The following is a 144,179-nucleotide window of genomic DNA, read 5'->3' on the forward strand; positions in this document are numbered from 1 at the left end:
CAACACTGATAGTAAAATTAACTGTACGTGTTTGTCTGTGAGACAGGAAAAGACTAATGTGAAACCCCAGTACTGGCTGCATTATTTGATCAAAAAGACTTCCCCTTGTGTTGCCATGCTTGATGTTTGCAGCGTTTGGTGGTCTTTTCTTCTTTTCATTCATTCAATCATTTATTGACACTTACAGAGAACAGTACTAAGCATTTGAGAGAGTACAATATAACAGTAAACACATTCCCTGCCACAGTGATCTTACACTCTAGAGGGACATAGATAAATGTTAATATAAATAAATTATATTGCTTTCTTATGTTACATACAGATAATTGTACCAAGGACCTGGGAGAGTACAATACAATAAAAGTAGACATATTTCCTGACCACAGTGAGCTTAGAGTCTAGAGGAAGGGTGATAAATGTCAATATAAATAAATTATATTGCTTTTTTATGTTACATTCCTTATGAAGCTTTTGTAATAATTGTAGCATTTATTAAGCACTAGTTAGTATGTGCTAAGCCCAAGAGAATATTAAAGGTGATGAGCTTGGACACAGTCTCTTTACTACATGGGGCTAAATCTCACCTGTCCCCATATTACAGATGAGGAAACTGAGGCCCAGAGAGGTGAAGTGACTTGTCAAAGATCACAGGGTGGGCAGAGCTGGGACGCAAACACAAGTATCTTGACTCCAAGTCTCACATAATTTCCACTATCAATGAACTCATCAATGTCAATTATTGAGTGCCACCTGTATGCAAAGCACTGAACTAAATGCTTGGGAGAATACAGTCCAGGAGAGTTGGTAGGCATGTTTCCTGCCTACAAGGAACTTACAGTCTAGAGGGTGAGACACTTGAGTTTTTGTTTAAGGAGTGCTGCTCCTTTCTTGATGGGAGTGAGCCATGTTGGACTATTCTTTATCAATAAATCATCAATCAATCAATTGTACTTATTGAATGCTTACTCTATGGAGACCACTTTACTAAGTCCTTGGGAGAGTACAATACAACAATATAACAGACATATTTCCAGCCTTAAAATTAGCTACAGCCTTTGTAATTGACTCCAAGTTTTCAGCTGAAATGGTGCAGTGTCTGAGACTTTGTTTTACATTTCTACTGACGTGCTTCCTTTGTCTTCCTTGCATTTGGTAAAACAGCCTAGAAAAAACACATAAGAACATTTTAGTAACAAAGAAGTATTAGTATTTACAATATAAATAGTATTTATTTTGTGTCCACTGGCTCCTATGCACTGTGCATTTGGGAAAATACAGCACAAAGCTGTAGCACATTCCTTGCCCACAAGATGCTTAGAAAGAGGATGAATATTTTTAACGTTACTGCCAATCCTCATAAATTTATCTCAGGGCTGACTCTCAAGTGCTGGAGCCCAAGATAATTCTAATAGAGGAGTTATCACTTCTAGGCTTCGTCTGGGGAAGAGTTAGGTGTCAGAATCATTCACTCATTCATTCATTATCATATTTATTGAGCACTTACTGTGTGCAAATCACTGTATTAAGTGCTTGGGAGAGTACTATATAACAGTAAACAGATACATTCCCTGCCCACAATGAGCTTACAGTCAGTCTCCTTAAGGACATAGCTATTTCACTCCAAAATAAATTTCTGTCACACCTTTGTATTCTCTTCTAGCGCTTAGTATAGTGTTCTGCACACAGTAAATTAATGAAAGTGCTTCATAGATATCATTGCTATTACTCTCTCCCAGACGATGACCTTAGCCATTGGCTCCAGGTTTTCAGTTTGGTCTTGCTCTATCCTTATGCTGACTGAGTCTCCAGCCAAGGGACAGTCATGGCTTATTCAGGGGCTGATTCTCCAGGTTTGAGATTCTTCTTCCTTTCTTTGCTCCTTCTGTTCTTCCTCTATTCACCAGTTTCTGTAATCTATGGTGGCAGAGGAAAAAAAAGAATGGGCAAAAGAGAAAGTGAAACTGTGTTTCAGCAGGTGAAGGTGAGGAACGAAGGCCAAAGAGAATGAGTAGAGGCAAGAGGAATGCTTTTGGAAGAAAGTCTAGAAAAACATGTGAGGAGGCATAGTCATAATACAGGGGACATGCATGTCATGCAGTATTAAGAAGGAGCTAGGGAACAGCTGTCAGAAACATACGCAGAAGTATAGAGGAATTCTGCTGGATTCAGAGCTCATTTAGCAGTGGGAAAAGGAGAAGATTGACATTTAAAATTTCCCAGAGGCTTTGGGTCCTATTTCCACCCTTGGATGACTCCAGAGTTACTGTGGAGCAAAAAAATGCCCTAAGGTTGGATTTAAGACTCAAGACCCTTTGGAAGAGTTTGCCTACTCATTGCATCATCTCTACTCCAAAAGACACTACTGTGGGGTATGTTGGTCATAATTTAAATAATTCTATCATTTTTTTGACTTCCTGAGAGTAAATGACCTTTGTTTTAGGCCTTCAACTATTAAAATCTGATTCTTTCTTACCAATGTAAGTGGGTATATTGTTCCATAGTTGGGGCCTTCAATGTTACAAGTGATTGAAAGAATTGGCAGCTAAATAATTTGGTTAGGTGTGAAAAACTAGATTCCCTATCCAGAAGTAACTGTCTTTGCCTCCATTTTCAAACAAATTGGATGAAATTTCTCTCTTCTGCAGGTACTGAACCTGTTGGCCTACTCCCTTGCCTTCCTCACCCTGGTAAAATCAAATTAATTTACTGGAGACATCTCTCATCCTACTAGTTTCCCCATCACTGTAGACAACACCACCATCATAATTGTATCACAAGATCATAACCTTGGCATTATACTTTGATCATCTCTCCTATTCAACTCACATAGTCCGACACCAAATTCTCTCCTTTCCTCTCCATCCAAATTGCTACCGTACAGGTCCAAGAAGTTATTATACCCTGTCTTGACTACAGCATCAACCTCCTCTCTGACTTCCTTGCCTCCAGTCTCTTCCCTCTGCAGTCCATACGTCACTCTGCTATGAGGATTTTTCATTCTGCACACATCTCCCCACTACTCAAGAACCTTAAATGGTTGCTACTGCTCCCCCTTTTCCTCTGCTCCTCCTCTCCTCCCCATTGCCCCAACTCCCTCTCTTTGCTCTAGCCCCCTCCCTGCCCCGTAGCACTTGTGTATGTATATATATTTATTATTCTATCTATTTTATTAATGATGTGTATATATCTATAATTATATTTATTTTTATTGATGCTATTGATGTCTGTCTCCTTCTTCTGTTTTGTTCTCTGTCTCTTCCCTTCTAGACTGTGAGCCCGTTGTTGGGTAGGGATTTTCTCTATTTTTTGACGAATTGTACTTTCTAAGCACTTAGTACAGTGCTCTATAAACAGTAAGCACTCAATAAATACGACTGAATGAATGAATGAATGCCAATCCACCTTTGCATCAAATAGAAACTGTACCATTAGCTCTAAGACAGTCAGTTCTCTCCCTATCTTACCTCACTATTTTCCCACTTCAACCCAGCCTTCACATTTAGCTTCTCTAACAGCAACTTATTTTACTTCAATCTCATCTCTCTCACTGTTGATCCCTTGCTCATGTTTTCTCTCCTTTCTGGAACTCCCATCCCTTTTTGTCTGCCATATCACTACTCTCTCCATCTTCAGAGACCTGCTAAAACCATGTCTCCAACAAGAAGTCTTTTTCCTGACTAACCTCTCATTTCCCTACCCTTTTTTCTCTTTCTTCTGCCACTGCCTATGGAGTCTGTACTCCAGAAGCACTTCAATAGAAGCAGTGTGGCTTCCTGGATAGAACACTGTCCTGGGAATCAGAAGGACCTGACTTCTATTCCTGGCTCCACCATGTATCTGATGTGCGACCTTGGACAAGTCACTTAACTTCTCTGGGCCTCAGTTACCTCATCTGTAATATGGGGATTAAGGGTGTGAGCCCCATGGAGGTCAGGGATTGGTTCTAACCTGATTAATTTGTGTCTACCTTAGTGGTTAGAACAGTGCTCGGCACATAGTAAACATTTAACAAGTACCAAGTACCCTATACTCAACTCCACGGCACTTTTACATGTCCTTACATTCTGTCATTGCCGTTCTCTGTAATGGAGTCTCCTAAGCACTTAGAAGAGTGCTCTGTACATAATCATAACTCATCAACAATGATTTATTGCCTGCTTTATTATCATCCACAAGGATTTCCCTATTCTCAGTAGAGTAAAGCTTTCTACCCTTTTAATCTATCTAAGCCCTCATTTCCCCATCTCGGTTTCCCTTCTGCAACACCTGTGAATTTGGAGCTGTACCCTTTAAACACTTCATATATACCCTACCCTCAGCCCCTCAGCACTTATATATGTAGCCATGATTTATTTAATGTCTGCTTTCTCCTCTAGCTTCTGGTAGGCAGGGAATGTGTATACCAACTCCTGCTATGTTGTACTCTTCCAAGTGCGTAGTATAGTGCTCTGAACAGAGTAAGCTTTCAATAAATACAGTTGAATGAAAGTGCTCAATAGGTGCCACTGATTGACTGAACCTTTCATTTCATCAAGATTGTATGCTCTAAGGTCCCAAATGACCACCAGATAGCTAGAACCAAAGGCTATACTCTGTCTTAATCTTTTCTGACCTCTCAGTTTACTTATCAACACTGTGGTCCATTCCCTCTTTTGTATATCTCTAACAGACCTTGATTTTGCTGGCAAGGCACTAACCTCTTTTTTTTGTGTGTGTTTTGGGGTTTTTGGGGGGCGATACTCGTTCAGCACCTATATGTTAGCACTATACTAAGCACTGGGGTAGATAAAGGATAATCAAATCGGACCCAATCCCTGACCTATATGAGCTCACAGTGAAAGGTTCTCCTCTTACTTCTCTGGCTGCTCCTTCTCAGTTTTTCTCACTGGTTTCTCTTCTGCTGTCCTGGGTCTTACTTTATACTTATTCCTTCAGGGAGCCCAACTTCTACGGGAAGCGCTGTGGCCTAGTGGTAAGAGCATGCGCCTGAGAGTCAAAGGACCTGGGTTCTAATCTTAGCTTGCCACTAGTCTGTTAAGAGACCTCAGGCAAGTCACTTAAATTCTCTGTACTTCAGTTTTCCTCATTTGTAGAATGGGGATTCAATACCTGCTCCTCCTCCTACTAAGACTGTGAGTATCATGGGCGAGATAGGAATTATGTTCCACCTGATTATTTTATGCTTAGTATATTGTGTGGCACATAGTATATGCCTGACAAATACCACCATTATTATGATTCCAGTTACCAATTCTGTGTAGACAACTTATAAAGTTACCTCTTTAGCTCTGACCTCTCTTTTACCCTGTAATCTGCATCTCTTCTTGCTTAAGGACATCCCCACCTAGATGTCTTGCCATGGCTTAGTGGATAGAGCACAGGCCTGGAAGTCAGAAGGACCCAGGTTCTAATTCCTCCTCCACCACCTGTCTGTTGTGTGATCTTGGGCAAGTTACTTAGCTTCTCTGTGTCTCAGTTACCTCATTTATAAAATAGGAATTAAGAGTGTGAGCCCATGTGGGACAGAGACTGTGTCCAATCTGATTAGCATATATCTACCCCAGAACTTAAAACAGCGCTTGAAACATAGCAAGCACTTAATAAGTACCATTATTATTATTGTCATTATTATTACTTGCCAAGTACTCCCTCCTCTACAAACTACTTGTGTGAGTTGTTTACACCTGCTGTCTCCACTTCCCCTCCTCCATTTCTCTCCTTGACCCCCTCCAATCAAGTTTTCACCCCCTTCATTCAACAGAAACTGCCTATTCAAAGGTCACCACTGATCAAGAGATTTCTTGCCAAATCCAAGCCCTCTACTCCATCCTAATCCTCCTGAACTTCTCAGCTCTTTGCTACAATGTCAACCATCTTCTCCTGGAAACATTATACAACCTTGGCTTTACTGAAAATGTCCTCCCCTAGTTGTCCTCCTATCTCTCTAGTGCTCAGTGTCAGTCTCTTTCACAGTTCCTCTTCTACTGTTCACTCTCTAAATGTGGGAGTCCATCAACACTTAGTACTGGGTTACCTTCTTTTGGCCATCTACACTCACTCCCTTGGACAACTCATTAGGTTCCATAACTTCAACTTCCATTTCTATGCAGATGATTCCCAAATCTACCTCTCTAGCCCTGATCTCTCTCCTCTGCAGTCTTGTATTTCCTTCTGCTGTCAGTACATCTCTATTTGGATGTCCTGGGGATACTGCAAACATAACAATCCAAAACAGAGCTCCTTATCTTCCCACACAAACCCTGTCCTTGTTCTGACTTTCCCATCACTGTGGACAGCACCACGACCTTCCCTCTATGAAAGGAGCTATGAAAGAGAAGAGTGCCTAGAGCACTGAAAAACAGGATATAGTGGGTATGGAAACTACAAGGAAAGAGATGAGCCTAGAACATTCTCTGGAGATGCTGCTAGGTAGAGGAGAAGACCATTCATAATGACTCAGTACCCAGAAAAATGTTCAGATTGTTCATTGTAGTGAGACCATTTACTGAGTGCACACTTAGCCAAATGCACTACTCTACGTACTTGGGAAGTAAAAAGACAGAGAAATGGCAAGTGCCCTGACAACAGGGAGTTCACACTCTAGTGTGGGACACAAGCATGAACCTATTCCTAAATATAATAATCAAAGTAATTTTATGTACAATTGAATAACATATATGCAAAAGTGATGAGGATGAATAATAAGAAAGTGCATGAATGCTTGAATTGACTGAGGTGTATACAGTATGGGGTGCTGGGAACTAATTTTGGAAGGCTTGGTGGAGGGGGTGAGATTTTAAGAGGGCATTGAACATATAGGAATGTTGTGATCTGTTAGATTTAGTGAGGAAGCAAGTTCTAGGCTACAGAAACAGAGGGGGTAAATGGACTATAGAAGGAAAATGATGTTCAGTCAGAAGGCTAGCTTGAGAGTAGGAAAAAGAATGGGCTGGGAAATAGAGGGTGAAAAAAGCAGATAAGTAAGATGGGGCAAGTTGATTGAGAACCTGGAAAGTTAGTGTGAGGATTTTTTACTAAATGCAGAAGGATAGATGTTTCTGCCATGCTGTTTCTCTAAGCATCTGTATTTTTACTATTAGAACGTCATCAGATCATAGAGACCCTTATGTATGGTACGAGGGGCCCACTGGAAAGAAGGGTCTTGGTAATCAAGAGAGAATGAAGAAATATTGGTGTGCTGGACTCTCCAGAAAGGTTAAAATGTATAGGGCTGTACCCTATAAATCAGTTCCTGTTGAAGGAATTTGCAGTCAGGCTTTGGCTTTTGGTGATTCACTAGGTAATAATCCTACCTGCCATCTTCTTTAGTCCACCTATCCAATTCCTGTCATGGAGACTTTCTCTCTCCGTGCACTTGAAATGTTCTCTGCCCCCTCATCTCTCCGGCCCCTTTATTCTCTTTGCCACTGCTTCCTCTTTTCCTCTTTCTATCCCTTCTCCACCATTAACTTCTTCCCCATATTTTCCTATCACCCCCTCATCCCCATAGAGAAAGGTTCACGAGAAAGGAGGTCTCTGTGAACAGTTCCATCTGCAGCCTCTCCTCCCATTACTTCCCCCGCCCTTCTTTGTTCATACCCAAGAGGGTCTATCCCCTATATTTAGCTTTTCAGTCCCAGATGGTGGGGATACAAGCCACAAACCACAGGTTGGGGATGGAGCCCGTGGTACTGAAGACAACAGTCGTCATTGTGGGTAATAATAATAATAATAGTGTTTATTAAGTACTTACTATGTTCCAGGTATACCCCATTGGATACTGGGGTGTATACAAATTAGTTTGGATCCGGTCCCTGTCCCAGGTGGGGCTGCCTGTCTTAATCCTTATTTTACAGATGAGATAACTGAGGTACAGACAAGGGAAGTGACTTGCCCAAGGTCATAGAACAAACGGCAGAGCTGGGATTAGAACCCATGACCTCTGACGTCCAGACTCAGGTTCTATTACAAATCCATGCTATTTCTCATAATTAGGATAGGGAATATATCTACCAAGTCTGTTACACAGTACTTTCCAAGTAGCTTAGTACAGTGCTCTAAACACAGTAAGCACTCAATAAATGCCATTGATTGATTAATCTATTAGTGGCAGCAGAGGCAAAAATAGAAAAAGTTTAGAGAGAGAAAATTCTTGGGGAGAGGTAGAGAAGGGATAAGAAATATGGGGAGGAAGGTGATAATTTGGCAGAGTAGGGCAGAAAGACGAGCAAGCTGTTGGAAAAGAATAAAGGAAGATGAGGAGAGAACGGATGGGCTGGACTCACCGTGACATTTCCATGCTTTGACAGCAAATAGGTAGTATGCTACGTGCTTCTCCTGACATCCTAACTGTTAGAAGTTTAATTCATGTGAAGTTATCTTTCATTAGAGCTAGCAGACCTTGCCTACGTCGTTCAATCAATACACTGCTCAAAGCACTGTACTTAAGCACTTGAACTATTTTGAAAATTTTCAGGTGCCATAATAATCCTTTTGAGAAAAACTTTAGCCATTTAAAATACTCCATATAGTGTTTATGTATCCTAAGGAATGTACGGTACAATCATGAAAGGATCGTGAATTACCAACACCTGATAACTCCCTCAAAATAAAATATCCTTTTATCATTATCGAGGAAAAATACCCTGATTCCCAGGGCACAGTCTCATAGAAACCATTTTGTACGTATGGTCTCCTAAAATAGTTTTTAATTGGAAAGATAGTTTGCAAATTTATAATCTTCACATCTCAGTTTCATAATTAACTTGAAAATGGGAGTCCATATGGCAGATGAGCTACATTTAATAAAAATAGCTGACTAGCTTGCCAGGAACTGTGATGCTGTAGTGGAAAGATTTGCACATTACATAATTCATGATTTTATGGGAGACATAGGGTTAGTCCTAGAAACTGTTTTGACTATGGATTCTGTTCCAACCAAGATATACCATGGTTTCAGTAATGAATAATGCAGATAACATGTACCCTTCCTGAACTACAGAGCAGGGAAAGCCGCTGACTACCTGAAATAGCTCATTAGAAAAAAAATGATAAATGTGATCAACATTCAACACCTTGATGGAGAAACAGAAAAGACAGATTGTACAATCGCAACTAATTTGTAAAAACAAGCTTGCACATTTTCTAGCTCCTAAAGCCTTTGGCAAACTGAAAGCTAATTAAACAAAACGATCTTTTTTTTTTTTCCTTCTTCAGATGAACTGGTAAAATATTTCATCATGAAGTTTTATGTAGTGCAAATGATGTAGGCCATCAGCACAATGGTACTTTTAAAAATGAAACTCTGCCTAGGAAAGCCAAAATGAGCTCAACTCATTATAGCATTGTTGTTTCCAACTCTAGGTTCTAGTTAGTGGTGATGTCAGCACTTCCACAGTCCCCAAGTTCGGGTGTTCATAATAACTGAATTATTAAGATTCACTTCAGTTTCCAACTTAGATCATGAAACAAGGTCTCAGCGAAGGGCACATTTGGCCCAAGTTAAAATGAATGGAAATTGTGATGTATTGTTTTCCCAACCCAATTTGAATACTTTGTGCTGACTTCCCAGCCCTTAAGATCAAAGTTGTCTTCCCAAGGTCTCCAGACAATAGGTTATTATTGTTGCTCTTTTTTTTTCATTTATTGATCATCCTGACTGAGACAAGAAACCTAGAAAATTGATTTTATTCCTGTAATTGCATAAGTGCAATTTCACCTAGATGATGAATAAAGGAAGCATGGTATTCAAATACCAAGTAAGCATGTGCACAATTCTCAAAGGAACATCTGGATTATGACAAAGTAATTTTTCCCAGTTTGCTCCTCCAGGACTTCCATGTCTCCTCCGGGATGTTCCTGGAGGGCCTCCCATTACAATATCTGAAAAATTAGGTGAAAAAATAGAGTGGATATAATATTCAGATTTCTTACCTTCCAAGAGGCCTTCCCAGATTAAGCCCCACTTTCCCTCATCTCCCACTCCCTTCTGTGTTCCCTTGACTTGCTCCCTTTGTTCTTCCCCCCTCCTAGCCGCAAAGCACTTATGTACATATCTGTCATTTTATTTACTTGTATTGATGCCTGTCTCCACCATTCTAGACTGTGAGCTCATTGTGGGCAGTGAATGTTACTGTTTATTGTTGTATTCTACTTTCCCAAGCACTTAGTACAGTGCTCTGCACGCAGTAAATGCTCAATGAATATGACTAAATAAATGAATGAAACCTAATACTCAGCATTTAGCACAACATAAAAGCTGTCCCATAGAACTTGTGGGCAGGGAATGTATCTACCAACTCTGTTATATTGTACTTTCCCTAAGCACTTGGTAAGTGATCTGGACAAAGTAATTTATTCAGCAAATACCATTGATTAAAATGATGATGTTGAAGACGATAACGTTAAACTCAGTTGTTTCCCCTACCTGTAAATTATTTACACGTCTGTCTCCCCTGCTATATTGCAGCTCCTTGAAGCCAGGAATCATGTCAACCAACTATACGCTACTCCTCAAAAGACTGAGTACAGTGCTCTGCACAGAGCTAGCACCCAATAAATGCCATTGATTGATTGATTGATTGATATAATTGGGCCTGAAGTGTCATTTTCCTCAATTATCTGGATAATTTATATGGGTAATCTCAGCCTGTAACGAAAAAATATGTTAGTACTTCAGTGGGGTGATCTTTTTAAATAATGCTGTCTGAAAAGAAGAGCAGCAAGCACCTCTTGGAAGCTTTAGTGAAGCCACTAACCAACCTTTATACACTGAGATGCGAAAAGTTATGGGAATGTTGAACCAAAACCAGTGAATAGCTCCATAAATTGGAAACTCCACCATAAAGGCTGTGTGGTCTAGTGGAAAGAGCACAGACCTGGAATCTGAAGACTTGGGTTCTAACCCTCATCTGCCACTTGCCTACTGTGTGATCTTGGACAAGTCATTTATCGTATCAGGGCCTCAGTTTGCTAATCTGTAAAATGGGGATTCAATATCTGTTGTCCCACCTATTTAGACCATGAGTCTGTGGAATGGAAACTGAAACTAACCCGATTGTCTTGTATCTTCCCTAGTGCTTAGAACAGTGCTTGGCATGTAGTAAGTGCTTAATAAATAACCTCTTGGTCCAGTTTTCTGAAAGCAGAGCTGTTGTTGAAAAGACCTTGAGATTGGGAGTCAGGAAATGGAATTCCAGTTCTGTCATTGATTTGTAGTGAGGTTTCTATGAGTCTCAGTTTCCTTATCTGCTAAATAGGTAGTATAATACTTACTTTACCTGCTTTTTTAGACTGTGAAGTCCCTGTGGTACAGAATCTCTAGCTGATCTGATTAAGTTGTATTTCATAGTACATCATAACTGGAATTCAATTTTGTAAGTACCTGAGCAGTTGTAAGAAATGATACGTTACTTCAGATGCCAACCTCCAGAGTTTTGCATAGTCCTGGTCTGCTCTTGAATCCATCATCCTTTTCCTGGCTGACCAAGCACTGTTCTGAAATCCTAAAATGAGTGTAGTGGTGTAAGCCAGGTATTTTCACTTCACTAAATTTGGCCTAAGAAGTATTCCCACTGTTTCAGCAAGGATATGCAGGGACTGTGTCTACCAACTTTGTTACCAACTCTGTTACATTGTACTCAGTACAATTTTTTGCACCCAGAAAGTGTTCAGTAAACACAATTGATTGGTTGACTGATTGCTTGCTTGACACATAGTGTTTGGCTAATAAATACAATATTTATTATTAATCTTTTTTTTTCTTAGTTGGGGCAATCAACTGTGAATAGAATAAAATTGTTTATGATGCTCAGTGCAAACAAAAATAACTCAAGGAGTGACTGACTGGATAAAAAACTGGTCAAGACTTCTTGATTATTTAGAGTTCAGAACAGTCTTAGTAAACATGTGTATATATATCTATATCTCCCTCTATATTATATGTATCTACAGATGTGTATATGCATCCAATCCAATGTGTATATGCAATGTGTATATGCATCCAATCCAATGTGTATATGCATCCAATCTGGTTTCCGTCCCCTCCACTCTACTGAGACTGCTCTCTTTAAGGTCACCCATGACCTCCTTCTTGCCAAATCCAATGGCTCCTACTCCATTCTAATCCTCCTTGACCTCTCTGCTGCCTTTGACACTGTCAACCATCCCCTTCTCCTCCACACCTTATCTCACCTTGGCTTCACGGACTCCGTCCTCTCCTGGTTCTCCTCTCATCTCTCTGGTCAGTCATTCTCGGTCTCCTTCGCAGGCGCCTCCTCCCCCTCCCATCCTTTAACTGTTGGAGTTCCTCAAGGGTCAGTTCTTGGCCCATTTCTGTTCTCCATTTACACTCACTCCCTTGGTGAACTCATTCGCTCTCATGGCTTTGACTACCATCTCTACGCAGATGACACGCAGATCTACATCTCCGCCCCATCCTCTCCCCCTCCCTTCAGGCTCGCATCTCCTCCTGCCTCCGGGATGTCTCCACCTGGATGTCGGCCTGCCACCTAAAACTCAATATGAGCAAGACTGAGCTCCTCATCTTCCCTCCCAAACTCAGTCCTCTCCCAGACTTCCCTATCACTGTGGATGGCACGGCCATCCTTCCCGTCTCTCAGACCCGCAATCTCGGTGTCATCCTTGACTCGTCTTTCTCATTCACTCCACACATCCTATCCGTTACCAAGACCTGCCAGTTTCACCTTTACAATATCGCTAAGATCCGCCCTTTCCTCTCCATCCAAACGGCTACCTTACTGCTACAGGCTCTTGTTATATCCCGGCTAGACTACTGTGTCAGCCTTCTCTCTGATCTCCCTTCTTCCTCTCTCGCCCCGCTCCAGTCTATTCTTCACTCCGCTGCCGGGCTCATCTTCCTGCAGAAACGATCTGGGCATGTCACTCCCCTTCTTAAACACCTCCAGTGGTTGTCTATCAGCCTCCGCTCCAAACAAAAACTCCTCACTCTAGGCTTCAAGTCTCTCCATCACCTTGCCCCTTCCTACCTCTCCTCCCTTCTCTCTTTCTATTGCCCGCCCCGCACGCTCCGCTCCTCTGCCGCCCACCTCCTCACCGTCCCCCCTTCTCGCCTATCTCAGCGTCAACCACTGGGCCACGTCCTCCCGTGGTCCTGGAACGCCCTCCCTCCTCACCTCCGCCAAACTGATACTCTTCCCCTCTTCAAAACCCTACTTAAAACTCACCTCCTCCAAGAGGCCTTCCCAGACTGAGCTCCTCTTCTCCCTCTACTCCCTCTACCGCCCCCCCTTCACCTCTCCGCAGCTTAGCCCTCTTTTCCCCCCATTTCCCTCTGCTCCTCCCCCTCTCCCTTCCCATCCCCTCAGCACTGTACTAGTCTGCTCAACTGTATATATTTTAAATAACCCTATTTATTTTGTTAATGAATTGTACATCGCCTCGATTCTATTTAGTTGCCATTGTTTTTATGAGATGTTCTTCCCCTTGACTCTATTTATTGCCATTGTTCTTGTCTGTCCGTCTCCGCCGATTAGACTGTAAGCCCGTCAAACGGCAGGGACTGTCTCTATCTGTTGCCGACTTGTTCATTCCAACGCTTAGTACAGTGCTCTGCACATAGTAAGCGCTCAATAAATACTATTGAATGAATGAATGAATATACATATATAAAGTAATGGTACTCATTGAGTACCTTCTGTACTGACAATATATGCTAACTATATGTGTTATATAATATACATTATATGCATAGTCTGATATCTACTATAGAAGCAGCATGGCTCAATGGAGAGAGCACGGGCTTGGGAGTCAGAGGTCATGGGTTCGAATCCCAGCTCTGCCACTTGTGAGCTGTGTGACTGTGGGCAAATCACTTCACTTCTCTGGGCCTCAGTTACCTCATCTGTAAAATAGGGATTAAGACTGTGAGCCCCAAGTGGGACAACCCCCTGTACCTACCCCAGCATTTAGAACAGTTCTCTGCACATAGTAAGTGTTTAACGAATATCAACATTATTTACTACTATTATTATTATTATTATAGCAACTACGTATAGTTGTCCTTCATATTAGAAGACAGCACTGATGGTTCATTTCTCCTATTAGTGTTCACCACTGACTAAAAAGGCCAGTGCAGGACCAACAGTAAATAAAAATATTCCCTTGTTATTGTATCTTTTGTGCTTGGCTTTGCTTTCTGTTTGCCTCATCTTTCATTGTGAAGCATTTGCTCAAAGAAGGCCACTCCCTTGTTAGTGGCAGTGGGCCATGTAGGTATGTCTGTTATCATCCAGTAACTCTCAACTTTCATCTTAGATACAGCAATGCCCAAGCTTTTGTTTCATGGGGTTCTTAAAACCCTTCCTCTGACCTCCTTACTTTTAGTTTCCCAATATCAGTTCTCTATACAGCAACTACTTGGGTATCGTGCTGTCACTCATTCTCCATCAACATGGTGTAGTGGATAGAGCAGGGGCCTGGGAGTCAGAAGGTTATGGGTTCTAATCCAATCTCTGCCCCTTGTCTGCTGTATGACCTTGGGCAAATCACTTTACTTCTCTGTGCCTCAGTTACCACCTCTGTAAAATAGGGTTCAGACTGTGAGCCCCACATGGGAAAGGGACTGTGTCCACCCCAGTTTGCTTGTATCCACCCGAGAGCTAAGTATATAGTAAGTGTTTAATGAGTACCACAATTATTATTACTATTTTTACATACCATTTAGCATAGTAATATTAAGGCGAACGTAACTTTGATAAGAGGAGACTAACTATATCTCAGAACTTCATTGTGCAGCATGGCTTAGTGGAAAAAGCACTGGCTTTGGAGTTAGAGGTCATGGGTTCTAATCCCGGCTCTGCCACTTATCAACTGTGTGACTTTGGGCAAGTCACTTCACTTCTCTAGGACTCAGTTACCTCATCTGGAAAATGGGGATTAAGACTGTGAGCTCCACGTGGGACAACCTGATTACCTTGTATCTACCCAGCACTTAGAACAGTGGTTGGCACATAGTAAATGCAAAATTATTATTAATATTATTATATTATGTCTTGCCATCTGATAATGAGTTTGACCCATAAGTGACACTGGTAGAAGTTTTTGAGGGGCAAGCGAGGCGGCTATCAGTGGTCCAGTTCTCACAGTTTTAGGAAAGTTTGGACAATGGAGAAGGAGTGTGGCTTCAGTGGAAAGAGCCCGGGCTTTGGAGTCAGAAGTCATGAGTTCAAATCCCAGCTCTGCCACTTGTCAGCTGTGTGACTGTGGGCAAGTCACTTCACTTGGCAAGTCACTTCACTTCTCTGGGCCTCAGTTCCCTCATCTGTAAAATGGGGATTAAGACTGTGAGCCCCACGTGGGACAACCTGATGACTCTGTGTCTACCCCAGCGCTTAGAACAGTGCTCTGCACATAGTAAGTGCTTAACAAATACCAACATCATCATCATCAACTCTGTCGATCTTTAATTTGCCCTTGGGCCTGATAATGACGTGGCCACCATGCTCTGTCTGACAGTCTCCCAAATGATGCCTTGGTCTTCGGCATTCTGTTTTCCATTCCCTTATCTAGCACTACTTTGCTGGTCATTGTGCTATCAAGGGGACAGAATTCCATCACAGTTTTTAGATCTGTATTGTCAATATGGTTTTTTGGTTGTGTGAATGGCTTCCCTGGTGCAGGTTGATGCATCACCTTAGTTTTCAAGTGTTTAGTACAGTTCTCTACACACAAGCCCTCAAACCCTCAATCAATATGACTGAATGATTTTCTTGAGATTTATTGTTAGCTTGTAGCTCCTGGCTGATTTGATGAAGCACTTTACAATCTTCCTAGATGTGGGTTTCTAGGACTCAGTAATCTGTGTACCATAATTGTTGAAAGATGAGATATTATGAATGAGTTTAAGATGTAATACTATAAAGCAGTTCAAATCACTAAAAATTATGTTAGAAGACACTTTGTTAAATGTGTATCGTGACACTACTATTTTTTCACATTATTTCAGGAAGAATCATGAAATCCTTGCCAGCTACCCAGAAAATTATGGTGAAAAAATAGAAATTTACTGCTATATTTTAAGGGCTAGACCCACATTTCTGATATTTTAGAACTTCCGTAATGCTTTAAGACATTGTCTATCAGGGAAATGAGCCTTAACTGTGTGTGAAATCAGAACCAACAACATGAGGCTCAGAAGCAAGCCTGCTACCTGTTAGCTAGCAGCGGGACATAAATTACTTTTGTTTCCACCTGATATTTTAAAGAAATAATAATGACTACTTTTGTTTCTTATTTATTTTTAGGGGGAAAAATTATTTAAAAGGTTAAAAGGGTTAGGTTCTTTACTGAGCTGTAGTAAATGAGCAAGTAATGTGTCTTATTACCATGTCCAGATGTTCATGATTGATTGAAGAGCTGTAATTTGGAGGTCAAAGAGCTCCTTATGAACACACTTAGGAATGCACAGACAGTCAGTCAATTTGGGATTTACCAATAAGCTAAAAGAACCCCCAAATTAGAGGTAGTCCGGGATTTCAAATTCAAGAGGCTGCTTACTTCTCCACTATAGGTTAGTATTGCAACAGTTAACCCGAGAGATGTTTCACCAGCTGAGGAATACCCCCATCCTATACTGGCCTCCGTGCTGAAGCTGAATGGTGGGGAGATAGGTAAAGTGTTCTGCTGGGCCTGGGTCAGCCAAGCAACCCTGTAGCCATGTCAACGGGGCCAATCTAGGCCAGGCTAGTCCCAAGAAAGATGCCTCCTTATCTAACCCATAACAACTGGACTGTGCAAGACTCACATGGACATTTTTACCTGTAACGTCTAGATAATCGACAATAAAAATTGTGCAGTACTCAGTTCATTTGTGCATGTAAGGGATAGTACATGAAATCAATCAATACATCAGAGGTATTTATTGAGTGGTTACTGGATGCAGAACACTGTACTAAGTGGTTGGGAAAGTACAATACAATAGAAAATGTAGACATGATCTAGTCCTAAAGGCCATTACCATCTAGTAGGGGAGGCAAGCATTAAAAGAAATTACAGCTAGGGGTATGAGACAGCATAAGTCTAATGCATGTAAGTGCTGGGGATGGGGTGAATATCAGAGTGCTCCTGGAGCACACCCCTCTGCACACAGTAAGCGCTCAATAAATACAATTGAATGAATGAATGAACCAAATGCATAGACAATGCAAAAGGGATGACAAATAGGAGGAAGTGGAAATAGAAGGAAGTGAGAAGCAGTGTGGTCTAGTGGAAAGAGCATGGGCCTGGGTGTCAGAGGACCTGGATCCTAATCCCGGCTCTGCCATGTGTCTGCTGTGTGGCCTTGGGCAAGTCACTTAACTTCTCTGTGCTTCAGTTACCCCACCTGTGACATGTGGATTAAAGCTGTGAGCCCCATATGGGACATGGGCTGTGTCCAACCTGATTATCAAGCATCTACCCCAGTGCTTAATACGGTGCTTGGCACTAAATAAGTCCTTAACAAACATCACTAAAAAGTAGCTGTAATGAGGTTATAGTCAGGAAGGAGATCTTGGGAGAGATGTGATTTTAGTAGGACTTAGAAGTTAGGGAGAGTGGTGCTTTGTCAGATATGAAAGGGAAAGAAGCTCCAGGCCATAGGGAGGATGGAGGAGCAGCAAGGCATAGTAGCTAGAGCACGGGGCTGCCAGTCAGAAGGTTCTAATCCCGGCTCTGCCTCATGTCTGTTGTGTGACTGTGGACAAGTCACTTCACTTCTCTATGTCTCAGTTAACTCATCTGTAAACTGGGAATTAAGAATATGAGCTCTTTGTGGGGCAGGGACTGTGCCCAACCAGATTAATTTGTATCTACCTCAGAGTTTAGAACAGTGTTTGGCACATAATGAGTTTAACAAGAACCATACTAATAACGTGTGCAAGGGGTTGGTGGTGCAACAGATGAGATCGATGTGGGTTAGTAGTTTGACATTAGAGGAGCAAATTGCCTGCTTGTGCTGTAATAGTAAATCAGTGAGGTGAGGTAGGTGAGGTAGGTGAGGAAAAGAGCTTACTGAGTACCTTAAAATAGGTGGTAGGTAATTTCTGCTTAGTACAGAGATGGATAGGCAACCATGAAGGCCTTTGAGGAGTGGGAGATATGGACTGAGTGCTTTTCCAGAAAAATGATCCAGATAGCAGAGTGAAGTATGGACTGGAGAGCGGAAGTGACAGGAGGCAGGGAAGATAGCAAGGAGGCAGATGAGTCAAGGAGTCAAGGCAGAAAATGATGAGAGGTTGGATCAGCTTGGTAGCAGTTTTAGTAGAAAGGAAAGGGCAGAATCTAGAGATGGTGTAAAGGTAAAACAGACATGATCAGGTGAAAAACAGACTAAGCAGATTGAATGAAGAGATGAGTCAAGAATAGCACCAAGGCTATGAGCCTGTGAAATGGAAAGGATGGTGGTATTATCTATAGTAATGGGAAAATCTGGGGAAAGACATGGCTTGTGTGGGAAGATGAGGAGTTCTGTTTGGGACATGTTAAATTTAAGGCATCAGTGGGACATCCAACATGAGATGTTTCAAAGGCAGAAGGAAATGCAGAGGAGAGATATCAGGGCAGGAGAGTTAAATTTGGTAAATGGTAATAACAATAATAATGTAGGTATTTTGTTAAGCGCTTACTATGTGCCAAGCACTGTTCTAAGCACTGAGGTGGATACAGGGTAATCAGGTTGTCCCACGTGGGGCCCACAGTCTGAATCCCCATTTTACAGATGAGGGAACTGAGGCACAGAGAAGTTAAGTGACTTACCCAAAGTCACACAGCTGACAAGCAGTCGAGCTGGGATTAAAACCCATGACCTCTGACTCCCAAGCCTGGGCTCTTTCCATTGAGCCACTGGTACTTTAAGTGGGTGGAGAGAATGAGTCCTCTGGTGGAGTGGGTATAGATGGGGAAGACGATAGAAGGGGAACCAGAACTGAACCATAAGAGACACCCATATTTAGTGGTTGGAAGTAGAGAAGGAACCTAAAAAGATACTGAGAAGGAGAGATAAGAAAGGAAACAAAAGAACAGTTTCAGTGAAGCCAGGATTAAAATAGTGTTTACAGAAGGTGAGAGTAGTTCACAGTGTTGAAGGCAGCTGAGTGGTGGAGGATTATGATGAAAAGTAGAGGCCATTATGTTTGCTAAGAAGGAAGTTATTGGTGAGTTCACATTTTCTGCTTTGTTACACAACCAGGCAAAATCTTTCAAGAAAATCCCATATAACAGCGATTTATAGTCCTTCCTTTTTTGATGTCTTGCACACTTTAAATTTCCAATTCACAGATTTTCCAAAGAGGGGACAAAATTGGGGCGAAAGGCAGACTTTGCTCAAGAGCTGAGCCCCACAACAAAGGTAGGGGGGTGGAGGCTATGTGGGCATGTGTGTCGATTGCAGGCTGGGTGGGGTGGTCAGGGCTGGTTCTCCTCAGGAGAAGCGGCATGGCTTAGAGGGAAGAGCGGGGTCTTAGGAGTCAGAGGTCATGAGTTCTAATCCTGACTCTGCCACTTATCAGCTGTGTGACTTTGGGCAACTTATCTAACATCTCTGTGCCTCAGTTACCTCATCTCTAAAATGGAGATTCAGACTGTGAGCCCCATGTGGGATCACCTTGTATTTACCCCAGTGATTAGAATAGTGCTTGGCACATAGTAAGTGTTTAGCAAATACCATCATCATTATTATTATGTGCCCTACTGACAATTCCCATGTTTGGGCTTCTGCAGTCATCTCAGGAGGAGGTGGAAAATAAAAACAAAAAAACCCAAAACAAAGCAGCTCTTTATCAGCTTTCAAGTGCATAGAACTGCCAATGTGGTGGCGTTGCTTCCAGTGACAGATATCCCAGGTGGGAGAATTAAGACAGAGCTGCTTCATTTTTCTCCTCCACAGTCTCAGGTACTATTAGTAGGGTGCTCTATATTTTTGTCCCAGGGTAAAGTCCTGACTTGACTCCCCCTTCCCCACCAAATATAATAATGTTGGTATTTGTTAAGCACTTAATATGTGCAAAGCACTGTTCTAAGCATTAGGGGGATACAAGGTGATCAGGTTGTCCCTCATGGGCTCACAGTCTTCATCCCCATTTTACAGATGAGGTAACTGAGGCCCAGAGAAGTTAAGTGACTTGTCCAAAGTCACCCAGGGAGAGTGAGTTGAGTTCTACCCATTCCTCACTCCCTCTAGCACATCATACTGCATTACTCACAATATGGCCAAGTCCCGTGTCAGACAGGGTTGTCCCTTGTCACTGCCAGAAAGTGGCCAAACCAAAAGGATACCCCACAGCAACAGAATGAGAGGTAGGGTCTCGTTATATCCCGGCTAGACTACTGTGTCAGCCTTCTCTCTGACCTCCCTTCCTCCTCTCTCGCCCCGCTCCGGTCTATTCTTCACTCCGCTGCCCGGCTCATCTTCCTGCAGAAACGATCTGGGCATGTCACTCCCCTTCTTAAACAACTCCAGTGGTTGCCTATCGACCTCCGCTCCAAACAAAAACTCCTCACTCTAGGCTTCAAGGCTCTCCATCACCTTGCCCCTTCCTACCTCTCCTCCCTTCTCTCTTTCTACTGCCCACCCCGCACGCTCCGCTCCTCTGCCGCCCACCTCCTCGCCGTCCCTCGGTCTCGCCTATCCCGCCGTCGACCCCTGGGTCACGTCCTCCCGCGGTCCTGGAACGCCCTCCCTCCTCACCTCCGCCAAACTGATTCTCTTTCCCTCTTCAAAACCTTACTTAAAAATCACCTCCTCCAAGAGGCCTTCCCAGACTGAGCTCCTCTTCCCCCTCTACTCCCTCTGCCATCCCCCCTTTACCTCTCCGCAGCTAAAGCCTCATTTTCCCCTTTTCCCTCTGCTCCTCCACCTCTCCCTTCCCATCCCCACAGCACTGTACCCGTCCGCTCAACTGTATATATTTTCGTTACCCTATTTATTTTGTTAATGAATTGTACATCGCCTTGATTCTATTTAGTTGCCATTGTTTTTACGAGATGTTCTTCCCCTTGACGCTGTTTAGTGCCATTGTTCTTGTCTGTCCGTCTCCCCCGATTAGACTGTAAGCCCGTCAAACGGCAGGGACTGTCTCTATCTGTTGCCGACTTGTTCATCCCAAGCGCTTAGTACAGTGCTCTGCACATAGTAAGCGCTCAATAAATACTATTGAATGAATGAATGAAAAATGAAATACTCTTCCTGATCTACCGCCCATTGGAAAAAAGTCTTTATTTCAGAGGTACTGAAGATTTTAGTGGATCATGTTCCGTGTTTCTTTCATAGCAACAAAAGAATAAACTCCCCTTAGTAGTCATTGTAAAGAGGTTTATTTTTCAAGAGTGCATTCAGTTTTGTACCAACAGTGTTATTGTTTAATTATGGATTTCTCAAAAGATTTTTTTTTTCTCCTTCCGTATCTTACTGTCAGAGATAAATTCTTAGCAGAGTTTGGAATGTAATGTTGGCTTCCCAAGCAGAAAGCTAGTTACATGAAGTGCTGAAATTTCACCACCATCTTTTTCACCGAAACTATAAATAACAGTTATATTGTGCCTTGGGAAAACAAGCTCGGATTCAAAACTTTATTAAAAAGTTATTTTTTTTCCTTGAACTCTTGTGTAAGTCAACTATAGGCTAAACCTCATAACTTTTGTTTTATCCTGAGCAGACAAGGAATAAGATAATTGGTTTGTCTGACTAGGTATCCGTTCCAAAAATATCAAAACAAAATATGTATTAGAGATAGGGAGGAAAGTCCTGAACAATGATAGATGATAATATACTTCCCAGATTAATTTTTAGTGCTTGGTTAAAGGTTAAGGTCATTGAAAATATTCCACCAATCTATTATTCTTCTGAATATTTTCTGATTATTTCTTGGTGGGGTTTTTTTGGTTTTTTTTAAAGAGCATTATGATTTACTGTAATTCAACCTGTGCTATGGCATATATTAACAGAAAAATGCCCTTTCGTAGAAGTAATCTCTCCCACATGGGGAGAATATATTGTTCAAAATAAGAAGAAGTATTTCATTTTATAATTGGTCAAAAACTCTTGAGAAATAGCTTTTTCAAAAGGTACTTGGGGGAAATAATTGTTTCTTTTACTTAAAAAAAGAAACCTAGTTATCACTTGATTGGCTTTTTCTTTGGTTCAAAATTTTTTTGTTGTTGTTCTTGTTGTTGTTTTTAAATAAGTGAACTGAAGAACAATATGCATTTAAAGGGCAATGGGAGAAACAGAAGAACATGTCAAAATATAAAATGATGTATTAATAAAACTCACACTGCATTGTTTTTTTCTTTGCCTGCTTTCATAATTTATCTCTTGAGAACAGTTCCCTCAGAACTCTTAGTAGATTTTTAAGAATTAACCTATTGATAACAGTTCTTCAGATCCCCTTAGTAGATTTTTTCTATTGAGCTGAATGAAATTAAATTCTCTCTCTCCACACTCCTGCCTTGAATCCTAGCAAATCTAATCAAAACTAGTTTCAATTCTAAAGGGAAGGGAATGAAGAGTAAATTCTAGCTTTCTAAGGGATTATAGAAAAAGATGTAGTCAGCGCAATACATCATATGGCCACCCAGGTCTTATTTTTACTGTTTGAGGAACTGATTAGCCAAAGAGGTGACTCTTGGCAGAAAGGACTGCATCTCTTGTCTTTGAAAGAACAGAAAGTCAGGAAGGAGGCAATTAGTATGAACATTTCACTGATGAAATTTTAGTGGGAAAGATTTTTGACTGAAGAATCACCTCAGGCATCTCATTTGGTGGCTAGGCTCATCATAAATCAATCAATCAATGAATAAATCTTCAAATCCCTAGCTAATAAGGGTCGTGAAGATCACAATTTTTGCTAGGACAACCACTCTGTTATGACCCAGCCTCGGCACATTGTTCCGGTCCCTTGGCCTAGACACTGTTTTGTATAAAAACTTGTGAGCAGGTGCTTTACCCCCATTTTACAGGTCAGAAGAAGAGGGCCTCCAATATTAAGTACAATTCGCAAGGTGTCACAGCAGGTCAGAAGCAGAACTGGGATGAGAATCCTAGTGTTCTGATTCCATGGACTAAGCTCATTCTACTAGTTCAGTCACGCCTCCTATTACACACAAACAAATGCCTTTAGTGTGTGGTTTCATTACTCAGTTTTGCTAGATGCTGTCAAAATGTTGGCCCAATAACATACACTGCCAAGACAGAACACACACAATGTCATGAGAAACAGTTAAGTGCATATGTAGGATCAGACTCAGTGAGTATTATAATGTAAGTTCTCCTTAATGCAGAGTTTTGAAAGAATGCAATCCCAGTGTTATAGGAAAACTGGATGTATATCGTGGTTTAAAGTACCAATTCATTTGCCTTTTCCTTTCCTGTTTTCTTGTATTTCACTGCTGTGGTTATGTCACTCTATTTCGTTTTCTTACCTTATCAGTCTATTCTCATTCTAACACACTCTTACCTTTCCCTAAGTGCAATTTTGTTCTTGGTTCAGACAATGAATCAATCACTTGGTAGTACTTATTCAGTACTTACTGTGTGTTGAAGAGTAAAACAAAGTTGGTGGGTTCCCTGTCCACAAGGAGCTTACAGACTAGACAGGGAGACAGATAATAAATGATAATAATGATGATGATGGCATTTGTTAAGTACTTACTATGTTCCAAGTACTGTTCTAAGCACTGAGATAAATACAAAGTAATCAGGTTGGCCCATGTGGGGCTCACAGTCTCAATCCCCATTTTACAGATGGTGCAACTGAGATACAGAGAAGTCAAGTGACTTGCCCAAGGACACAACAGACAAGAGACGGAGGTGGGATTGGAACCCATGACCTCTGACTCCCAAGTCCGTGCTCTTGCCACTAGGCCATGCTGCTTCTCCATAAATTTCACATTTATTTACATGTATATAAGCTGGAGAAGGGGTGACCATCATAGTGCTTGAGTGGAATAGATCCAGGTGCACAGAATAATAATAATAATGATAATAGTACTAATGATGGTATTTGTTAAGTGCTTACTATGTGCCGAGCACTGTTCTAAGCATAAGGTAATCAGGTTGTTCCACTTAAGGCTCACAGTCTTAATCCTCATTTTTACAGATGAGGTAATTGAGGCACCGAGAAGTTAAGAGGCTTGCCCATGATCACACAGCACACAAGTGGTGGAGCCAGAATTAGAACCCATATCCGCTAACTCCCGAGCCTGTGCTCTTTCCATTAAGCCACACTGCTTCTCTGTCCAATGGAGGGCTTATGCAGGGAGGAGAGGATTTGTCTCTTTGAGGAGATGTGAGTTAGTTTGGAAAGGTGCAATAGAGTTGGTACCAATTATGTTATAATGTCCTGTTCCAAGTGCATAGAACAGTGAATGGTGTTCACACAGTAATCTCTCAATAAATATCATTGATTGGTTGATAGACATAATCTTTATCAAAGCACTTATCAGAGAACCTTATCAAAGTGCTTGTTCCCTCCCTGACCACCATCTTCAACTGCTCCTCCCGCATTGCTTTCAAACATGCTCATGTCTCTTCTATCCTAAAAAAAACCCATGACCTCATGACTCCATCCAGTTGTCGCTCCATCTCCCTCCTACTATTCATCTCCAAAATCCTTGAGTAATTTTTTTACAGCCACTATATCCATTTTCTATCCTCCAATTATCTCCTTGATCTCCTCCAATCTGGCTACCACCTGCTTCACTCCACAGAAACTGACCCCTCCAAGATCACCAATAATCTCCGTCTTGCTAAATCCAACAGTCTCTACTTCATATTAATATCCTCCTCGACCTCTCAGCTGCCTTCAATACTATCGACCACCCTCTCCTGGAAACATTATCCAACCTTGGCTTCACTGACATGGTCTTTTCCTGGTTCATTCATTCAGTTGTATTTAGTGAGTACTTACTGTGTGCAAAGCACTGTACTAAGTGCTTGGGTGAGTTCAATAAAACAACAGACACATTCCTGTCCAGTTCCCTGTTTATTCTCTATCTCTGCCCATTCCCTAGAAGGAGTCATTCATTCCCATGGCTTCAACTACCATTTCTGAATGAATGATTCCCAAATCTACATCACCAGACCTGATCTCTGTTCTTCTCATATTTCCTCCTGCCTTTAGGACATTTCTACTTGTATGTCCTCCAATATCTCAAGCCTAACATGTCTAAAACAGAACTCTTCATCTTCCCACCCCAGCATCATTCTCCCTATGACTTTCCTGTCACTGTATACAGCACTACATCCTACCTGCCCCAAACCCATAACCTTGGTGTTTTCTTTGAGTTATCTCTCTCATTCAACCTTTATATTCAATGTCACCTAATCATTTTGGTTCAACCTTCGAAATATCACAAAAATCAATCCTTTCCTATCAATCCAAACTGATTCTACATTAATCCAATCACTTATCCTCTCCCCCTTGATTACTTCATGGCACTATTTGCTGACCTCCCTGTCTGCTGTATCTCTCTGCTCCCGTCCCTACTTCACTCTGATAATCAGATCATTTTTTTCTACAAAACTATTCAGTCTATGTTTCCCCCCTTCTCAAGAATCTCCAGGGGTTACCCAACCACTTCTGCATCAGAAACAAACTCTATCATTGGCTTTAAAACATTCAATCACCTTGTCCTCTAATCCCGACTCTGCCATGTCTGCTGTGTGACTTGGGCAAGTCACTTAACTTCTCTGTGCCTCAGTTCCCTCATCTGTAAAAATGGAGATTAAAAACTGTGAGCCCCACGTGGGACAATATGATTACTCTGTGTCTACCCTAGCGCTTAGGACAGTGTTGTGCACATAATAAGCGCTTAACAAATACCATAATTATTATGATTATTATTACTACAACCTAGCCCACACATTTTGCTCTGCTAATGCCAACCTACTCACTGTTCCTCAGTCTGCCAATTTCTAGCCCATATCCTGCCTCTGACCTGGAACTTCTTTCTCTTTCATATCCGAAGGACTATCACTCTCCCCATCTTCAAAGCCTTATTGAAGGCACATCTTTTCCAAGAGAATTTCCACAAACTATCACTCATATTTTCTTTTCCCATTTCTGTTTCACCATTGCACTTGGATTTGCACACTTTATTCACCCCTCCCTCAACTCCACAGCACTTATATACATACCATAATATATTTATTTATATAATGTCTGTCTTCCTCTCCAGAATGTAAGCTTGCTATGGGCAGGGAACATGTCCACCAACTCTGTTGCAAGTGATAGCTGGTTGCTTCTCACTGAAATGAGATATCACTGTGCTCTTCACTTTTGTCTTTCTGAAGTTATGCTTCTTAACCCAGGGGACAATTAAGAATGAAATATTGAACATTCTGCTTAGTGACTCACTCCTTTGGAATCCATAGTTGCTACTAAATCTATCATTGTTCTGACATTCATTTCTTTGTGGATGCTTTATAATGATGAGAAGATGATGGTACTAGCTGATAGCTGAGCATTTTTCCTGGATTTCTGGAAGGTTTTCTTTTGTTCCTGCCTCCTTCCCAATTCTTCCTTCATATAACTACCTCTTTCTGTCCCTTTTTCTCATCCCCCTCTCTTACCAATGAAATTACTTATTTTCTCTTTCCTGTTTACCTCCCTTTTTTCTTATTCTAGACAAAAAGCTCATCCCTCCCCCTTATCCTTTCACCTTCCCCAAAGTCTCCTTATTCCAAAGGTTTCCAGGATGCATTTTGGCACATTTTCCTCTATGAAATGTTATTCAGGCAAAATCCTTTGGAAGATATGACAAATGCATGCTTTTTAGTGGCTAACGATTGATCTTTTCATAGTTAAATTGCGAGGCCCATCATCCGAGAAGAGGGGAAGGAGAAGGTGGGACTTTCCATAAGGCTCAGAAAAAAAGAACCCAGCCTGACTCCAGGTGTGCTTGGTTTCCTCTGAAACCGAAGCCTTGTGGGTGAACCTGATGCTGATCCTGTGGTCGAGGGTCACCCCAGTCTATGCTGACATAGCTTGAGCTCTTTCAGATCCTCAGAAGAATCCTGTTGCCCAAGTGGTTGTGGGTGAACCTGAAACCGACCCACACAGCAAGGATGACCTCAGTCTGGGCTGCCACAACCGGGACTTTCCCAGCCAGTTGCAGAGAATTTCCACTTTTACTGCCATTACCACCATTTCTACATGGGACTGTGGAGACAGGGAGGAAGATAGAGCTCTCCTGGACCGTCATAGAGAGACGCTAATGCTATTATCAGTGTTTCCTTACTGTGTGCATGAAAAGAGATGTATACGCACATGGTTTCCACTACTGGACCAGGGAACAGAGAGGCCGCTCCAACAAGGTCTGAAGGGTGGTCTCTTTCCCACACTGCCATGCAGGAAAATGGTGCAAACCAAAGAGAGACTGTACTAATTCTTCTAGAAGGTCCATCAGCCGGGACTGGGGAAAGGATGAAAGAACCTGCAAGAAACCTCGAGTTTGTTTTATTTGCATTTCCAAACCACTGACATCGGTTTGAGGCAAGCGCGGCCCCCAAAACAAAGGAGCAGCGGTCACTGCTCCGGGGAGGCAGGCACCAGAGAGGGGTCAGATTGCGTCATGTGACATTGGGGGGAGGTGGCATCATGTTGGGTCATAGTTCAACCCCTTCACCTTGGGTTCGGTGGAATTTTTAGGAGGCCCAAACAACTTTTTAAGCTAATAAAATACCTCTTATATAAATCCCGTGTCCATCACTGACCCCTCCAAATCCCCTGTGTTTGCAATCTCTTTGCTTCCAACTTCTTTCCTCCAACCTCCCTTTCCTTAAAACAGTCCAAGTTGGGCTAACCCAACACACAGGAAGGAGAGTAAGATCCAGAAATTTCTAAAACTGGGAGTTTTACTCACTACTCTGAAACCCTTTCATAAGGAAAGTTGTTTTGCTTTGGTAATCAGTCACCAAATTGGCATATTGGCTGGAGCAGAGCCAATTACAGGGAAGGATTTAGACAGGGACATTCTGACCTTTCTGACTGGTGGGTGACCCTGGCCCTGACCCTGTTAGAGTCGATCCTCTTTGACTTCTCTTCTTGGTCTCTGGGTCACTATTACCCAATTGAATGTCATCTGCTGACTTGACAAACACTGGCTCCTTAATGAAGATCTGAATATTCTTGACCCAGGCCCCTGGTCCCCTTCTTTCAGGGTCACATCTCCCCAGGAAGTCCTCTAGCCTGACACTGAGCTCCTGTTAACTGACCTTCAGGGTCTGCTCCAGCTAACAGGAATACTGTCTGGCTCCTGTATGTCAACATCTTTTCCCAGTTTATCAGATGATAGATTTTGCTGCTCCTGTCCAGGCCCACACAGCCCTCAGGAATGTCATTTGACTTCACAACACAGAGGTCTGAGATGTCACCAAACCTGGAAGCTGTAGGTGGGGGCAGGGAGGAAGGGGGAATTAAATATGGCTGCATGACATGTTCATTCATTCATTCAATAGTATTTATTGAGCACTTACTATGTGCAGAGCACTGTACTAAGCGCTTGGAATGAACACGTCGGCAACAGATAGAGACAGTCCCTGCCGTTTGACGGGCTTACAGTCTAATCGGGGGAGACAGACAGACAAGAACAATGGCAATAAATAGAGTCAAGGGGAAGAACATCTCGTAAAAACAATGACAACTAAATAGAATCAAGGCGATGTACATTTCATTAACAAAATAAATAGGGTAATGAAAATATATACAGTTGAGCAGACAAGTACAGTGCTGAGGGGATGGGAAGGGAGAGGGGGAGGAGCAGAGGGAAATGGGGGGAAAAGAGGGTTAAGCTGCGGAGAGGTGAAGGGGGGGTGGTAGAGGGAGTAGAGGGAGAAGGGGAGGTCAGTCTGGGAAGGCCTCTTGGAAGAGGTGAGTTTTAAGTAGGGTTTTGAAGAGGGGAAGAGAATCAGTTTGGCGGGGGTGAGGAGGGAGGGCGTTACAGGACCGCGGGAGGACGTGGCCCAGGGGTCGACGGCGGGATAGGCGAGACCGAGGGACAGTGAGGAGGTGGGCGGCAGAGGAGCGGAGCGTGAGGGGTGGGCGGTAGAAAGAGAGAAGGGAGGAGAGGTAGGTAGGGGCAAGGTGATGGAGAGCCTTGAAGCCTAGAGTGAGGAGTTTTTGTTTGGAGCAGAGGTTGATAGGCAACCACTGGAGTTGTTTAAGAAGGGGAGTGACATGCCCAGATCGTTTCTGCAGGAAGATGAGCCGGGCAGCGGAGGGAAGAATAGACATGTGTACCCATTAAGCACTTGATCTGTACTCTTCAAGCACTTGATATTCATCTCACCCTCAGGCTCACAGTATGATGGAAATCTCCATAATTTGTTTTAGTGATTGTCTCCTCTGTTCAATGGTAAACTCCTTGCAGGCAGGGAAGTTGCCTACCAACTCTGTTATATTGTACTCTCCCAAGTGCTTAGTACAGTGCTCTGCACCAGTAAGCAGAATAAAGCAGTGTGGCCAAGTATAAAGAACATGGGCCTGGAAGTTAAATGACCTTCTAATCTCGGCTCCGCCACTTATCTGCTATATGACCTTGGGCAAGACATTTAACTTCTCTGTTCCTCAGTTATATCATCTGTAAAATGGGGATTAAAACTGTGAGTCCCACATGGACTGTGTCCAGCCTAGTACCTACCCCTGTGCTTAGTTCAGTGCCTGGTACCTAGTAGTTGCTTAATACCATTAAAAAGTGCTTAATATAGAACACTGATTGACTGATGGATATAAGGTGCTTTTCTGTACTCACCACTGCAGCCTAGTGAGGATTGGTTGATAAAAGGTCCTGTTCTCTACACACCACTGCAATCCAGTGAGGATAAAATGGCAGCATGAGTCCTTCCAAATCACTGAATGTTGAAGTTGGAGTGGCTGTGCCTCTGTCTTTTGTTATCTTGGACTCTGAACCTACTTGGTCAGTGAGGAGCAGAACGGTGTCCTCTTAGCCTTAATGTTCAATAGCTGCTATGGTATTTTTACTATTACTTGTCTGTTTTGTTGTTTCACCTGTGCTGCTAAGTGTCCTTCACCAATTCTCCCTTCTTTTTCTTAGATGGTGAACATCTGGTGGGCAAGTGACAATATCTAATTCTCATTTTAGAACCTTTTTCTCCACACTCAAACACTTTCCACATAGCAGTTGCTTAATAAACACCATTATTAGGGGGCTCAGAGAGCCAGAGGAGAGAGTTCTCAACTTTAGACATTGTGGGGAGTGATTGTGAAGGTGGTATTTTCCAGGAAGTCTGTGGTCAGCAGAGTGAATGACCAGGGGATATCTTCTGGAGATTGTGTCGAGGGAAGATCTACTAACGGAGTATAACAAAAAATTTTAATGAAGGGCAGTAGTCCTTTGATTTGTAAGAATAAATGTAAGATTAAGGATTGGAAGCACTTCTGCATTTGTATTAACTGTGGTACAAATGTTGTTCAGGATCAGAGGTGTTTGTGGAATCTCTGTATGGAAACTCTGATCTCGGAAAGATTGCTCTCAAGGGAGGAGTGGTCATCTTGAACGCTGCAGACTTCAGGAAATATATTTAGATTCATGTGTGGGGCTGTGAGGAAAGAATCCAAACCCAAACCAAACTAAATGCCATTTTATACATTCATATTCATACATATTGAGACTCAACGTAGCCTAATGGACCAACCATAGGATTGGGAGCCAGGGGACCTTGGTTCTATTCATGGCTCCACTACTTACCTGTTGTGACCTTGGGCAAGTCACTTAATTTCTATGCCGGAATTTCCTCATCTGTGAAATGGAGATTGAATTCTGTTCTCCCTACCGCTTAGATAACGAGTCCCATATAGGATAGGAAATGCGTTATGATATGATTCTCCACAATTCATCCTAATGTTTAGCAGAGTGCTTGGCACAGAGGAAAAGCTTCATAAATATAATTATTATTATTCAAATTATTGTATAAGTGCATAGAACAGTTCCCTGCATTCAATAGCTGCTTTATAAATACCTTCAATTGATTGACAACTACACAGATTTTCGATGTTATCCCCAATACCACCTTCACTGAAAAAAAGAGATGGTTATATAACAATTAGTATGGGTGATATTTTATGTAAATTCATTTAGAGAGAATTTCATTTAAAATAATACATATGTATATGAACATTACCTGGTAGTGGTTAAAATGAAATTTGGATGTGTCTTTTAGGATGTAGCTATATTGTATAAGGATTTAGAAGGAAAATGGTATGTGTGTGTGTGTATCTGTGTGTGTGTGTTTGAACACCTGCCTGAACATGTGAAGGTAAAGGATATTTATGGCCTTTGAAGAGTAAATGATGTTTGCATACACAAGTGGTATACTTTTGACCTAGGTTATTGATTAAGGGGAAAATCAAGAAATGACAGTAATCTCTTAGTCCACTTCCCAGAACAAGGAATAGGATGAGCAAATTACCTTTTAAAAAGCCCAGGAAAATCTGAGCAAGATTGATTTTTACCTTTAAACCTTTAAAGGGACTATTTTTTTTTCCTTCACAAAAGTTCAAGTGTATTGTATTGTCATTTTCCTATATAGCATATCTTATTGTCTAAATGAATATTATGAATATTTCAAATAAAACATAAGTAATTTAATTTATATACGACATTCTATTCTACTTTCAAAACTTAGATTTTCTGAAGGATTTTGAAATATGGAGAGTTTGAAATTTAAAATTTAAAATCCCTGATCATTTTTGTTTCAGTGAATGGAATGAATTAGTATTTATGCATGTCCCTGGAGATAAGTTCTTTGGTCTAATTTAGAATTACCATTTGTATTTTATAACTAAACTTGAAATTTTTGAGTCTTTTTAGGATCAAACATGAGCTTTGAAATACGTCAGTTGATTCTATTCATTTATTTCCCCACTCTATTACTCCTAAAAGCAATTTCAAAGAATAATTTTTATTGTATGTACAGCCCAGACTGACACACAATTTTCTTAATTTTCATTTGAAAAATAGTGACTTAATTGTGTATACAGTCCTGTGGAGTGAGGTTTGGAGATAAGTGGAGAAATTTTTACTAGACTGGAAAAGTCAGTGAACTTGAGAACTTCTAAGACAAGATCTCTCAAATATTTGCAACACTCTGTTGAATGGAAATGATGGAAATGATCATTCTGAATTGAAATATTCTGTACCTTATATCAGATAATATATGTCTTATAATAATAATAATAATAGTGGTATTTGTTAAGTGCTTACTATGTGCCAAGCACTGTACTAAGTACTGGGTGGATACAAGCAAATTGAGTTGTTCAAAGTCCCTGTCCCTTGTGGGGCTCACAGTCTTAAGCTCCATTTTACAGATGAGGTAATTGAGGCACAGAGAGGTGAAGTGACTTCCCCAAGGAAACACAGCAGACCAGAGGCGGAGGCAGGATTAGAACCATGACCTCATTGACTCCCTGCCGTCACCCCTGCCAGTTGTTCCAGACCTTTAATTTTCTCCTCAGGCCCCCTGTTCCTTCCCATCCCCCCATCCCATCCTTCCCTGCAGTATCCTCAGAGGAGATCTCCTCCCTCCTCGCAAGGGTCACCCCCTCCAGCTGTGCCTCGGACCCAATTCCCGCTCACCTTATAAAAACCATCGCTCCTTCTCTCCTCCCCTCCTTAACTTGTATCTTTAACCGCTCATTTTCCAGTGTCTTTTACCCCTCTGCCTTCAAACATGCCCATGTCTCCCCCATCCTAAAAAAACCTCTCAACTTCACTTACCCTTCCAGTTATCACCCCATCTCCCTACTACCCTTCCTTTCCAAGCTCCTAGAATGAGTCGTCTACACTTGCTGCCTAGAATTCCTTAACTTCCATTCTCTCCTGGACCCCCTCCAATCTGGCTTCCATCCCCTCCACTCCACCAAGACTGGTCTCTCAAAGGTCACCCATGACCTCTTTCTTGCCAAATTCAATGGCTCCTACTCTATCCTAATCTTCCTTGACCTCTCAGCTGCCTTTGACACTGTTGACCATCCCCTTCACCTCCACATCTTATCTCACTTTGGTTTCACGGACTCCGTCCTCTCCTGGTTCTTCTCTTATCTTTCTGGCCATTCATTCTCGGTCTCCTTTGCAGGCTCCTCCTCCCCCTCCCATCCTCTAACTGTTGGAGTTCCTCAAGGGTCAGTTCTTGGGCCTCTTCTGTTTTCCATCTACAATCACTCCCTTGGTGAACTCATTCACTCCCATGACTTCAACTATCATCTCTATGCAGATGACACACAAATCTACATCTCCGCCCCTGTCATCTCCCCCTCCCTTCAGGCTCATATCTCCTTCTGCCTCCAGAATGTCTCTACCTGGATGTCTGCTCACCACCTAAACCTCAACATGTCCAAAACTAAGCTCCCTATCTTCCCTCCCAAGCCCTGTCCTCTTCCTGACTTCCCTATCACTGTGGAAGGTACGACCACCTTTCCCATCTCTCAAGCCCGCAACCTTGGTGTCATCCTTGACTCAGCTCTCTCATTCACCCCACACATTCAATCCGTCACCAGGACCTGCCAGTCTCACCTTTATAATATCACCAAGATCCTCCCTTTCCTCTCCACCCAAACGGCTGTCTTACTGTTACAGGTTCTCATAATATCCCGGCTGGATTATAGTGTCAGCCTTCTCTCTGATCTCCCTTCCTCCCATCTCTCCCTGCTCCAGTCTATACTTCATGCCGCTGCCTGGCTCATCTTCCTGTAGAAATGCTCTGGGCATGTCACTCCCGTTCTCAAAAACCTCCAGTGGTTGCCTATCAACCTCCACACGAAACAAAAACTTCTCACTCTAGGCTACAAGGCTGTCCATCACCTTGCCCCCTCCTACCTATCCTCCCTTCTCTCTTTCTATTGCCCAACCCTCACGCTCCACTCCTCTGCTGCCCACCTCCTCACCATCCCCCATTGTCGCCTATCCCTCCGTCAACCCCTGGCCCATGTCCTCCCGCTGTCCTGGAATGCCCTCCATCCTTACCTCCGCCAAACTAACTCTCTTCCCCTCTTCAAAGCCCGAGAGCTCACCTCCTCCAAGGGGCCTTCCCAGACAGAGCTTCCCCTTTTCCCTCTACTCCCTCTGAGGCCTCTATGCCCCCGCACTTCACTTTCCCTCAGCTAAGTCCCCTTTCCCCCCACTTTCCCTCTGCTCTTCCCCTTCTCCCTTCCCCTCCCCTCAGCACTGTGCTCATCTGCTCATTTGTATATATTTTTATTACCCTATTCATTTTGTTAATGAGATGTACATTCCCTTGATTCTATTTATTGCTATTGTTTTTGTCTTCTGTCTCCTCCAATTAGATGGTAAGCCCATCAATGGACAGCGATTGTTTCTATTTGTTGCTGAATTGTACATTCCAAGCGCTTAGTACAGTGCTCTGTACATAGTAAGTGCTCAATAAATACTATTGAATGAATGAATGACTCCCAGGCCCATGCTTATTTATATTAGACTAACAAAAACTCCACGTCATGCAGTTGTGACAGAGACAAAGATATTTAGACAAATGGACATAAAGAGAGAACCCAATACAAGCAAGCAAGCTCATTCATCCAAAGCCTGGGAGAGACACAAATGCAGTGAAAGACATAGTTGTGGACAGAGACACAGAGATAACAAACAAAGAATAAACAGACACACCAACACTGAGAAACAGAGAGGTGAATGAGGTACAACTATGAAAAAGACATGGCACCAATGTATATCTAATTGCCTGTCCATCTCAAGACCCCAGTGATGGTGAAATTTTCTTGTGCCTGTGTGGCTGAAAATGGGCAATTGATTCATTCATTCAGTCATATTTATTGAGCATTTACTGTGTGCAGAACACTGTACTAGCCACTTGGAAAGTACAATTTGGCAACAAATAGGGACAGTCCCTAAATGTGGGACCCTCAGTCTTGACCTCATTCTACCCACAGGAAGACTGTTCCTTATGTTGTCATACTTAATGTTTGTCCTTTATGTTGTCCTGCTTAATGTTTGCAGTGCCTGGCACTGTTTTTCTCTTTTGTGTCTTGTCTCTTTCCATGCAAAGATTTTGCTCAAAGACAGTCACTCTCTTCTTGGTGGTGGTTGTCATGCAGCTCTGTCCTCAGATCAAACTCAGTTTTCCACAGGGATGTAGACTAAAGGAACACGCAGACATAGAGATACCGAGGGGAGAATGAAGCTCAGCCAAGGAGAGGGATGCCATAAATATGTAGGATGGCAGCAGTTGTGGACATGAAGGTGAGGAACAGAGGTGAAGAGGAGGTGGAAACAGGGTAAAGGAAAGGTCCATGGAATACCATGGGAACTTATCTGTGCCAAGGAGGTTTAGAGTAGATGCCTCTTAAACTCCTACCAGCAGAGTTGCCAAAATTGGTGGTGACTGTAAGACCTGTGCAAGATTTGAATGGTCTTAAATACTGGCCGCTGCCTCCCCAGGTAGTAGCAGAAAGAATCCCATTAGCTCAGCTACCTAGACCTCCACAGCCGCCATCATGTAGCTACTGCCTCCTCTGCTAAAATGGAAAGAGTCTGGGTGTCAGTCTTGCCAACTGCTGAGAAAGATTTCACCATAATGTGTCCAGCTGGCTGCTCCCTCCCCACTTGCCTGCTCTCCTGTCAGTCAATCAAATTTATTGCGCGCTTATTGTGTGCAGTGCACTGTACTAAGCACTAAGAGAGTACAATACAACAATATAATGACACATTAGATGCACACAATGAGCTAACTGTGTCAGAAGGTGAATAGTTTTGTTTTACTGCTCGTACAAATCACCCTCAGCGATTGGAAACCAGTTTTGCTGGTTGCCCCATCTCACTTCTGTGGCAGACAATTCTGCCGCCCCTCACTATTTCGGGCCCTAATAATTGAGCTCTCATTAGACACCATCTCTAAGCCAATCAAGAATGCATAGAGATTGCGCCCCAGAATATAATATTCTTGGGTGAGGGCACTCACCACTTACCTCTTGTGTAAACTTGGGCAAGTCACTTGGGCAGGTCAGTCGATTAATGGCACTCATTGAGCACTTACTGGGTGGAGAGCACCGTACGAAGAGTTTGGAAAAGTACAATACAGTAGAATTTATAGACCCGATCCCTGCCCTCTATAAGGCATGTAGGAAACTGAGGAAAAATTGGTCATCATTTTTGTCGATTTTCATTAATTGAGGTGATCTAGTGAAGTAAGCGTGCTTTCTAATTATGAGATGGAATGAGTGATCATTTGGTAGCTCTAGCAAATAAAGCTTTATTGTCTGTTCAAGCCACGACTGGAGGCAGAATGCCTAAGTGAGTTGCCAGTGCTGGCAATCACGTTTGGCATCTCGTGGAAAACAGATGGCATTATAGTTCTAGTTGCTACCATTAAGCAGTGTTCATAATCTGCTGATCAAAAGTGAAATTCATGTGACAGTGGAACTGTGGGTGCTAAAGATATACTCTAAGAATATCAGTATCAGTGAAAAGCATCATGATCTTTTGGAGACCTCTTCTCAATTCATGTATTATCTTGTGATTTATATTTATAGCTTTCATGCCTTCACCCGTAAATGTGTTCTTGATGAGAAACATTTATTTTATAGTTTATATCAAACTGATGAACAAATATAAATAGGTAACACTTCTTTCTCCCCAGAAAAGAATGCCCTATCAGAAAGATGTTAAAAAGATTAGAGCTTTGTTTAGAAGGAAATAATCAGTCTATCAACCAGTGGTATTTATTGAGTGTCTACTGTGTGCAGAGCACTGTACTAAGTGCTTGGGAGAGGACAATACAAAGCAGTTGGTAGACACATTCTCTGCCTAGAGCTTACAGTCTACATATGGTTATAGAGGTTATATAACATTACAACATTTCTATAATCCACACTTCCCCTTCCATCTAAACCGCTACCACAGTAATCGAAGCACTTATCCTATCCTGCCTCAACCTTCTTGATGATCTCCCATCCTCCTACCTCTTCCCTCTTCATTTCATACTTCACTATGCTATTCAGATCATTTTTCTATAAACCATTCAGTCCATGTTATCCCATTCCTCAAGGAACTCCAGTAGTTTCCCATCTACCTCCACATTAAGAAGAAATTCCTTACCACAGACTTTAAATCTCTTAATCATATAGCACCCTCGTACCTTGCCTCTTTTATATCCTACTGAAATCCAGCTTTTCCTGATTAAGCCCTCATTTTCTCTTCTCCTAATCCTTGCTGCAGGGCAGAATGACTTCAAACCACGAATCGGTCATAGCTACTGAACACCAGCTGAGCATGAAGACAGCACCAAACATTTGAATCAGTGCATTAGAAGCCAACCATATCAGTCAATCCATCATATTTATTGAGTGCTTACTGTGTGCAGAGCACTGGACTTAGTACAGCACTTGGTATAGTACAATATAATAGAGTTGCAGGCACATTCCCTGCCAACAGTGAGGTCACTTTCTAGAGGGGGACAGACATCAATATAAATCAATAAATTATGGATATGTAGATAAGACCTCTAGGGTTGAGGAGGGTTGAAAAAAAGGAATCAAATTCAAGTTCAAGGGTGACAGAAGGAAGTGGGAGAAGAGGAAATGAGGTTTTAGAGAATTCGTCCCGGCTCTGCTACTTGTTGGCTGTGTGACCTTTGACAAGTCACTGAACTTCTCTGAGTCTCAGTTACCTTATCTGCAAAATGGGGATTAAGACTGTGAGCCATATGTGGGTCTGGAACTGTGTCCAAACTGATAAGATTGTATCTACCCAGTGCTTAGTACAGTGCCTGGTACATAGCACTAAACAAATACCATAAAAACTATTGAGGTCCTCCTCTTTTCAGAGCACTGTACTGAGGCTTGGGCTACTGCAATAGATGTAGCAGTAGATATCTTAGGAGTTCAGACCTGGTGAGCATAACAGATTACTATGATAGCCTCATTCATCACCTCAACAATGGCCAGAAGAACTGCAAAGAATTTCAATCAATGATTCAGTCAATCAGTGGTATTTACTGACTGGTTACTCTATGCAGAGCACAATATTAAGCGGTTGGGAGCATAAAATACAATAGTGTTTTTGATATGATCGCTGGCCTCAAAGTTCTGACATCTACCCTGCATTACTTTAGGGGTCCTCCAGTCTGAATTTCAGATGATGCCTCAAAGAGATATGATCAGGTCTTCTGGAGGAATATTAAGCACATGAAATAGTCCTTAATGGACTTGGCAGTCACACTCCTTTCCCTCAAGGAACTTCCAGAATAGAAAGAGAGACAGGCAATAAAATAAATTACACCAACCTACTCACGGTACCCTCTCAGGGTCATCGCACCTGGAGAGTTTCCAGTACTCTACCAGTCTCGGCTATGGTAGGGAGAGTCAAGCAGAGGCCGACCCATTACATTCCTAGCTTGGCCAGTGGCTAGCGAGTGGAACGCAACCTGCTATAAGTCAAAACTTGCCTATGGAAAACAGCAGCTGCAGGGAAGAGAGTCGAGGGTGGAGACTCAAGTTTACTGAGTGGCAGGAAGCAATGGTAAACCACTTCAGTATTTTTACCAAGAAAACTCTATGGATAGGTACCAGAATGATTCAGATGGAGTACAGGGAGTTCTGGGAGAGATTTGTCCAGGATGTCGCTATGGGTCAGAAATGACTTGATGACATAAGACAAGACTAATGGTACTTCAATCTCATCTTTCTCACTTATGATTCCTTGTTGACTTCCTCCATCTGGCCTGGAACCTCCTTGTCCTTAATATCTGACTGACCATCTCTCTCCCCACCTTCAAAGCCCTCCTAAAACCAGATCTCATCCAAGAAGCCTTCCCTGCCCAAGACCATACTTCCCCTATGTATCCTCCCTTCTGTATCACTTATGCACTTGAGTGTGCACCCTTTAAACACTTTGATATTACTTCTGTTCCCACAATACTGATGTACAGATCCATCTTTTGTTTTAATGTGTATCTCTTCATCTAGTCTTGAAAGCTCTTTTTGGGCAAGGATCCTATCTATCTACTTTATTGAACTGTACTCTCCCAATCACTTAGTACAGTGCTCCAAGCCTAGTAAGTGCTCAATAAATACTGCTAGTTGATTCATTAATTGCTTACCCAATCAATTATTACCCAACTGCCTAGCTCATGCTGAAGAGGCAATAGAAGGGATACAATGTGGAAAGATTATAGATTCATCAGAGATGTGATTTCAGAAGGATTTTGAAGAGGGGGAGCATAGGGTTCTGTCATATGTGAAGGAGAAGGGAGCTCAAGTCAGGAGGGAGGGCATAAGCAAGAGGTTGGAGGAGGGTCCATTGAGTACATAAGCTTGAGAGGAACAAAGATTGAGAGCAGGTCAAAGTAGAAAAGAGTGAATAAATTGAAGGGAGAGCTGATTGAGTGTCTTGAAACATTGAGGGTCAGAGGTTTCTGCTTGATGTGGAGAGGGATGGAGGGCTTTGAGACTTACAAAAACATGTGTAGAATGACATTTAGAAAAGTGACTTGGGCAGCAGAATGATTGATGGACCGAAAAGGGGAGAGACTGAAGACAGAGAAATCAGAGAAAAGGGTGATACAGAAATCAAGCCAGGATTTATCAGCGGCAGGGATCAGACTAGAGGCATTTGCATGACGAAGTAAGATTGCTTCTAAAAATATTGTGAGGGACACTGGCAGGATTTGGTTACAGACTAAATATGGGGACTAAAACGAAGCTCAGTCCTGAGTCTAACCCATTGACATTTTGAGAATAATTTATCTATTTTGCCTTAATTTTTGATTCTTGCAGTTCTAAATGCAACCACTTTTTGGAATTATTTTCTCTTTTCAGGGGGCCTGCTTTCCCCAACCTGTACTATGAGATCTAAGTGGAACAGGACTGTATCTGAAATGTTTCTCTTGCATTCATGCTAGTGCATGGCTCAATGCTTGGCAATAATAGGTGCTTAGGATACATAACCAATTACCTTTATTTCTACCTCTACCCAGGAAGGCCTGCCAAGATCATCTGTATGACAACAACAACCTTCTCTGGCCTTTTTCTTGTCTTATGTCATCAAATTGTCTTTGACCCATAGCTACGCCATGGACACACCTCTTCCAGAATGCCCCACCTCTATCTGCAATCATTCTCGTAGTGTATCCACAGAATTTTCTTGGTAAAAATATGGAAGTGGATTGTCATTGCTTCCTTCTGCATGGTAAACTTGAGTCTTCACCCTTGATTCTCTCCCATGGCACTGCTGCCTAGCACAGGTGAGTTTTGACTTGTAGCAGATTCCCTCCCACTCGGTAGCCACTGTACAAGCTAGGAATGGAATGGATATGCCTCTGTTTTACTCTTTTCTCCTGTAATTGAGACAGGTAGAGTACTGAGAACTCTCAAGGTGTGACCCTGAGAGGTCCCTGGCCTTTACCTCACTCTATTACGAGAAGCAGCGTGGCTCAGTGGAAAGAGCACGGGCTTTGGAGTCAGAGGTCATGGGTTCAAATCCCGGCTCGGCCACTTGTCAGCTGTGTGACTTTGGGCAAGTTACTTAACTTCTCGGTGCCTCAGTTACCTCATCTGTAAAATGGGGATTAAGACTGTGAGCCCCACGTGGGACAACCTGATTCCCCTGTGTCTACCCCAGCGTTTAGAACAGTGCTCGGCACATAGTAAGAGCTTAACAAATACCAACATTATTATTATCATTATTATCTATTTTATATAGTCAAATATGTATCCAATATTTTCTTAGATGGAGCTACAGAATGGGAGCTGGTGTACAAAGAAATCCAGAGAAGCAGCGTGGCTCAGTGGAAAGAGCACGGGCTTTGGAGTCAGGGCTCATGAGTTCGAATCCCAGCTCTGCCACTTGTCGGCTGTGTGACTGTGGGCAAGTCACTTCACTTCTCTGTGCCTCAGTTCCCTCATCTGTAAAATGGGGATTAAGACTGTGAGCCCCACGTGGGACAACCTGATTCCCCTATGTCTACCCCAGCGCTTAGAACAGTACTCGGCACATAGTAAGCGCTTAACAAATACCAACATTATTATTATTATTATTAATTTGAGAGAAATAAAGCTTAAATCTAGGCTTATCATTTAATTAAATAGCTTTGAAAATATATATGTGTGCATATGTCTACATATACATATATTATTTTATCATCATTTTACCCTAATCTCAAAAAATCACCATTTTTCAAGCACACAAAATCCCCTTCAAAATGTAGTCCTCCAAAGAGCCAGTTTACTTCAGATATATTTTGTAGAAACTTCCCAAATTTTGTGTAATAAAACCTAAAACCAAATGTTTAGAGTCCAGTTGGTGGTAAATTTAAATCACTGACATTTACAAACCTGGCTACCTTCTCAATCATTGAAAAATGGTATTAAGCCAGGGTGAGGGCAGATGATGGAACATTAAACAATTGATTTATTGACAATTTTCAGTGGTTTGCCATTTGTACCATTTTGGTGTCATTTGAATTTTTCTTTTAGAGGATTCAGAATCTCATATTTCCTTGCGTTAAAATGCATGAAAATAAAGCAATTTCAGTGTAATAGCAAATTCAGGGGCTAAATTATGAAATGTGAAGCATGGATTCTGATCCCTGCTCCTTTCAGGTCTCTGACAGGATATGAAATTTGAGAGTCATGTTGAAAAGGTTTGTCAACGTGGTGGTTTTCTGTCCTGTTAGATTTGTGAAACACTGTGCCCATCACCCAAAAACCTCTGACCCCTTTCCTCCTCTGCATTTGGATTTAAAGCAGGCACATTTTTTGAACTGTATTTGTTAAGTACTTACGATATGCAAGGAACTATACTAAGCACTGGGTGGGATTAGCTAATTTGTTTGGACAAAGTCCATGTGCAACAAGGGGCTCACAGTTTTAATTCCCATTTTGCAGGTGACAGAATTGAGGCCCAGATATGTTAAGTGACTTGTCCAAGGTCACATAGCAGACAGGTGTTGGAGCCGGGATTAGAACCCAGGTCTCTGACTCTGTTAAATTGTTATATTGTACTCTCCCATGCACTTAGTACAGTGCTCTGCAAACAGTAAGCACTCAATAAATATAATTGTTTGGTTTATTGATTGATTGTTTCCCAGGCCTTTGCTCTATCCCCGAGGCAATGCTGTTTCTTGGTACTTATAATTATGTTGGTATTTGTTAAGCGCTTACTATGTGCAGAGCACTGTTCTAAGTGCTGGGGTAGATACAGGGTAATCAGGTTGTCCCTCGTGAGGCTCACAGTTAATCCCCATTTTACAGATGAGGGAACTGAGGCACAGAGAAGTTAAGTGACTTGCCCACAGTCACACAGCTGACAAGTGGCAGAGCTGGGAGTCAAACCCATGACATCTGACTCCGAAGCCCAGGCTCTTTCCACTGAGCCACGTGAGTCTCTATGCTTCAGATGAAAAAAGTAGAGGCAAGCAGTGTGGGAAGATGAGAATGGGCATGATCAAGATCTTGCACTGGAGCAACTGAACTGAAGCACACACACTTTTTCCTACTGCCTGAGGAAATGGTGAGTTCAGTACAGGGTAGGATCTAGGCATTGCTGGAGAGATACCCAGAGAATTAGGGGGATGGGCATCCAGCTAGCCCAGGAAGGCCAGGGTATACTTTGATCTTGGGGTTCCACTATGAATAACTATGTATTATTAGAAAAGGGACCATTTAAACTTTCAAATCAGCCAACTAGAGAGCACTTCTTCTCACATTCTCTCAATCCTTTGTTTTTGCTGTAGAAACAGTGGGGGAACTTTCTGTTTTTGTCTGACATTAGTCAAAGAAACTTGCAATGCACACTTTTTTCACGGTGTGAATGAAAAACAAATTCTCCAATCCTCTTCATAATAATAATAATAATAATAATGTTGGTATTTGTTAAGCGCTTACTATGTGCAGAGCACTGTTCTAAGCACTGGGGGAGATACAGGGGAATCAGATTGTCCCACATAAGGCTCACAGTCTTAACCCCCATTTTACAGATGAGGTTACTGAGGCACCGAGAAGTGAAGTGACTTGCCCACAGTCACACAGCTGCCAAGTGGCAGAGCAGGGATTCGAACCCATGACCTCTGACTCCCAAGCCCGGGCTCTTGCCACTGAGCCATGCTGCTTCATCATTATCTCAAGAAGTGGTCTCCCACTTTCTCTCAAATTCTATCTCTTCCACCTGTGCTTCTGACCCCAACCCTACTCAACTCATCAAAGAAATAGCCTCCTTCCTTCTTCCCTCTCTGACTGCCATCTTCAATCAATGGCTCCTTCCCCATTGCTTTCAAGCACCTCCATGTATCCCCTATCCTAAAAAAACACCCTCTTTGGACTCCATGGCACCCTCCATTGATCTCTCCATTCCCCCATTACCATTCCTTATCAAATTCCTTGAGCATGTTCATCTAAACTCACTGCCTCCACATCCTCTCCTCTCCCCCAACTCTCTCTTCAACCCCCTCCTATCTGAATAATGCCCATTCAGTACACAGAAATAGCTCTCTTAGGTCACCAGTGACTTCTTTCTTGCCAAATCCAATGGCTTCTACTTAGTCCTAATCCTCAAAGACCTATCAGCTGCCTTCTACACAGTGAAGCATCCTTTTCTCTTTGAAGCATTATCTAACCCTAGCTTCACTGACACTGTCCTCTCCTAGAGTTCTCTTCATATCTGTCTGGCTGCTCCTCTCAATCTCTTTTGCAGACTCCAACCTTGCCTCCCACTTTCTAACTGTAAGTAGCCCCTCAATGCTCAGATCTGGGTTGGTTTCTATTTGCCATCAAACACCCACTCCCTTGGAGAACTCATTCGTTCCGATGGCTTCAGTTACCATCTCTATGCAGATAATTTCCATATCTACATATCCAGCCCTGATCTCTCTCCTCCTCTGCATTTTCTCCTGCCTTCCAGACATCTCTACCTGGACCTCAAACTTAATATGTCCAAAAAAAGAACTCTTTGTCTGCCCTCCCAAATACTGTCTTCTTCCTGACTTTTCTGTCACTATAGACAGTACCACTATCCTCCCTGTCCCACAAGCCTGTAACTTTGGTATATTCAATAGTATTTATTGAGCTCTTACTATGTGCATAGCACTGTACTAAGCGCTTGGGATGAACAAGTCGGCAACAGATAGAGACAGTCCCTGCTGTTTGACGGGCTTACAATCTAATCGGGGGAGATGGACAGACAAGAACAATGGCAATAAATAGAGTCAAGGGGAAGAACATCTCGTAAAAACAATGGCAATTAAATAGAATCAAGGCGATGTATAATTCATTAACAAAATAAATAGGGTAAAGAAAATATATACAGTTGAGCAGACGAGTACAGTGCTGTGGGGATGGGAAGGGAGAGGTGGAGGAGCAGAGGGAAAAGGGGAAAAAGAGGGTTTAGCTGCGGAGAGGTAAAGGGGGGATGGCAGAGGGAGTAGAGGGAGAAGAGGAGCTCAGTTTCACCTCTTGGAGGAGGTGAGTTTTAAGTAGGGTTTTGAAGAGGGGAAGAGAATCAGTTTGGCGGAGGTGAGGAGGGAGGGCGTTCCAGGACCGCGGGAGGACGTGGCCCAGGGGTCGACGCCGGGATAGGCGAGACCGAGGGACGGTGAGGAGGTGGGCGGCGGAGGAGCGGAGCGTGCGGGGTGGGTGGTAGAAAGAGAGAAGGGAGGAGAGGTAGGAAGGGGCAAGGAGATGGAGAGCCTTGTAGCCTAGAGTGAGGAGTTTTTGTTTGGAGCAGAGGTTGATAGGCAACCACTGGAGTTGTTTAAGAAGGAGAGTGACATGCCCAGATCGTTTCTGCAGGAAGATGAGCCGGGCAGCGGAGTGAAGAATAGACTGGAGCGGGGCGAGAGAGGAGGAAGGGAGGTCAGAGAGAAGGCTAACACAGTAGTCTAGCCGGGATATAACGAGAGCCCGTAACAGTAAGGTAGCCGTTTGGGTGGAGAGGAAAGGGCGGATCTTGGCGATATTGTAGAGGTGAAACCGGCAGGTCTCGGTAACGGATAGGATGTGTGGGGTGAACGAGAGAGACGAGTCAAGGATGACACCGAGATTGCGGGCTCGAGAGACGGGAAGGATGGTCGTGCCATCCACGGTGATAGGGAAGTCTGGGAGAGGACCGGGTTTGGGAGGGAAGATGAGGAGCTCAGTCTTGCTCATGTTGAGTTTTAGGTGGCGGGCCGACATCCAGGTGGAGACGTCCTGGAGGCAGGAGGAGATGCGAGCCTGAAGGGAGGGGGAGAGGACGGGGCGGAGATGTAGATCTGCGTGTCATCTGCGTAGAGATGGTAGTCAAAGCCGTGAGAGCGAATGAGTTCACCGAGGGAGTGAGTGTAAATGGAGAACAGAAAAGGGCCAAGAACTGACCCTTGAGGAACTCCAACAGTTAAAGGATGGGAGGGGGAGGAGGCGCCAGCGAAGGAGACCGAGAATGACCGGCCATAGAGGTAAGAGGAGAACCAGGAGAGGACAGAGTCCGTGAAGCCAAGGTGAGATAAGGTATGGAGGAGGAGGGGATGGTCGACAGTGTCAAAGGCAGCAGAGAGGTCAAGGAGGATCAGAATGGAGTAGGAGCCATGGGATTTGGCAAGAAGGAGGTCATGGGTGACCTTAGAGAGAGCAGTCTCAGTAGAGTGGAGGGGACGGAAGCCAGATTGGAGGGGGTCTAGGAGAGAATGGGAGTTAAGCAATTCTAAGCATCGATTGTAGATGACTCGTTCTAGGATTTTGGAAAGGAAGGGTAGTAGGGAGATAGGGTGATAACTGGAGGGGGACGTGGGGTCAAGAGCGGGTTTTTTTAGGATGGGGGAGACGTGGGCATGTGTGAAGGCAGAGGGGAAGGAGCCCTTGGAGATTGAGTGGTTAAAAATAGAAGTTAAGGAAGGTAGGAGGGCAGGGGCGATGGTTTTAAGAAGGTGAGAGGGAATGGGGTCCGAGGCGCAATATGCTCAACTCATCTCTCTCATTCAACCTACGTATTCAATCTGTCATCAAATCTTGTTGATTCAACCTTCACAACAGTGATAAAATCTGCCCTATCCTCTCTATTCCAATATCCATCTCGCCTTGATTACTGCATCAGCCTTATTGCTGACTCCTTAATATTTTTCCTCACTCCAGTCCATACATTGCTTTGCTTCTCGGGTCATTTTTCAAAAATAAATGTTCCATCCATGTTTCCCCACCCCTCAAGAACCTCCAGTGTTTGCCTATCCACCCTCATGCCAAACTCCTTAGCACCAGCTTAAAAGCATTCATTCATTCATTCATTCATTCATTCAATTGTACTTATTGAGCACTTACTTTGTGCAGATTACTGTACTATGAGTTTGGAAAGTACAGTTCAGCACCAAAGAGAGACAATCCCTACCCACAATGGGCTCATAATCTAGAAGGGGGGAGACAGACATCAAAACAAGGTAACAGGAATTAAAATAAATAAATAGAATTATACATATGTACATATATACACAAGTGCTGTGGGATGGGGGCGTGGAGCAAAGGGAGTGAGTCAGGGTGATGGGGAGCTGAGAAAAAGGGGAGCTAGTATAGGAATGCCTCCTGGAGGAGGAGAGCCTTCAGTCAATCATCTTGCCCCCTCATAATTTACCTCCCTGTTTTTCTACCTCAACCCAGTCCACCCACTTCACTCTTCAAATGCCAACCAATTTACTGAACCTTGATCTTAACTATCTCTCTGCCGACCTCTTGCCTGCCTCCAACCAGGAATTCCCTTCATAGTCATATTTAACAGACTATCACTCTCTCCACCTTCCCAGTCATATTGAATACACATCTCCTCCAAGAAGCCTTCCCTGATGAGGCCCTCATCTCTTCTTCTTCATCTCCCTTTCTCTTGGATTAACACCCTTTATTCACCCCTCCCTCAACCCCACAGTACTTGTGTACATATTCAGTTATTTATAATAATAATAATAATAATGATGATGATGATAATAATAATGGTATTTGTTAAGCGCTTACTATGTGCAAAGCACTCTTCTAAGCACTGGGACAATACAAGGTGATCAGGTTGTCCCATTTGGGGCTCACAGTCTTAATCCTCATTTTACAGATTTGGTAACTGAAGCACAGAGAAGTGAAGTGACTTGCCCAAAGTCACACAGCTGACAAGTGGCGAGTTGGGATTAGAACCCATGACCTCTGACTCCCAAGCGTGGGCTCTTTACATTGAGCCACGTTAAGTTATCTCTCTCCCTCTAGACTGTAAGATCGCTGTGTGCAGGAAACCTATCTGCAAACTCTATTTTATGGTACTCTCCCAAGCACTTAGTACAGTGCTCTGCATACAAAAAGTGCTCAAAAAATATGACTGATTTATTCATTCATTAAAGAAGCTTACAATTTAACTACACTAAGTACTTAATATAATACTCTATGTATATGTTCAATCAATACATTGATCGATAGAGGAGACATGTGTAGTAAATTAAACACTAAAATAAACACCATAAGATCATTTTCAGTTCAATCGGTGAGTGGGAGATTCTTCTTTGTTCAATCACAAGTTACATGGGCCATTCACCTTCATTTTGTTCAAAGTTATTTTATAGACACAGTTTCGCTTTCACAGTCAAGCTACATTTGCTTCATTATTCCCTGCATCTAGTGCAAACATTGTTTGCCTTTCGTTAAAGTTCAGGAAACATGATTTTATGACAAAGTTTGTCTCATTAAAATGTACTTTCTCTTGTATTGTCTTTGCTTGAAAGCTAACAGTTATCTTCCTATTACATTCCTCTAGACTTTATTTAGATAATTTTTCCAGGATTAACCGTTAATGCTCATTTACAATGAAAGGAACACAGTGGAATTTTAATCCCTTTTTACAATTCATATTTGATAATTGACCTCAATTCTGTAAGCAATCTCAATCAATCATATTTATTGGGTGCTTATCATGTGCAAGGCATGGTACTAAGTGCTTGGGAGAGTGTAGTACAGCAATATAACAAACACATTCCCTGCCCACAGTGAGCTTACATGGTTTTACAGATCTGTGAATAAATTTTGTAGGTGCTGTGTTGCGATGTCTAAATTTATTCCTGCTATTTTCAATGTACACTGACCATGATTTCTTAAATAAAGATGCAGAAATCATGTGTGGAAATGAAATGAGACCCTCTGAGTAATTATAATTTAATGATAGGATTCATTAAGCACTTACTACGTACCAAGCAGTGGGGTAAATAGAAGGTAATCATATTGCACATAACCCCTGTCTCACACGGAACTCACAGTCTAAGTGGTAGGAAGATGAATATTGGTCTCCCCACTTTGTAGATGAGGTTCCTGGAAAACAGAGAGGCCAAGTGACTTGTCCATATGCCCACAACTTTAGTAATATCCTCAACTCATCTCTCTCATTCAATCCACACAATGTATCTATCACAAAATCCTGTTTTTCACATCTCTAAAATCCACCCTTTCCTCTCCTTCCTAAGTGTTACCATGCTAATCCAGGCACTAATCATATCCTGCTTTTACTATGGCATCTGCCTCTTCACTGACCTCTCAGTTTCCTTACTCCAGTCATTACTTCACCCTGCTGCCTGGAACATTTTTCTGAAAAGTCATTCAGGCCAAGTCTCCCCAGGCCCCTAGAGGCTCCAATGGTAGTCCAGCCACCTCCTCCTTAAGCAGACCTCTTTAACATCAGCTTAAAAAGACTCAAATCAGCTCTTCCCTCTTACCTTACCTCACTGATTTACTACTACATCAGAGTCTAGTCATTTTGCTCCTCCATTGTCAACCTACTTATTGTACTTCCATCTTGCCTACCTTCAAATCAACCTCTTCCCCTCATCCTTTCTGTTGCCTGGAACTCCCTCCCCTTTCATATAAAACAGATAACCATTCTCTCCTTCTTCAAAGTCCATCTGAACTCATATGTCCTCCAAAAGATACCAGTTTAGCCTTCTTTTTCTCTACTCCTGCTCCCTTCTGTATCACCTATGTACTTGGATCTGTACCCTTTCATCACTTAATAGTCACCAGAGCCTCAGCCCCACAGGACTTACATTTACTTTAATGTCTATCTCCCTCTGGTCTGGTGTCATGTCTGATGGCTCTTACGTCAGTGCTCTGCACATGGTAAGTGTTCAATAAATACCACTGATTGATTAATGGATTGACTTCACTGCTAACTCAGTTTCACAAAATGATTTTTAACTGTAAAAAATAAGAACTTTCTAGTTATAAGTTATAGTCATATACCTGAAGTAAACTTCAAGAGAAGGTTCATTTATTCCTCCAGTTGTGTTTTATGATTCTGCTGAAAAGTAGGAATTCTCATACTTACTCAACAAACTTTACTGCCCCAAGCTTTCATTTCTGTTCTGATTATGACCCTAAATTGAAAGTTAATATAGCTACTCAATTGATCAAAGTACTTTCTAATTGAAAAATTACCTAAAATGGTAATCCACTGTTATTGAATTCTACACTTGCCTTAGAAAAATAAACTCCATTTTGCTCTAATGTGGTATAGATGGTGATTTTGTAGAATATCTGCTGTTCTTTGAAGATGAAGATTATCTGAAATGCATAACATTCGACATATGCCAAGTTACGACTGCAGATGAAGATCACTGAACAAATAAAATTAGAATTTTATAATGAGAAACACCTAGTTTGCTTCATAAGAGTTGATTTTCCAATCCCAAGCCATCACATTTTCACCATTCTTTGTAGAATCATCCAGTAACCACTCCATTGACTGACGCTTTACAACTCTTCTTAGTGCTAAATATGGTAATCTCTCTGTAGCGATTCAACATCATGCCATAATTATCTGCTCTTCAAAATGTGTGAATGAATGAAAACCCATAAAGCCGATAAAGTACCTAGAAATGTTAGAAAGACTGTCTTGGAATAAGCATTGCAAATCAACAGGAGCTCAAAGTATGTAGTTGTTTTCGTATTTTGCATTCTTATTGCCTATGAATTGCTTCTGTATGCAGATAACTATTTTCAGCATTTACCCTGGAAACAGTTAATCCATTACTTAATATTTGTTGGAAATGAGTCAACCAAAATAGCAGATAGAAGAGAAGTTTTGCTGTGATTTACAGTGGCTGTAAGTAACTCTTCCTTGTAAACTCAGCTTTGTGATTGCTTCCATTTAATCCTTCTTTTTCATATTTTTTAAAGCCAGCAGTGATCTTGGAAAAAAATGAAATAAGCCTCTTTTTCAAAGATGAAAAAAACTGCATCTGAATGGAGAGGTACATAATGAACTGAGCTGATAACACAACAGAATAAAGAAAAGTTAAAGATATTTAGAGCCCGGCTCTCACAAGATGCATTCATTTCTTTTTACTTACTTTATTCAAATGTAGACAAAAGAAATAAACCATTACAAAAGACAGTCAGGATAAAGCTGGGTGCCTCAGTTTGTATGAATTGGAAGGAATTGAACTCAAGCTTGTAGAGAGTTGTTAAATGCCGCAGGGCATCAGAATTGAAATGAAAATGTCCACTCTAAAGAGTAGTGTGCTGGTGGCCCTCAGATTCCACATCCTAGGGAGTCTACTAGGTGATTAGTATTCTCATCAATTAGCTTGATGAGAATTTTCCAAATCGGTGTATATGGATGTATGGAGTGGGGATGAGGAGAGGGGGCATAAAATGAATTCTACTTTAAAGGGAACTATAAATGCAATATGCTTTTAGGGTGAAGTTTGTTTTAGCAAATTAATAGACTTTGAAGTCAAGGTTAATAATAACAGGTAATCTGAACTAAAATTGTGCATATAGAGTTATGACCAGTATTGGGCTATATTGATCCCACTTGGGCATACATATTTCACCCTGGTGTTCTGAAGGTCTGTATAGATGTCCTAACAAGTCTTGTACTTTCCCCCAGTTCAGGTTCTATTTACTCTAGAATCACAAGCTTCCATTTGAATAGCACTTTGAAACTGGATATTTTGTTTGGCCCCTGCTGTTGAGAAGGGAGATTTTTTAAAACCCAAATTAAATATACCTCTCCAAAAAGCAGTCTTCAGCCAGGGAGAATAAGATGCATTGACACCTAACTTTGAATGACCAGCATGTTTGCATGTCTGCCGAGAAGGTCTGGGTTGAATGGGAGTAAGAGACCCTATCTTTTTTTAAACATTTACTGTGTAACAAGTACATTTTATGGCATTTTTTTAGCATTTATTATGCATCAAAAGGCTGTATTAAGTACAAAGTAATCAAATGAGACACCATCCCTGCCCTGGATGGGGCTCACAGTCTAAGTAAGAGGGAGAACAGGTATTTAATCTCCATTTTTGCAGAGGAGGTACCGGAGGCAGAGAGAAGTTAAGTGACTTTCCCAAGGTCACACAGCAAAGGAATTGGTAGAGCTGGGATTAGAACCCAGCTCCTTCTGACTCTCAGGTACTCTATCCACTAGGCCCTGTAGATGTCACCAGGGATTACTTTCCACATGTATAATAATAATAATAATGGTATTTGTTAAGTGCTTATTATGTGTCAGGCTCTGTACTAAGCACTAGGCTGGATTCAAGTAAATTGGGTTGGACACAGTCTCTGTCCCACCTGGGGCTTACAGTCTCAATTCCCACTTTACAGATGAGGAAAATGAAGCACAGAGAAGTGAAGTGACTTGCCCAAGGTCACACTGCAGACAAGTGGCAGAGTTAGGATTGAAACCCATGATCTTCTGACTTCCAGGTCTGTGCTCTATCCACTACGCCATAACTCATCCTCCTGCACACTATCTAAAAATGGTATCTGTAAAGTGCTGAGTTCTACCACTGGGGTAGATTCAAGATAATTAGGTCAGACAGTCTCTGTCTCACATGGAGCTCACAGTCTAAGTAGGAGGAAGAACAGAAGAGATAACTGAGACACCGAGAAGCTGAAAGACTATCCAAATTTGCACAGCAGTGACAGAGCTGGAATTAGCAGGTCTTTTGGCTTCCAAACCCAGGTTCTTTCCTCTGTAAAAAAGACTACTACTACTTAGGAGTAATCTAGTATATTAACTTTCTGCATTAGTTCTATAAAGAACCATTCGAGAAGAATCCTTTGCCATTGCCAGGGACAGAATGCTGGACTGGATGAACCATTGACCTGACCCAGAAGTAGCATCGTATATGTCCTTCTGTAGGGAATGTTAGCCAAAAAGAGAATTCTTACCACAACTTTTCAATCCCCGTATACCTATCCCTCTTTCTCTCTGTCTTTTTCTCTCTCCTTTGTGGAATAATGAGTGTCCCAGTAAGCGTCAGACTCTTTTTGCTAATATGACTGTAACCAGAAATAACATAAAGACAATAAACTATTCAGTGGAAGTGCAGCACTCAATATTTTGGATCCTCATTATACTACAAATTGCTAGCCAAATCGAGATCATGGACCCAGACCCTGTGGTCTTATATAAACAATAACTGTATAATTATAATAGTGAAGGGATTGGATACCACTTTTTCTTCTGTTACCTATGGGATCCCACAGCAATCTGTTATCCAAGCCCTGTCAGGCCAACTTATGGTCTGGGACTTGAGTCACATAGTCTCTGAAGGATATTATATTGTTCATGAGCCTTAATAGCATTTTGATCTCTTTGACTAGCTTGAGTTCAGCAGTTTTAAAACCTTTAAATCTAGTAATTTCCTTTATATATGGAAAAATGTATGGTACTTTGGGGAATCTGGTTCTCTTCTTTTGAAGAAAAGTTTACAGGATATGACCATATTAGTGCTCCTAATCCAAGGCTCCTTTCAAATGATTTGGAGGCTTTTGAAAAGTAGAGCTGTGCAAAGCACGTTTCAGTAAAGTGTTACAAGAAGCAAAGTTGGGACTGGAAAAGGAAGAGGCTAGAGGCAGGAAGGTTTGCAAGGAGGCTGATGCAATATACAATTATTTTCACATCGCCTAAACAAAATAATTGTGTACTTCCACCCCAAATTCACACCCCCACTGTAGTACTTTTATATGTATCTTTATACCTTCCTATTCAGAAACTATTCTAGTGTCTATCTTCTAGATTGTAAACTCCTTAAGGGCAGAGACCATGTTGATTAATCATGTTAATCGGGAAGCAGCGTGGCTCAGTGGAAAAGAGCCCGGGCTTGGGAGTCAGAGGTCATGGGTTCTTGTCAGCTGTGTGACTGTGGGCAAGTCACATTACTTCTCTGGGCCTCAGTTCCCTCATCTGTAAAATGGGGATGAAGATTGTGAGCCCCACGTGGGACAACCTGATGACCCTGTATCTACCCCAGCACTTAGAACAGTGCTTGGCACATAGTAAGTGCTTAACAAATACCAGCATTATTATTATTATTATTATTATTATTATTATTATTATGTTAAGCTCTACCAAGCACTTAGCACTTAATACTGAACAGAGTATGCTCTAGATGAATATTATCTGTTGATGGAAGGCTTTATTTTGTTTGTCTCTTCAATACAAAAAGGTGGCCAACTCCTGGTATAAATAATAAATAAATGATAGTAATATTTTATGTGACAATAATAGAAACAGAAATCACTGCCTCAGAATTTGTAACGGAGAAACAAAGATATGCACAATACTATTTTCAAGGTCACTTCAATAATTTGCAGGACTGGTCTGTCAGACAGTCAATCATCTTCTGTCAGACAGTCAATCATCTTTATTGAGCACTTACTCTGTGTAAGAACACTGTACTAACCACTTGAGAGAGTAAATTGTAATAATATAACAGGTGCATTCCCTGCCCAAAGTGAGCTTATAGTCTAGAGGGGGAGACAGACATTAGTATAAATAAATAAAATTACAGATTTGTACAGAAGTGCTGTGGGGCTAGGAGCAGGGATGAGTAAATGTGCAAATAAGTGTGACACAGAAGGGAGGGGGAGAAGAAGAAATGTGGCCTTCATCAGAGAAAGGCCACTTTGAGAAGATGTGCTGTCAATACGGCTTTGAAGGTTGGAAGAGTAATTGTTTGTAAAATATGAAGAGGGAGAATGTTCCTGGTCAGAGAGGCAAGACATGGGCGAGAGTTGAGTGGCGAGATAGATGAGATGAAGGTACAGTGAGAGGGTTAGCATTAGAGGAGAGAAGTGCACAGATCTGATTGTGACTGATTTGTCTTCAGCCTCAAAAAGTTTTGCTTTTTACTATTATTATTATTATTCTGACCTTCATTTCCAAAGCTAGTATTTTCCTCTTTTGTGATTCAGGTTATTGAATCTATGGAGGGAAAAATTATCTTTGTTTATTACATTGATGATTTCTAATTTAAAACTTATTATTATACTATTTCTCAATAACTGTGAAAAACTAACAAGATTCACATCACAGTTTGTAACTCCATCTCTAACTAGCTTAACACATTATCATCATATATTTGTATGCATGTTGTTTGAATAAAGCTAAGGTTTTATACTTTGAATTTCATTTTACAAAATTGCAGTTACGTGCACTAAAATATTTCATAACATTTCTTATGTTTAGACCTGTTTAGAAAAATATGTGATCTATCTAATAAGTGTGTGTATATATATATATATATATATATATATATATATATATATATATATATATATATATACACTTATTAGATATGTATAATAATATTATAATATAATTCTTATTTCTTATTTCTTATGTTTAGACCTGTTTAGAAAAATATGTGATCTATCTAATAAGTGTGTATATATATATATATACACACACACACATATTAGATATGTATAATAGAAACATATATATACACATGCTTTTTTTCAGGAGTTTGAAGTTTCTCAAAGTGTCAAATAGGAGGCAAATCACATTTTAGCATAATAATCCAGTAAAGAATAAAATTACCATGACATTTTCTAATTACTGAATTAACTAAATGACCAAATGTATCGTGTATCAACACAATCAACTTTAACTACACAGTACTATATTATAATAGTAAAATGTACAGAGAATATACAACACATATTCTCAAGGACAAAAGCAAAAACAATTTTTTCCAGTGTATGATTCCAAACCTAGAAATAATTATCTCAAATATGTCAAACTAGTGACACAATCTTTCCCATGTGTTGGATTTAGACATTTAAAGGCTGTAGTCTATAATTTTATTTTTAAAAAATTAACAGCTATCTAGTCTCTCAACTAAAATATCCTCCAATTCTTACATTAAGGAACACTTCAGTGTGAATAAAAGTAGCCTTCATTAATTTCATTAACATTGTTAAAACCCAGTTTGTAATTAATGCTGATTCCAAGACAGGACCCTAGGTTTCATCAAGGAGGCCTCATTATTGACTTACTGCCTTCATCAACAGAGACCAAACAGTGAGGTTTTATTAAAAATAGATTAACATTCAACAATGTCAGGAAAAAGCTTAAAGTAAGACTAATATATCCACTAAGCACAAAACTGAGATAATTCCACTATCTTCAAAGGTAGTGTTGATAAAGGACATCATATTCCTAAGCATTTGTAACCATTGTAAATATTTTTAAAGACTATTACATTGCTGACATTCAGACAAGACAATTATATTGAAGTGAAGCACATTTTGTTATTAATTGAGGAGGCCATTTCATAGGTATTGTTTTCATCTTTGTGAGATTTTTCAACTGTGCTAACTTTAAATAAATGATTAAAATAGATGAAATATTGAAGTCAAAATGTGAAAGGACCCAGAATACATAAATCTATGTGATGTGCACTCCACTGAGACAGCTCTCTCCTGGGATACCAGTGACCTTTTTAGAGCCAGGTTCAGAGGACTCCTCCCCACTGGGATCCTCCTCCATCTCTCCACTGAGTTTGACACTGTAGACCTCATCCTTCTCAAAACACAATCAGCCCACAGTTTTCCTTACCCAGAACTAATCTGACTATCCTCCTACCTCTGTGACCCACTCTCTGACTTTCTATTCTCCATGTACACTCCTCCCCATGGAGATCTCATTCAATTATGGTACTTGTTAATTATGGTAGTTGTTAAGTGCATACTATATGCCAAGGACTGTTCTAAGCACCGGGATAGACACAAGTTAATCAGGTTGGTCATAGTCCCTGTCCCACGTGGTGCTCTTATTCTTAGCCCCCATTTTACAAGTGAGAAAACTGAAGCCCAGAGAAGTTAAGTGACTTGCCTAAGGTCACACAGCAGACATATGGCAGAGTCAGGATTAGAATCCAGATCTTTCTCACTCCCAGGGCCATGTTGTATTCACTAAACTATGCTGCTTCTCTAAACCTTCAGTCCCACACCTTCAACTACCATCTCCATGTGGATGATTTCCAAATCTACAGCCCTGATCTCTCTTTTGTCTGCAGTCTCATATTTCTTCCTGCCTTCAGAACATCTCTACTTGGCCATCCTGCCAAACCTCAAACTTAACATGTCCAAAACAGAACTTTTTATCATCCCACCCTACCCTGACTTTCCCATGATTTTCCCATCCCTAAAGATGGTATCACCAGCCCTTCTGTCTCACAAGCCTATAACCTTGGCATCATCCTTGACTCCTCTCTCTCATTCATCCCACATATTCAATGACACCAAATCTTCAGTTCAACAGTCACAAAATCGCTAAAATCTTCCCTTTTCTTTATATTAAAAGTGCTACCATATTAATTCAAGCACTTATCTAAAATCAGCATGATGTAGTCGATAGAGCAGGGGCCTGGGAGTCAGAAGGTCATGGGTTCTAATCCTGGCTCTGCCATTTGTCTGCTGGATGACCTTGGGCAAGTCACTTCACTTCTCTGTGTCTCAGTTACTTCATCTGTAAAATGAGGATGTAGACTGTGAGCCCCAGGTGGGACAGCGACTGTGTCCACCCCAAATTGCTTGTATTCCCCACAGTGCTTAGTACAATACCTGGCACATAGTAAGAGTTTAACAAATGACACAATTATTATTATTTTTGTTATTATTATCTCTCATTGATTATGCATCAACTTCCTTACTGACCTTCCTGCCTCCTGTCTCCTCTCACTTCAAACCATACTTCGCACTGCTGTCTGGATTATTTTTCTGCAAAACCATTCAATTCACAATAATAATGATGATAATTATGGTATTTGTTAAGTGCTTACTATGTGCCAGGCACTGTTCTAAGCACTTGGGTAGATACAAGGTAATCAGTTTGTCTCGCATGGGGTTCAGAGTCTTAATACTCATTTTACAGATGAAAGTCCATGTTTCTTAAGAAACTCCAGTGGTTGCCCATCCACCTCCACACTAAAGTCCTTACATTGGCTTGCCTCCCTTCGATCTTGTCTTTTGCTATCGATTCATCTCCGACCCATAGAACGACTTACCTCCATCTGCAATTGTTCTGGTAGTGTATCCCTGGAACTTTCTTGGTAAAAATATTAAAGTGGTTTACCATTGCCTTCTTTCCTGTAGTAAACTTGAATCTCCACTTAGATGTCTCTAAGTTCTGTACACCGTAAATGCCCAAGAAATTCCATTCATTGAATGATATTATTATTTTAATTAACATTGTAATTGATAAGTGCTTACCATATGCTGAGCACAGATCTAAGCACTGGAGTTAATGCAGGATAATCAGGTTAGAAGCAGTTCCTGACCCACATGGGGATCACAGTCTAAATAAAGAGGTTAAAGCAGTCAAAAATGAATATCTAAAGTAAGCATATATACATAAATACCATAGGGGGTGTATATAGTTAACTGCTAGAATTGCCGGAAAAGGATGATAAGACTTTGGGTGCTGGACATTTAATGGAAGAAAAGCTGTTGGAGACAAGATTTTAAGAGGACTTTGAATGTGAAGAGAGCTAGAATCAATCCAATGCCTTTGTAGAGAGAGAGAGAGACAGAGTCACAGTGTGGCCTAGTGGAAAGAGCATGGGACTGGGAGTCAGAAAACCTGGGTTCTAATCCTAGCTCTGCTACTTGTCTGCTGTGTGTCCTTGGGCAAGTAACTTAACTTCTCTGTACCTCATCTGTAAAATGGGGCTTAAGACTATGAGCCCTATGTGGCACTTAGTACAGTGCCTCGAACATAGTAAGTTCTTAACAAACATCATTAAAAAAAGGAGGGTAAAGGGTAATATAAATAGTAAATGAAAAGTTATGAAAAGTAAATGAAAAGTTTTATTGGGCAAAAATTATTTTCTGTCACCTCCCTTCAATCTATATCTTGGGGTTCTACTTATTAAGCCTTTTAAAACTGGACACTTACATATAGGGATATAGGCATTGGGATATTGATCATTTTGATGTGAAACTGCACCACAATTTTTTAAAATGCTATTTGTTAAGCACTTACTATGTTCCAGGCACTGCATTAAGTTCTAAGGTAGATGCAAAATAATAAGGTTGGACACAGTCCAGGTTTCACATGGGATTCACAATCTTAATCTCCATCTTACAGATGAGTAACTGAGGTGCAGAGAAGTTAAGCTATTAGCTCAGATCACACAGCAGACAAGTGGAAGAGTTAGGATTAGAACCCAGGTTCTCCAACTAACAGGCCTGTACTCTTTCGACTAGGCCATGTTGCTTCTTTATGAGGTCTAGGCTTGTGGATGCCTCTTTATTCTCATTTAACTGCTGAATATATATATTTTTCACAGGCTATGATTTATAAACATACTAAATGTAAACCCCAGTAAAATCAACTGATTTCTGTTAAAGTATTTTTGGAAAAATAGAATTTTTCAATAGGTACAATCCCTGACAGTAATCTCTTAGGCAATTACTTATACTGCAGATATTGTATCTAATCGCAAGCTAAATTTAGATGTCTATCATGTTCTATTACATTTAAAAGGCATAATCAAGTAATCAAAGAAGGGAAAACATATTTTCATGTTTATGGAATACAGTAAGTCATTTACCAAAGCCTCTGAGAAATGCAGTCCTAAATTCTTGAAGCCTTTAAAAATCCCTCACCTCATCCTTCTCATGGACAGATATTATTGGCTTGATTTTTTGCTACCTATTGCAGGAGTGTGGGTTCAGAGATCGGTGGTTTTCCTCCTACCCCCAAGATTTTCTCCTCTGATCATTACCAATCAAGAGCAATATCTTTGTTAGGATCTATTGAACTATCTGAGACTGAAGGAAGGAGAGAGGGGAAATCTGCCAATCCCTGGCCAAAATGTTCTTATTAATAATAATCACAATTATAACAGTAATGATAACAGTGTTATTTGATAAGCACTGTTATTTGATGTTATGTGCCAAGCATTATAGTAAGCACTGAGATATCAGTCAATCAATCATATTTATTAAGTGGTTACTGTGCACATATATAGCACAGTACTAAAGAGAACACAGTATAACAGAGTGGGTAGACACATTCCCTGCCCGCTATGAGATTACAATCTAGAGAGGGACACTGACATTAATATGAATAAGTACATTACGAATATTCATTCATTCATTCAATAGTATTTATTGAATGCTTACTCTATGCAGAGCACTGTACTAAGCACTTGGAATGTACAATTCAGCAACAAATAGAGACAATCCCTGCCTAATAGCGGGCTCACATTCTACATAAGTGCTGAGGAGCTGAGGGAGGGATAAATAAAGGGCGCAAATCCAAGTGCAAGGTAATGCAGAAGGGAGTGGGAGAAGAGGAAATGAGGGCCTAGGCAGGGGAGACCTCTGGGAAGAGATGTGCCTTCATTAAGACTTTGAAAGTGGGGAGAGTCTGTCCTGTCCTGTCCTGTCATAGCCTGTCGGATATGAAGAGGGAGGGCATTTCAAGCCAGAGGCAGGACATGGGTGAGAGGTTGGCGGTGAGGTGGACATTAGAAGAGCAAAGAGCAAAGTATATGGGTTGGGTTGTAATGGGAAATTAAGAAGGTAAGGTAGGAGAGGGAAAGGTGATTGAGCACTTTGAAGTCAATGGCAAGGAGTTTCACTTCACTGCAGAGGTGGCTGGGCATCTACTGGAGGTTCTCGAGGAGTGGGAAAACATAGACTGAAAGTATTTGGCGAAAAATAATCCAAGTAGCAGACTGAAATATGGACTGGAGTTGGGAGAAACAAGAGGTAGGGAGATCAGCGAGGAGGCTGATGCATCAATTAAAGTGGAGAAGGATAAGTGCTTGGATGAATGTCTTAGCAGTTTAGATGGAGAGGAAAGGGTGGATTTTAGTGATGTTGTGGAGGCTGAACTGACAGGATTTGGTGACGAATTGTATATATGTGTATAGCAGGTAGAATGAATAGGGAGGTGCAAGATAATCAGATCCCAAATGGGGCTCACTGTTCAAGTAGGAAGGAAAACATTGAATCCCCAATTTATATTTGAGGAAAGTGAGGCACAGAGAAGTGAAATGGCTTGCCTAAAATCACTCAACAGATGTGGCAGAGACAGGGTTAGAACCCAGCTTCCAGAGCATGCAGGACAACAACAGAGATGGAAGTCTCCCTCCCTTTATTCATGGGATTTTTCCAGTCACTTCACCTTTTGAAGATGTGAGGGCACGTTAGGTATGGGATCCTGTTATTCAAGCAACCTCCTGGAACAACTGCGCTTTTGCCCAGTTATAAAGTAGTGTCCCAGGCACTACCCCATCAAGCTAGTCCCACTATTACCCCACTGCGTGTCCCCACCCCAGTGTAAATGGCTCCTAACTGCAAACAGGGAGGAGCTGCTGTTTGGATGAAGAGGCAAGGGTGGATTTAGCAAAGTTGTGAAGGTAGAACTGACAGGACATGGAGACAGATTGAATATGTAGGTGGAATGAGAGAGATGATTTGAGGGTAACACAAGGTTATGGGCTTGTGGGACAGGGAGGATAGCGATACCTACTACAGTGATGGGAAAGACAAGGGGAGAACAGGGTTTTGTGGGAAGATAAGGAGAGTTCAGATTTGGACATGTTTAGTTTGAAGTATCAGTGGGACATACAGTTAGAGATGCCCTGAAGGCAGGAGGAAATGTGAGATTGCAGAAGAGAGAGTTTGGGGCTGGAGATTTAGATCTGGAAATCACTTGCTTAGGGATGGTAGCCGAAGCTATAGAAGCAAGTGAGTTCTCCAATGGAGTGGGAGTAGATGGAAAATAGAAGGGGACCTGAAACAGCTTTTAGAGGCTCCCACTGTCAGAGGGTGTGAGACAGAGGAGGAACCAGCAAAAGAAACTGAGAGTAAGGACTAGTCCACTATAGCCACACTGACTCAGATCTTCCTTTAGACATCATTCAGGACATCATTACCTGTGTTCTTCTGATAACCCAGCATCCTTTGCAGGAATGGATAGGGAGAAATAGGAGAAAGAAAACGCAGTTTCACACTCAGGCCAGGTCCACACCAGTAATCGTCATCATCATCATCATGGTATTTATAATAATAAACAATGATAAGGATAATATAATCACAGTAAAGATAGGAACCTAATCCTTTACACATCTACGTTGTCTAAGCCCCCTCCGTGTATGACTTCGGACATTTGATATTTGCCCCTCCCTCAACACTATAGCATTTATGTCCATATCTATAAATTACATTTTGTAAACTTATTAATATTAATGTCAGTTTCCCCCCTCTAGATTGTAAGTTCATTATGGGCAGAGGATGTGTCTGTTGTTTTACACATTTCCAAGTGACCAATAAGCACTTAATAAATACCATTGTAGATGATGATGATTCACTTCAAGCTTATTCAAATTAGTTTTATTGAACTTATTATATTAGAGTGCAGAGTGCCTATCCTATTTTGATAGATACACCGAAGACAAGGTTTTAGGGTTTCACTCAGTGATGTTCCACGTCTAAGATGTTCACTTTAAAATTCAGTTTCCAGGTAGTTTGCTGAGTAAACATGCTACAAAGTGCATGGAGAAATTATTGTAATTTGGAGAATTCCTTAAGCGGTCATTGTAAGAGAACAAAGTTAGCCCATTTAAGAAGCAGTGGAAAGAGAACAAGGTTGAGTCTGCAGACCTGGGTTCTAGTCCCAGCCCCGCCACTTGCCACTTAGACTATTCCCTTCACTTCTCTGTGACTCAGTTTGCTCATCTGTAAAGATTGGAGATTTAGATCTTTGTTCTCCCTACACTTTTGAATGTGAAGCCTCATGAGGGACTAGTACAGTGGTCTGCACACAGTAAGCGCTCAGTGAATACGATTCAAGGAATGAATGTCCTTTTTGCATATGTTGAACCTTCCCTCGAGCTCAGTACAGTGCTTAGTTCATAGTAAGAACTCAACAAATTCTACCATTATTATTATATTTATATTAATGGCATGATTATGGTCATTTAAATGCCAAGGTTGTTACCTTTTCACTATGTTAAGAAGATCTGACTATTGTGTTTTTCTAAGACAGTATGTACCATAGCAGGAGGTGTGTTAATTTTGAAATTCACTCTAAAGAAAAAGACTCCTAAGGCCTAATTATGCACAAACCTGAATATTTATTTGATTAATTGGTTAATTGAGGTGCTGCTACAACTATCTTTAAAATTAGAATACAAGTAATGGTTATAGTGTTGTCAGCCAAAAAGTGCTGGCCCTCCCATCGTGAAGTTTATGGGATTTTGTAGGTTTTCTATAAAACATCATCCACTGCCAGGGAATGCAGTTTATCTTTAATAAGGAAATAAATATTTCTGAGAAAATACCCCTATGTTTTGAATAATACCTGGTATCAAAATACAAAAGGAGGCCCAGATAAAGGGAATAAACTATTACTCTGCATTCTCTTTTCAGGAACTAAGGTTGTCTTCTCAAGAGCCCGTGCATTAAAGAGTATCCATCATGACTACCTTTATTAACTGAGCCTGGGAAAATAAACATTAAACACTCCAAAATGTCTTAAAAAAAGAGCAAGGAAGTAGGAAAGTGATATAATACATACTTACGGTACAACATATTTTCATTTGTGGAGATGAGGACTGTGTTCAGTTGCAAAATACGAATTCATTAGGAAATGCGAGAAATAAATATCTTCTATATCACTTAAGTATTCACAAACCCTGTTGCACATATACACATACCTTTTTTCTCATTTCCCCTTTTTATCTGCAATTGATTTTAGTTTTAGTTTGGGAACCAGTGTTTCCTAGGGGAAAGAGCATGGGACTGAGAGTCCAAGATCTGGGTTCTAATTCTGACTCTGTGACTTGCTTGTTGTGTGACCTAGAGCATATCATTGTTCTGTGCAGGGAGTATGTCTGTTTATTGTTACAGTGTACTCTCCCAAGTGTTTAGTACAGTGCTCTGCACACAGGAAGTGCTGAATAAACACAAAAGAATGAATGAATGAATGAATGAATGAATGAATGAATGAATGAATGAAGAGCCCCGCTAGAATTACCTCCTCTGGGTCCTTCCAGCTTGTCCTCTATATTATGTCCTGATGGAACCTGAACCATACTGAGAAAATTAGGCTTAGGTACTTATCATCTTTGACTCTGCTCTCTCACTCACCCCACACATCAAATCCGTCACCAAAACCTGCCTGTCCCATCTTCACAACATCGCCAAGATCCACCCTTTCCACTCCATCCAAAACATTACATATTAGTACAATCACTCATCCTATCCCGACTGGATTATGGTACCAGTATCCTTTCGGATCTCCCAACCTACCGTCTCTCCCCACCTCAGTCTATACTTCACTCTGCTGCCCGGATTATCTTTCTACAGAAACTTTCTGGGCATGTCACCCCCCTGCTCAAAAATCTCAGTGGTTTACTATCAATCTCCATATCAAGTAAAAACTCACTATTGACTTGAAAGCTCTCAATCACTTTGCCCCCTTCTACTTCACCTCCCTCCTCTCCTTCTACAGTCTAGCTCGCACACTCTGCTCCTCTGCTGCTAACCGTCTGTGCCTCGTTCTCTCCTGTCCTGCCACTGACCCTTGGCCCACATCCTACCTCTGGCCTGGAATACCCTCCAAACTCAAATCTGCCAAACAATCATACTTCTCCCCTGCATAGACCTACTAAAGGCTCACCTCCTCCAGGAGGACTTCCCAGATTTAGCCCCCTTTTTTCCACAGCTTCCCCTCCCCTCCTCATCGCCTCGGCTCCATCTCTTTGCTCTCCTCCCGTGCCCCATAACACTTGTGTATATATGTATATGTCTAAAATTCTATTTCTTTATCATTAATGCCTATGTACTTGTCTTGATGTGTATATATCTATAATTCCATTTATTTATATTGATGCTATTAATGCCTGTTTACTTGTTTTGATGCCTGTTTCCCCCCTTCTAGATTGTCAGCCAGTTGTAGGCAGGGATTGTCTCTCTTTATTGCTGAACTGTACTTTCTAAGTGCTTAGTACAGTGCTCTGAACACAGTAAATGCTCAATAAATGTGAATGAATAAATGAATGACTGAATGAAATAGCAACAAAAAAAAAATCCCAAACAGACCACATGGCCCTTGGCGACGGCTGAACCCCTGTCTTTCTACTGGCTTATTGAAATCTGGGACCCAGTATGAACACAACTGACCAGCAGGGTCAGCACTAGAATCAACTCCTAAAGAAGGACTCCACTGACTGACCCCTACCCCTCCACACCTGAGTATAAACCAAGGCAAAATGTAAAAATATCCCGATTAAATCTTTATTACTTTCTACAGTGCTTAGCAAATAGTGCTTAACAAATGCCGCAGTTATTATTTAGGCTAAAACATTATCTATTTTGTCTCTTTGGATTCTGCACTGAGAATAATAATAACAATAATAGTTTTGCTAAATGCTTACTCTGGGCCAAGCATCATGCTAAGGGCTGGGTAGAAGTAAGATAATAAGATCAGACATAGTCCTTGTCCCACCGGGGCTCACCATCTAAGGGAATGTAGGTATTACTGAACACATTTTACAAGTGGCGAGAGTGAGACACAGAGTGTTTAAGTGATTTGTCTGAGATCACAAAGCAGTACAATGGTAGACCTGAGACTAGAACTCATAGCTCTTGACTGCCTGCCACTTGTTCTTTAGGGAAGCAGTGTGGCTCAGTGGAAGGAGCCCGGGCTTGGGAATCAGAGGTCATGGGTTCGAATCCTGGCTCCACCACTTGTCAGCTGTGTGACTTTGAGCAAGTCACTTAACTTCCCTGTTCCTCAGTGACCTCATCTGTAAAAGAGGGATTAAAACTGTGAGCCCCATGTGGGACAACCTGATCACCTTGTATCCCCCAGTGCTTAGAACAGTGCTTTGCACGTAGTAAGCGCCTAACAAATACCACCATTATTATTATTATTATTAGAGAAGCAGCGTGGCTCAGTGGAAAGAGCCTGGGCTTGGGAGTCAGAGGTTATGGGTTTGAATCCCGGCTCCACCACTTGTCAGCTGTGTGACTTTGGGCAAGTCACTTAACTTCCCTGTTCCTCAGTTACCTCATCAGTAAAAGGGGGATTAACTATGAGCCTTATGTGGGACAAGCTGATAACCCTGTATCTACCCCAGCGCTTAGAACAGTGCTCTGCACATAGTAAGCGATTAACAAATACCAACATTATTATTATTATTATTACTGAAAACACCCTTCCTATTTGAAAACTCTCTGTTTTCATAATGACACTCTCCAGATACAGACTTTATTTTGTATTTTTACTAAAGAATTATTTTTTCTGTTTATTAAAATTACAACAAAGGAAAAGTAGTTTTATTATTGAGGTATAATGATTTCAAATAAATGACTAAAATGTGTATAAAAGGACAGTCATGCATAATGTGGTTTGTGATCAAATTGACTTTAACCTTAACTGTAATTATATCAAATACATTGATTTATATTTTATAATCAAATTGCACAAGTAACAATCCATAGCTTTCGTAACTAAGTTGTGTTTGCAAATGCAGTTATAGTGATGCTATCAACATTTGATAATGTTTTATAGATTAGATTGAACTTTTCATGTTCTTTAAAATACCAAAAAAAATAAAAAACAGTTTGTAGAACTGTGTCAAGATCTAAGATAGATATGTTCTAAAAGCTAAGAACCTCATCTATTCATTATTAAAACATGACTGAAAGATTCATAATCAGTGCAACTTTCTACTTTACAAAACTTGAAATAACATAAATGGTTTTAGTCAGCTTGGTGGAATAACGTTTTACTGCTTTACATGGAAATTGAATGTTCTAAGTTATAATGAGTGAATTATTGTGGGTAAGTAAGCATTCACTATAATTCTACAGTACATTTTTGATGAAAATTATATTTTAAGCTAAAGAGAAGTTCTTATTCCAGAAACAAAGTTTTCCTGTACATTCAACTACAGATTTTCAAAGAATTTCTGAAATTTGTTGAGGATAAGTAAATTAATGTAAATCTCAGTTTTCATCAACTGTAGTCTCCATGCTCTCTACTTGAACTAATGATTTAATGTTCAGCCCACTTCCTTTAAGCAGAAGTGAAATAAAATAAAATACAAAGGGCAATAGAAAATGCTCAAAAACTTAGAATTTGGAAAATACATTGTTACTTTCAGAATGATGGCTCCATTAAGGTAATTTTGGAGACAGAAGAACCAAAGGCACCTTTCTATTTTAACAGTTCAGGAATCTGTAACAGAAAACACATTTTAACACAGGATGTAATTGCCAAAAATGATACGGTCCATTAATCCTTTATCCTGGTAAAAGTTGCTTATAATACACAATCCCTTTGTGTAGTGGTAACCAGTCATTTCTACAGGAATAAGATTATTACAGTAATGACTGTGGCCTTACTTTGTGGTCAACACGGTCAAGTACATTTTGGCATTTTTCCTTAAAAGGATTCAAATCAATTTTGTCAAAAATAGGCTAAAGTACATGAATAGAATGCATAGCACTGAACATTTTCTAAGTTGGTACTATTATTGAATCTACACTTTATCACGGCAGGAGAGTTTGCGTGTGCTGATGAAGCTTAGACAAATGCCTTTTAGGGCTACCCATATTGGAAAGGTCTAAGCTGAAGCATCAGACAAAGTTGATTCACTTGTGCTAGGCAGCGACAGCGTGGGAAAGTCAGAGATGGATGATCAAGTGATCAAAAGGTTGATCAAAGACAATGGCAGACACGAAAGAAGGCAGTAGTAAACCACTTCCATATCTTTATAAAGAAAACTCTATGGTTACACATTCCAGAACAACCTTATGACAGAAGATGGCACATTCTGAAGATAGGGTGTCCATGGAGTTACTATGGGTTGGAAATGACCGGACAGCATTTGAAGAAGAAGCTATTTTTAAACTAATATTCATCCATAGCTCTTTTGGGGCACAAGGCTACGTAAGCAGCTTTTTGCCCTGGTGCTTGGGAAAATGGGTGTACTCCAGTCACTGGGTGGTCCTTAAGTCTCATAGAACTCTGCTGATAGTTCTTTTCTATTATTATTTTTTTTAATGATACTTCTAAACTGCTTATAATGTGTCAGGTACTGCACTACTCGATGGGTAGATACAAGATAACCATGTTGGACACAGTCCCAATCCCACATGAGGCTTACAATAGATGTAGGAGGGAGTAGGATTTCATCCCCATTTTTCATATGAGGTAGTGAAGCAGAGAGAAGTTAGGGGACTTCCCCACGTCACACAACACGCAGTGGCTGAGTCAGAATTAGAAATCTGCGAGCTTGTTGTGGGCAGGGATTGTCACTCTTTATTGTTGTATTGTTCTTTCCCAAGTGCTTAGTACAGTGCTCTGCACACAGTAAGCACTTAATAATTATGACTGAATGAATGAACCCAGGCCCTTTGACTCCTTGGCCTAAACTTTTTCCACCAGACCATGCTGCTTCCCTAGTATTAGTACTAATAGTAATAGTAGATTGTTCAAATTTTCACCTGTGTAGGTGAGACTGGCAAATCTCGGTGACAGATTGGACGTGTGGGGTGAATGAGAGAGGAGTCATGGATGACACCAAGGTTCCGGGCCTGAGAGACGGGAGGGATGTCAGTGCCGTCCACAGTGACAGGAAAGTCAGGGAGAGGACAGGGTTTGGGAGGGAAGACAAGGAGCTCAGTCTTGTACATGTTGAGCCCTAGGTGGCAGGAGGACATCCAGGTGGAGATGTCCCGAAGGCAGGAGAGATGCGAGTCTGGAAGGAAGGAGAGAGAACTGGGGCAGTGATGTAGATTTATTTATATCGATGCTATGATGCCTGTTTGCTTGTTTTGATGTTTGTCTCCTTCCTTCTAGAATGTAAGCCTGCTGTGGAGCAGGGATTGTCTCTCTTTATGCTGAATTGTATTTTCCAAGTGCTTAGTACAGTGCTCTCCTCAGAGGTCACTTGTCCTAGTGAATTATCCTCTGAGCTGAAGCAACCCTCTTGTCTTTGGTTTTGAATCCCACTTTAGCCAGCACTGAGCAACCAGGATCTATTGTACAATCCATCTTTCTCACTGTCTTAAATAAAGCATTACTTGGTTGACTGGTATTTGAGTATTAGACACATCTAGAATACCTGTTAGGTAACCTTCCAAATCTTTTTAGTAAATTAAAGAAGAATTTTGGGGGCAGTGATGAGATACATGATTAATGCATTGTATCTGACTCATCTAGATTTGGCAGATAATGTAGATCAAGAGTCATGATAACTCTCAATGTAAAATGCTTCTAGTTATGTCTCAGTGTTATAGCACTATTTTACTTAAAGTACTGGAAGCCTGATCTATTTGAAGGAAAATTTCAGATAGAAGTACGAGTCATTTTGGGAAAGCAATTACAATTTTTGAAAATATTGTTATTTGGATGTTTTATACCCACAGAGAAACTGGGTACTGAGGATTTCTGATATCCAAAACAATTGGCTTTACATCTGGAGATTCTCCATTTTTATGAGTTTTCTAAAAGACATGTGTTAAAACTTAAACTAGGAAAAGCGGACCCTCTTACGATTATAGCTTTGGCCATGAGCTGTCACTACTGAAAATCTACATTGTAGGCAATATACTTCCTTATAGTTGTGAGCAGATTTTATATGAAAAAACAGTAAGGAATAGGAAAGTCAATACTACTTGAAGAAAAGAGAGCACAAACCTGTTGTGTTGACCTTGATAACACAAGAGTTTTGGGCTGCACAAGTCTATTAACATTCAAAATGGTATGTACAAATAGTCAATGTTCATCACTTAAAAAAAATAAATAATGGTATTTGTTAAACATTTACTATGTTCCAGGCAGTGTACTAAACAACAGGGTAGATAGAGGATAATTCGGTAGGACAAAATCCCTTTTTCACATAAGGCTCATTCATTCATTCATTCATTCATTCATTCATTCATTCATTCATTCATTCATTCAATCATATTTATTAAGCACTTACTGTGTGCAGAGCACTCTATTAAGTGCTTGGGAAAGTACAATACAACAATAAACAGTGCCATTCCCTTTCTACAATGAACTCACCGTCTAGAGTTGGGGAATCAGACATCTATACAAATAAATAAATTTACAAATATATTCATTCAATAGTATTTCATTCAATAGTATTTATTGAGCACTTACTATGTGCAGAGCACTGTACTAAGCGCTTGGGATGAACAAGTCGGCAACAGATAAAGACAGTCCCTGCCATTTGACGGGCTTACAGTCTAATCGGGGGAGACGGACAGACAAGAACAATGGCAATAAACAGAGTCGAGGGGAAGAACATCTCGTAAAAACAATGGCAACTAAATAGAATCAAGGCGATGTACAATTCATTAACAAAATAAATAGGGTAACGAAAATATATACAGTTGAGCGGACGAGTACAGTGCTGTGGGGATGAGAAGGGAGAGGTGGAGGAGCAGAGGGAAAAGGGGAAAATGAGGCTTTAGCTGCGGAGAGGTAAAGGGGGGATGGCAGAGGGAGTAGAGGGAGAAGAGGAGCTCAGTCTGGGAACGCCTCTTGGAGGAGGTGAGTTTTAAGTAGGGTTTTGCAGAGGGGAAGAGAATCAGTTTGGCGGAGGTGAGGAGGGAGGGCGTTCCAGGACCGCGGGAGGACGTGACCCAGGGGTCGACGGCGGGATAGGCAAGACCGAGGGACGGTGAGGAGGTGGGCGGCAGAGGAGCGGAGCGTGCGGGGTGGGCGGTAGAAAGAGAGAAGGGAGAATATATACGTAATTGCTGTGGGGCTGGGAGGGTGGGGAAGGGCAAAGGGAGCAAGTCAGGGCAATGCAGAAGGGAATGGGATGAGGAAAAGTGGGGCTAAGTCTGGGAAGGCCTCTTGGAGGAGATGTGCCTTTGAATGGGGAAAGTAATTGTCTGTTGGATTTGAGGAGGGAGGTCTTTCCAGGCCAGAGACAGGGCATGGGCCAGGAGTCAGTGGTGAGACAGGCAAGATCAAGGTACGGTGCGAAGGTTAGCACTAGAGGAGCGAAGTATGTGGGCTGGGTTGTAGAATGAGAAAAGCAAGATGAGGTGGGAATCTTAATTCCCATTTTACAGATGAGGGAAATGAGACCCAAGAAGCTAATAATAATGATAATAATAATGATTGTATTTGCTAAGCGCTTACTATGTGCCAAGCACTGTTCTAAGCGCTGGGGCCATCACATGTGGGGCTCACAGTCTTTATCCTCATTTTACAGATGAGGTAACTGAGGCACAGAGAAGTGAAGTGACTTGCCCAAAGTCACACAGCTGATCTGGCAGAACCAGGATTAGAACCCACAACCTCTGACTCCCAAGCCCATGCTCTTTCCACTCAACTTTCAAGGTCACACAGCAGAGAAATCGTGGAGGAGGATTAGAACCCATGTCCTTTAACACCCAGGCACACACTCTTTCCAATAGGCCATGCTGCTTCTCTGCTTCTAGAGACAGAACTTGTGAGAAGCCTGAATGACAGCAGGAAGCCCAAGCAGCAGTTGGATAGAGATCTGTAATAGGACATAAACAAGCAGGGAGAAGTGAGGAAATATTTTAATGAAATACCACCTCCAACAATGTGGTATATTAATATCCTGTTTGTTTATGGCAGGAGCACAAAACCTGACCTAGCAGATGACACTCGAGAGAGGGGTAGCTGTCCTTGAGCAGAGATTTCAGGAAGACTAGGATGCCAAGAGGCAGATTTTAAAAGTGACAGGCACTGCTAGTGGCAAATGCATCAGAGCAGCAAGGGAGTAGCTTTACATGTGCACAATGTGAAGTGGATTGTCAGTTGTGCAGAGGCCCTGTCAATCAAGCCGGCATGCGTGGTTAGGATCTCGCTGTCAGAACTGTCATTTTGGAATCCATGGGACAGCTACATAGACATGAGGAATGCCTCTTTTGCAGAAAGAACCTTTTAATAGATACATGTTTTCATATTGCCAAACAGGAAAATTTGGTTTCATTAGTATAATTCAAACCTGTTCTTATAATTTGTCATCTTAGGCTACATAGTTTAGCGACTTAATTCACGGTGACTGCTCACATTCAAATAAAATCATACTGTTGTTACTCTGCTTAAGACCTGCTAATTATTTGGAAGTCTGGAACCTAACTTTTTTCACCAAGCAGAGTTGTGAAGCGTCATGTCTGTCTTTAGAAATGCAGAAAATAGATCTCTACATAGTCCATAAAATTCTCAATGGTAGATATGTTTTAATTGCTACTGTCATACAATAGAATGTAGCTCATTTTATGCTTTACGTTGTTATTAATTTACTCTTGTTTTTCTATTTAACCTGATATAGTCCTGTTCTCAGTTTTATTAATTAATTGATTGATTGAATTATGATTCTTGGAAGAAGATCAGTAAGTGTGTTGGAGAACATAGTGTTCAGGCAGAGACTTGTTTTTCTGTCCATACTTCAGATGAATAAATTTCACTTTGGCTGTTTGTAAGCACCTCCTTTCCACATGTATTGAGAGAAGGTCAGTGTTGCTGACCTTTTTTAGCTCTAGATGATAAGCACAATACAAATATGACTTTTTGAATGCAAAAAAAGTAATGTGGCAAATCTCTGCTCTCCTGAATGTAAGAGAGTAAGTTAAAAGATTTTGTTAAACTAATAGCATACCCCATAATTATTTAACTCAAAAGTTATACTCAGACTATTTGAAACTGGCATTTCTAATTAAAACCAGTAACTAAGGTTTCCTATTTACAAGCAAGAATGACTCTCACCCAATTTTCCCTATGTAAGTAAATAAAAGTATTTGTTTATGGGATTACTTCTGTGAATCACCATCAAACAAATATATCAGACCCAGCCCAAATCTATTTTCTCATTAATTATTGATGCATTTCACTTTGTGATTGTTAAATGATACATACTTCTAAGCAGTCATTATGTGCTACTTGTATTTTTGATATGATTCAATTATTCTTGGAAAATGTGATTTTATTTACTATTCATTTAAGTATAGTTTTTCAATATTAGTTGTTACTGAAGGAGCTGACTCTTAAAAGAGACTAATCAGTTTAATGCATAGATGCATTTCAAACAGTTGGAAATCCCCTGGTTCATTCACTGCAAAGTGAAAATATGAAGAGAGGAAAGAAAGAAATAAAAAGACCCCCCCCAACACATCCTCCATTCCTTTAGCAACCTGCAGAGAAAACTATTTGAATATGCGTTTGGCAAGAAACTTTAATCTCAGACATTTTAATGAAATGCATAATGATTGTTGTATTTGTTAAGTAAACTCTGGGGTAGATACAAGATAATCAGGTCAGATACAGTTCCTGTTCCACATAGGGCTCACATACTAAATGGGTGGGGCACCAGATATTGAATCCCCATTTTACAGAAGAGGAAACTGCGGCCCCAAGAAGTGAAATGACTTGGAAAAGGTCCTGCAACAGGAAAGTGGTGGTACTTGGATTAGAACCCAGGTCCTCTAACTCCCAGGTCAGTGTTCTTTTGCTATGTCATGAATGCTTCCCTATGCCATACTGAATTTTGGAAGTATCAAAATGGTGCGATTTGAAAGAACAGTAAAAATTTCCTAAAGTTAATGATGATGATAAAGCTATAATAATAAGAGTACTATTGTTTGTTATGTACTTACTATGTGCCAAGCACTGTACTAAGCACCGTGGTAAATAGTAGGTAATAAGATAATAATACTGTAACCTCATTATGGTCAGGGAATGTGCCTGCTAATTCTGTTGTATTGTACTCTCTCAAGCCCTTAGTACAGTGCCTTGAACATAGAAGGTGCTCAATAAATATCACTGAATGATTTATTCATATTTTGCTCATATTTGGATTCATATTTTGCTTCATATTGAATATATGCATATGTTCATATATATATATATACATACACACAAACACATACACATACACTTTAACTATATGAGAAGCAGTTTTGACTAGTAGAAAGACCTTGGGCTGGAGGGTCAGAGGATGGAGATTCTAATCCTGGCTCTGCCATTTCTCTCCTGTATGACCTTGGGCAAATCACTTAACTGGCCTGTGCCTCAGTTATGAGGATTAAGACTGTGAGCCCCATGAGAGATGTGGAATGACTGTGTCCACCCTGATTTTGTCTTATATCTACCCAGCACTTAGTACAGGGCCTGGCACGTATTAAGCCCTTAACAAATACCATAAAAAGTGCTAGAGGTGGATGATGAGTCTTGGGAAGTTAATCAGGAATATTTCTTGAGGTCTTCAAGGATTTTTTTGGACTTTAAAGGTGAGGAGAGTTGAGGTCTGATGGATTAAGGGAGGATGAGAATTACAGGTCAGCGTCATGGAAGAGGAGAGAGAGGTAAGAAAATTGAGAGAAAGATTCAGTTGCAGTTTATCTTGGAAGGGACAAACAAAGCAATCTGAAGACTACCAAGTGAAAAGGTCTGATGCATAAGAACCATTACTCTCCCCATCTTCAAAGCCCAGTAAAAATCACATTTTCTAGAAGAGGTCTGGCCCTGACTATTCGCCCCTACCACCCCTTCCTTTTCTGTTGTGTAAACACTTTAAGAGAAGGGATTATGTCCTCCAACTTTATCGTATTGTACTCTCCCAAATGCTCTACATATGATAAGTGAAGTAAGCTTCTTGCGGGCAGGGAATGTCACTGGTCATTGTTGTGTTGTAATAATAATAATAGTGATGGTATTTGTTAATTGCTTACTATGTACCAGGCCCTGTTCTATTTTCCTAAGCTCTTAATACAGTGCTGTGCACACAGCTAGCGCTCAGTAAATGTGATTGAATGAATGAACGAATGGTCTATACCATTGATTGATTGATTAATTGACTGATAGAGGAAGTTGCTGAGTAGCCATGAAGCCAGCTGTGAGAAGTTTTTGCTTGGTATTGAGGGAAATGGGAAGACAGGAGAATTTTTAGGAAAAGGGAAATGAAAGATATTTGGATTCACACTAACATTGGCTCTACCCTCTCCAGATATCTTCAAATGCCACTGAGTCATTTCTGACCCATAGTGACTCCATGGATACATCCTCTTCAGAACATCTCATTTTCTGTTATAAAGTCATTCTGCTATGTGTATCCACAGAGTTTTCTTGGTCAAATTACAGAAGGGGTCTACCTTGCCTTCTTCCGCTCAGTAAAAACTTGAGTGTCTGCTTTGTCTTTGATCAATGTTTTGCCTCCTTCCCATGCCACTGCTGCCCGGCACAGGTGCATCAACTTGGCCTAACGCTTCCGCTTAGAACTTCTCATTATAGGTAGGCCTATATGGCATAGCTCTCAGCTTCATCAGCATATGCAAACTCTCTTGCCATGATGAGGTGTCTTTTATGTCCCTGGAAATTTACACTTGAAAAACCTGCTTAGAAAATAAGCTTGCTTGTGGTAGACATAATTGCAGACTTCAGGAGGATGGTGTGCAGATTTCTGGGCAATCTAAAAAAAATTCTGACAACTAGAGTTAAGAAAATTATATAGAGAATTCTGGATTTAAAAAAGATTTTGTCAGTGTACCAGTTGCTTTATGATGTCACAATTCATTAATGTCTTTCCCTACTAAACAAAATTTTAAGTATTAAAGGGATTTCTCCATAAGTAAATCAAATAATTAGAAAATAATTCAGAACTCATATTGAAAAGATCTCTTCAAGAAACATCATTTTGGGTTTATTCTCCATATACAGATCAGTAAAACTTTTAATTTAAAGCAATCAATACACAATAGAAATATTAGATAGGGCTTTCACTTCTTAAACTGACACTCAGAATTCTTAATGAGTTGTAATAAGTATAAAACAACAGAAAAGGATTAAACATTGATTCTCGATAAATTAGAAGGATTAGTGTTGTCTCTGGCATAGAAATGTGCTGAGACCCCCAAGATAGAGTGGTACATTTTAAAATAATAATTGATGTCTTAAAAACACACAACACTCTAAATTGGTAAAATCAAAGCCTATAGATGAAAGGATAAAATGACAAAATAGCTCTGTTCTAATATCTTCTTTGATGCAGCTGAGTAAGTAATGCACATTTTTTTAAAGGGAATTGCTCATATAGTGACAGTAGAGTTTCCAATACATGAACTGTTTATGTACTCTATTCAAGTCAGTACTGAATTCACTATAAATAGTATGAGGCTTCTTCAAAGAGAAAGGCTTTAACAGATCTAACCCTGGTAAATCTGTGAGTCTGCCAGGTGACTTGGTTGGTCAGGGGAATTTGAGATTGTCAAAAATTACTTAGGCAAGTGGAATGCGAAGACCGGAGCACTGTTTGAAACAGGGTGATCAAGTGGATAGAGCACAGGTTTAGAGTCAGAGTACCTGGTTTCTAATCCCAACTCCCACACCTGCCTGCTGTGTAACCTTGTAACAGTCACTTATAACTTCCTTGTGCCTCAGTTTCCTCATCTGTTAAATGGGGATTAAATACCTGTTCTCCCTCTCAGACTGAGCGACCATGTGGAATGGAAACTGTGTCTAATTCACCCATATTTTTTCTATCCCCATGCTTAGAACAGTGTTTGGCACATAGTAAGTACTCAGAAAATGCCATAAAAAAGTCCTGAGAAGCAGCATGGCCTAGTGGCTAGAACACAGGCCTGGGAGTCAGAAAGACCTGGGTTCTAATCCTGATCTACCACTTTGCTTTTGTGGGTGACCTTGGACAAATCAGTTAACTTATTTTTGCCTCACCTGTAAAATGAGAATTAAAACAGTGAGCCCCAGGTTTGACATAGACTGTGATCAACCTGATTAGCTTGTATCTACCACAGTGCTTAGTACAGTACCTGGCACCTCGTAAATGCTTAACAAATGCCATTAAAAATAAAAGAAAGTATCAATTACTTGTGATGGCTTTGCTCTAAAACAATTTTCCATTGAAAATATCCCTAAGCTTATTTCAACTCTCTTTGCCTAACTTACTGGTTGATCTAACAAAAATTCCTCCATTACTCAACTTATTTTTCTAAGATTTCTCTCATTACCTGGTGGTTGATCAAACAAAAATTCCATTACTCAATTTATTTTTCTAAGAGATCTCTCTAGTTCAGTTAAAAGTCAAAGAAAATATATTGTAATTTCATTAATGAAATAATTGATGTAATTCAGCTGTGTGGAGATTTATCTGGGAAACAACGTGACTTAGAGGGAAAAAGTTGGGTCTGGGAGTTAGAAGACCTGAGTTCTAATCCTGATTCAGCTATATGCTTGCTATGTGACTTAGACAGCTCACTCAACTTCTGGGTGCCTCAATATCCTTACTTGTAAAATGAGAATTAAATACCTGTTCTCCCTCCTACTTAGACTGCAAGCCTTATGTAGGTCTGGGAGCTGGCTTCACCTGATTCTCTTGTATCTATGCCAGCAAATAGAACAGTCTTTGCACATGGTAGATGGTTTAACAAATTCCACAATCATTATTATTATTATTAATTAGGTGACTATGCTGGGGACATGGCTTTAAGATGGGACAGATGGTAAGCACCTAAGCAATATAATTTGTTTTCACAGCATTCACCTTCAAAAATTAGTTTGGCATAGAGTTTCCTGCAGCAGTCAGTGAAGTCTTCATTTCTTCTTCTCTCATTCCCTTCTGCAACGCCTTTGCAATTGGATCTGCAAGCTTTATTTAGCCCTCCTTCAGCCCACAACATTTATGTACATATCCATAATTTATTTATTTATTTGCATGCCAATCTCTCTCTTTAGGTTGTAAACTCTCTGTGGGCAGGGAACATGTCTACCTATTCTGTTATACTGCATTCTTCCAAGCACTTAGTAGAGTGCTCTGCATAGAATATGGACTCAATAAATATGATTGATTGACTGATTGATTATTAGGAGAAATACTTCAAGGTGATCCAGAAAGTGGACACCTAATCTCTGTCTGTTATCAATTGTGTAAGTAGTTTAGCCTACATATTTGTGGGCCTAGTGACAAGAGGACAGATCTGGGGAAGAAGGAGAATGGGGCATTTTGGTGCTTACCACTCAACATCTCCTCTCTGTCCTCCAGAGGAGGGGTGTTGGCAGCACTCCACCCCTGGAGCCTCCTGTATATCCTCTCTGCCCTCCAGACGAGCAGCAGCAGTGGCACTTATCTATATCTTTCTATTCTTCATTCCACTGCCCGGATCATCTTACTACAGAAACTCTCTGGGCATGTGGCAACCTCCTCGTGAAACAAAAACTCCTCACTCTTGGCTTCAAAGCTGTCCACCACCTTACCCTCTCCTACCTCACCTCTCTTCTCTCCTTCTACAGCCCAGCCCATACACTCTGCTCCTCTGCCGCTAACCTCCTCATGGTGCCTCGTTCGCGCCTGTCCTGCTGTCGACCCCTGGCCCACATCCTACCGCTGACCTGGAATGCCCTCCCTCATCATATCCTCCAAACTAACTCTCTTCAAAGACCTACTGAGAGCTCACATCCTCCAGGAGACCTTCCCAGATTGAGCCTCCCCTTTCCCTCTACTCCTCCTCCCCTCCCCACTTGTCTTCTGTGGGCAAGTCATTTAATTTATCTGTGGCTCAGTTACCTCATCTGTAAAATGGAGATTAAGACTGTGAGCCCCATGTGGGGCAGGGACTGTGTCTACTCTGATTAACTTGTATCCACCCCAGTGGCACACAGTAAGCTCTTAACAATTGACACTCAATCACCATTCAATCTTGAGTAATATTGTGATAGTTCTAAAGCTTGAAAACAGCCATTGTTTTCCACACTCAGCAGTTGTCAACCCTGGCTACCCAAAGGATACATACAAGGTTAATCAGATCAGATATTATCCATACAGGGCTCTTAGTTGATCTTATTCCCATTTCACAAGTCGTTGTGTGACTTGTCAAAGGTCCCATAGCAGTCCAGTATCGGAGCTTGGACTAAAACCCTGGTTTCCCAGTTCCGATCTACAGAACGCTGTACTAAGCACTTGGGGAGAACACAGTACAACAGAGTCAATAGGTACCTTCTCTGCCCACAAGGAGCTTACAGTCTAAAGACAGACATAATAAATAAATAAATATGTACATAAGTGCTGTGGTGCTGGGGGTAGGGGGGTATATCAAATGTTTAAAGTATGGTGATCCAAGTACAAAAGAGAGGCAGAAGAGGTAGAGAGTTTATTTCATTTTCCTTTCCAAATGCAGCACATGACTTAAAAAGGATTTTAACTTTTGCGTATATTCACTTGTGAAATACATTATTAACTAAGAAAAGATTCTTCCCTGATCCTCATTGATTTTCTATTTATGTCCTGTAGCTTAGGGGTTGGTAGATGTTGTAACATCTGGACTTAGTGTAGCTAGTATGGCTTCAAATGGTATTCACAGTCATATAAATATCTAATCCCATTGAATCTTGCCAAGATATATGCCTCAGTGATTTACTGCATAAGTGAATCCCAGATTCAAGCTGCAGTAAAAGTATATTATCTAAAATGTGTTCTCCAGTTCACATCAGTATTCCTTTATCTCCTTATGTTACGACTGAGGGAAAACTAGTGGCTCTGAATCCACAGCTTTATCACCTGGTCTAGAGTCCAGTGTTCTAATTCTAGGTCCTCCACTTGCCTCTTATCAATTAAGCTCCTTGTGGGCAGGGAATGTGTCTACCAACTCTGCACATTGTACGCTTCCAAGTGCTTAGTATAGAGTTCTACACATGGTAAGTACTAATGAATACCACTGATTAATTGATTGATTGATTATCTCTCAGTTTCCCCATCTGCATAATGAGGATTGAATGCCTGTGCTCCCGCTCCCATAGACTGTGAGCACCATATAGAACAGGGAATGGGTCTGATCTGTTTGTATTCTATCTACTTCAGCTCTTCACACAGTACTTGGTACATAGTAAACACTTTAAAATGTACTATTATTATTATTTCCATTCTTCTCTTTATTATCTTTAAACAAACATGCTGAATCTTTCTTTCTTTTAAGACTAAGAATCCCACATTTTTTTCCTTTTTTTTCCCTTTGATTGAAGACTTCTGAACAAAATAGAGATAAGGATAGGGGCATTATTGATTTCTGTACTTTTCTTTTAATAGTCTCCATATTATTCTCTATCCTCTTCTTCATACATCCCAGCCTCCCATTGGCCCAGGCATTGAGTAGCTCTCCCATTGAGCTATTTATTCATAACGACTCCTAAATGCTTTCCCTAAGAGGTTCAGGCTATTTCAGAACCCATCAATGTGCATGTAAAGTTTAAATTATGTCTCCCATTATGCATTACCTTGCACTTATCTACATTAAATTTAATCTGTCATCGTATTGCCCAATCACCCAGTTTAATTAGACCCTTCTGGAGTTCCTCATAATCCTACATAGTTTTTTCCAGCCTAAGTAATTTTGGTGATCAGCAAAATTTGAACACCTCAAAATCTACCTCATCCTCAGAACATTAATAAATATCCTGAGCATCACTGAATACAATACCAATCCCTGGAGCATTCACTTTCATCTTGCCATATTGAGCATTTATTCTCATTTTTTATTCCTTATTTTTAATCATTTTTAGCCCTGATTGGACTTCCTCTAACCCAGTAGTTCTATTGAAAAAATTCAATGGAAGACTACATTAATACTACATTGCTAATTATAAACCTATCTTTTCAGGCACTGAAGATACCTGACTGGCATAATTTACCTGAGAGGAAATAAAATAAATGGTTTCCTCTCAGGTTGGGCATGTTTAAGTGACTTTGTACAGGTCATATTGTAATTTCTGCAGCCAAACTTGTCTAAATTGACTGTGAGCTGGGGTTTGGGTGGGGTTCAGCTTCAAAGAACGTTTTGACAGCTTTGGGGAGAGTCCCTGGTTCTTTCCTGGCAGAAACTGCCAAATGATTGTCCATTCCTCTCTGCATCAAGTAGAAAATTCTGATCATTGATTCTATCATCTTACTTATCAACTGGGAAGCAGCATGGCCTAGTGGAAAGTGCTACCAATGCTGAGGTGAAGCATAGAGAATACAGAGATCACAGGTCATTCCAAGTCAGGCACTTTTAATCCCACTCCCGAATGGGAGGGCCCAGCACAGGACCATCAGTCCAGGCACTGAGCGATCCATATACTGAGTCCAAGCCACTTACATGAATGGGATTTTACAACATCCTTTCATTTGCATCAGCCTGTCCCCAACTGATATAGTCAGTTCCTCTTTTCTCTCCCGAAGTTGCTCTCACAGGAACGAACCCCCTTTAGTCCCTACCCTGTTAGTCAAGTTCCATGGCTTCTCACTGACAGTTGAGCAGAAGTTGGCATCCCTTGTTCTCCAATGGATACCATTCATCTCTCTTTAGTGCCTCCTCCAATGGTCTAATGATGTCTACCTTGGGGCCCAATCTGCCATCTTGGAGTCGTGTGTCCTATAAGGGGTGACAGGAGGCTCTGCATGCAGGGATGGAGACACCTGCTGAACACCATGGAGGCACTCCAAAGCATTGGTGGCTCAGTCCCTCTACAGGGTGCCACAAGCAAGAGGAGTCAGGGGAGGGGAGGGGTGGAGGTGTCAGGTTGGAGACCCCTCTGTGTACCGAGGAGCAACAATGTGACTTCAATCTTCCTCTCCATACCACAGAGCTCAATCTAGATCATGGTTTGGAGTCAAGGAGGGATAGAAGCAGAGGGGAAAAATGGCCCTCCATGCAGCAGAGGCTCTTTGCACGACCTTCCATGTTAGAAGCAACCCGGGGATGTCCTGCGGCAGCAAAGACTCTATGCACAAGGCTCCATGTTAGAGACCATCTGGGGCTCACCTCTCTGCCCCGGAGCCCAAGCCTGAGGAGATCAAGGGGAGCATAAAGAGCACAGACCTGAGAGTCAGAAGATCTGGGTTCTAAGTCCAGCTCTACCAATCATTTGATGTGAGACCGTGGGCAAGTCACTTAACTTCTATGTGCCTCAGTTTCCCAACTGTAAAATGGGATTGAATAATTGTTCACCCTCCTACTTAGCCTGTGAGCCTTACATGGGACATGGACCATATTCCACCTAATTAACTTTTATTCATTCATTCATTCACTCATTTATTGAGCGTTTACTGTGTGCAGACCATAGTACTAAGCACTTGGAAAGTACAATTCATCAATTAGGGGAGACAATACCTGCACATACTGGGCTTACAGTTTAGAAGAGTGGGGAGATAGACATCAAAACAAGTAAATAGGAATCAATATAAATAAATAGAATTATAGATATATACACATTAACACAAGTAAACAGGCATTCACATAAATAGACATAGATATGTACATATATGCACAAGTGCTGTGGGGCAGGGTAAGTAGAGCAAAGGGAGTGAGTAGGGGCCATTTGGAGGGGAGAGGGAGCTGAGGAAAAGGAGGGCTTAATCTGGGAGTAACTTGCATCCACCCCAGAGCTAAGAACAGTACTTGACACATAGTAAGTGCTTAAGAAATATAATAATAATAATAATTCCATTTTCCCACTATACCCCATTTTCTACTCTTCATTCACTCTCATAGTTATCTTTTGTCTATGCCTCATTATCAACTTTCGCACAGTCAACCTCTTGCTCACACCCTCCTACTTGCCTGGTATCTCCTCCCCATTCACATTCGACAGATCACAGTTCTCCCCATCTTCAAAGTCTTTTGGAAGTTTACTTTGGAAGACACCTTCTCTGATTAACTTCTCATCTTCATATTTTACAGCTCCCAACAGCCATTTTAGCATTTTCACCCCATCTGAACCTTGAAGTTCTCACAAGTTCCACACACTACTTTGATACATATTACTTTCTCCTATCTGTTATTTATTGTAGTGTCTGTCTCCCCTACAAGATTATCAGCTCCTGGAGGGCAGAGATCATGTATATTTATCTGCCTGTAACCTCCAAAATGCTTAAGATGATATTCTGCACTCAGAAGGAGCTCAATAAACACTACTACTTGATCGATTGACAATGAAGGTGAGTGCTTCCCAGATCCCTGGCAGGTTTCCGAGATGCAAGCGGCTGTAGGTGATTGGAGCAAGGATGCCTGGTTGGCAGGAGTAATGGGCCTTTTGCTCATGAACCACTCTCTACCCAACTCCCTGATCTCTCTAGTGTTCTGACGTAAGAAATGTAAATATATTTTAATACTGGGGCTTGGTGAGGGGAGCACATGGAGAATCATGATCATTTTCAGCACCTGGGCAAATCTTCCAGGAGACACAGCATGGCTTAGTGGATAGAGCACAGGTCTGGGAGTTGGAAGCTCATGGGATCTCATCCTGGTTACTGCCACATGTCTGCTGTGTGACCTTGGGCAAGTCACTTCACTTCTCTGGGCCTCAGTTACCTCATCTGTAAAATGGGAATTGAGTGTTTAGCCTATGTGGGACAGGGACTGTGTTCAACCTGACTACCTTGTACCTACTCTATCACTTTGTCTCCTCCTACCTCACCTCACTTTTCTCCTTCTATAACCCAGGCCACACACTTCACTCCCCTAATGCTAACCTTCTCACTGTGCCTCGATCTCACCTCTCTTGCCGCGAACCCTAGCCCACATTCTGCCTCTGCCCTGGAATGCCCTCCCTCCTCTAGCCCGACAAACAACCACTCTCCCCTGCTTCAAAGACTTATTGAAGGCACATCTCCTCCAAGAGGTCTTCCCAGACTAAACCCCACTTTTTTTCATCTTCCCACTCCCTTCTGCATTGCCCTGACTTGCTCCCTTTGCTTTCTCCCCCTACCAAGCCCAAAGCACTAATATACATATCTGTAATTTTATTTATCCCTTTTTCTTCCCGCCTCCCAGCCCCAAAGCACTTATGTACATAGCTGAATTTTATTTATTTGTATTGATGTCTGTCTCCCCCACTCTAGAATGTGAGTTCATTCTGGGCAGGGAATGTTACTGTTTTCCATTGTATTGTACATTCCCAAGGCCTACTACAGTACTCTGCACACAGTAATCACTCAGTAAATATGATTGAAATGAGTGAATCTACCCCAACACTTAAAACTGTGTTTGGCACATAATAAGTGCTTAACAAGTACCATAATTACTATTAATTATTATCTCCCAGTGTGAATTAAATACTGCCACCTTTATATCACATTATCTCAAGGTAATTTAGCCTTTTCACCAATTGTTTTTCAAATCACCACTTTTATGGCACCACATTATGTGAGATTATCTGTGAAATCCACAATCTATTTTTGTGTGGCCTGGGTAGGCCTCTGTAACTTTAAGTCTGCACCACCCACCAAGAGAAGAGGGTGGAGAATCCTCGGAAGTTGTACAGCTTCAAAGGTTTTTTAGGGGCCATGCTGAAGCTCAGAGGAAGCTGGCCCATACAGTGAGAGGTGCTGTAGTCTAGAAAAGATACTTCTGAGAACAAAGGACTAAAGTAGAAGCAGAAGGGCTTGCTTTTTATCAGCTAAAAGCCTCTTTTTTACCTGTTGGTTTGGTACTTAGCCTTCCTGAGCAGTCAATACTCCAGTGAATGAAAAAGGAGTGGAAGTGCTTCATTCTCTGGGATTGCAACTTCAAGTGGAAAGCAAAGATCTGCCAGAGAAAGGACTCCAAGATACTACTTTTAAGGCAAGCTTGTTTCCTCAAGTATTTGAGCTTTTCAGGGTAAAACAATCACATAAGATGACTCTAAAGTTATAAGGAAATAAGACCCCTTCTGCCTTATATTATAACTTCCCATTGTTATCAAGCACTTTTTGCTTCTCAGTATTTCTTTTTTATTTTAGCCACAGTAATATACCTAATGCCTGGCCCTTGTTATTTTAGGAGCAGTTCTGTGGAGACAGGCCTTAGATCTATGACATAAGTGGTTCATAAAAACTATGTTTTAAATTGAAATGCTGTAATTTAGTACCAATCTTCTCATAGGAACGATATTTTAAATGGGGTAATTGGTTCCTAGCCTGACCTGAACTCTGTGGCCTTAATTTTACCAAACCTGTCCAGAATTGTGAATCCAATCAATTATGTGCTATAGAAGGAAGAGGGGATTGGGAAGTGGAGAGACCCATGTTCTAATCCCAGCTCTGTCACAGGCCTACTGTGTGATCTTGGCCAAGTCTTTCAACTTCTCTGTGCCCCAGTTTCCTCACCTGTAAAATGGGGTGAATAATACTTGCTCTTCCTACTTTGATTGTTAGCCCTGTGTCTGACTGTATTTCTTGTACCTGCCTCAGAGTAGTGCTTGATAAAAAGTAAGAGGCTGTTAGTAACTGCTATTTTAAGAATCATTCCTGAGTAATATATTTTCAGCAGTGTGTTTGTATTGAGTCAAGGATTCTACAGTAGGGTCACCGACTCTTTTAATTCACTAGAAGTAAAATGGATGCATCGACCCTCTTGACTCCACCTGACCTCTCTCTCCTCTTTTCCCCTAATCCCCATATCCTCTTCCCCTCTAACTCTCCCCATTTAACTATTATAACAATTTTCCAATTTCTACCCAGATTTCTGATCTCTCCCAATGCCCTCCACCACATACATGAACCCTTGGACCTAGACCATAAAGGGGCAGCTAATCTTGTAAATCTGAAACTGATGTGTATATAAAGCTGTAGCAGGGTGTGATTTTAGAAATGTTGCAATTGCCTTTCTACATAAGGGGGAAGCACTCCCCGACCCCAAGATAAGGAACTGTTTTAATAGTAAACATGCATTAGCAGGCTATTTCACTTGCTAGCTGTGTCTGTGGAAGTGGTAATCTCATTTTCTTTGGGACATTTTTCCCAAGTGTGAAGCAGCATAGAGTTTATTCTCCCTAAGACCCTAAAAGGTGGGATCTAGAAGGGAAAAAACAGCTACTGGGCGATGAATAGCATCTTGAGAAGCAGCATGGCTTAGTGGAAAGAGACAGAGCTTCAGAGTCAGAGGTCATGTGTTATAATCCCAGCTCTGCCACTTGGCAGCAGTGTGACCTTGGGAAAATTACTCAGCTTCTCTGGGCCTCAGTTCCCTCATTTGTAAAATGGGGATGAAGACTGTCCCACTTGGGGCTCACAATCTGATGACCTTGAATCTCCCCCAGTGCTTAGAACAGTGCTTGGCACATAGTAAGCTCTTTACAAATACCATCATCATCATCTTGGCCAAGGACCTTAAACACAGGCCTCTACCAACCACCCTCCATGCCCTTGTGCTTATTCTAATTTGTCCTTTTGTTTTTTGTTTTTTTTTCCCCAATGATATATGTTAAGTGCTTACTATGTCCCAGGCACTTGTTAGCACTGGGGCAGACACAAGTAAATCAGGTTGGACATAGTTCATTTCCTACATAGGGCCCACACTCTTAATCCCCATTTTACAGATGAGGTAATTGAGGCCCAGAGAAGTGAAGTCACTTGTCCAGGGTCACACAGCAGACAAGTAGTGGATCTGGCATTAGAACCCAGGTCCATCTGATTTACAGGACCATGCTCTATTCACTAGACTACACTGCTTCCCTTTGTCCCCTCCATTTCCTCCTGACTCATCACTACAAGCCAGGTGACAGTAGTATCATGGAGCAGGTTTGAAATGCCTAATCCTGCTTGATGGTAGATTTTCTGCTTCTCGTTATCCTTATGGAGTCATCTTGGAGTCATCTGACTCCATATTAATGTCTTTCTCCTCCTCTGGACTGTAAGCTCATATGGGCATGTTAAGTGTCTGCTAATTCTATTGTATTGTACTCCCCAAGCAGTTAGTACAGTGTCCTGCACATACTAAGCACTCAAAAAATACAACTTTTTAAATTTTACTGTTATTAAGCACTTACTTTGTGCCAAGCACTGCACTAACCCCTAGAGTTAGATTCAAGACAAGTCTGGTTGAACACAATCCATGTCCCATGTGGGGCTCACAGTCTCAATTCCCATTTTACAGATGAGGTAATTGAGGCACAGAGAAGTTAAGTGACTTGCCCAAGGTCACACTGCAGACAAGTGGCAGAGTTAGGATTAAAACTCAGCAGACAAGTGGCGAAGCCAGGATTAGAATCCAGGGCCTTCTTACTCTCAGGCCCATGGTATGTCTGCCAGGCTATGCCACTGATTGATCTGAGTCAATAAGCCTTAATGGCTGGATAAATGTTAAGAGACAGGTTACTGCAGTCAGAATGGGCCACATTTTTTGGTGAACAGCCTCACCTGGTGGAAAGAACACAGGATTGGGAGTGGGGCCCTGGGTTTTACTCACAGCTCTTCCACTTAGTCAATAAATAGTATTTATTGAGCACCTCCTGTGTAAGAGCACTGTACTATTTGCTTGGGGGTGGGTGTACAATACAATAGTGTTGGTAGACACGACTGGTCTCTCAAGGAGTACTCAATCTAGAGGAAGAATGAATGAGCTATTTAAGCCATATTGCTGCTACATGAAATCTCATAAACTCGCTTTCCTATTCATTTTCAAGCAAGTTATAAGCATTAAAAACGTTAGTTACTTTAATTTCATTACTTTAATATTTGATTTATGAGTGGTCTGAGCTCCAGTGCCTCTGCATCCTGCTGTCACTTCAGCAGCTACTGGGACACATTTCTGGGCCACTTAGCAATTGACTTTAAATTTAGAAAGAATCAGAAAGTCACAACCCTTCATCTTTTCTTTCTCTCCTCCATTTTCTAATCCTCCCACCTCATTATCCTCACCACTGAGCTTGTCACTACCCAAATTATGACAGATTACAGACAATCCATGGACAATAAACTATCATATTCTATTAAATGCATTAAAATGATTCACTTACCTGTGAGAATGTGTATATGTAGATATACATATAAATAGATAGACATATATATCTCTCTATCTCTCTTTATCTATCATCTATCTATCTATCTATCTATATCTATCTATCTATCTATCTCTATACACACACATACATAAATCCTTACCTGTGTATGTTTAAATAAATCTGAGCGTGATGTCCAAGAGGTCAGTTGAACATGGTTGACATATACTAATTTAACCAACAAATGTGGAATTAAAGAAATGTAATCTCAGATTGTCTCCATTCTGCTTCATTGACCATATATCCCAAATTCCCAGGACATTCTCCAGAATTTAGATTTTCTTGGAGATCCTACAATGTGTTTACCAACACTTTTGTATGTACTCTTCCAAATGCTTAGTACAGTGTTCTGCACATGGTAAGCACTTAATAAATATGGTTGACTGATCAAATATTTTGAAATATATTAGATTTATGTAACCTGACCTAATGTTTCTGGAAATTACAGTTGGAGACTGTAATTTCACAGGATAGCTACTGGCTCTACTCAGGATATCTATTTTATTTATATTGATCTCTCTCTCCCCCTGCTCTAGACTGTGAGCCCAATGTGGGATAGGGACTGTGTCCAACCTCATTACCTTGTACTACCCCAGCGCTTAGAACAGTGTATGACACATAGTAAACACTTAACAAGTACCATTATTATTACAATACAACAATAAAGAGTAACAATCCCTGCCCACAAGGAGCTCACGGTCTAGAGGGGGGAAACAGATATCAATACAAATAAGCAGACAGCTGTAAAAGTGAATCAAACTACAATTTACACATAAGTGCTGTTAGGCAGGGAGAGGGGGGAAGAGCAAAGGAAGCAAATAAGGGTGACGCAGAAGGGAGTGGGAGATAAGGAAAGTGAGGCTTAGTCTGGGAAGGTTGGAGGAGATGTGCCTTCAATAAGGCTTTGAATCGGGGGGAGAAATTGTCAGGCGGATTTGAGAAGGGAGGGAAACCCAGGCCAGAGGTAGGACGTGGGCTAGGGGTCAGCAGTGAGATAGTATAGTTTGAGGCACAGTGAGGAGGTTAGCAGCAGAGGAGCAAAGTGTGCCGGATGGGATGTAGAAGGAGAGAAGCGAGGTGTGGTAGGAACGTGCAAGGTGTTGGAGAGCTTTGAAGCCAAGAGTGAGGAGTTTTTGTTTGATTCGGAGGTGGATAGGCAACCACTGGAGATCTTTGAGGAGGAAGGTGACATGTCCTGAACGTTTCTGTAGAAAGATGGTCCGGGCAGCGGAGTGAAATATGGTCTGGAGAGGGGAAAGGCAGGAGGTTGGCTGGTGCACTAATCTAACGGGATAGGAAGAGTATTAATGTGGTAGCAGTTTGGATGGAGAGGAAAGGATGGGTTTTAGCGATGTTGTGAAGGTGGGACCAACAGGATTTTGTGACGGATTGAATATGTGGATTGAATGAGAGAGAGGATTCAAGGATAACGCCAAGGTCCGGGAGGACATCCAAGTAGAGATGGCTCCAGTTGCATGCGGGAGCAAGATTTCCTTTACAATGTTTAGGATCATGCTCTATATTGGGAGGTTGCTCTAATAGCAACTACACTGGCAGCTGAATATTTTACAGAGATGTTTTCACTGGGACAATGATAGCGAAATCTAGTCCAGGTGCCAAAATTCTTTGGGCAAATTGCAGTTTCTAGGACTCTTTCCAAAACCCAATAAGACAAACCCAGAATGTATGGTAGTGGAACTCTGAGCCTGATTCTTTCCTGTCTATTCAATCATCCCAGGCGTCTATGATTTAGAGATGACCAGAGCTGCAGTAGAGTAGCAGTGTGGCTTAGTGGAAAGAGCATGGGTTTGGGAATCAGAGGTTGAGGGCTCTAATCCCAGCTCTGCCATTTGTCAGCTATGTGACTTTGGGCAAGTTACTTAACTTCTCTGCCTCAGTTACCTCATCTGGAAAATGGCAATTAAGACTGTGAGCCCCACGTGGGACAACCTGATTACCTTGTATCTACCCCAGCGCTTAGAACAGTGCTGGGCACATAGTAAATGCTTAACAAATGCTCTTGGGAGAGGACAATACAACAATAATAAGACACATTCCCTGCCCACAACATGCTTACGGTCTGGGGTCCTGGGGGAGACAGACATTAATATAAACAAATAAATTCCCAGTATGTGCATAAGTGCTTTGAGGCTGGGAAGGAGGTAAAGAAAAGAGAGCAAGTTAAGGTGATGCAGAGGGAGTGGGAGAAGGGGAAATGGTGGCTGCTGTTTGTGTATAGTGTATTAATGTAATGAATGAAATGTGTGTGTATAAATATATACAAATACACATGTGTGTTTGTGTGTGTGTGTGTATAATATGCACACATAGGTAAATAAGTATATACTTATATGTGGAATTTCATTCAAATTACAATTCAGAATTGAGGGTAGTTTTCAATGGTTACCAGTAAAAAGTGACTAAAATTACATTTCAGCCCTTTCACCAAAACTAGTATTAAGTCAACTTGAAAAAATGTGATGGTTATAAATAAGAAACATTTCTAAAATAAAGTGTGTTGGAGGAGAACAAAATTGAGAATGTGGTGGCTACCCTAGAACTCTGAATGCATATCCTTTTTTTCAAATACAGAAATTATAGGTACATTAAAAATAAATGTTATTAGGCAAACCTTTCTACAACATATTTCCAGAATTTAACAAAGTTACCTTGCAGAAGGTACAGGAAAATAACAAACCAAGTTTAATATGACTATACAAGTGGAATTTAATTTTTACTTCCAAATTTGTCTTTATAAAATGGCTTTGAGAGGAATATGCTAGTGAACTTTCCTTTGTAGAATGCAACTTGGGGCCCTTATCAAGTGGAAAAGGCAAACCTTTACTCTGACCCCATCCTTATTCACTCATTCTAAAACATGTCAAGACTTGAACCCAATGCATCCAGCTCTGACCACAAGATTTATCACTAAATCAACACAACCTTCTACATGTTCCTTTTCTGTTTCCTAGAGCTTAATCTATAAATCAGAAATTTCATCTGTTCTCTCACTGTGAGCTACATGACTCACCCAATATCACTTATATAATTCTTATTATATACTCTTTCTCCAAACACATGAGCTGCATGGCTCACCCGTTATCATTTATATAATTCATATTGTATACTCTTTCACCAATCACACATTTTCTATAAAATATCTTCATGCTATATTTAATGTCTAATACACCAAATATATGCTTTATATATGCATATTCTATAAGTATGCAGTATGTCTATTACATGCAGTTCAATATGCGTGAATATTGATTTGTGTGTATAATAATGTTGGTATTTGTTAACCGCTTACTATGTGCAGAGCACTGTTCTAAGTTCTGGACCAGGGTGATCAGGTTGTCCCACCTGAGATAACTGAGGCACAGAGAAGTTATGTGACTTGCCCACAGTCACACAGCTGACAAGAGGCAGAGTTGAAATTCGAACCCGTGATCTCTGACTCCCAAGCCCGTGCTCTTTCCACTGAGCCACGCTGTCTTCTCACCTGCCTTTGACTCTTCCATCAACTCTAGACAGCACCACCACCCTACTCATCCCACTTGCCATTATCCTCGACTCATCTTTCATTCAACCCATGTATTTGATCTGTCATCCATTCCTGCAGGTTCTACTTTCACAGTATTGCTAAAATCCACCCTTTTCTCTCCATCCAAACTGCTATTATGTTGATCCATACACTTACTCTATCCTGCCTTGGCTACTGCATTAGCTTTGCTGAACTCCTTGCCTCCTTTCTCTTCCAACTCCATTCCATATTTCCCTCTGCTGCCTGGATGATTTTTTTAAAAAATAGCTTTGTCCAAGTCTCCCCACTCCCCAGGAATCCCCTGTGGTTGCCCAACTACCTCTGCAACAAATAGAAACGCCTTACCATCAGCTTTAAAGCACTCAATTAGCACATCCCCTCCTACCTTATGTCACAGATTTCTTACTACAGCCCAGTCCATGAACTTTAATCTCCCAGCACTATCCTGCTCATTAGGTTGTTCTCATGTATGTCACCGCTGACCCCTCACTGACATCCTGATTCTGCCCTGGAATTCCCTCCCCCTTCATATATGACAGGCCATCACTCTCCCCACCTTCAAAGCCTAATGACATTTGTTCCAAAATGTCTTCCCTAACTAAGCCCTCATTTCCTCTACTCCTTCCTTCTGCATACCTGCATACCTCACACTCAGCCCCACAGCTTTCATGTGCATATCTGTGATTTATTTTAATGTCTGTCTTCCCCACCAAGACTGTAAGCTCCTTCCGGACATGGAACACGTCTACCAACTTTTTTGTCTTGTACTCTCCCAAGTTCAGTAGGCAATCAAGAATTAAGATTGGTTAATAATGGGAGATAGAATTCGTCTATTTGAAAAAAAACACTGCTGACAGTGAAATTTACTTGATATTTGCTCATAATTCATTCAATCAATTGTATTTATTTAGCACATACTGTGGGCAAAGCACAGTACTAAGTACTTGGGAGAATACACTATAACAATAAACTGACACATTCCTTGCTCACATCGCACTAACAGTCAGCATGTGATGCTGAAAAGGCTAGTGATCAAGTGATGAACATGACATACACCTTATCACTTACATGGCAAGTGTTTGTTGCTTGCAATATCATTTAGTGTTTTCACTTTTGCCTTCAAGTCTCACAACTCTTACAATCCCTTTGCTCAAGAGTGCATCCTTTTTTATTATCATTATTTTTTGGTGCACCATTTGGTCTATCTGTGGCCAATGATTCCTAGTTTTCAACTCAGTTGCAGCACTGTCTGAGACTGTTTTATTATATTGCTGAAGTGTTTACTCTTATTTTGCTTACTTTCAAATTTCCCAATTTCAGCTCATCTGGGAGTGGCCATTTGGATATCCTACTTTAGTCCATTGTTTTATTCTGTCCCACCCACCCAGTTCTTTTGATGTAAGCATAGGTTTAGTGCTAGGAGTCTGACTCCATTCCAGGACCTCAGTGTCCTGTCTTTAATTCTGTCTTTAATAATGATCATAATTGTGGCATATGCTAAATACTTACTATATGTCAAGCCCTTTGCTAGGGGCTGGGGTAGATGCAAGAAAATTAGGTCAGATAGTTTTTTCTGTCCCACAAGGGCCTCACAGCCTGAGCAAGAACATATATCTCATCCATAGTTTACAGATGGGAAAACTGAGACACAGAGAAATTAAGTGATTTGCCACAGAAGGCAAGGGGCAGAGCCTGGATTACAATCTAGGTCCCCTGCCTCCAAGGCTGATGCTCTTTCCAGCAGATCTTTCCATTTGTTGTTGAAGTTTAACATGTCAGAGGCACTGACGGAACTCCTCGGAAGTAGCAAGTAGTTTCTTTGAGAAATCCATGCTTAGGAATAATGACCTTAGAAAATTCTCAAGACTAAGTTCATCATCTAGAACGTTAGCTCACTGTGGTCAGGGAATGTATCTGGTATATTGTTGTACTCTCCCAAGTGATTTGTACAGAGCTCTGCACACAGTAAGTGCTCAGTATATGTGATTGATAAGAAAGAGTTGGAAAGCATGACAGCTCTGTAAACCTTTTATTTGGCCTAGAGCTTAACTGCCACTTGACTTTACTTGAAGATGCCTAATGAATGGACTGGTATTCTTTATTTGATTTTTCTTTTTCCTTGCCTCTACTATTGGTCAGTGTGCTGCCTCAGTAACAGAATTCTGACAGCACTTTGATTTTTTGATTGTGTGTATGACTTCCTTGGTGATAAATAGCATGGCTCAGTGGAAAGAGCCTGGGCTTGGGAGTCAGAGGTCATGGGTTCAAATCCTGGCTCTGCCACTTGTCAGTTATGTGACTGTGGGCAAGTGACTTAACTTCTCTGTGCCTCAGTTACCTCATCTGGAAAATGGGGATTAAGACTGTGAGCCTCATGTGGGACAACCTGATTACCCTATATCTATCCCAGCACTTAGATCAGTGCTGTGCACATAGTAAGCTCTTAACAAATACCAACATTATTATTATTATTATTGATAAATACCTTGCCTTTTTTAGACATCATCAGTGCTAAAGATTTTCTAAGGCATCATGCAAAAATTAGAAACTTTTTACCATTGGTTTCAAAGTGCTCCACCAACGCTTTCCTTCTTACAAATCTGCTATCTTTATTACTGAAAAGCTCACCTTTTTACTGTGCCTTGCTCTCAATTCTCCTATCTCCACCCTCTTGTTAATGCCCTTACCCGTTTGTGTGTGTGTGTGTGGATGTGCATGTGTGTTCACATATATGTGCTTGAGTGTAGCTTTATGCAATTCTTATTCTCTTATTTCTTAGGTATTTAAATGCTTACTATGTTCCAGGCACTTTTTTAAGCACAAGGGTAGGTACAAGATAATCAGGTGACTCTCTGGGGCTGTTTTAGGAACAGCTGTTTTAAGAAAATCCCTGTTTTACAGATGAGGTAACTGAGGCACAGAGAAGTCAAGTCAGTCAATTAATCATATTAATTAAGCACTTACGGTGTGCAGAGCACTGTACTAAGCGTTTGGGAGAATACAACGCAACACGGTTGGTAGACATGTTCCACAGTAAGAGAAGCAGTGTGGCCGAGTGGAAAAAGCGAGGGCCTGGGATATGGAAGACCTGGGTTCTAATCCCAGCTTCACTACTTGCCTGCTCTGTGACTTTGGGCAAGTCACTTATCTTCTTATGCCTCAGTTTCCTCAACTACAAAAGGAAGATTCAATACCTATTCTTCCTCCTACTTAGATAGTGAGCCCAAGTAGGGCAGGAACTATAGCTGACTTGATTAACTTGAATCCACCATAGTGCTTAGAACAGTGATTCATTCATTCAAGCAGTCATACTTATTAAGCACTTACTGAGTCCATAGCATTGTACTAAGTGCTTGGAAAAGTACAATACAACAATAAATAGTGATAATCCCTGCCCACAAGGAGCTCACAGTGCTTAACAAATACCTTTGAAAATGATCTTAGAGTCTAGAGGGGTAGACAGACAACTTGGATTGTGAACTTTTTGAGGGTAAAGATTGTGTCTTCTGCTGTACTCTCCAAAGTACCTAATATTCAATCGTATTTATTGAGCGCTTACTGTGTGCAGAGCACTGTACTAAGTGCTTGGAATGTACAATTCAACAGCAGACTTGTAGTATTCATTCATTCATTCAATAGTATTTATTGAGCGCTTACTATGTGCAGAGCACTGTACTAAGCGCTTGGGATGAACAGGTCGGCAACAGATAGAGACAGTCCCTGCCGTTTGACGGGCTTACAGTCTAATCGGGGGAGATGGACAGACAAGAACAATGGCAATAAATAGAGTCGAGGGGAAGAACATCTCGTAAAAACAATGGCAACTAAATAGAATCAAGGCGATGTACAATTCATTAACAAAATAAATAGGGTAATGGAAATATATACAGTTGAGCGGACGAGTACAGTGCTGTGGGGAGGGGAAGGGAGAGGTGGAGGAGCAGAGGGAAATGGGGGAAAAGAGGGTTTAGCTGCGGAGAGGTGAAGGGGGGTTGGTAGAGGCAGTAGAGGGAGAAGGGAGCTCAGTCTGGGAAGGCCTCTTGGAGAAGGTGAGTTTGTAGTACAGAATTGGAAAACAGGGAAACAGTGTCTCCTATTGGAAAGAGCACAGGCCTGGGAGTCAAAAGATTGGGATTCTAATTTTAGCTCCACCACTTGTCTACTGTGTGAACTTTGGCAAATCACCTAACTTGTCTGTGTCTCAGTATGTAAAATGAAAATTCAAGACCTGTTCTTCCTCCTGCTTAGACTGTGAGTCCCATGTGTGACAGGGACTATGGCCGACCTGATTAGCTTGAATTTACCCCAGGATTTAGAACAGTGCTTGTCACATAGTAAGTGCTGAATGAATAGCATTAGCACTGCTACAGTGCTTGGCACCAGGTAGTACTTAATAATGGAGTCTTTTCTTTTCTTTTTTTTCTGATCAGATATTTGGCTAATGTAGCTTTAAGTAATGAAGTGCAATTCAGCTGTGCAGTGTTCTCCAGTATCTCTCTTTTAGTCACTCATATTTACTGATCACTTACTGTTTGTAGAGCACTGTACTAAACACTCAGGAGAGTACAATATACGTACAGTTCTGTAGGAATTGAGGCCTTTTGCTGTTTACACATGGCATATAAAAATATTCCATTCCTTCGTAACACATGAAAGAAAGACATAGAATGTAAATGTTAAGTCTCTGGAAAAACAAACCTCAATTATCTGGACACTCCTACAAGAAATATTATCATTAAGGAATGAAACTATAGGTTATTAAATCATGCTCTATTTTAATTGTGAAAGCCTAGCAATGTGATTTATCAGTCCCCCTCTGAGGTTCAAAGCATAGAGCCAGAGTTGGGCCAGATTAAAAGCCAGCCAATGGTGATTATTTTCCTAGATATGGGCATGTCACTCTTTTAAAGTCCTACTCATTGTAGAAGGTGGAGATTGCCAGTGGTTAATTCACTGAGATAAAATGATGGTTGGGAAATAATAGAGAATGTCAATAGCAGCTTTAAGTAAGAAAATAGATCTCCCAGAACTGCGGCAACTATCTTTCTACCATCCATGTTCTCATATTATATCAGGTCAATTTCTGCTTGTCAATTTTGGTTGTAAAATACAATATCTTAACAGCTTTCTGTTTGGAGAAGGCGGATTTTTCTGAATTTATTATCCGCATGGGCGACACCAGTTGGGCTGGTTCCTGGAGTGTTGGCTTTGGTATGATGATATCTTGGAGATTGCATTTGCCACTAGGATCTCATAAATAATTGAAGACAACGAATGGCGAGAAAACAGCCATGGAAGCAGGAGGCTCACTGTATTCTGACTGCATACAGCTTACCCGAAATGAAATCAAACCGATAATCTCCAACTGGCCTTTTTTAGGTGCTGTAAACTGTAACAATCCCATGTTTATTTTCAAAGAGAAAACTAGATAATTGGTAATGGTGGCAGCTGAAGGGAGGGCACACTTCGCTGACTCACTCGCTGTCTTTGTGCCCAGAACCTGTTCCTTCTTCATTCAAGCCTGGAAAAAACAGGCATATCACAAGCCTCTTTGACTGATGTCAGCTAAAACAGGAAGCTCTCCTGTCGCTTCCATAACAGAACCAAAAGCATTGAGAGTACTTTAGTGTAAGTACCCCTCTGCTAGCTGTTTAAAAAGGTTAAATAGTCCCTTTTCTAAATAAAAAGTCTTTCATGGTGGAATCCCAAGGTCAACACATCAAGAGTCATATCTGGGCCATCTTTTGGAACTGTCCATCTGTCCAGGAATTCCCAGACCCACCCTTCACCAAGGTCACTATTTCCTCAGGCCAGTAATAATAATTATTGTAGTGTTTAAGTTCTTATACTAATGTGCCAAGCACTGTCCACATAAGGATCACAGTCTAAATAGGAGGAAGAGCACACATTGAATTTCCGTTTTCATAAATTCCATAAGATTTATGGAATCAGTCTATAAAGTAATTAGTTTCCTCATTTGACTTGGGAAGATTTTTCCAGGATGATAGTTCCTAGGAAAAATCAGGAGGAAGAGCGCTAGTTCTCAGTCAAGCTACAGAAGCTTGAACTGACTAGCTCGCTCTTTATCTTGAACTAGTTGCTGGGCGATGACACAATGACAAGTTGCTGTGCTTTAGCTGACTAATTGCCAGGAATCCAATCAGACCATTTAATCTATGTTTACCTGTAACTTTCATAATTTCCATTTGCCCATCATCACCCAGCCTGCAGTGGCTGAGCTGGGATTAGAATCCAGGTCTCCTAACACCAGAGTCTTTCCAGTAGGTCTAGCTTCTCTTCTCTCTGTAGGAGTGAATAAAGGGAAAAGGTGGGGTGGGTAGGCACTTATGTTCTGCTGCCTTGGTCAAATAATCTTAAGTATTCCTGCTTGATTTCCACCCATACCGGCATTTCCTTTCCATATCTGAAACGTAAGAAACTGGGGGTCTTGAGACTGGACTTCTTCCCCATTGCTCTTTCCTGGAAAACCTGATTTACAGTCATCACCCAACCTGAGTTTAGGACACTGAAATAGCTTTACTTTGGTGAATTGAAATAGCTTAAAGCATAAACTCCTTGAGAGCAGGGAGCATGTCACACCTTTAAAATATTTTCCAAGTGCTTAGTAGAGTGCATTACCCTCAGCAAGTGATCAGGAAATACTACTACAATCATTGCTATTGAGAAATTTAATCGAATTCTAATCCTGATATCACACTGCCAAATGACAAACCATTGATTACCACTGACCTAATTGTCAACGAATTATTGTCAAATCATTGATTACCACTGACCTAATTGTCAACAAAATGATTGTCAAATCAGTTCCTTAATATCCAGTCCTTAACAAAATGATCCTGTATCTTCCAGCGAGTAACAAGTAATAACTTTCCTCATTTAAACTCATGATGATTTTTCCAGGATGATAGTTCCTAGGGAAAGTCAGGAGGAAGAGCTCTAGTTCTCAGTCAAGTTATGGAAAGTCAAACTGACTAGATTGTTCTTTATCCAGAGCACAATGCTGACCGATGACTGATTGACAAGTTGCTGTACTTCAGACAACTAATTGTCAGGAATCCAATCAGACCATTTAATCTACTTTTACCCATAATCCTAACACCCAACCTTGTCCTAACAAGCCTATTGCCATTATTCGAGGATGTCAGAAGGGCAATTTTAACTATAGGAGACAAAGAGAATTTGAATTTGTTGCTGATTGGCAATTGTGATGCCTTTCTAAATTTGTGAATCTTCTATAAACGGAAGTGCTCAAATAGAATCTCCTCACCACTGACTTGAAAGTACTCAATCAGCTTGCCTCTTCCTACCCCACCTCGCTACTCTTCTACTACAAGCCAGCCCACACTTCACTCTTCTAATGCTAACCCCTCACTGTACCTCTATCTCATCTATTTCACAGCCAACCCATCACCCATGTCCTGCCTCTGCACTGGAACCCCATTCTTCTTCATACATCTAATGGATAATTACTCTCCCCGTCCTTCAAAGCCTTACTGAATGTAAATCTCCTCCAAGAGGTCTTCCCTGACTAAGCCCTCCTTTTTTCTTCTCCCACTCCGTTCTGTATCACCCTGACTTGCTCCTTTATTAGAGAAGTAACATGGCTCAGTGGAAAGAGCCCGGGGCTGGGGAGTCAGAGGTCAAGGGTTCGAATCCCCACTCTGCCACTTGCCAGCTGTGTGACTGTGGGCAAGTCACTTCACTTCTCTGGCCTCATTTACCTCATCTGTAAAATGGGGATTAAGACTGTGAGCCCCATGTGGGACAACCTGATCACCTTGTATCCCCCCAGCGCTTAGAACAGTGCTTTGCACATAGTAAGCGCTTAACAAATACCACCATTATTATTATTATTATTCATCCCCCCTCCCAGCCCACAACACTTATGTACATAACTGTAATTTATTAATATTAATATCTGTCTCTCTCTGAACTGTAAATTCATTATAGACAGGGAATGTATCTGTTTTATTATTATATTGTACTCTCCAAACACTTAGTACAAAGTACAAAGTACTTAGTGCTTTGTGAGAAGCAGCGTGGCTCAGTAGAAAGAGCACGGGCTTCAGAGTCAGAGGTCACTGGTTCGAATCCTGGCTCTGCCACTTGTCAGCTGTGTGATGTGTTCAAGTCACTTTACTTCTCTGTGCCTCAGTTACCTCATCTGTAAAATGGGGATTAAGATTGTCAGCCTCATGAGGGACAACCTGATTATCCTGTATCTATCCCAGCCCTTAGAACAGTGCTCTGCACATTTTAAGGACTTAACAAATACCAACATTATTATTATTATTGTTACAGTGCTCTGCACACACCAAGTACTCAATAAGTACAGTTGACTGACTCACTATAAAACTTACCCGATACAATGTGCACGAGATTATACTGAATGTTTAATATATGTTCTGGAGGAAATGCTGGGAAGAAACACGGATCATTCTGTTAGAGTCTCTGGTCCACGAGAAGTTCGGAAAAAAAAGTGGTGGGAAGCTAGGTTGGAGGGAACACAGACCCAAGTAAAATAGAAATTGGCCTCACAGAATCCCATATTCTCTGTTTCAGAGGGGTTTTATTGTTAGAATAATAATTTTCTAAAGCTGAAGGAAAAATAATGAAATTGCATGCTATAACACTGCTCATGTTTAAAACTCTTAAAGAAAAGCTAGATGATTGTAAATATATTACCGCAATTGATGTATGTGATCTTCTGTCCGCCTGACTCAATCCCACAGAGGAGGCTATGGAAAATCCATGATGTCAGAATATTTGCTCTGGAGATTTTCTGCATTAAAAATTCCAAGTCTGGGAGCATACTAATGAGGTAGCCACCACAATCATCATCACTGTTATCACTCAAAAAATATTTGCCTCTGTTCAGTTAAGTGTTCAAAAATGGAATTTAACTAGGTGGACTACAAAAGAGTCATACAGGCTGTTAAATTAAGCCATTTAAAAGAAAGATTCAAATGACCCATGAAACTTCTGTTTACTTAATTGAAAATTACTTATGGATCAATAAAACTTGTTTTTCTAAAGGAATAAGCATGCTGCAGAATAAATGGGTATCATTCTACCAGTAGGAAATGTGTAAATAGATATCTCTATGTATTTGTCCAAGCCCCTAAGGTATCACGGATATAGTCTAGCACCACAAATGGTATTCCATTGACCTAAAATTGGAATTAACGTATCTCCATCAAATGAATAATTTATTCCATTTTCACAAGTAGCGTTAGAAACTCCCAAACATGAATTTTACAGCTAAATGAACTGGGGAGAATGCAAGCAAGAATCCTAGGAAATGAGCGATGGCACAAAGAGTGACTTGGTTAACCTGCTTCTCCTTTTCTCCAACATCTCACTGTGTGATTTAACTTTGCCCTCGCCTCTACCTGGCAAAATTATTTCTCCATCCTTATTGACACAGATGCTCATTGCCATTGCCAGTTGTTCCACATATTTAACTCCCTCCTCAAATGCTCTATCCCCCTGCCTCATCGATCCCTTGCCTCTAATGACCTGGCTACCTACTTCATTGAAAAAAAAGTGAAACTATCAGGTGTGATCTCCTTGAAATCTTTCCTGCTCCTCTCCAGTCCTCTTCGCCTCCTTCCCCTTCTTCAACTCTCCTATCCTTCCCAGCAGTGTCTCAAGAGGAGATCTCCTGCCTTCTCTCAAAATCCATCCCCTCCACCTGTACATCTGACACCATCCCTTTGCACCTCATCAAAACATTTGCCCCCCTCTCTTCTACCCTCCCTGACTACCATCTTCAAATCTTCAACAGGTTGCTATCCAGTGGCTTCTTCCCACTGCCTTCAAACATGCTCATGTCTCCCCTACCCTAAAAAACCAACAAAAACCTCATGACTCCTTCTAGTTCTCTCCTTGGCTCCCTCCAATCTGACTTCCATCCTCTTCACTCCACAGAAACTTCCCTCTCCCAGGTCTCAGATGGTGCCTCCTTGCCAAACCCAATGGCCTCTTCTCCATCTTAATCCTCTTTGACCACTCAGTTACCTTAGACCCTGTCAACCACTCCCTTCTCCTGGAAATGTTATCCAAACTTGGTGACATTGACATCATCCTTTCCAGGTTCTCCTCCTACCTCCTTGGCCATTCATTTTTAGTCTCTTTCAGGGGCTTTTCCTCTGTCTCTCACCCCCTAACTGTGGGTGTCCCTCAAGGTTCAGTTCTGGGTCCCCTTCTATTCTTTATCCTCACCCACTCCTTTGGTAGCATGGCTTAGTGGATAGAGCACGGGTCTGGGAGTCAGAGAACCTGAGTTCCAATCCCTGCTCTGCCAGAGGTCTGTTGTGTGACCTTGGGCAAGTCATGTCACTTCTCTGTGCCTTAGTTACCTCATCTGTAAAATGGGGATAAGACTGTGAGCCCCTTACGGGACAGGAATTGTGTCCAACCTGATTCACTTGAGCAGTAAGTGATAGTTTCACAGAGTAAGTGCTTAGCAAGTATTATTATCATTATTATTATTATTATTGTTTATTTACTCCCATGACTTCAATTACCATCTCTATGGGGATGATTCCCAAATCTACATCTCCAACCCAGATCTCTCTCCCTTTCTGCAGTCTCACATTTCTTTCTGCCTTCAGACATCTCTATTTGGATGTCCTGCCATCATCAGATGGCATGTCCAAAACAGAACTCGTAATCTTTCTATCAAAACCCCGTCCTTCCGTGACTTTCCCATCACTGTAGATGGCTCCACTATCCTTCCTGCCTCACAGGTTTATAACCTTGGCATCATCCTTGACTCTGCTCTCTCTCCTTCAACCAACATATTCAATCTATCACAAAATCCTGTTGGTTTAACCTTCACACACCACTGCTAAAATCTGTCCTTTCCTCTCCATCCAAACTGCTACTGTATTAATGACCTTGTAGCTCTTATCCTATCCCACCTTGATGACTGTATCAGCCTGTTAGCTGACCTCCCTGCCTCCTGTTTCTTCCTTTCTAGTCTATACTTCACTCTGCTCCCTGGATCATTTTTCTGCAAAAACATTAAGTCCATGTTTCCCCACTCCTCAAGAACTTCCAGTGGTTGCCCATCCACTTCTGCATCTAACTGAGATTCTTTACCATCAGCTTCAAAGCCCTCAATCCCCTCACTACTCTTCTACTATAATCCCAGTTCACAGACTTCACTCTTCTATTACTAACTTTCTCACTCTACCTCCATCTTGTCTATCTCGCCACCAACCCCTCATCCACATTCTGCCTCTGTTCTGGAATGCCTTCCCTTTTCATATCTGACAGACAGTGACTCTCCCCTACTTCAAAGCCTGATTGAAGACATATCTCCTCCAAGAGGCCTTCCTTGACTAAACCCTCATTTCCTCTTTTCCCACTCCCTTCTGCATTGTCCTGACTTGCTCCCTTTATTCACCACCCCCACCCCCACAGCACTTACGTACATATTTGTAATTTTTTCATTTACATTAATGTCTGTTTCCCCTGCCCTGCTAGAGTAGGAGATAGTTGTGCTTAGGGAATTTCTCTACCAACTCTGTGATATATTAATAATAGTAACAATAATAATGGTATTTGTTAAGTGCTTACTATGTGCTAGGCACTGTACTAAATTCTGGGATGGGTACAAACAAATCGGGATGCACACAGTCCCTATCCCACGTGGGGCTCACAGTCTCAATCTCCATTTTACAGATGAGGGAACTGAGGTCCTGTGAAGTGACTTGTCCAAAGTCACACAGCAGGCAAGCAGCAGATCTGGGATTAGAACCAATGACCTTCTGACTTCCAGACCCGTGCTCTGGCCATTATGCCACACTGCTGCTATAATTATGTTATTTGTTCATTCATTCATTCAATAGTATTTATTGAGTGTTTACTATGTGACGGACACTGAATTAAGCACTTGGAATTTACAGTTCGGCAACAGATAGAGACAATCCCTGCCCAATAATGAGCTCACAGTCTAAATGGGGAGACAGACAGTGATTTGTTAATCATTTAATATGTGCCAGGCACTGTGCTAAACGTTGGGGTGGAGACAAGCAAATTGGGTTGGACACATTCACTGTCCCATGTGGTGCTTGCAGTATTGATCCCTATTATACAGATTTTCTCCCAAGTGCTTAGGACAGTGCCCTGCACACTGTGAGTGCTCAATAAATATGGTTGATCTAATGCTGGCTTTCTCAGGTCTTCTATCCTTCCTGTTGTCTCTCCTGTTGTGGGAATTATTTCACTCTATAAAGATCACTGGGATACTTAGCAATTCCATGTGAAATATAGGTCACTTTTCCCTAGATCTAGGTAGTCATTCCATTCTTGAGAACAGAGGTGAGTTCAGGCCAATATACTCACTTCTGGAAGGTGCAAGGATTCCAAAGAGTCATTAACCTCTTCTTTTGATAGTAATGCTGGAGCGACAAGCTTTCTATACCTAAAGATTTGATTATGAAATTTTAGAAGGAAGAAACTAGGGTCAATTTAGTGTGATGTAAAAAATGGGAGAGAAGGTGTGTTATGAAAAGAGAAATGAGATTTTAAAGGCCAAACATTTATCAGGTTCATCCAATTGGAAAGCTAAAATCCATGAGCAGCATTAAATTGTATTCTGCCTCTCACTCTTTGCTGGGAAGTAGTTGCTCAGATTGTGAGATCCACATCATATAGTAATTATAAAGCATGGGTCTGGGAACCAGAAGGTCGTGCATTCTAATCCAGGCTCCGACACCTGTCTCACATTTGACCTTGGGCAAATCAATTCACTTCTCAGTGCCTCAGTTACCTCATCTGTAAAATGGGGATTGAGACTGTGAGCCCCTTATGAGACAGAGATTGCGTCCAACCTGATTTACTTGTATCTACTCCAGTGCTTAGTACAGTACCCGGTACATAGTAAGCACTTAACAGAAACTACAATGAATATTAACAAATAGCACAAATAATCATTCTAGGGATTTGTCCTTCCATCATCTAGCCTCTCTTTTTTATGGTGTTTGTTAAGCATTACTAGGTTTCTAATGCGGTCCTAAGCCCTGGAGTTAACCATGTTGGATACTGTCCCTCTCCCAAGTGCGATTCACAGTCTAAGTGTATATGTCTTAATATTTACCCCAGATTCCACCTCAGCTCTCTCTAGGCCAGAGGGAAGAGAGTGTCTGTGGGAGCTAAGCAATCAGTGGTGAAGTTTTCTGACCAAAGAACTACTAAGTTGTCTTGCATGATGGATGGAGTCAGCAGGAATTCTAAAAATAGTTGGCTCTAGTGGGTGGTAAAGATCACATGGTTACCGTGGAAACTGCCTTATGGTCATTGGTACTAAGCTGGGGTGCTTTAGACATCAATGGGTTTTGTGTGTAAAAAAAAAATCATTGCACTTGCTCTGCAATGCACTCTGTTCCTACATACCTACTGACTCGTTGCACTCCGTGACCCAGCAGGGCATGCCTGGCAGAGACAGGAGAGTGAAAAGTGGAATTGATCAAACCATTAATCCCGTACTTAATTCCCTCTTGTCGGTCCTCAATACAGAATTCTTTGGGTCTAGATCAAGGCTCATCCATCTTTCATAATGGGAGACTTCATCGTCATTTCAAAATTGATGAAATGAAATCAAAAGTGAAAAACATTTAGTTTTGTGTTTTCAACTACTTGATCCCATTAAACTTGAATCGTTTTGACATTTGCTACCAGTTCCCAGAGAGTCATAGCATAGAAAACACCCAAAAAGCACTCATTCCAGTCCAAATACTTTTATTTCCAAATGCTCCTGAGAGATCCCAGCACATGCCCGCAGGTCCAAGCTCTGTACATGAGCTGCCCCCACTGTAAAGTCTTTTATAGCTTTATTCATTCACATAATCCTCCTCTCAATCATCAAGGGCACAGATGCTCTGTGCACTCTCATTTGTTTCTGGTCCATCAATCTGTTCTTGCAGCCTATCACTCAGTGGTCACCACTAGCAGAGTCCGCCTCTCCTAGTGAGATATGCCAGGACCCTCCATCCTAGGTTCTCTACCATCATATAGCTGAGGTCCAGATCTTGAGTGCTGGATGGAGGTGAGTTATCAGGGTTAGACTACCACCAGAATTCAGATCCTGGGGTGAGTGGAACCAGAAGCCCACTATCGTGAGCTAAGTCCCGGGAAACAGGAGGGGAAAGAGGCAATGGCTGAGCTCCACCACCTACCTGACTCCAGGGTACCTGGGAGGGAGAAGAGGGGGTAAATGGAGGACTGGAGCCAGGGCTCTGGTCTCTGAGGAGAGGAGATAGGGGATGTCAACCCCTCAGTAACAGCAGCCTGAGCTCTCCACAAGATGCAGGCACCCGCTCTTGTTCCCACCATGACCCAGGCTCAACGCAATCCTCCCTCACCCCACTGCATAAATGCATCCTATACCTTGCAGAAAGCAAGCCGCCCTTTGCCCTCCCACTCCTGCAGCTGATGCACTGGACTGCATTCTGCGAAAACTGAAACTCCTCCTGTGACCCCGTCCTCTCGGTTGCCACAGGCATGCTCCTGGTTGGGATCCAGAGCTCCTCCTGGTAGCACAACCAGCACAGCTCAGGTGGATGCCCGCCCCCTTCCCACTACCCCCACCATCTTCAACATCCAGTAGGCTGTCAAAAGGATAACTGTTTTTGTTCAGCATCAGAGTAGTTATATAATCAGAAGGTTTGACACACATCCCCCAATGCAAGGCCCACAGTCTAAGAGGCAGGAAGGATATTAATCAGCATGGCGTAGTGGAAAGAGCATCGGCCTGGGAGTAAGAGGACCTGGGTTTTAATCCTGATTCTGCCAAATGTTTGCTGTGTGATGTTGGGCAAGTCACTTAACTTCTCTGTGCCTCAGTTCCTCAACTGTGAAATGGGGTCTAAATAATTGTCCTCCTTCCTATTTAGACTGTGATCCCTATATAAAGACAGCAACTGTGTTTGACCTAATTAACTTGTACCTACCCCAGCATTTAGAACAGTGTTTGACACAGAGTAAGCACTTAACAAATACCATACCAAAAAATCAAGAATATTTGTTGAGTGATTACTGCAGAAAGTACTTACTGTACTTAGTATTTACTGTACTAAGCACTTGAGTTCAGTACAACAGAGTTGGTAGTCATGTTCCCTACCCATAGTGAGCTTACAGTCTAGAGAAATAATCAGGTCCCACATTGTTCACACTCTAAGTAGGAGTTAGAACAGGTATCAGATCCTCATTTTGCAGATGAGGGAACTGAGGCATAGAGAAGTTGTGACTTGCCCAAGGTCACACAGCAGACATGTAAGGGAGCAGACCATGCTGCTTCTCATGTGGATATAATATGAACAAAATGAGGCACAGGGAGATTAAAAGATTGGGCCAGATTCCCACAGTAGGCAGGGCTGGGATTAAAGTCAGTTTCCCTGTGTCCCTTTCTGGTTCCCTGGTGGCAGGATTAGAACCCATGTCCTCTGACTCCCATGCCTGTGCTCTTTCCACTAAGTTACATAGCCGCTGCTGAGTCTCTTCCTGTTGTGACCTAACCTCCTATAGCCTTCCACCCTACCTAGTCTTCATGCCTTTCCTTGCCTTAGCTGAACATTTATGTGACAATCCAAATGCAGCTGTTCTGTTTGGGAAGTATTTATTCAATACCACCTTGAACCTAAGTCATATAAATTAATGGGTATTTAATATAGCTGTAGGATACTCTTCGTTCCAAACATGCCCTTAGTAATAGCTCAGAAGTATGTACTTAGGTATCTGAGACAAATTACCATGTGAAGTCTCACCATGTCAACGAATTCTCACGCTAGTATAACATTGTATAAACACCCAAGCTATCTTGGTGTTTACTTAGAAATGCAATCATCATTTCCCGTATTTAGTTATAAGCTTACAGTACTATGGTAAATGCCAGCTTTCCCTGTGGAATGATTATGAGTGAAACAGGAATTTTTCAGGGAGAGTTTGGGGATGAGGGAGCAGAGGGGGGTCATTTTTAATGATGCAGAACGCAGAAAGAAGTTAGTCAGCATCCCGTAACTGCTCAGTTATTGGTTCCAGGAAATCAGTTCTAGTGAATAATGTAATGGCTCGTCTGCAGTTTGATTGAGTGACAAGGTTAAATGGCCCAATATCATGGTGACACAAGTGTTCTCCCATGTTAGCAAGAAATAATATTAGAGTAGTATTTCCCACACAGATGACTGATTGGGAGAGCTTTTTAGCTTAGAGGAAGAACCTACCATGTTAAAATGCTGTTAGGAGTTTCTCAGTTTAGGGATCTTAAGCCAGAGAATAACCAGGGCCAAGATAGTGTCATACGAAATCACAGACCTAGGTCAGAACTCACTCAGGAAGATGATCGGTACTTGAAGCCAATGAGGGCTAAATATGTATAACACTAGGAACAGAATTCCACTGTTGCATAGCTCTAGCTAGGAGCATCTTTAATCTGGTTAGTTGGGGGTCTAGCAGCAGTAGTAGGTGCTCACTAACTGATCAGTGCTCACATTCACGTGTGCACACAGATAGCTCAGTGACAGTGTTCCCTATCTCACCCCAAGGAGAATCCTTTCTGGGGCCATCACCCCTCAAGGTAGCAGTGAGGATTCCAGGGGTGTTGTGGAGGTATGGGCCTGGGACACTGCTTTCCTTTACTCACACAGTGTCAGGACTCTCCTTCCCTCTCTCCATCATTACCTCCCCCTCCTCCTACCCCATCACCTCTTCTCCACAGTCAAAATCAATAATAATAGTAGTCAGAAGAATAATAATGTTGGTATTTGTTAAGCGCTTCCTATGTACCTGAGCACTATTCTAAGTGCTGGGGGTAGATACAGGGTAATCAGGTTGTCCCATATGGGGTTCTCAGTCTTAATCCCCATTTTACAGATGAGGTAACTGAGGAACCGAGAAGAGAAGGGACTTGCCCAAAGTCACCCAGATAACAGGTGGTGGAAGCGGTATTAGAACCCATGACCTCTGACTCCTAAGCCCGGGCTCTTTCCACTGAGCCACACGGCTTCTCTAATATGAAGATACCTTTGATAAAGCAACAAATCAAATTGACTGGAAGTTGGTCAAATCTTGAAAATTAGTTGTTGATGATGATGGTTTAGATTAAAGTCGTTTCAATTATCCTGGAACAAAACTATCCCAGGTCATTGTGAACATGATGACCATCAGTCAATCCATGCTATTTCTTGAGTATTTTCTGCATGTAAAGCACTGTACTAAGCACTTGGGAACAACAGTTACTAGACAACAGAATTGGTAGACACGTTTCTTGTCCACAGGGAGCTTACAGTTAAGAGTGGGAGACCGATGTTAAAATAAGTTACAGATATAAATACGTGGCTGCAGGGCTGAGTGTTGGGTATCAAGCACTTCACTAGATATTCACAACACCGGCCAGAAGCTACTAGGTCTACTTCCCAGGTAGACTCAGGATTGTGGGTTTCACTTGCCATGGGGCAGCTGAGCCCCACCTAGAAGGAAAGACCCAATGTATATCCTGATTTCTAGAGACCAGACTGAAAGCCGGAGCAAGATTCAGTCATCTTGTCCATTTCTGCAGAAGCTAGTTGCAAAGTCAAGACAGAAAACTTAATGAGAGAAGATTAGAGCTAAGATCAGATGCATAACTCAGGGGTTTGTCTTCAATTGCGTTATCAGCTGCTTCTGCATTTGCTTCTATTTTCTGCTGTTTATTCTGATGCTGTTTAGGCTGCTCTAGTAGCTCTCAGGTGGATTCAGGACCAGAAAAAAAATTGAGTCCTTTTAAAGGGTTAACTCCTGAGGGCGTAGAAAAATGGACTGTATTTTCACCCATGGTCCTTCACCATTTTGAGCCACCTCGTCCGTTGTTTCAGGATCCTCATATGCAAAGTCACATTTACCCAACCTGAATTTACTTGTTAGTGATGGCCCATGCATGGGCACTGGCCTGGAGAATTAAGAGTTTATCATTTCCTGGTGTGGAACACTCTATGGAGGAGATTTTGCACTCTCACAGAAAGAGGATTCCAGAATCCTCCTCTCCTTGATGATGATGATGATGATGATGATGATGATAATAATAATAACAGTATTTCTTAAGCACTTGCCGTGTGCCAAGAGGATTTCCTAGAAATTACAATTCTGATAATTGTGGAATTTAAGTTCTTGTTATGTACCATGCACTGTTCTAAGCCCTGAGATAGGTACACATGGTGGTCAGAGTCTAAGTAGAACAGATATTGGATCCCCATTTGGGGAAGCAGTGTGGCTCAGTAGAAAGAGCACGGGCTTGGGTCAGAGGTCATGGGTTCTAATCCCGGCTCTGCCACTTGTCAGCTGTGTGACTTTGGGCAAGTCACTTAGCTTCTCTGTGCCTCAGTTACCCCATCTGTAAATTGGGAATTAAGACTGTGAGCCCCACATGGGACAACCTAATTAACTTGTATCTACCCAGCACTTAGAACAGTGCTTGGCATATATTAAGCGCTTAACAAATACCAAAATTATTATTATTATTATTAGAAGAGAGAACTGAGGCACAGAAAAGTTAAGTGACTTGTCCAAGGCCACATAGCAGATAAGTGGCAGAGGCAGGATTGGAACCCAGGTCCTCTGACTCCCAAGCCTCTCTTTCCACTAGGCCACACGGCTTCTTACTAGGCCACACTCATTCTTTCATTCATTCAAACACATTTATTAAGCACTTACCCTATGAAGAGTACTTTACTGAACGCTTGGTATTGATGTACAGTACAGCAATAGAGAGTTACAGTTCCCTGCTCACAACTAGCTCACAGCCTAGAGGGGAAAAGACAGACATCAATACAAATAAAAAGCCATCAATATAAATAAATAAAATGACAGAAATATACATGTCAGGGTGACCCAGAAGGGAGTGGGAGATGAGGAAAAGTAGGGCTTAGTCTGGGAAGGTCACTTGAAGATGTGCCTTCAGTGAGGCTTTGAAGGGGAGGAGAGTAATTGTCTAGCAGATTTGAGGAGGGAAGGCATTCTGGGCCAGAGGAAGGATGTGGGCCAGGAGTTGGCAGCGAGACAGGTGAGATCGAGGCAATACTAGATGCTGTTTCTTGCCAAGCCACACTTTTTCTAATACAGTATTGATTCTAGTGCAAAAATAGCACCACCTTATCTAGTAGAATTTCAGTCATCCGGTCCTATTTAGCAATTCACCTGTCACTAGATTATATGCATCTTGAGGGTAGGGAATGTGCATCTTATTCCCAGTGCTCTTTCCCAGGGTTTAGGCCAGTACTTTACAATCAGTAGGTGCTCTATAAATTTCATTTAACTGTTTCCAAATGTTGAAGGGCTTTAGAAGACCCTCAGAAGAAAATATTTTGAGTTGTGTATCTATATTTACAGTTTAACTTCACATTCATGGGATGGGGGGTAACCCAAAACCTCAGTGCAATATCTCAATTCCTGAAGGACATCTGGCTGTCAAAAGTTCAAAGGACACACAATAGACTTTTAGAAAATCATGATGATATAGGCAAAGGAATTCAGAATTGTTCACCAAATTTTGCCTCATCAGAGTGAGGGGAGCAATGTTTTTTAAAGGTGAATGTTTCAAAACAAATGAAAGTAAATTTCACTAACATATGGAATTCATTTCCACAAGGTTGTTGTGCAGAAGGCAAAAAGAATTAACAGGTTCAAGAGGGATTTGGCTAACTTTGTAGACAAGGGGACTATAAAGGGTAACTAAAGTAAAAACTGGAATGGAGAAAAAATGTTTTAATGCTAGACAGATTTAAACAGAGTCAGAGTTGATAGGGATGTTAAATCTTAAGAGTGGATAGCAGCTACCAGGGTGGTTTCTCTAAGAATTCTTATTTAATACTCTGAAAGGCAGAATTCTGGACTTGTATGATCCAGGTTTATTAGGTCCTTTGCACTTTTTTATATATAGGGAACAACAACCCCAAAGCCCAAAGTGTCTTTATTTATTTATAGAGATTGCCTGATGCTTTTGTTTTTCTCCAGTGCTATAGTGATACGGAGTGAAGCTTCTACCAAGTAATCAAGTTTTTTTTTTTTTCAGGGCTGATAATAGTTTTTCAGTTTTTATGGGTTGTGATATTAGCACTATTGTGCATCTGTTATATTTTACTTTGTTTGATTTCATTTGCCATCTGTTAAATTGGTTCTTCAAGTATATCTTTGGTGCGATAGCACCAGTTCCCATAATCTTGTCACAGCAACTACCATTGATCTCCTACATTAACTATCAATGTGCATTTTGAGTTGTCCATATGTCTATTCAGCTGTTCCTACTGGGGACCTATTTCTAACTTTGGTGTTTTTCATTCTGGACCTAGATATGTTAGTGAGGTCTTCAAAGACTTGAACCCCAAATTTCTTCAGAGTGCATGAATTCCGATAATCACAATATATCCTCGCTATAATTGTAGATGTCCTGGTAGTATTTCAGCTCATCGGTGTGAACTTCTATTGGAGTTGTGTTGATAGTATGACACTGAATTCTGTATTAAAAATCACAACTCTCTTTTAAGCAGTCACTTCAGTCAAATTCTCTTTTTCCCCATGCTTTAAATTTCCAATATGCCCTTTCGGTAAAAACTGAGTATGAGATTCTTTACAGAAAGAATCTTAGAGTGTGCTCCTCTTAAGTTGTCATATAAACATATTAAATGCTTTATTGCTCACCTGAATTTTCTAAAATAAAAATTTCTAAGTCAACATACTTTAATAATTCCATTTGGGGAAATAGAAACAGTTACGAAGGAGGAGTGTCCTTTGAATTTTTCCCAAAGACTGGTAGCTCTTCAGTGAAATAAATATCTTTCTCTTGGATGTCAGTCTAACACAGTGAGTTTAAGTGTTAGAAAATACGGCACATGTCATCACCATGCTTTTGCTTTGAACACCACACCTTGATTTTCTTAGCGGTGCATGTTGCTTCCCTGTGCTTGCAGGTCCTCATTTGGTTTCTTTGTGATCTTACAGTAATTTCTGTCAATCAGACTGGAGTTAATGAAAAATCTACAACCAAATAAAAGTGCTGTGCAGCATATCTAAAGTACCTACTCAGTGAAAGAGGCTAAATGACTGCATTCTAACAATTAGGGTAACGTTTGACAGCTTTAATCACTTTTATCTTCACATCACTTCTGAATGTCAAAACCACCTCCAGAGGTCTCATCAGAATAAAACATTACTTAACTTGCAAATGAAATTCTCCAACTACTAGTCACTATAGGATATTATTTAAGGGGTGGAGGGGGGGGGAGAAATCCTCCTTCACATTATGAGAAATATGCATTTCCTCAAATTCAAAATGTACCTTTCCTAAAATGACTTAATAATGAAGCAGCATGGCCTAGTGGGAAAGGCACAGGGATGGGAGTCAGGAGGCCTGTGTTCTAATCCCAGCTCTGCCACTTGCTTGGTATGGCTTGGGCAAGTCATTTAGTTTCTCTTTGTCTCAGATTCCTCTTCAGTAAAATGGAGATTAAATGCCTATTTTAGCTCCCTCCCACTTCTTAGATTAGAGTCCATAGATTATGACTGATCTGGTAGCATTCTACTTATCCCAGTGCTTAGCATGTACTAAGTGCTTAACAAATATCACTCTTCTTATGATTGTTATAATTATTGTGATTATTGTTAAAGTACTAATCTGAGCCACTACTGGAATTCCATTTTAAACCTCTCCCACAGATTAGAAACCAAAAGAGAACTACAGAGGGGAAAGGGCTTTGGGGACTCTGTGGGATCTTATGGTCAGAGTTTGCTCCCTCTTTGGAATGTGTCCAAGCTTTGGACCAGATTTCCCAGTGCTCAGTGCTTAGAACAGTGCTTTGCACATAGTAAGCGCTTAACAACTGCCATCATCATTGTTATTATTATTATTCTGCCTCACTGTCCATGCTCATTCAGCCCAGCAGTGGAGGCAGCAGAGAGGAGCTGAGTCAGTGTGGGTCGGCAGGGGCCTCTTGCCAGCTCTGATAACTAGTCCTTACCCAGGATTTGGGCCCGTGGCACCTGCCCTTACCACTCATGGAGGACAAAGCCCTATCCCCAGATCCTCCCCAACTCTTCGTGCAGAGGAAGTTTGCTGTTCTTCCCTTGTTTTCTTCTTCAACTCACTCTTCAGGCAAAACTGTGCTCAGTCCTGAAGTCTATGAGGATGGTGAGACCAGATCGGTCCAGAGAGAGTGACCTGAGTAGATGCCAGGAAACTCTGGGATGACTAAGAAAAGCATGAAGTGGAATTGCCCTACTTCTCTGGCAGCTCTGCTAAGCTCACCTGGGGGCCCCCAGAGGGCCAGAACAGGACAGCAGGTGGGAAGCTCCTTGAAGAGACAGAGCCTGACTTTTTGCTTGTACTGTAGATTGTAAATTCCTCAGGGCAGGGACTGTGTCTACCTACTATAAAGTACTCTCCCAAGGGTTTAGTATAGAATAATTACTCAGTAAACACCATTGATTAATTAGGATTGCACTGCTCCCAGAGATTAGTATGGTGTTGTACACATAGAAGACATTCAATAAATAATGTTTGTTTGAATGAAGCAGTCCAACACAGCAGATGTTTAAAATGACTGCCATAAACTCTCTCTATACATTTCAACAAGTACCAGGAAAGGGTTGCAGGGAAGGATAAGTGGAAGACAGGGGGAGGCTTGTTTTTAATTGTTTGAGTCTTTTTTGCCCTTCTGATAGCCATCACCGTTAATCATTTGAATCCTCAAACCCAAATATTATTCATTTATTTACCTTGCTCTGATCTCTGAACTAGGTTTCATTTTGAAAGTTGATGGTTTTAGGATATTTTTATGTATGTGTGTGTATGCACACATTCATGATTGTTGTACCCTCCTGTAAACAACTATTATTCAATTACTAAAAAGGAACCAGAACAATACGGTAAAAATATCACATTACTCTGTAGCTGTACTATGAAATTGCTTCTGACCTGCTGCATTAATAGGAAATTAGAGGTGTCTCTTAAAAGTAAATTTTGTCCAATTTAGTTTTCCCAGATTTCACTGTCATCTTATAATTTGGGCATTTATGACCAGAGACATCTCCTGAGAACTTGGGTATCCCATGATAAAATTTTAAAGCATCCAGTTCGATTCTCCCTCATAGAAGATTGTTATGGAATTTAAATTTGACTAGTCAAACTATGTTTTAGTGTGGCGGATCACCTAGTCTCCTAAGGTTTGCCAACTATATTTGCCAGCAGGCCAGGATTTGTCTGCATAATGTAATATTGCCAGACAGTGTTCTCTTACTCATATATGAAAAATGCAACATTTTGGCTTTTGGAAAAGATAAAAGTAGGGTTTACTGATTATTAATTAATTTACCTAATCATTATTCTGACACCACAAAGGATCGTAAAAATCAGGTCAAGAAGGGATGTCAGGAAGTAATACAGAGTGCCACAGCTTGGGTTTTGTAGATACATCCAGGATCAACAATGGGTTTTTTGTACTGTGTGATAAATCCTGTAGTATGTTACATAAAAATTTCATTATCCTAACCTATTCCAGTTGGCTCATAACTTTTCTTGAAATGATCCGATAGGGCTATAATTTTTTTTGCCTGGTCTCCTCCCAAAGGTGAATTTTGAAGGAAACTTAAGTAGCATTTTTTGAGCAATTTTGTAGTTACACAAAGGTGAAAATAAAACCATTTTTCCATTTCAAAAGCAATTCAATAAGGACTTCATTTCAGATAGGCAACTCAAAAATGAATTCAGTTTAAAATTGGAAAATCTAGTTCACATGAGGAACTCTACATCGCACAGTTTAAAAAAATAAATCTACCCATTAAGATATTTTTCCCCTTCAAATTTAAAACTCTCTTCCCAAATCTTCAGAGAGTAACACCTCAAGGGTGAAGACGCTTGATGTAAATAACACATCATATGTCTGTTTCAGTCAGTGAGGTAGAATGAGCTAAGCAGTGAATTATAAAGTTTAGAAGTTGGTTTTGGTCCCACTGTGTCTTCATAATTTGCCCTGTGATTCCTATAAGTCTGTCCCAATTTCTGCCTTTAAACAGTAAGGAATCCATGACAAACCTTGCTCCATCATAACTGTTAAGACAGTATATGGGGAAGAAAAAAATGCCTTATCTAATCCAATAATTGGCCCAGCTGTGCTCCTTTAGGTTACGTATACTGGGTGACCATGAAGAGGACAGACTTGTTGATTCTGAACACCAATGATAGTGATATTCAGATTTTTAATAATCAAGAGTAGATACTGTACACAGGGTAGTGTGCTACATTTTCAGAAGAGGTCTGCCACAAGCTCCGGCTTTTACCAACCAGGACTTTCCTGAGCCGGGATAGCCTCAGTGACATATTGAGAGTCAGACCACACCACCAACCACCAAGATAACTGTGGAAAGGTTTTTTTTTTTTAACTTAGTTTTACCAACGAGCAAGGGAGTGACATGAACACACTCTCACTCACTCCACCAAGGGTCCAGAATCAGTCCATTGGTCAAGGGAACCATTCTGCTGATCCTGTGACTGGCAGGTTGGAAAAAGTTCCTGGTGACATTGACCGCTGATGCTGCAAGCCTCCTCCTCAGCATGCCGCTTCCCCCGAACACTGCTTCCTCTGCTTTCAAGTGTTACTGCCTTCTCCTGCTCCTGTTTTTGAGTGCTACTCCCTGCTTCTCCTGCTCTTCCTCTGATGCTCTTGCTGCTGCTTCTGCTCTTCCTCTGATGCTCCTGCTGCTTCTTTTGCTCGAGTGCTGCTTCCTTCCTGAATGCGTGCTTTCTCATGATTTGTGACTGCCTTGTATCTGACTTAGGCATCACAGCTGTCAGTCATTTATTGGTCCAAGCCCATTACTAGGTAGCACAGGGAGAGAAGGCCATACCTCCCTACATGCTCCGACCCCCATGGGTCCAGCAACCACCTGTCCTCAAGTAGAGCCCGTCAGTGCCTTTGCAAGTCTCCTCATTTGTTGTTGTCTGTGGGATCAGAAACACTCACTAGTAAGGCAGCTTGTTGTGGGCTCAACACAAGTGCAACAGAAGAAAGCACAATGTCCACTTCTAATCCAAAAGGAGAGTGACACAAAATTGATTGATTAGAGGAATAGAATGGAAAGATGGACATGTGGATGAGTAAGTGTTAAAATATGACACGTAAACATGTATGAACAAATGCTGCAAATAGCTGAAAGGGCTAATGTATGACTGTATGACTGACAATGCCTTCCACACCGTATACAGGTAAATATTGACATTTGGTGCACTTCACTAATTACTCGCCCCACAGTATTTAGTAGTATTTTAATTTATTCCTCTTGAACTCCTGATCTTCCCAAAGCCTCTCTTCTAAGAGGCCATTTTTGATTGCTGTTTTCCAAGATGACCTGTCTTTTATAGCTAATTTCTGCCTTTATCATAATGATAATAATAGTATTCTCTCTTTCCCTTTATTTGAAGCCCATATAATCACATCTACCATCCACTGTGGTGATGACCAATCATGAAGGGAAAACAGTATTCAGTTCCAATACACAGATGAGGAAACTGAAGCACAGAGATGTCTTGCCCAAGGTCACACAGCAGTCAAGAGGCAAAGTTAGGATTAGAATGCAGGCCTCTGACTCTCAGGTCCCTGTGCCTTCCACTGTGCCATTGTATTTAAGGGTTGCTTTAATCTAATTTTAAAATATTTCTTCTGTTAAAATTTTCCTGAATTAGGCCATTTCTGCTCACTCAAGGGCAGTTAGTTTAGTGTGTTGCTCTCACCCACTTTCCATTAACCCTTTTGTCTGTACGGGCATGAAGTGATGAACATTGCTTTATACTTACTGGTGGCATTATTATACCCACTAATTAGAGCCTCCTGATGCAATTGCTATTCAAGTACCCATCAGAAAATGCAAGATTACCAGAATTTCTCCAAGACGTCTTCTGATGTAGTCGTATCGGTTCTGTCAATCAAACACTTAAGAATGAGATCAAAGTACCATTTCTGAACAAAAGGGCAGTTATTTTCCCTATATTTTCATTTTCAAAGGTTAGATCATTCTAAATGTCTGTTTATGGGTTGCAGAAGTATGATATTTCCAAGAGACATTTTCCCAAGTAGAATGTCCAGCTTCTTACTGGTACTCGTGTGTTTGAACATATTAAAGCCCCCCTCATCCTCCCTCCACCTTTTTTTTTTAAAAAAAAAAACCCTCTGCATGGGCTTCCCATAAAACAATCGATTTTAAAGTTTTGTTACTCACTTATAAGGCACTTAATGGCTATGGACCAATATATTTGCTAGATCTCTTGTCTCTATGTCCCCAGTTGCACATTGAGGTCACAATCAGCAAGCTATTTAGTCTGTCCAAAGTATAATCTCAAATCCCTTGGAGCAAGGGCTTTTAGAAACTATGTTCCCTGATTGTGGAATGTGGTTGCCACTTTGATTCGTTATAACCCATCTATCTGCATTTAAAATGAAACTGAAGACTTATTTGCATTCTCCTGCATTTTAAAACTCTTAAGATGATGATTAGTATAAAGTCCTTTCTAATATATCTATTTGATTTTAATAAAGCATATCCAGAGGAGAAAGCACATAGATTACCCTTTAAATAAAATATACCAACATTATAATTGATCATTTTATACATCAAGGAATTCGTAACTTCCAGGCGCCAGATTTATCGGCATCTACTCAAACAAGTAGGTCTGGGATTTGGGACAATACTTGAGTGAGAAAATGAGTTTCAAAGGTATGGAATTTATGGGAAAGTATGTCTCTATATAGATCCTTCCAATTTAAACTGAGGCTGTTCAGGAAAACAATAATTGTTACAATGCTTCACAGGAGAAGTGACCTCATTTCTAATCGAGGCTTGATAAAGTCTTGATTGCAACCAAAGTCTTGATTACATCAGTCAAGTCTCTAATTACAACCAAAGGTGAAATACTAACCAAAACACTGCACAAGGAGAAGTGATTGTAGTTATAAACGAGTGGAAAAGTAATATTCATAATCTCATAATACTTCAAAATGCTTAGGACAGTGCTTGACACATTAAACACTTAAATACAATAATAATAATATAATTTTAATTAGCAAATGCATAAACCCATAATACTTCAAAATGCTTAGAAAAGTGCTTAGCACATATTAAGCACTTAAATATAATAATACTAATATAATTATAATTAGCAAACTATTATTCGTCCTTTGAAGTGTCTTCTGATATATGGAATGGAACCTATCCCAAGGACTCCCCCAAATGCTTAGTACAGTCCTCTGAACACAGCAGGTACTCAATAAATGATGCCAACTGATTGATAGAAAAGATTTGCCTCTTACTATTTGGAGTCTGACCCAATTCCCTTTTCTTTCATTCTAAATCTGATTTGACTTTGAAAGAGAGGGTAATTATCTGGTGTCTGAGCTATAGATGGGATTTTGGTGACTTTAGGCCTAACTTGTTCTCCTAACACTCCTCTCACAAGGGCCTCTCATTTTCACAACCTTGTTCATAAAGGCATTCGTGCATTCAAGAGTATTTATTGAGCGCTAACTGTGGACATAGAATAGTACTAAGCACTGGGGAGAATACAGTATAACAATAAACAGACATATTCCCTGCCCACAGAAAGCTTATAGTCTAGATGGGGAGACAGACATTAATATGAAAAAATAAATTACAAATATGTACATAAGAGCACTGACTATGAGAGGGGTGACTTTCATTCTCTGAAAACCTTCCAATTGTGTATTCAATTATCTTTCCTGTTGAACTACCTAAAGCTAACCACATTTCAACCTTATACCTATCCTCTGCTCCTCTTCCAGTCCAGCCTTGGCCTCTCTCCCTTTCTCCCCTTAATTTATATTCATTCATTCAATAGTATATATTGAGCACTTACTATGTGCAGAGCACTGTACTAAGCACTTAGAATATACAATTTGACAACAGATAGAGATATTCCCTGCCCAGTGATGGGCTCACAGTCCTCTTGGGGCTGTGGATGGCCTGGAGCCGAAGGAGCTGGTGGTGACATTGTTATATTGTACTTTCCCAGGTGTTCAGTACATAGTACTAAAGTGTTATATTGTTCTCTCCCAAGTGTTTAGTACATAGTAAGCACTCAGTAAAGATGATTCCCAGGGAAAGCAGTAACAAGATCCACCTTTGTACCCTTTATTCACTCCTCCCTCAACTCCACTGGATTTATGTATGTATCCAAAATTTATTTATATTAATGTCTCTCTCCCCCTCCAGACTATAAAATCCTCACGAGTAGGGAACATGTCTATCAACTCTGTTTTGTTGTACTCTCCCAAACACTTAGCACACCATATTTTGCACACAATAAGTGTTCAATAAATATGATTGGTGGTCAATATGTTCCTTGCTCCCAAGGAGCTTGTGTCGTAATGGGGAGACAGACATGAGATAATAATGAATATGGTAATCAGAATTTTAAAAACGAGTCATGACCAGTTTAGGATAGAACGGGATGGAAGGGGTCAGTGTTTAAGACCAGATTGAGGAAGAGGGGTTGGGAATACTGTGGGACCAGGAAGGACTGCGAGGTGCTATTTCTCTGGCAAATTCACTAATATTCACTAAGATTCACCACATAGGAATCTTGCTTTTGACTATCACAATGATGTTAGGTTGATTTTTTAGAGGGTTATTTTATAAATTACACATGATCCAAAGGGGGTTTGTATTTAAATAAACACATATTTTGGTGGCTCTTGATTCTTACAGAGGAAAGAACTCCTTGGTTAGAAAAATAGCATTAATATTTTGAATTTGCAATGCACATTCTTTTCCACAGCACAGTCTTATCCAACTTCTTACACTAACCCTGTGAGATAGAAGCTGAAAAAAATCATTATGGATATTTGGAAAAGAGATGTCATTTGCCAACCTAGCATTTGTTCAGTTCACCCAGTCAGACCATACACTTTGCAGAAGTTAGGACTGATTGACAAAACTGGACCTGAGGCCTCCAGAGGCCCTGAGCTGTCTGTATATAGCCAACCATTCAGTTCTTTCCCTTTCCAATCTCTCCCAGCTGGAGGCAACTAGTTTTTTCACTCAGCAAGGAATGCACAGCATGTGAAGTTTTGAACAATCCTACACTGCAGGGAATGTTTTGCAGAAACTGCATGACAAGATTGCCAAAAGGATTCCCTCTTGATTTTCTTTGTCCTTGGGTTTATTTCATCTAATAATGGGGCAAGTATGGAGCCTTCCATAATAGAGAGCAAATTTATTCATGAGCCTTATTTGGTAAACTGTTTTAAAATCATTATTGATCATAATTTTTTGAGGAAATGGTGCTCTCCAATGAATACACAATGTGTTTTCTTTTTGTCATTCAGCTGAAAGTTATGTAGGTAAAGAATATACTCTGTACAACTTAAAACCCAAGGCCTTAAGAGGAGTCTGTCATCTCTGACATCGGCATTACAACTATTCATTCATTCATTCATTCATTCATTCAATCAATCAATCAGATTTATTAAGCCCTTACTGTTGCAGAGCACTGGTCTAAGCCCCTTGAGAAAGTTCAAATACAATAAACACTCACATTCCCTGCCCACAACGAGCTCACAGTCTAGAAGGGAGGTCACAGGCATCAGTAACATAGGATCGTGGTAAAATAGAACCAGAACCAAACCAAAGCACAAGGTTTACCACTCACTAGAAAGTCCCTCTAACATCAGGACAGGCACCTTGTTTGAGCATCCACAAAGAAAAATTACACCAGCTATGAAACTACAACCACCGCTTTCCAAAATAAACTGATCCTGAAGTGAAAATCATTGTAGTTATCAAGGATCTAGAAATCAACCTCTTGATTTTAAATACTACAAAATATGATCATTTGATTATGCCTCCAGTAGTAACTATAGTATTTATTAAACACTTATTATGTACAAAGCACTCTATTAAGAGCTGGGAGACAATACACAGGTGGGAATTAGACACAGATTCTTTCCCTCAAGGGGCTTTAATTTTTAACCTGTTTATCCCCTTCCCCAAAACTACGCTCTTCTTTAATTCAAACCTTACAGAATAAATGGAAGGGCTACCAGGCATTTTTCAAAGATTAAACCTAAGATTGCACCTTTTCCTATACTAAGCATCCTCTTGTGTTTACAGAATAAATGGAAGGGCTACCAGGCATTTTTCAAAGATTAAACCTAAGATTACACTTTTTCCTATACTAAGCATCCTCTTGTGTTTTCCCAGTACTCACTGCTTACAAACATGTTAATGTTTATTTCTCTCATTTGAGTGTAAGTTACTTGTGGTCAGGGGTCATTGTCTTGGGCTTCTTTTGAACTTTCCCAAGGGTTTATTGCAGTGTAACACATTCAGTAAGAATTCCATATCTACTTAAGAAGTAGTGTGGCCTAGAGAACAGAGCATGGGCTTTGGAGTTAGGAGACCTGGGTCCTAATCCCAGGTCTGCCACTTGTCTGCTCTGTCTACTTGTCGGCTAGCCATTTAACTTCTCTGGAAGGCATAGACTGTGTCTGATCTGATTAGCTTAGTACCGTGCCTGGCTTTTTGCTTATTGCTTAGTGCTTATTACCAATGCCATTCTGGAAAAACAAAATAGAACATTGGCTTTATGTAATGCATTACCTTACCAGATCAAAAAAAATACTACTAATCCCTAAGAGCCACCTGAGTACCAAAATTTAATTCATTCATTCAATCGTATTTATTGAATGCTTACCATGTGCTGTATTAAGCATTTGGAAAGTACAATTTGGCAACAGAGATAATCCCTGCCCAATAATGGGCTCACAGTCTGGAAATGGCAATTTAGGCCTCTTGTATAGTATTCTGTTAACTAACATGCAGATGTTTCAAAAAGAAAGGAAGTGAGAAGTATGAAATGTTTTTCAAGACACAAGAACTGAAAACCTTAAACACTATTAATAACTAATAATAGCTGTGGTATTTGTTAAGCTCTTACTATATGTCACACGCTGCACTAAGCACTGAGGTAGGTACAATCGGGTTGGACAATTAATCCCCATTTTACAGATGAGGTAACTGAGGCACAGAGAAGTGAAGTGGCTTGCTGAAGGTCACACAGCGGACAGGTGGGAAAGGCTGGATTAGAATCCAGATCCTTCTGACTCCAGGTCCATGCTCTATCCACTACCCATGCTGCTCCTCAAAGAACTCTAAAGATTACGGTTTAATGCCTAATATACTTTATTGATTGATGTAGTACCAGGAGGACTTTGAGATCCCACTGGAAGGAGAATCTGGTGGTCTGACATAAATATGAAAAATCCCATAGTAATCAGTGGTTTTTTTTGAGACCTCAATATGCCTAAGAACTGTACAGAGCACTTGGAAGAGTGCAATATAATAAGATTGGTAGTTATAATCCCTACCTTCAATGTAGTAACAATCTAGTAGGTTACAATCTAGCAGGAAAGTCAGAAATTAAAAGAAATTACAGATAGGGGATGCGGCAGGTAAAAATATGTACTTAAGTGCTATGGAACTGGGGATGAATTTAGTACCAAAGTGCTTAAGGAGTACAAACTCAAGTGCATAGAAAATGCAGAAGGGAAGGTGAATAGCATGGAAGAAAGAGAAGTCAAGAAAGACTTTTTGGAGATGAGAATTAAGAAGCGCCTTGAAGATAAAGAGACTGGTGATCTCTCAGACATGAAGGGAGAGGGAATTCCAGGCCAGAGTGAGGATGTGAGCAAGGGATTGGAAGAGAAAGATGAAACTGAGGCACAGTGAGTAGGTTCCATCTATAATTTGGAAAATAGGTTCACACTGGAGTCAGAACTGCTGGGAGTTGATGGAGGAGTTCAGAGGGTCATCTAAACTGCTGAAGAATAAGAATGGTGGTGAACCAGAAGAAATCATTAGCACAGTTTCCACTCACCACTGGATCATCAGTGCTCATCCCTTATTCCTCCCCTGCTCCCCAGCCACCCTCCCCCTAACGCTCTCCTTAATGGATGGAGTGAAAAGGAAGGTGTTACTATTGCTCTCACTTCTCCAACATGAACTTTTTAAGGGGCTTTGGAAAGGATAATACAGGATATAGATGACTATGAGCCCCTTGCCGGAGGCCATAAAGTGAAAAATAAAATTTGAAAATAGCATTTTAGAATGACTGAAGAATTTCTACAAGAAACAATTCTTGGTTGAACACTTAACAACATTTGAAAAACTCTACTATGACAATAAGAAATAATTTACTAAGTAATGTTTTGGTGATATAGAAATGCTACTTCATTTATATTGAGCATATTCTATTAGGGAAGCAGCGTGGTCTAGAGGAAAGAACATAGGCCTAAGAGTCAGAGGTTTTAATCCCAGCTCTGCTATGTGTCTGCTTTGTGAAGTTAACTTCTCTGTGCCTCAGTTATGTCATCTGTAAAATGGGGATTTAGTACTTGTTCTCCCTCCTAATTAGACTGTGAGCCCCATGGTCACAGGGACTTAGTCCAAATTGATTAACTTTCAAGTTTTATTTCTTCTCCCACTCTTTTTTCTTTAATGGCATTTGTTAAGAATTTAGTATATGTCAGGCACTCTACTAAGCACTGGGGTAGGTACAAGCTAATAAAATTGGACATAGTCTCTGTCCCCCATGGGGTTTACAGTCTTAATCCCCATTTTACAGATGAGGTAGCTGAGGCACAGAGAAATAAAATGACTTGCCCAAGCTCACACAGAGTTCAGTGGCATAGCCAGGATTAGAAATCAGGCCCTTCTGACACCCAGGCCCATGCTCTAACCACTAGACAAAGCTACTGGACACATAGTAAATTCTTAACTAGTATCCTAATTTCATACAATAATTATTGGTTATTAATAATAACGATAATAATAATAATGGTGGTATTTGTTAAGCACTTACTATGTACCAAGAACTGATCTAAGCTCTGGGGTAGACACAAGGTAATCAGATTGTCCCACGTGGGGCTCACAGTCTTAATCCCCATTTTACAGATAAGGTAACTGAGGCACAGAGAAGATAAGTGACTTGCCCAAGGTCACACAGCAGAGAAGTGGCAAAGCTGGGATTAGAACCCATGTCCTCTGACTCCCAAGCCGGTATTCTTTCCACTAAGCCACAATACCTCTCACCTCCTAAGTGATTTTCTCCATATTCTGTTCAACTTAACGTGTTTAACCATATTATAAATACAAGTCGTGAAGGGCACTGATAAGGAATATATGCAAAGCTAGATTGAAAGCAGCATTGTGTAGTGGATAGAGCATGCGCCTGGGAATCAGGAGGTCATGGGTTCTAATCCTGGCTCTGTCACTTGTCTGCTGTGTGACCTTGGGCAAGCCACTTACTTCTATGAACCTCAATTACCTCATCTGTAAAATGGGGATTAAGAGTGTGAGTCTCATGTGGGACAGGAACTGTGCTCAACCTGACTGCCTGATTATCTATCTCAGCACTTAGAACAGTGCTTGGCATATAGTAAATAACCAATACCGTAATTATTATTATTATTATTATTGTTGTTGTTACTTCACTTCTCTGTTCTCTGAGAAGCAGCGTGGCTCACTGGAAAGAGCACGGGCTTTGAAGTCAGAGGTCATGGGTTCGAACCCCGGCTCTGCCACTTGCCAGCTGTGTGACTTTGGGCAAGTCATTTAACTTCTCGGTGCCTCAGTTCCCTCATCTGTAAAATGGGGATTAAGACTGTGAGCCCCACGTGGGACAACCTGATTCCCCTGTGTCTACCCCAGTGCTTAGAACAGTGCTCGGCACATAGTAAGCGCTTAACAAATACCAACATTATTATTCTCTGTGCTTAAGTTCCCATTTAACAGATAAGGATAAGACTGTGAGCCTCATGAGGGACAGGGATGGGTCCAACCCATTTGCTTGTATCCACCTCACTCCAGTGCTTAGTTCAGTGCCTGGCACATAGTAAGTGCTTAACAAATACCACAATTATGATTATCATTATCATTATTATTAAAGAAATGCAAAGAAGGGATCAGTTTCAGCACAGCAGGCAATTTTTTTAAAATAAAAAAAACTAAATTATTCACAAAATGGAATGGAATGGAAGCACCAGAATTCCCAAGAAGCATTTTGTTCATTTTAGACAGACCATTATCATCCATGGTTGGTAGTCATATAAAACTAAAGGTCCAAAGAGTATAACTGTAGGGATATTGGCAGGAAGAACAGATGTTTAGGGTTTAGACTACAGCAATGTTGATAACTTTTGGTCTAATGTGGCCTTTTGTATTTTGAATTTTTTATTTATAACTTCAAATCTACTCACTGAGGAGGAATGAATTTCTCAAAATTTATCCTTGAAAAACAGCTTGTTTAGCCAGGGAAGTATCGTAATTCTGTGATAAGAGCATCTTCTATTGATTGTTTTAGTAGTGTGTGGTGATTTATTTATTTTTTATTTCATTCCTAAAATTAAAAAAAAACACACAAATCTTAGTGGGTTTTTCCTACCTGTAGTCCTGTTTCTCTGAATGTATACTGTAGTAAAAACATCTACCACTCATGAAATGATTGATAAAAATGTATACATTCAGGAATCATCAGTAACTCTTACACAACTCTGAACCTGTGTACATTTAAAAATGACTCTTTTGTCAACTCTATTATATTATACTCTCCAAAGCACTTAGTACAGTTCTTTGCACACGGTAGGCACTCAATAAATACAAATAATTGATTGAAATGCTTTTGACAGTATACCTTACTTACCTGCAGTATTAATTCGTAGGATAACAGTGATGAAATACCCTCAAATTTTGTTATGCTGATTTTTACCTCATATTTTGGTTAGAACATCATTAGGGAATTGGGAATATTCATTTAGAACTCCAGCCTGCATGAATGCTTGGTGCAACAGGGTGAGTGCTAAAACATGAATTTTGTAAGAATAGCATGTCCATCTTCTAGGAGAACCGGATGTACATCAAACATGTACATTATGAAATATATTTCATAAATGTACATAGGTCCTATTTATTAAAAAACAAAAAAACTGTGTTCTCTTGAAACATTGCATAGTTGTATAATTTCTACTTGAAAACATGAAATGATTGGAGGGCCTATGGGACTTCTCAAATACAACCGTGTCATTATTTTTTTTTATTTATTAAACATAATTTTATTGAACCTCCTGTCAGAGCATCCCCTTATGACTCTGAAAGGAAGCTTAATATTATTTGATTTGAATTTAAAAAAAATTGCTTCTTAGCATTCTGTGAACCAGTCCTGTGGGACCAAAGAGTCTGGCGCCTATGTAGTAACACAGCTGTGTGAAGGACAGAGGTTTTGAAGCCAGTGGAGCTCCTGGGGATTGTGGGATTTGGAAGCTAATGCAAAAAACAAAGATGAAAAACAAACTGAAATCTCAGGCAAATCTGGTACCAAATCTGGTCTTCATTTAGCTTTGAACTGATTTTTTCTCCCCCCTACACTTTCCAAATAGGAGCCTTATATCTTGTTGGAATCCACATCTCAAAAAATCTGAAATGTCCCAGTGGACTGAAAATACTGACTGCATAGTTGTGTGGAATCCAAATGGAAGCATTTAAACTGCAGAGCAAGCAACCTGTCAGATGTTTTCACAAAAGTGCAGAGATCGAGACCAGAGTGTAAGGTAGAAAGGAACCAAAATTCCTTAATTTTTTTTATAATTTAGATTCCAGTTGTTAGCTTCCACTTAAAGAAATTCAAGAAGTAAATAGATCATTATTTGGAATCTGGAAGAAACCCTTTAGCCCCTTTGCTCTTCCAATTTACAAACCTCTGTTCTCCTCAACAGACACCTGACAACATCTGAGGGCATGTATTGTCATTTCCTGACCGATGGCCAGTTCACTGTGGAATTATTATCATTATCATTATTATGGTATTTGTTAAGTGCTTACTATGTGCCAGGCACTGTACTTACCACTGGGGTGGATACAAGCAAATTGGGGTGGACATAGTCCCTGTCCCATGCAGGGCTCACAGTCTCAATTTCCATTTTACAAATGAAGTAACTGAGGCCCAGAGAAGTGAATTGACTTGCCCAAGGCCTCACAGCAGATAAGTCATGGATTAGAATCCATGACCTTCTGACTCCCAGGCCTGTGCTATCCACTACGCCATTGTGTTTCTCTAAGAGTTATAGCTGCCCTGTCAAATTTGCAGTGTGCACTTGGATGATTCTGAACTAGTCCATTATCTTGGGATTCAACCTGTTTAGGCACCCACAGTGTGAATGACCACAAGAAAACAGAGTCATAGATAACATCCCCTGGGGGTTAATTTAGCCAAACAGCTTGTCAGGTTACAAGAGTACAGTGCTTACCAGGTCATCTTGGGAGTGGATTGAACCTCCCCTTCGATGAGACCCGTGTTCAAACTGGATAACTAAAGGGCAGATGGGCTAGTTTGACAGAAATCTAGGCTAGAGCAGACAACAGATCAGTGAATCTGGAAGCCAGGCTAGGTAAATCACAACCTTCAGGCTTAGCCAAGGTGGACACAACCTATTTCACTACTCTACTTTCCACTATGCTTCTCTCACTGCTGCAAGCAAAAGGAGCTGCTGAAAGCCAGGTTACAGAGCAACTCAGCCAAACTCTGCCCTAGTGGCTCAAAATTATTTCACAATTGCTCCTGGCTGTTAATCTCTCTCTCTTCCCCCACTCTCTCTGTCTCTGTCTCTCAGTCTCTCTCTGTCTCCATGTCTCACTTTTTCTTGTATTTGTTAAATGCTTACTATATGCCAGGCATTGTAATAAGTGTTGAGGTAGAGACAAGCTAATCGGGTTGTGCACACAGTCCACGTCTCACATGGGACTGACTCACAGTCTTAGTCCCCATTTTAATGATAATGATGGTATTTGCTAAGCTCTTACTATGTGTCCAGTACTGTTCTAAGCACTAATAATGATGATATTTGTTAAGAGCTTACTATATTCATTCAATAGTATTTATTGCGCGCTTACTATGTGCAGAGCACTGTACTAAGCACTTGGAATGTACAAATCGGTAACAGATAGAGACAGTCCCTGCCCCTTGACAGGCTTACAGTCTAACCGAATACTATATGCCAAGCACTGTTCTATACTATGGGGTAGATACAAGGGAATCAGGTTGTCCCACCTGGGGCTCACAGTCTTAATCCCCATTTTACAGATGAGGTGACTGAGGTTCAGAGAGGTTAAGCAACTTGCCCGAGATCACACTTAGAACGTGCTTTGCACATAATAAGCACTCAACAAATGCCATCATTATTTTTATTATTATAAATGGAAGAGCGAGAATTAGAACTAAATGCGGTATACATTGCTCAGGGTCAAAAGACCAATATCTGCCTGTCATTGAATTCACAGAATCCTAAGCAATGAAAATTTGGACCACACACACAGAGACAATTCCATGGAGAAGAAGAGTGGCCTAATAGAGTGTGGATCTGGGAATTAGAAGGATCTGGGTTCTAATCTCAGCTTGGCCATTTGTTCTGTAGCCTTGGGCAATGCAAGTCACTTAACTTCTCTGTATCTCATTTACCTCATCTATAAAATGAGGATAAGGACTGTGAGCTCTATGCTGATTATACCTCAATACTTAGTACAGTGCTGGGCACATAGTAAACGCTTAAAAATACCATACAAAAATCATGCTAATTGAAATTTGAGATCAACATTCTAGCAAAGTGTCCACAAACATAAATTTCCCCAAGAAATGATGAATTTTCTGGCTTCTGCATTTTTTTCAAACATAATGTGATTTTCATTCAGATCCATCTAATGTGTTTCTTCTTGTACATTCAAAATAGAGCAGATAAGTGCTGTTATTAATTTCTTTTATGTATATTTATTCCCCAAAGCAAATAATACCAAAGTATCTGACAAGCAGAAATTAATAAAAGTAGGCCAAAATATTCCTTTCATTCGAACCTTACATGTATTCTACACTTCCTTCAATATATGCAGTGTAGTTCTAATCCTTGGTGTACAATGTACTGTGTCATTGCCTTTTTGATATGTCCCCCCATGAGTACAAATGGGCTTAAAACTCTGTCATATGGAGATCAATATCAATCATAGAGGAACAGTTTACTGCAATAGAACTGCATGAATTTGAAGAGATACACTGTTCATCAATTGCTTTAATATACATTCTGTCAAAGATTAATGATATGATTGAATTAAATGCCATTGTGAATTCTGCATGCAGCATTTCCAGTGTCATATTTATATAGGGTTTCTTTTTCTTTACTTTCCTTTGATGTCATAAGTCTGTTCAAAAGCTAAGAAATAAGAAAAATGAATCCTGTAAGAATGGGTGAGTTGTGTTTCCATTAAAATTAATGAAGGGTGAAAATAAGATAAATAGAAGAATAGTTTGTTGTCACTGAAAAATGCAAATGTACTTGTTACTGAACCTTTAACCTCTTGAACCACATAGATATTGCTACCACTCCCAGTGAGGTGTTGTGTAGAGAAAACAGAGACGACAGCTAGCTCCAAGTGAGGCAACTTTAATCCTATTCCCTTCTGGAAGGTCTCAACACACTACTTCCAGTCCAGACACTGAGCGGTTCAGGTACTGGACAGACCAAGTACCGAGCAGCTTACACAGATGGGGTTTTAACGTATCCTTTCATTTGTATAAGCCCACCCCGCAGTTGACCCAATCAGCTTCCCTTGGCCCTCCAGAAGATGCTCCCAATGGGAGCAAACCCACATTAGTCTTGCGCCATCAGCCGGGTTCCGTGCTTTCTCCTTGGCAGTTGAGCAGGAAGTTGGCATCCCTCGGTCTTCAGTGGTACCCATTCATCGTTCTTAGTCTTTCTCCTATGGTACGTTGAGCTCCACCTCATGGTTAATCCATCATCTTAGAGCTATGAGCCCAGGGAGGAGTAGGGGGACATCCCCAAAATACCATGGTGTCGGGGGAACAGGGGACATTAAGGTCAACCTCAAACTGTGATAGGGCAGGGGTTGGACGTGAGCAGCAGTGGCTTGGTATTTGGTATTTGTATTTGTTAAGCGCTTACTATGTGCCGAGCACTGTTCTAAGCGCTGGGGTAGACACAGGGGAATCAGGTTGTCCCACGTGGCTTCAGGAGCCCCTGTGACCTGAACTCCAGAGCTGGGCTGGGGGACTTGTCAAAGTGTGTGTGTGTGTGTGTGTGTGTGTGTAAACTTATCAGCTGTGTGATTTTAGGCAAGTCACTTAACTTCTCTGTGCCTCAGTTACCTCATCTGGAAAGTGGGGATGAAGACTGTGAGCCCCACGTGGGACAATCTAATTACCTTTTATCTACCCAGCACTTAGACAGTGCTTGGCACATAGTAAGTGCTTAACAAATACCAAAATAATTATTAAAAGTGCCAGTACCTGGCTGGAACTGGTCAGACAGTGGAACTGGGGCAGGAACTGGTAGGGGGTTGGGGGAGATGCTAGAAGCAGCATGGTGTAGTGACTAGAACACAGACCTGGGAGTCAAAAGGTCATGGGGTTCTCATACCTACTCTACCACTTGTCTGCTTTGTGACCGTGGGCAAGTCACTTCACTTCTCCGTGCCTCAGTTACCTCATCACTAAAATGGGGATTGAAACTATGAGTCAATGACTGTGTCGAACCCAATTTGCCTGTATCCACCCTGGCCCTTAGTACAGTGCCTGGCACATTGTAAGTGCTTAGCAGATACCGTAATTATTATTATTATTATCACCTTGGTCTGTGGAGCAACAACACGCCTTGAATCTCCATCCCCACACTGCAGAGCTCAACCCAGACTGCGACTTGAAGCAGGAGAGGGGAAGGAACAGAGGAGAAAAACTGCTATGGCAGGCTGGTAACATCCTGCAGCAGCAGAGGTCCTGTGCACTACTGTATTGTATCATACTGTATCATGTTGCTATATAACCGATTTCATTTGTTACTGTTTATTGTCAGTGCTGCCACCCACCTCTCTGGCCTCGCCATGTCCCTCCTCCCCCCCCCCCGCCCCTTCCTATCCTCCCCTTCCCCTTCCCCTCTCTCGCTCAGCTCTTTCCCGCTCTCTCCTCTGTCTCCTCCCCCCCCACCCTAGAACCCCACTTTACCAGTGCTACCCCTCTTCCCCCTCCCCCTATGCTTCCCCCCACCAAACCCCCTCCTCACCCCCTCCCCCCTTCTCTCTTCCCCACCCACGCCCCATCCCAGTCCTCTTGTCCCACCGTTACCCCTCATCCCCCTCTCCCCGTCCAGGGCCCCGCCACCTCCTTCCCATCCAAACCCTCCCCTCCCCCCGCCCTTCCCCCTCTCCCCCCCTTGAACCCACAGCTACTTTCTAGTGTGGCCTCTGAAACCCCCGCTCTATTACAGGTAAGCTACCTTTCGTCCATGACCTTTTCCTCTCCCGCTCTCTCCTCCTCCTCGCCCTTTCAGAAACATGGCTCTCGCCCAAAGACACGGTCTCCGCCGCCGCTGTCTCCAGCGGAGGCCTCTCCTTCTCCCACTCCCCCAGACTCACCGGTAAGGGAGGAGGCGTCGGCTTCCTCCTCTCGCCCCGTTGCCGCTTCCGCACTATCCCTCCTCCCCCCTCCCTCTCCTTCCCCTCCTTCGAAGCCCATATCATTCGCCTCTACCACCCACTCCAGTTACTTGTCGCCGTCATCTACCGCCCTCCTGGTCCCACCTCCGACTTCTTCAACCACCTTGACCCCTTTCTCACCTTCCTTCTCTCCTTCTCTCTGATCCTCGGAGACTTCAACATCCATATGAATGTACCCGACGACTCCTCTGCCGCCCCCCTGCTATCCCTCCTCGACTCTGCCGACCTCCTCCTCCACCATACCACGCCCACTCACCGACTCGGTCACACCCTCGATCTCGTCATCTCCTACCGCTGCACTATCTCCTCCCTCGCCGACTCTGAAATCCCTCTCTCTGACCATAACCTTCTCACCTGCCTCATCTCTCACACTCCCTCCCCCTGCAAATCTTCGCTACTGCCCCACAGAGACCTCCGCTCTCTCGATCCCATCCGTCTTTCCAAAAGCATCTCTCCTCACCTTGCCGCCCTGTCCTCACTTTCCACTCTCGATGATCAGGTCTCCGCTCTCAACTCCACTCTCTCTACTCATCTCAACTCTCTCGCCCCCCTTTCCCTCCGCCGCTCTCGCTCCACTAACCCACAGCCCTGGATCACCTCTGTCTGCCTCCTACGCTCCTATGCTCGAGCTGCTGAGTGCTGCTGGCGAAAGTCCAAGCACCAAGCTGACCTCACACACTTCAAATTTATCCTTTCCTGCCTTAATTCTGCCCTCTCCTCTGCCAGGCAAAACTTCTTCTCCTCCCTCATCGACACCCATGCCTGTCACCCCCGCCGATTGTTCAGGACCTTTAACTCTCTCCTTAGGCCCCCGTTCCTCCCCCTCCCCCATCTCTCACCCCCAGTGATCTGGCCACCTATTTCCTCACGAAAATCAACACAATCAGGTCTGAGCTCCCCAAAGTCACCCCTCCGCCTCTCCCCTCCCCCCCACCAACCCCCTCCCCTACTTTCCCATCCTTTCCTGCAGTATCCTCAGAGGAGATCTCCTCCCTCCTCGCAAGTGCCACCCCCTCCACCTGCGCCTCGGACCCCATTCCCTCTCACCTTCTTAAAACCATCGCCCCTGCCCTCCTCCCTTCCTTAACTTCTATTTTTAACCACTCAATCTCCAAGGGCTCCTTCCCCGCTGCCTTCAAACATGCCCACGTCTCCCCCATCCTATAAAAACCCGCTCTCGACCCCACTTCCCCCTCCAATTATCGCCCTATCTCCCTACTACCCTTCCTTTCCAAAATCCTAGAACGAGTCATCTACAATCGATGCTTAGAATTCCTTAACTCCCATTCTCTCCTAGACCCCCTCCGATCTGGCTTCTGTCCCCTCCACTCTACTGAGACTGCTCTCTCTAAGGTAACCCATGACCTCCTTGACAAATCCAATGGCTCCTACTCCATTCTGATCCTCCTTGACCTCTCTGCTGCCTTTGACACTGTCAACCATTCCCTCCTCCTCCATACCTTATCTCACCTTGGCTTCACGGATTCCGTCCTCTTCTGGTTCTCCTTTTACCTCTCTGGCCGGTCATTCTCGGTCTCCTTCGCTGGCGCCTCCTCCCCCTTCCATCCTTTAACTGTTGGAGTTCCTCAAGGGTTAGTTCTTGGCCCTCTTCTGTTCTCCATTTACACTCACTCCCTCGGTGAACTCATCCGCTCTCACGGCTTTGACCACCATCTCTACGCAGATGACACGCAAATCTACATCTCCGCCCCGTCCTCTCCCCCTCCCTTCAGGCTCGCATCTCCTCCTGCCTCCGGGACGTCTCCACCTGGATGTCGGCCCGCCACCTAAAACTCAACATGAGCAAGACTGAGCTCCTCATCTTCCCTCCCAAACCCGGTCCTTTCCCAGACTTCTCTATCACCGTGGATGGCACGACCATCCTTCCCGTCTCTCGGGCCCGCAATCTCGGTGTCATCCTTGACTCGTCTCTCTCGTTCACCCCACACATCCTATCCGTTACCGAGACCTGCCGGTTTCACCTTTACAATATCGCCAAGATCCGCCCTTTCCTCTCCACCCAAATGGCTACCTTACTGCTCCAGGCTCTCGTTATATCCCGGCTAGACTACTGTGTCAGCCTTCTCTCTGACCTCCCTTCCTCCCCTCTCGCCCCGCTCCAGTCTATTCTTCACTCTGCTGTCCAGCTCATCTTCCTGCAGAAACGATCTGGGCATGTCACTCCCCTTCTTAAACAACTCCAGTGGTTGCCTATCAACCTCTGCTCCAAACAAAAACTCCTCACTCTAGGCTTCAAGGCTCTCCATCACCTTGTCCCTTCCTACCTCTCCTCCCTTCTCTCTTTCTACCACCCACCCCGCACGCTCCACTCCTCTGCCGCCCACCTCCTCACCGTCCCTCGGTCTCGCCTATCCCGCCGTCGACCCCCGGGTCACGTCCTTCCGCGGTCCCGGAACGCCCTCCCTCCTCACCTCCGCCAAACTGATTCTCTTCCCCTCTTCAAAACCCTACTTAAAACTCACCTCCTCCAAGAGGCCTTCCCAGACTGAGCTCCTCTTCTCCTTCTACTCCCTCTACCACCCCCCCTTCACCTCTCCGCAGCTAAACCCTCTTTTCCCCCTTTCCCTCTGCTCCTCCCCCTCTCCCTTCCCATCCCCTCAGCACTGTACTCGTCCGCTCAACTGTATATATTTTCATTACCCTATTTATTTTGTTAATGAATTGTACATCGCCTTGATTCTATTTAGTTGCCATTGTTTTTACGAGATGTTCTTCCCCTTGACTCTATTTATTGCCATTGTTCTTGTCTGTCCGTCTCCCCCGATTAGACTGTAAGCCTGTCAAATGGCAGGGACTGTCTCTATCTGTTGCCGACTTGTTCATTCCAAGCGCTTAGTACAGTGCTCTGCACATAGTGGGTGCTCAATAAATACTATTGAATGACTGAATGAATGAACTCCTTGTTAAAACAGGCCCAGGCCCACCTCTCTCCTTGGGAGTCTCAGCCTGAGGAAGGCAAGAACAAGAGATATAAAGTTTGTTGATAACCCACTTAATAATAATGTTAATAATGTTGGTATTTGTTAAGTACTTACTATGTTCAGAGCACTGTTCTAAGTGCTGGGGTAGATACAGGGTGATCAGGTTGTCCCACCTGGGGCTCACAGTTTTAATCCCCATTTTACAGATGAGGTAACTGAGGCACAGAGAAGTTAAGTGACTTGCCCACAGTCACACAGCTGACAAGTGGCGGAGCTGGAATTCAAACCCATGACCTCTGACTCTCAAGCCCATGCCCTTTCCACTGAGCCACACTGCTTAACTGACAAAGGTGTACATGTGTTGGCCTGCAGAGAAATGTAATCATAAATCATTTTATAGTATGTGAATTAATTCCATACATGGCTTTTATAAGCAGAGATTGTACAGAAATCAAGAAAGAAAACTCCAGAAGCATACTTGGTTTAACTCAAACCTCTACTTAAAAAACAACTTTTATTAATATTGTATCTATTTCACTCCTAATTTCATTATTATTTTTCATTATTCTATGGTGTACCAATGCAGACTGGACAGTGCATGTGCATTTTGTCCCACAAATCAATATTCATTGAATACATGTGCATTTTGTCCCACAAATCAATATTCATTGAACACCTGCTGTGGGTAGTGCACTGTACTAGGCACTTGAGAACATACGGTAGAGTTAGTAGACATTATCCCTGCCCTCAAGGAGTTTACAATCCAGCAAAGCATATGGCTAAATTCCCTCCATTCTCTCCCTATCCCATTTCTTGATCTCATACAATGTCTCAAGGTCCATTAGTAGTATATTTTTTCAACTTGAAACCAATAAGTCAGGGTAAAAATGTGACCACTGTGAATTGAACCAGTGCTGGTCAAAAGTGTAAAGGTCAGGGAAAAATTAACTTTGAATTTAAAATGGAAACAAATATGTGCCCAACTCTCAAATAAATCAGTCAAGGAAATAATCCTGGCACACCTTCTCATAACAAAATAAAGCAAGCAGAGTTCATATCTTTTGTTTTCATTCCTTTTTTCATTACACTTTTCATAAGAATGTGAAAAAAATCTGCAGCAGGATTTTCCCCCTGTGCTTTGTTTTCACTAAATATCTTTCAGGGGTGGGGTAGTGGGGAGTTGTGTCTGAGGGAAGCAGACTGCCCTTGTTTTCACATCCTTACAGAGGAGGCTTGTACAGAGTCCTGCAGGAACAGTGCCTGGGGCTATTAGAAGGAAGATCAAGGTAGAGATTTTAGAAGCTGTCCCCCCAGCTCGTCCATTTCCCCACCCCCCCACCGCCCCACACACACACCCCTCCCCCCCCATCTTCTGGCACCTAATGACCCGGTCATGTACTTTACTGAGAAAATTGAAGCCATCAGGCATGATCTCCCTAAAATCTCTGCTCCATCCCTCCTGCACCTTCTTGGACTCTCCTATCTTTCCCAAGGGTATCTCAAGAGGAGCTCTCCCACCTTCCCTCAAAATTCACCCCTTCCAGGACCTCCAACCCCACCCCTTCACAATTTAAGAAATCATGGGCTTCCTATCTTCTTCACTCTGATCGCTACCCCTTCAATTTTTCACACTCGAGTGACTTTTTCCCACTGTTTTCAAATATGTTTATTACCTACCCTAACCCCCACCCTTTAACCCCATGATTCCCTCCAGTTATCACCACATAAACTCTTCTCTAAACTCCTTGGGCAAGTTGTCTAAACCCGCTGATTCCACTTTCATCATTCATTCAATCATACTTATTGAGCACTTACTGTGTGCAGAACACTGTACTAAGCACTTGGAGAACACAGTTTGACATTTCCTCTCCTCCAGTTCTCTCTGTGACTCCCTCCAATCTAGCTTCCACCTTCTTTACTCTCAAAAACTGCCTTTTCAAAAATCGCCATTGATCCCCTTCTTGCCAAATCTAATGGTCTCTACTCCATCATAATCCTCCTTGACCTTTCAGCTGTGTTGGACACTGCTAACCACCCTCTTATCCTGAAAACATTATCCAACTTTGTTTCACTGGCACTGTCTTCTCCTGGGTCTCCTCCTATCTCTCTGCCCATTCTCGGTCTCTTCACAGACTCCTCCTCTGCCTCCCCCCTCTTAACCATGAGAGTCCCTCAAAATTCAGTTCTAGATCCCTTTTTATTCTCCATCTAGAAGCAGCATGGCTCAGTGGAAAGAGCCCAGGCTTGGGAGTCAGAGTCATGGGTTCTAATCCCATCTCCACCACATGTCAGCTCTGTGACCTTGGGCAAGTCACTTAACTTCTCTGTGCCTCAGTTACCTCATCTGTAAAATAGGGATGAAGCCTGTGAGCCCTAAGTGGGACAACCTGATTGCCTTGTATCTACTCCAGTGCTTAGAACAGTGCTTGGCACATAGTAAGCGCCTAACAAATGCCATCATCATCATCATCTACACACTCTTCCTTGGAGAACTCATTTGCTCCCATAGCATCAACTGGCATCTCTAGGCAGGTGATTCACAAATCTACATCTCTACTACTGATTTTCTCCTTCTGTGCAGTTTCATATTTCCTCTTACCTTCAGGACCTTTCTATTTGGATTGTCTGCTGACACCTCAAATTTAACACGTCCAAAACCGAACTCCTCATCCTCCCACATAAACCCTGCCCTTCCCCTGACTTCCCCATCACTGTAGACAGCACCACCATCCACCCTGTCTCATGAACATTATCCTCAACTCATCTCTCTCATTCAACTCATGTTCAGCCTGTAAAAAATCCTGACATTTCAACCTTCCTGTCTTGTCTTATGCTGTCGAATCATCTCCGACTCCTAGCGATACCATGGACACATCTCTCCCAGTACACCCCACCTCCATCTGTAATCGTTCTGGTAGTGTACCCATAGAGTTTTATTGGTAAAAATACTGAAGGGGTTTATCACTGCCTCCTTCCATGCAGTAAACTTGAGTCTCCACCCTTTGACGCTCTCCCATGCCACTGCTGCTCAGCTCCGGTGAGTTTTGACTTGTAGCTGTTTGCCTTCCACTCACTAGCCACTGGCGAAGCTGAGACAGGATTTCAACCTTCACGACCACTAAAATCCTCCCTTTCCTATCCATCCAAATTGCTACCACGTTTATTCAATCATTTATCTTATCCCACCTTGATGACTACATCAGCTTCCATGCTGGCCTCCCTGCTTCCTGTCTCTCCCGACTTCAGTCCATATTTCACTCTGCTACCCCGATCTATGAAAATTCAGTTCAGTCCATGTTTCCCCACTCCTCAAGAGTATCCATTGGTTGACCTTGCACCTCTGCATTAACCTTACCATTGACCTTAAAGCACTCAATCACCTTGCCCCTAACTACTTTACTTCCAATTTCTTATTACAACTCAATCCACACACTTAGCTTTTCTAATGCTAACCTACTCACTATACTTTGATCTCACTATCTCACCCCTGACCCCTCGTCCACATCCTATCTCTGTCCTGGAACTTCCTCCCTCTTCATATCCAACAGATGATCATTCTCCTCACCCTTAAAGCTTCATTAAAAGTGCATCTCCTCCAAGAGACTTTCCCTGATTTCCTCTTTTCCTCTTCTCTTGTTCCCTTCTGCTTTTCCCTTGGACTTGGGTTTACACCCTTAATTCACTCTCAACTCAGGTCCATTTATGTACATATATAAATAGTATTTATGTACATATCCATAATTAACTTATATTAATGTTTGTTTCCTCCTCTAGATTGTAAACTCCTACTGGGCAGGGATTATGCCTACCAAGTCCATTCCAATGTCCTCTTCTCCCAAGTGCTTAGTACCGTGTCGTTTATGCAATAAGCCCACAGTAAATGTGATTGATTGATTAATAGTGCTCATAGTTTTGTAAATACTTTATATCTCTCTCCTCTGTTAGCATGCAGGCTCTTTTTTTTTTCTTTTTCATTGTATTTGTTAAGTGCTTACTATGGGCCAGACACCTTGCCGGGATTAGAACCCAGGTCCTTCTGACTCCCAGGTGTTTACTCTATCCACTAGGCCTCTTGTGGGCAGGATATCCTATACCAATTTTATAAATAAGGAAATTCAGACACACAGAGGAAATGACTTTCATTCGTTCAATAGTATTTATTGAGCACTTACTATGTGCAGAGCACTGTACTAAGTGCTTGGGATGAACAAGTCGGCAACAGATAGAGACAGTCCCTGCCGTTTGACGGGCTTACAGTCTAATCGGGGGAGATGGACAGACAAGAACAATGGCAATAAATAGAGTCGAGGGGAAGAACATCTCGTAAAAACAATGGCAACTAAATAGAATCAAGGCGATGTACAATTCATTAACAAAATAAATAGGGTAATGAATATATATACAGTTGAGTGGACGAGTACAGTGCTGTGGGGATGGGAAGGGAGAGGTGGAGGAGCAGAGGGAAAAGGGGAAAAAGGGGGTTTAGCTGCGGAGAGGTAAAGGGGGGGTGGCAGAGGGAGTAGAGGGAGAAGAGGAGCTCAGTCTGGGAAGGCATCTTGGAGGAGGTGAGTTTTAAGTAGGGTTTTGAAGAGTTGGCTAACATCACCAAGGTGGCCAGGGCTAAAACCAGGACAAGAATCAGATTTCCTGATTTCTAATCCCAAACACTTTTTACTACAACATGAGGTTTCTGCTCAATACTCCAGACTGTTTGAAACTAACTTTCCCCCACTTATAATTTATTTCAATGTCTGTGTCTCCCACTAGACTAAACTCCTTAAGGGCAGGGTTATTGTCTATCAACTGTATTGTTCTCTCCCTCGGTAAATATGATTGTTTCTCTAATTGATTTCTATCTGTCTAGTAATAGAAGAATTTCCTTCAGTTCAGTGGCACATGCTGTACATTACCTTTGGAATATGTTCAGTAGTCTTAGTCTGTTATTATTAGAAGTCATATAATGAAGTGAGGATGGTAAGATAGAGAAGTGATGGCAATGGTAGAATTGGAAGACTGGATTCAAATTTTGAGAACAACTTTTTCCAGATTTAATGACTTTAGAAAATGATTTTTTTAAAAAAAATGTGTGTTCATTTTCAAGTTCAGCAAAATTCTCAAGTCAGAAAATGCTTTTTGTCCGACACATTTGCCTCTGAATAGTTCATGAAATACCATAGAAAAATGTATGAATACACACTCAAGATGTTAAGTCTTTCCAAAATAGGAGCCCTTGAAATCTCACAAGAAAAAGAATACATCTATGATTCTCAGTACTCTTTGGCAGAGCCAAATTTCCAAAGGGTTTGGGGAAAGACATGAAAGGTAGCTGCTTTACCCAATAAGCCTGCAGAACTTTGGATATTTTTTTTTTTTATCATTTGGACAGATGCTGCTGTCACCAGACTGACTACTAGAGCAAGCATTCCATGAGCATCTTTTTATTCCCCTTCCCACTACCCATCTATTCTTATTTCACTCCTATGGGAGTCTGCGCTATTTAGCTTGTTTCTTCACTTATCTATAGTATTTGTGCCTGCAGTGTAAGCAACACCCGGTTTGCTCATTAAAGTCATTATTATTAGCTGTAGATTATCCCTTGAGGGCTACATCAGCTTTTACCTTCTTCTAGTTCATCGTTGCACTGAGTAGGACTATTATGAGTACATAGCATGTCATAGTCACTGAGCAAGCAGTATGGCATGGTAAAGGAAAGCAGGGAATCTGAAGGCAGGGATATTGATGAACTTAATGGGATTTTAGAAACAAAATTGAGTACCAAAAAAGGTAGTTTTAGAGATACAGAAAGATATGGATTAAATAATTCGGGGACATCCCTTTTTGTTCAGCTATTTTCCTTTAATGCTGAATTTAATCCTATTCATTACTAAATCCATACTGCCTAAGTTTATCTAATTAGCTTCTGTGCCGAGTTATCCTCCTATATCTGTCTCTGTGCAGAAACAGTATGTGTTTTTGCACCTTTGTACATATTTAAAAGTACAAAAGTGTCATCCTTGATAACTCTGGAATTTTTAAAATGAAGCTCACGAATTTGCATAACCCTCTTTCAGCTCAAACAGTCTAAGGAACGTATCCTTCTGCAATTGTTTGGATTGCAAATGCTGAGCACTGGGAAGAGTAAAGGTTCATGGATCTTTACCAATCTGATTGCCAAAGTCAATAAATACAGGTAAATTGGTCACCTGGTCCAAACTTCTACAACTTTAATAAAATCACCCATCCTATCCCGCCTAGATTACTGCGTCAGTCTCCTTGCTGACCCCCCAACCTTCTGTCTCTCTCCACTCCAGTCCATACCTCTCTCCACTGCCCAGATCATCTTTCTACAGAAACATGCAGGACATGGCACCCCTTCTTCCTCAAAAATCTTCAGTAGTGGCTTATCCACCTCCGTATCAAACAAAAGCTCCTCACCATTGGCTTTAAAACACTCAATTACCTTGCCCCCTCCTACTTCACCTCACTTCTCTCCTTCTACAACCCAGCCCTCATACTTCATTCCTCTGGTGGTAACTTTCTCATTGTGCCTAGATCTAACCTGTCTCGCCTGGAAATGCCCTCTCCTCCCCTTCAAGCCTTATTGAAGGCACATCTCCTCCAAGAGGCCTTCCTGCCTTCCCAGACTAGGCCCCACTTTCCTCATCTCCCACTCCCTGTATGTCACCCTGACTTACTCCCTTTGCTCTTACTCCCTCTCCCAGTCTCACAACCCTTATGTATATATCTGTAATTTTATTTATTTGTATCTTGTAATTTTTATTTATTTGTACTGATGTCTGTCTTTCCACCCCCCCAACCCCCGCCCCAGCCCTCAGACTGTGAGCTCACTGTGGAGAGTGATTTTCACTCTTTATTGTTATATTGTACTTTCTCAAGCACTTAGTACAGTGCTCTGCATGGAGTAAGCACTTAATAAATGCAATTGAATGAATGAATGAATGGATGAATGAATAAATGAATGAAGGAACCTATCATGGCCTAGTGGAGAGAGCACGGGTCTGGAAATCAGAAGGACTTGGGTTCTAATCTCAACACACCATTTGTCTACTATGTGACCTTGGGAAGTTACTTCACATATCTGTGACTCAGTTACCTCATCTATAAAATGGTTATTAAGACTGTGAACGCCACGTGGGGTTGGACTGTGTCCAACCTGATTAGTTTGTATCTACCCTAGTGCTTAGCACAGTGTCTGGTACACAGTAAACCCTTAAGGCACACCATTAAAAAAACCAAAAACTTGGAAGGTGTGTTTAGGTGAGTGGGTGCAGTATTTCTAGACAGTTTAATAATGATAACTGTAATATTTCTTAAATAGTATTTATTGAGCACTTACAATGTGCAGAGCACTGTACTAAGCACTTGGAATGTACAATTCAGCAACAGATAGAGACAAACCCTGCCCAGTGACGGGCTCACAGTCTAAATGGGGGAGACAGACTGCAAAGCAAAACAGAACAAAACAAAAACAAGACAACATCATCAAGATAAATAGAATCAAGGGGATGTACACCTCATTAACAAAATAGATAAGGTAATAAATAATATATACAAATGAGCACAGTGCTGAGGGACGGGAAAGGGAAGGAGCCGAAGGAGAGGGGAGGGGAGGGAGAGCAGAATAAAGGGGGGCTCAGTCTGGGAAGGTCTCTTGGAGGAGGTGAGCTTTCAGTAGGGCTTCAGTAGGGAGGAGGGGAAGAGAGTTAGTTTGGCGGAGGTGAGGATGGAGGAAATTCCAGGTCAGTGGTAGGACGTGGTCTAGGGGTCGACAACGGGATGGACGGGAAGGAGGCACAGTGAGGAGGAGAGCAGCAAAGGACCGGAGTGTATGGGTGGGTAGTAGAAAGAGAAAAAGGAGGTGAGGTAGGAGAGGACAAGGTGATGGAGAGCTTTGAAGCCAAGAGTAAAGTGTTTCTGTTTCGTGCGAAGGTTGATAGGGAACCACTGGAGATTTTTGAGGAGGGGAGTGACATGCCCAGAGCGTTTCTGTAGGAAGATGATCTGGGCAGCGGAGTGAAGGATGGACTGGAGTGGGGAGAGACAGGAGGAAGGTAGATCAGAGAGTAGGCTGACACTAATCCAGTCGGGATATCATGAGAGCTTGTACCAGCACGATAGCCATTTGGATGGAGAGGAAAGAGCGGATCTTGGCGATGTTGTAAAGTTGAGACCAGCAGGTGTTGGTGATGGATTGGATATGTGGGGTGAATGAGAGAGCAGAATCAAGGATAACACCAAGATTGCAGGCCTGTGAGACAGGAAGGATAATAATGCCGTCCAAAGTGACAAGGAAGTCAGTGAGAGGACGGAGTTTGGGAGGAAAGATAAGGAGCTCAGTTTTAGACATGTTGAATATTTACTGTGAGCAAATAATTGTACTGAACACTAGGGTAAATGTGAGATAATTAGGTTGAACATAGTTCTAGACCCACACAGTGCTAAGATAACATCCTATTTCTCTCGTCAATTAAATTCATCTCTCTACTATCCAGCTACTCACAAATTAAAGAATGATTTAGGGTGGTCCATGAAGAATTAGCCACATTTTGAACTATAACCCATTTAGCAGAGGAAGTCCTTCAAGCTGACCAGAGAAGTGGTCTCTTAATCTCGTCACCTCCCCCATTGCCTAAATGGTTCAAACTACATAGTTGGCAACCTAGCTTCAAGGGGGCGGAGCCAGGGAAGGACAATATCTCTGGAGCTGGAGCCCCCCCCCCCCGTGCCCCCTCTCTTTTAGCCAGAGGGGATATGGAAGCAGATACAACATTTTCTTCAAAGAGCCAGTGTTCAGCATTGTGTGATTCAAGGGCGTGTGTGATACTTGAGGGGAAATTGTCTGGATTTCTGCCTCTCCACCTTCCCACCCTTCCCACCTCTGACACACACATCTGCATCAGATAATTGGCAGATATTCCAAATGATTCAAGATTCCATCTACAACAACAATTCCGAGGACCCAATTCTTTACTTGCTTGGAAATCAACCCCTTCAAATGTGTGGAAGATGCTTAGATAGGAACAGGGTACAGGAATTCCTGTAATCCAATCACATGCACTTTAGGAAATTAGCACCTCTGTTGTGTATCCATTTGTGCGCTGCACACAGTAAATGCTCAATAAATACGATTGAATAAATGAATGGGCTAAGGAAAATCTGACTCAGATTCTAAAACAAATTCAAACCTCCTTGAAACTTCTAAATCTCAAAATCGAGCTGTTTTTATTTTATCAATAATGACTCTCTTGTGACTACCACAAGTGCTTATCACAGTGCTTGGTTTAAAAAATGACAAAATTATTATCATTGTGGCTGCTATTATTGCTAACTTTTCCTGCTTTTCCTGACCTAGAAATGTTTTTCATTTTTATTACATGATGCAAGTTCCATCCCATGCAGTGAGCTGAGGGGAATCAAATAGGAGGTTAAGAAAAAAGAAATTGGATGTATTAAACCTAGCATACATAAAACATGCCCGACTGTAAGCTGGCATTGGCTCAGATATCTAACAGATATTGCATAATAATAATGTTGCTGTTTGTTAAGCACTCACTATGTGCCGATCACTGTTCTAAGTGCTGGGGGAGATACAGGGTAATCAGGTTGTCCCACGTGAGGCTCTTAATCCCCATTTTACAGATGAGGTAACTGAGGCACTGAGAAGTCAAGTGACTTGCCCAAAGTCACACAGCTGACAGGTGGCAGAGCCAGGATTAGTACCTATGACCTCTAACTCCTAAACCCGTGCTCTTTCCACTGAGCCACGCTGCTTCTCTAAGCATAAGCATAAGCTTCTCTGTGCATAAGAATCCACAGAACAGAGACCTTTGACCAGGTCTTTGAAGCCAAAATTCAGTGGAGGATTGAGACCATTATCCAGATGACTCAGTCATAAAACCTGCTTCCAACTGAGTTATCTGAATAATGGCTTCAATTCTCTTCCTGTGCCCACAGAGACTTGTTGCTTATTATAGTTGGCAAGTGCCAATTCAGAGCCACTTCTAACTTATTCAATCCTTCACTTCTCTGCA

The sequence above is a fragment of the Ornithorhynchus anatinus genome, chromosome 4 (assembly GCF_004115215.2).
Source record: "Ornithorhynchus anatinus isolate Pmale09 chromosome 4, mOrnAna1.pri.v4, whole genome shotgun sequence".
In the NCBI taxonomy this organism is placed as follows: domain Eukaryota; kingdom Metazoa; phylum Chordata; class Mammalia; order Monotremata; family Ornithorhynchidae; genus Ornithorhynchus; species Ornithorhynchus anatinus.